This window comes from Tiliqua scincoides, chromosome 1 (genome assembly GCF_035046505.1).
Source record: "Tiliqua scincoides isolate rTilSci1 chromosome 1, rTilSci1.hap2, whole genome shotgun sequence".
Classification (NCBI taxonomy): Eukaryota; Metazoa; Chordata; class Lepidosauria; order Squamata; family Scincidae; genus Tiliqua; species Tiliqua scincoides.
In genome coordinates, this window is record NC_089821.1 from 207,661,746 (window position 1) to 207,805,924 (window position 144,179).

Sequence of the window (144,179 nt, forward strand, 5' to 3'; positions counted from 1 at the left end):
CATAAAATCACTATAACAATAATTCTACAAAACCACTAGATGTAAAAACATTGACAATGGAGCAATAAAACCATTGAAGATCCCCCCCAAAACAAAACTAACTGAACTGAGAAAGAAAGGCTAGCAACAGGGAGAAGCACTCAATACTCTCACAATACTTTCTTGACTTGATGGCTGTGAACAGTGGGAAATTTTGAGGTGTCCTAACACATCCCCTGTAGTCACAAATATCCAACAAAACGAAAATCAGCTTTAGATTGCTTTCTTCTCCTGCAACTTACATGTGCTTTGAAACTTACTGTACTTCAGTTAAAGATCTAACTCACTTACAGCCCAGTTCTGAGCTCGCACCATCTGTGCCTCGCCAGCAGTGAGTTTCGCAAATGTGCCATAAAGCATGTTCTTGGCCCTCAGTACCGGTGCTCTGCGGCTTGGTAGTCACACAGACCACTGGGTGGCAGAAAGATAAGTGGAGGTGTGGGGAAAGGCGTTCTGGGTAAGGGAGAGGCGGAGGGAGGGTGAGAAGGAAGCGTGGCGGGGGGGGAGAAGTGGGGTGGGAGGGAGGTGGGACCGGTGGAGTGGAGTGGAGCGGAGCTCCGCCAGATCCTGAGCCTTCATGTCGGTTCCACAGCCCGACACAGAGGCTCCTGATTCTATGGCGACCTAAGGGCTGCTGTAGAATCGAGTAGCTCCATGGCGGGGCCACTTCTCTTACCCAGGGGAAGAGGAGCTGCTGGAGGCTACCCAGTTGCACTCACGATTGCAGCAGCCATTTTTTGGCACCGTGGCAGCCCTGTGCTGCAGGCAATTCAGGTTTGGGCTGCCAGATCTTGACCCAAACTCATGGAGTGAGTTGCAATAGTTTTAAAACAAATGTATGAATTTTAAAATGGAATGAAAAATATACCAACTTAATATAAAAGGTGTATTAGCTTATGTATATTTAAGTCCCACTGAGTGCAATAAGACTTACTACCAAGTAAATTTGTATAGGGTTGTAGCTTTACTATATCATGAGCCATATATTATCCCTCAGACAGTCCAGGGAAAGATGACATGTTGGATATTAGCATATGCCCCAGGCACATTTCTCAGTTGGACTCCTACTTATCCTAATTCTTCTTCTTGAGTGAAGTGCTTTGAAAAAAATTTCAAAGACATCCCTTGAACACTTCTCTGATGATGTCCTTGTTTCTGCTGTAGGAGACTTCTTGGAGACCTTGACTCCAAGCACTATAGTCAAGGAGACCTTGGCTGTGTAAAAGACTGTATAAGGGCACTAATTGTTCTCAAGTCTTAACACATGCCAACAGGTTTCTGTACTGAGAAAAGGTGTCCAAAGAAAAGAGGAAATGAGCAAGAGTAATCAGAGATAAGACTGGTAGAGGATCTCAATCATTCTCCTTCCGTTCCTTTCATCTTGATTTGCATGTGTGGGTTTTCTTTTTCCCTTGAAAAACAGATACCCAGATTGGCAAAAGAGATGCCCTTAGGATTTCCTGCTGCCAAATGATATTAAGAAAAATTTGAATTGCATATTTATAAGCTTCTTGCTTTCACTGGAAATTTAATCTGTGAAGATACAATGTGCCTTTGAACTTCCTAAATAGTGGTGTTCTCTATGAAAGGAATAATCAGTATTAATTTCACTTCTAAAGAATTTATACATTTTTTTCTTCACACTTCTTTTGGAATTCCCGTAAGTGCTATAGAGATTAATGGATGATAAGATTAAAGTCCACAAAAGAGAGAAAGAACTAACCTCTTAAGTTTTCTACACAGCTTTATAAGAACACTAACAGCACAAGCCCATGCATACCTATTCAGAAGTCCCATTGTGTTAAGTGTCACTTACCCAGGGAAATGTGTACAAATTCAAATATTGGGCAGGAGTGGGGTAGAAGTGACATAAAAGAACACACAGCAGTGTCTCTAGGGTTAGCAACACCCAGTGTGGAGTTTGGCAATCCGGAAGTTTGGTAGTGATATGATGTCATCATGTCACTTCCAAGTTGCCAAGCTTTCTATTATAAAAGCTTGGCAACTTGGCAACTATTTTTATATTATAAAAATAGTCAGCCCAGAAGTAGCGATTCTACGGCAGAGCAGCTTAATCAGTTTTTTAGCCAGTTTGAGGAGGAGATAGCAGACACCAACATTCCAGCTGCAGCCACCAATGATCAGTCACTTGTTCTGCAACCTGATGTTGTGAGACGTGTTTTACAGAATATTAACGTACGGAAAGCAGCTGGCCCAAATGGAATTCCGGGATGGGTCCTTAAAGACTGCGCTGCAGAGCTGACTGAAGTATTTACAAATATTTTTTATTTATCTCTGTCACAGTGCTCTGTCCCTATTTGCTTGAAGACATCTATTATAGTGCCAGTTCCTAAGCAGGCAGTAGTTGCGTCTCTTAATGATTATCAACCTGTGGCTCTAACTTCGGCGATTATGAAGTGTTTTGAGAGGCTGGTGTTAAAACATATTGAGTCTAGTCTTCCACCCACCTTGGATCCTTGTCAATTTGCATACAGGAGTAATAGGTCGACTGATGATACCATCTCTATTGTTTTACATACAGTCTTGTGCCATTGGAACAACGAGGTACATATGTACAGTTGTTATTTGTGGATTGTAGTTCTGCTTTTAATACCATTCTACCTAGCAGGCTGTTTTTTAAAATGACTAGTTTGGACATACAGCAAGACATTTGTCTGTGGATAAAGGACTTTTTGACAAATAGGCCACAGTCAGTTAGGATGGGCTCTTATCATTCTTCCACTCTGATATTAAATACAGGAGCTCCCCAAGGCTGTGTGCTGAGTCCCTTCCTTTATTCCCTGTATACACATGATTGTACCCCATCACATAATACCAATGAAATTATAAAATTTGCAGATGATACTACAGTGGTGGGGCTCATTAGTAGGAATAATGAGTCTCCTTATAGGAAGGAGGTACAGGAGTTGTTATTGTGGTGCAAAGAAAATAATCTCTCACTTAACATCAAAAAAAACTAAAGAACTTATAATTGACTTCTGGAAAAAGAAGGATGTATACACACCATTATACCGAAATAGTGAGGAGGTAGAGAGGGTTGCTAGTTTCAAATTCCTAGGTATTTACATCATGGAGGACCTCTCATGGACTTTTAATACCAGCATGTTGATAAAAAAAGGCACACAAGCGGTTATATTTACTGAGAAAGCTTGGGAAGTTAAATTTGTCACAGCGGCTGCTTGTGTCCTATTATTGTTGCACCATTGAGAATGTCCTAACTTATGGCATTTTGGTGTGGTACGGAAACCACTCTGCAGGGGACAAAAAAGCTCTGCAGAGTTATTAAGATTGAGCAGAACATCATCAACCTTCCAGCTTTGGAGGACATCTTTACATCTCGCTGTCTGCAGAAGTCACACAGTATTCTTAGAGACCCCCTTCCATCCAGCTCATAAGTTTTTTGTACTGTTGCCTTCGGGTAGATGATACAGAACTATTAGAGCATGCACCACACGATTCTTGAACAGTTTTTATCCCACAGCTATAATTACGTTGAATAAGGAACTTAAAATTACTACCAAGGAGGCGACATAGTTGTTATCATGCTCCTGGGCAATATGGTCTTGTTTATATTGTTTTTATATTATGATGCATGTTGTATAGAATGTGTGAGTGAGTGTGTGGAGTGTGACTGTTGTATATAGTTATTTATGCTTGTATCTCAAAGGTGCATCAGTTTCGTTGTGCTGTAACACAATGACAATAAAGTAACTACCACCACCACCACCACCACCACTACTACTTTCTGCTGGAGGGAGGAAAAGCCAGCTTTGGCCATGGCAACTGCACCCACTGCTCTTTGGTGACAACTGAGCCTCCTGCTGGCAGAGTGCATGATGGGAATGATGCTGGCACCCCCTTAGCGTCCTCTATGGCTGATACCCAGGGCAGACCGCACCCTCTGCCCCCTATTTGCTACACCACTGTGAATAAACATAACACATGGATGAAAGGAACAATTTCATTAGAGCATGTTTGTCAGTTCATTATTTGAACCATTCCCCTTCTACGTAACAGCTAAATAAATAGTTGGGGTGTCTTTCTCATTACATAATGCAGTTGTTCCAGTACAGACATTAGTACTGTCCTAGGAGGAGGACAGACACCCAGGTTCGCAAAGAGCAGCTGAAGTAGTATACCTGAGTTTGTCTCTACCATGTCAGGCTGCATTTAGGAGCATATCTGATTGAATCATCCTGCACAAATGTGAAAAGATGCCCTGTCCATAGGAAAGTATGAGTTAAGGAGAAGAATTCTATTCTAGTCCTCACCCTGTTGGAACAATTTTCCATGTGGATGAAATTTCTGTATGTGGATGCAGGCAAAGTTTATCTATTGCTTGGGAGAACTAGGTCTTATTGCAAAATGGAATCCACTGGCAACACAAGTTCTGGTTTATATTAATCCTCCCACATTTAAACTAACCTTGAAGTAAAATTTTTATGGTTTATTTTTAAAGCTATGCACACTTTTATACAATGTACACCTCTCAATATTTCTGAGTTCAATAGGAACCAAAAAATCAAAATTACACTATGGACACATGTCTAATACCTACCTGCCAGCGCTTGGAATACTATATACAAATGTGGGCTTCTCGCCCCCCTCTTGGAGCTACAATGGGTATGCGTACAATTTGCATGTTTGAATGATCAATTAAAATATTTTGATCAATCAAAAAGGAGCGCCCAATTCAGGCAGCAGATTTTAAAAACATTTAAACTACAGGTGGGACCTGGGTATCCACTGATTTGATTCGCCACTGATACAGAGGCCCACTTTTAAATGCCTTGTAACAAGGAAAAAGAGCACCAAAATCCAATTTCCTACCCTTGCGCTGTTAAATAATTATAATTTCATTCCACTAGATACCATTATTCACCCTATCTAGTGTTGAATGTGGTATAATGTCTATACTAATACATTCTGGGGCAACAATGGAGGAGCAAGAAACGTGGAAGTGGGTCTTTAAAGTTATTTATCCACTGATTTGGTATCCACTGATTTTTTTAATCCACTGGACGGCTCCAGTACAGAACCTCAGTGGATAACAAGGCACAACCTGTATTTTTAAAAACACACAAAAGAAATATGGGTGACTGGGGCAAGTTCAGAAGATGAATTCTACTTTGCTTCACAGCTGGGGGGAATGTTGTTTCTAAGATTCCACCTATAATTTGTGTGTGTCATCTAAAAACAGAGAAAATTAAAGCTTTTTTCTTCTTCAGAATTGTCATATGCAAAGTTATGCAGATAAAAGCCAAATAATTATTAAAATTCATACAGTTATATGAGAAACAATTCTTAAAAGAGCAGCAGCCACAGTTTTTCTTGTTCAAGAAGCTGGAGACCTGAACCATCATCCATTTATCTCATGGTGATTTGAAATCTTGCTGAGAAAAGGGCCCTGCAGCTAGAAGCAGAGAGATCTGCTCTCATCTCAATGTAGCCAATTCAGGCTACAATCTCTTTGTTCCAGAGGAAGGCCTATTGCTTTTATTCAATCCATAATTACAAGGAACCAGGAAATGTATCTCATACGCTGGTGTTGTAGTGCCATCTAGTGACTCATTTCAGCAGATGGCCACTAAAACCAGGAGCAGCACTCAAAAGAGTTCCTAGATCCGCTGTTGAACATTATTGGGTATGGGGTGCAAGAGGGTTGACAGCCTGTCTTCTGGGTGAATTCAGAGGTATTGCTCTTCCAGGAAATATTTGTCTTGCCAGATTCAAAGAGAAATCCTCAACTTCTTTTATCCATATGAATAATGGATTGTTGGCCCAATCCTATGCCAACCCAAGCATGCAGAGAGGTTTATAATAGTGGAACTCTGTTCCACAATCATAAAATGATTTTTAGTGGTGTGCTGCATGCACCACCACAGCCATTTTGTGCATGTTTTTGCAACCAGTAGCAGGGTAAGAGGCCCACCGCCAGGGCCAGGAAAGGTGAGTCCAATGGCGGTAGAGGCAGAAGGGGACAGAGAGTGGGTGGGAGTTTCCAGGTGGGGAGGGGAGAGACAGACAGACCAGGCATGGGATCAGCTGCACTGGCACGCACCCATTTCCTAAACCAGGGGTGCTCAAACTTTCAACTTTAGGGATGCTGGACCTTTAACAAGTGTATAGAAGAGAGAATTTCAGCAGGTGCAGCTTGTCATCTGTGGGATGACAAGTTGCACCTGCTGCAATTCTCTCTTCTATACACTTGTTAAAGGTCCAGCATCCCTAAAGTTGAAAGTTTGAGCACCCCTGTCCTAAACCCTTCCTTCTCCCTTTTCCTCACTATCACATGTCTCAGCCTTACACCTGCAAAATAGCAGGTGTAGATCCAAGGAGTCCCATGGCAGTGGTGGAGGTTTTCCCCAGGGTAAGTGAACAATAGTTCACTTATCCCAAGGAGACTTTTCCAAATTCCCCTCATGGATGCAGCACGCACGCTGTTGGCATGGCTGCATCAGCAGGGGAAGGAATTGTGTAGCATTGGGCTGTGTGATGATCAAGAAGATTATCTGTTGGTTAGTAAACACAATCTGTATCACACAAGTTGCTCATTGTCTGCAATCCCGAATCTGATACATCAAACCAAATGTGATGTGGGAAATCCATAAATAGAACCTCTTGTGTTAATTTTTTTAAAAGTTAACACAACTACAGTGTATAAGGCGGTACTACCTGGGACTGTGGTGCTGTAGTAATGAGGGTGGGTAATCCTACCTCCATGCCATTTTCTAATTGTTGCCACCATACTGATAGGAAAATATAAGACAAAATGGATATGTTGTATTTGGGCATCACCACCAAGAAACCTCCCCCTGCCAGTTGCTACCTACTCACCTCTTATGAGGGGGGGCATACAAAAGGGAACCTCCAAGTAAGATCTTAGTACTGGATAGATTGATGTAGAAACCATCTCTCTTCAGATACCTGCTCTCAAGCCCAGAACATCTTTAAAGAAACACACCAGCATTTTGAATTGTGTTTAGAAATGGAAAAAGTTCCTTTGCCATCCAACATCAACACCAAACAGAAGCTTTTTATTGTACAGCAGTGACTTCAATGAAACTACCTACATGCAAAGGTATTTTAAAAGACTGGGTCTCATTAATTTGGCAATTATTTTTCCAGCATGTATTTGTGACAAACTTACATCCTGCATTCATGCAACGAGCAGCTCATTGAGAAACCCTGTGGCACAAAGCAGGCAGAGCAAAGCACATTGGGCCATTCACACCTCACAGCAGGCACATGCTCAGCAAGTCAAGGAAGCCATTTCTCAAAGCAGAGCGTCATCAAGCTCTTGTAAGCAGGTTTACTACATACTTGTGATTAAGATCAATGCAAGTCCATGAGCAGGTTCATCAATCAGCTGCATTGCACATGCTCTTTTGAGTGGAGCTGAATCTATCACAGGTTGCCTAATGGCACTCTAAAACTCAAAACCAGTAGCAGAAATTTTCAAATAGCACAATGACTCAGAAATACTGTAATGGCTGCTTAGGAAACAAGTATATTCATGACGTTAATTCTGTGATTCAACAATACACAGGTTAATTTTGTTCATTGGGCTAAAGTGTTTTAAGCATTCAGTACAAGTACTGTATTCAGTTATACAGTCTTCTGAAAAAGAGCAGGATGGTAAAAACTTTTGCAGAGTGGATGTTTTCTTGAGGATGAGTGTCTGGGGAAATTTATAGTATACTTACCATGCCATACTGGGAGTAACAAGTTTCAGTCCATCATGCTCTTCTCTTGCACCTTTTATTAACAGCCAGGATGCAGCAGAGGTTGGAGTGTTGGAGCGGGAAGAGCCAGGTTTGAATCCCCACTATGTTTTGGCATTTGGGTGATGGATTATCTGCCTCCTGCACCTCTGTAGAGTCCCTTGGTTGTAAATAATTTGCCCTCCTCCAAATGGTTTTATTTGGGGGGGGGGGGTTGTAATTTTATATATTGTTTTTAATATATATATTAGCTGAAAATTGTAAGCTGTCTTGGGCATCTGCTCTGGCAGAGGAAAGGGGGTAAAAATATTTTAGATAAACAAATGCTGTAAAGCTGACTTGATCACCTTGAACCAGTCATACTTCTCAGCCTCACTTACCTTGCAGGGTTATTGTGAGGGCCAAATGGAGAAACTTGTATGCTCCCCTGAGCTCCTTGGAGGAAGGGCAAGACAGAGAGATATAACAAGCAACTATTACCATAGTGCCATCACAGTTGTGTCATTTTGGGAGTGACAAAACAGAAAGTTGCAAGACCATATTGGTAACAACTACATGTCAAACTAGATGTTGTGTGAATTTGCAGATCAGTTCCTTGCTTATGAAATGGCTATTCCAGGTGTGGGGATGGTAAAAGTACTTTTGTGCAGTGAAAACAAGTCTTGCATGCACTGAGAGCTAAGCAGAAGAGGGACAGAGAATTGCACAGCTTCCCCTTATTCCCTGTAATCAATCACCACCTCTATTTCAGCCACCCTTCCTAGCAATTGTTATATTTAGAGCCTCATAAAGGCTTTTTGAAAAATGGCCAATTCCACACCCACTCATCTGCAAGGAAAAAAATGCACTGGGAGATAGAAATAGCATCTACAGTCACAGGAGTCTCCACATCTGGTGGCTATGAGAATGAAAAGCACTAACCTGGAGATACTCAAGCATGTAGTTAAATCTGCACTTGGGACTGGCTTTGGAAGGAGGTTTAATCTAACCATTCTCTTACTGCCCTTGAAGTTCCCATTCAGGAACCTTGCCGAGTTTGAACATGAGAAGCAGGAAATACCACATGAGTCACGATTCCTAGAATTAGGTAGGCCAAAAGTAGGAGGGAAGGGAGCATCAGATATAAAAAGATAGTATAAAGGAAGAACAGGACTTTTCTGATGATTAATTCATTTTCACTCCAGGATTTATGAGTACAAAGGCAATAATAGCTTGAATGCACCCAGTTAGAGCTTGTCCATTTCACAACCATCATGAAATTGCTTCTCATATGGTAAGGCTGTGTTTTCACCATGTTCAGAAGGGAAGCAATCATCAGACACAAAAATGGAGAATGAGCGATTGTTGCTCCATGATTTTCAAGAAAATTTCCACTCCCCATTCATCCCAACTACTCCCTCTTGTGTAACTCATCGACCCTATTAATGCACCCACATCATTTATAGAGTACAAAATGCACACCATTACAACATCATTAAGAGTGTGTGACTTGAAATTACACTGAGTCAGTGCACTGATTCTCTGCATAGCTGCACAATTGAAAGGTAATAATGCTCCTGTGCAGGAAGGAATGTGCGCTTCAGTGTGTACATTATGAGGGAATTGATTCAGTTGTTAGAAATATGTCTGACCAATCTGAGCTACTCTCCATTCCATGACTGTGTGATTTACCCTACAGTACAAGCTCATGTTACATAAGATTGCTCTACTCACTAGGCAAGAAAAGAAACGTAAGTAATTCCATTTAGGTACTAATACACATTTCAGTTTCTTCTGGTATATATATGTAGTAAAGTGGCCTAATCACCTCACAAACATAAGATTATTAACCACTTAAGTGCTACAAATGGTCTGCAGGTGTGCTATGGGAGTTTGGGGAAGGGTCAACCTCTGCGTTTGGGGGATTTGGGAGAGGGTCAACCTTTTCCATCTCACAGCACACTGGAAAAGTATCAAGGCATATCAATTGCCCAATATTGTCAAGGTGCACCATCGCTTTTTGGACCATTGACAAGGCTCACCACGCTGCTGGCTAGGGACGAACATTCCCTAATGGCCTTACTAATGTTCCTTTGGCAGCTTTTCAGTGTGCTGTGAGATGGAAGCGGTTGAAAATCACTGCTCTATCATCTACATTCAGAGTTTTGCAGACACTGCATGTCAGACTCTAAAGACCGTATACCACACATTGGCTTCCTTCTTAAGATCTATGCAGACATTCGTCACATACAGTAATATCATTGTAGGGAGGGGTCTGGAAGAGCATTTCACTAAGCTCCCGTCTTGCCCATGTCTCTTTCCAAGCTTGTTCTAGAGAACTTCTGCCCACTTTTAAGCTAATTAGTTTCCCTGGCTCAAACATGGCTAACTGTAACAGCATTTAAAAAAACTTGCACTGTACCCCAGCACCAACAGGAAGGTAACCAGTAGTTAGCTTGCCTGTGGGGCTGCAGGTCCTCTTCTCCCAGTCCTCAAAGCAGCAGCTCTTCTAGGTGCAGCAGCACCCCTCAGCTCTTCACCACTCAGCAGTCTCCGTTCAGCTAGTTTGCCAGGCACACAATCCATTAACCAGTTTGTTAGTCAGTTAGCTAGTCCATGAGTCCGTCCACCAGTTTGTTGTCTGTCTGTCAGTCTACTAGTCCATCCACCAACTAGTTTGTTGGTCTGACAGCCAGTCAATCAGACAGTTTAGTTTAGTCCCCTCTCTCTCTCCTTCCTTCCTCCAGGCTTTCCTCCTTCTACTAACCACAAAACTCTTTCTCAAGGTGCAGCTTTTATTCCTGAAGACCTCTTTGCATCTAGTGGTTGCAGCTGTGCAGCACACCCACTGCTAAAGTCTAGGCTTTAACTCTATGTTTCCTAGGTTCATCAGAGCAAAGGGCCACCACAGAAACCACATCCTATCTCCTTGCAATATCTTCTGTATTTCCACTGCAGCCCCCCTTCCCATGTTGATGAACTCCCATCCAACTACACAGTCACCCATCTAGGACTAGGAGCATTTGCATTAGATGGGCCTTTGGCTTCATTCTTCAGGGCTCTTCTTATGTTTTTAGGCTCCCTTCACTGTTTCTTTTTCCCCCTGACCCTCTTATTTTTCTGTTTAGCACAACCGTAGTGCAAATAATATAGAATTATGTTTGAACGTAGAAGAATGCTTAGTTTGCATTACCCAAGGTGACCTGGTGTCATAACCACAAAAGAGGACAAGGGCACCCCAAAATGTACGGCATCCAAGAAAAATGCAGGACATGACAAAATAAAAGAAAAATATATATTAATCTTATGTGGTCAATTTAAACACTACTATTACTTATTTTTAAATTTAAAATCATATTACATTCAATTTATTAATTACAAGAAGGCTATGCACTGCCTGCAAAGGTCCACTCACAGGGAAAAGGAGGACTTTTGTTTTTCTAGGGCATGGGGCTAAAAAAGAGGACATGTCCTGGAAAAAGAGGATGTCTGGTCACCCTAGTGTTACCCTAGGTAGCTTGAGTACAATCTTGGCTGAATAGATTCCATACTGCCACCACCAGCAACCAAGCTCTCCAAATTGCCAGGTCTGAAGGCCAAGTTACACATGAGGTGATTGCAGTGTTTGATTTTGGTAACTTAAATAGCTGCCAAGGGGGCTCCAGTCGAAATCAGGACCACACTATGGAGAAAGGGAGCTTTTACCATGGTGCTTGCCTGAAGTGGGCCCCCATGGCTGTTGTTTCCACTGGGAGTGAAGCTGGAACGAAAGAAGCTTCCTTCCTGGGGGAAATCAGAGCTGAGGGAGAACCAATTCAGATGTGGACCATGATTGATGCAAAAAGCTAAAGTTCCTCTTTTGCATACTCTGGTCTTGACACTGATTGGGGACTTCCTTGGCTATTCCTTTCCCCACAATCTTCTTTGGGAGCCCCCTCAGATCCTATTTATCAGTACCATGCAGGCCTAATCAAGGCTTGACAAAATGTATAGTTGGATTTCTCGACTGTTGAATACCAGGGATCCCACAGGACGGAATCAAAAGGCCATTTTCACAAGCAGTTCTTTTCTCTCTCTTTTTTTTTTTTTAAAGTTTTCTGAATTTACAACTTGAATTCAGTATCTCCAATGGCCAAAACATACACTTTGTCAACATAAATGAGACAATTCAAGTCCTCAGTACCATGTGTGGAAATTCATACATGTCATCCCATATGAACCATACTTACTTTCTCACTAGATTGTACCATCTTCCTACCTGCCTGTCTTTCACCATTTGTTTCCTGGCATTTTCACTGAATCAAAAAGCCATAGTAAAAAGCATATTCAGGGTCATCCTTTTTACTTACCCAATAATACTTGGTCATTTCTGTAGTACGGTCACAGAGTCCATGAACAATGGGAAGATCATCTTTGGCACACTACATCATTCCCACATTTATGAGAAGATGAAAGAGGCTTCAGGAGTTAGTTTTGTTTTGCTTTTTTGCTTTTCCACATGTTCTAACATAACCCCAACATTTCACAGTCCAAGAGCTGGCCTCTCGGAAGATTACATTACAAGGGAGAGGGATACATCCTGAGGAAAGGGTGCAGTTCCCTTTATCTGACAGCTGTCCAAAAGTCACAAACTAAGTTAACCTCCCTGGGGCTGTTCTGGGAAACTGGGGTGGTGGAGTACAGACAGAGAGCTCAGGTGAAGTGCTTGGTTGCCTGCCATCATAAACAAGGGAAGGCAACTGTATCCCACAAAGGCAGTGATTTTTAACTGCCACAGCAAAAATGCAATTTTAGATCCATGGTGACCATACCTGGATTGTGCAAACCTGGCCATGGTGATCCATGCCATGGTAACATCAAGATTAGAATATTGTAACACACTCTGTGAGGGGCTGCCTCTTTCTTTATGAGAGAGCAATTAGTGCAGAATGCTGTGGCCCATGTGATTGTTGGAGATAGGCAGTTTGACTCTTTTGGGCCCCTTCTCTGTCAGCTGCACTGGCTGCCAATTTGTTTCCAGCCCAATTCAAGGTGCTTTTTTTGACCTTTAAAGCCCCATATGTCTTGAGGCCATGGCATTCTTCTGTATAACCTTGCTCATCCCCTCCAGTTGTTGGAGAAGGCCCTGTTACAGATACCATCACCTGTAGAGGTGAAGAGGCAGCAGCAAGTAACAGATGCCTTCTCACTACAGGTTGAGCCTCATTATTCTCATGGGTTTAAATTAGTTCTTAACTGATAACTGATGCCAGTAATGAATACTCTGATGGAATGACCATGCTGTGGGGAGGATTTCTGGTAACAAATGGGGAGGCAGGCTGAACAGTTGCCAAGTTGCACTTCAAAATTAATTGTGGCCCTGTGGTGAGGTAACAGCTGAAAAAGTACCAGCAGAAAAAAATGGACTCAAGATTGGTTCCTGAAAAATATTAGTCTTTCTGGTTTCTCAAATGGAGAGATGTGAAGATTTATATAATGGGTAATGAAGAAACCAAGCAGAATCCTTTAGTTCAGTATTTAATAAGAGGTTCGGCAAGACACATCAGTTTGGAATTTTTCCCTTCCTTCAAAGCAGTAGATTTCCAATGAATTTGGAAGTAAGCTACCAGCAATGTCCCAAACTGTTAAATTTTTCATAGATAGTATTAGTGTCTCAGTTTAGCTCACAAATCAAACCCAACCAAGTGGCTGAAATTATTACCACAAAAGCCTTTTCTGCTGCTTGGGCCGAAGATGCAATACAAGCACTGAGCAGCAATTCACACCTCTGAAAAGTGTCTAATTATTACTGGCTTGACAGTTCTGCTGTTACTAGACATTACACTTGTGGCATGGTAAGCCTGAAGATGCACAGAGTACAGGCAAGGCTGGAAAACAAGGGTTTTGTTGAAAGCAGTGGTTCACTATTAGGTCAGTGCTGCCATGAACATCCTGATACAGAAAACATGGAAACACAACAAGGGTAAATATTGGGCTGCCTGCACATGCACAAGCATAGGCAGCAAGGAAAGGTTTCACGTTCACTAGAAAGTATGTTGAAAGTGAGATTTCCAGACAGCCCTGCAGCTTCTGCACATGTAATAAGGGCAATCTGCCTGCTAAATTTCTACCCATCAAATGCATTATCTAGATGAGGAAGAAAATGTGCTGAGCACTTCCAATGATGCATTCTCACTGGAGTCAATATAAGACCAGCACATGCCATCTTCTAAACACAGGTTGAACAAAATAGTATTTCCCAATATTAGACAAAGAAATGAAGACCCAATCATTGCTTTTGCGGGCGGCACTATTATATGGTCAATGTTAATGTACATGCTCTACATGCAGCAGTTATTTGGTCCAGTCCATTTTATCTAGGGGCAGCCATTCAGTGAGGTGAAGTGACTGTTGCAGGTATAGAGAGGTAGTAGATGCCACCCCTACTGTGGTGGGTGTCATTGCACATGCCTTCCCATGCTTGTTTCAGAACATGCAATGGTCCAATTCCACCACAGTCCATGTTTCATGCCTAATGCAAATAAATTCATTTCAAGATGTGTATGCCATTAACAACTGTTTGCAACATATGTGTAATTTACTATTTAAATACTTGCGTGCTGTTCTTAAATTTATGGTGTCACAATTGTATTTTATCATTTAAACTTGAACACGTTTTGTACACTACTGTAAAAAGTAAACGATGAATTGGCTCCCAGTGGTCAACAATGACTTACTATGCTTGAAAACTTCTGGGATCAACTTCACTCAAGCAAGGCAGACGCTTCCCATGCTGCACATGGAGACAATGCAGTCTAGAAAATTATTAGCTCAAGAAATTTAATTATAGATTGCAAAATGGTTCTTTCCATTCTTAAGCAATCTAATTTTATTCCATGAGAATCATTAGAAGCTGCTACAGCAGTAGCAGCAGCTACATAAGAGAAGAACTACCTTAATCCAATTTCCCCTTTATCAGCAATACTCTGGTATGATTGTACACACCAAAAAAGGAGATTTTTTTTAAAATTCATGCAAATATCTTCCATCCTCTTTGACTAAAATGATCTTTTTACTGCTGTTGTGTATATAATAGGCCTGGTGATTTCTATTTTCCTTGAATACAAAGATTTTCTTTCCACTAACAAATTGCCATCATGTTTGCAATTTAACTTCAATTGTCTGAGACCTGATATAAAAGCAGAGATTGGTTACTGCTGGGTGGTAAGCTTGAGGGAAAGATGTAAGCTTTGGAGTGGTCTGAGATTATTAACAAGGCTAGCCAAAATCCAAATGAACAATGGCTCAGATGGGGGGGGGGGGGAGAATCATTTGTCCAAACTGTGGGAGGCAGTTCATTTCCAATGTCATCCCCATTCCAAAATATAGTAGCATCACTAAGAAAAATAGGCCTTGCAGCCAATTCACATTGGGGGAAGAAAAAGATGATCATTTTTCTCCTTTGCATGGCAATTTTCACAGGCCAGGGTGAATCCTCCAGGGGCAGCTCAACAAGACCCCTAACAGCCTAAAACTTGCAGCATCAAGCAGGCTCTTGTTCCCAACCAAGGAAGCTAGATCCTTTTGCCATTCAAAAAGCTTTTCAGTGGGGTTTTTTAAACTTTTCTCACCAGCAACAGCAGAACAGGTGAAATGATTGTTTTTCTCAAACAGAGCTTTTGAATCCTGCAAGTCCTTGAACAGGTTCATCAGAACAAGAGGCTAGGGCTAAACTTTATACAAGCCCAATATCTGGCAAAATCCTTTTAATTTAGATCTTTAGAATTTCAGGTATTTTCCAATTTTTCCCTCAATGTCACTTTTAACAATTGACTGATCATATTTACTTTGAAAAAAGTTAACTCATTGATTAATCTTAAGGCAATAACACTACATATGTTAACTTTAAAGTAAAACACCCTGTTGTGAGTGGTATGGGATTTGGATTGGTTACTGAAAACCCACTGGTTTCACCAGGCATTTAGGCTCTGGGTTCAGACCACCTGTTGGGATTGCACTAAAATTTGCATTTTCGGGCTCCATCAGTTTGGATTTGTGTGTTTTTACTGAGCTGTTTTGATTGATTGGAATGAAAGTTGGTATATTAATGTAAAACAAACAAACAATAAAAAATGTAGATATAATGAAAATAAAATTACAACTTTACCATCCAAATCACTGCTAGCCCCAAGTATATCATTCTATCTATTCAGTGACAGGGAGTGAACTTTGTTGTGCAAAACAAGAGTTTTATAGCAGGAGGAGGCAAAAAAAAGGCCAGATGCAAGAATATCAGGCATCCCTTATAAACCTTTGAAAAAGTTGGCATTTAGCCAGAGATGATTCAAGTCCATACTCAGTGTTACATAATATTTAATTGCAACCGACAACCAATTTTCAGATTTCAGTCAACACCCTACCTACTGCACTTTCTAAATTAATTTCCAAATTACTTTTGCTTTTTCTCTCCTCCCTGTCACAAGGATTCAGTGAAACCAGAATGCAAGTGGAAAGAGTAAGGCAAATCTCAAAACATTTTGTTTACCTGATGCAACAGAAGGAAAATGTGCAAAACGGATGCTGCATATGCATTTCACAAACAGAAACCTGATCCAGTAGCTTGGGCCGTGCACAAGCAACAACCATTGGAGTTCACGTTTCCTCCCACTGGGTTGGTGCACAAGGCTGCAATCTGCAAAAGTGTGAACTCAGCAGCAAGTAACCCAGCCACACCTGGAACGGTCTCAAAGACTGCTTGGGCTGAAGAGCAAGAGCCCAATCAACCATGAGACAGGATGGCATCTAGGAAAGTCCCCTCCCAGACTTGGAGCTAGGATGCTCTCTCCACCCCCACCCCCAAATCACAGACAAGTGTAGGAAGCAGCTTTGTTTTGACTACAACTCTTAAATGCACCATCACCTAATGGGGTGGCAAAGGGTGAAGGGAAGAAGGAGATGCCTAGTTTGAGTCCAAGTGTCTCCTGGGTCTGGCCCCACAATGTAACAATCTTCTGTTGCCATCACCACCACCCCACACACATGCACCTGCCGCTCCTCTCCCCCCTGCGAGAGGTGCCACCAGATTGCTAAATACGATTCCCATCACTATCCTACCCAGCAGCCTCTTACTCATCTACAGCAGACTTGTGGCACACAAAGACCTATATAAAAACATAGGTCACTATCTGAATTAGGGTACAGATTTCAATACACACATGTTGATATCAGTAACACAGCCAAGAAATCCAGGAAAGCTTTGGGTTCAGAAAGAGTTACACCTGGTTTTAGAGATTTGTATTGATCAAATTTCTCCATGAAGAGGGGCAGAAGTTTCAAGCATACATGTAAACCCAAGAACTCTGAAAGTTAATTCTGAACTGAAGGTTTTCTCATACTTGTCACTAATACAGTCTCATTAGGATGTTGTTCTTTCATAGTAATACATTTAACTTCCTAGAAAAGCATTTATCATCTGTTTACCATAGTGTGAGTTTTACAGTATCCTGGGGTGCAGGCATTGAGTGTTCAGTTTAATAATGGGTGATAAGAAAAAAAAAAATCCTGTTCAATGAGTAGGATCATTTTGAGAAGAGCTTGCAAAATTTTAGCCTGGCCAGAGCCAATTAAATTGTTGCCTGATGACGTACATGTCTACTTAGTGTGGTGGGAGAGGTCTGCTGGTATTGGTGGGTTAATCAGATCTGAGTTTATTTCTAGTATGTCAGGAATTAACTGACGGACTGGCTCCACAGACTTATAAAAAGTGATTTAACAAAATCCTCATGATTTCTTTTACCAGCTGGCAGCCAAAGAGGTAAAAAATTCCATTGCCCTGGAATGGAAAACTACAGGATGCTCATCTCATAGATCTGATATTGCCATCCCAAAATTTAACTCATGATTTTCCCAGAACCACTAGAATGGAATCAAACCATAGCCATTCTGTTCCTTTCTCAACAGGGATATCTAAAAGATTTTGCTAAATAAATAAAACCCTCTTTTCCCCATGTTTACATCTTATTTTGCTCTAAAGTTACCCACCACCACCTCATTAAGATTACATTTGCTTAACAGTGAACAGAATAGAATCCTGTTCTTATTCAGTAGTAACAAGAGGGAACAAATAAAGCACACTACTGCCCTCTCATGGACATAAATTGATCAATTTATTCTGCTACTACCTAAACCACTTTGTCAGTCAACTAACCAGCCAACACGCATTCAAGCACAATCACGGATTTCATAACACATTGGAATATACATTTATAAACAAGCTATGCCTTCTTTACCATTCCAGACACTCATTGCATGTACTACAGCAGTGTTTCGCAAACTGTGGGTCCGGACCCACTATGTGGACCCAATTTGAGGTGGGTCCCCATTCATTTCAATGTATAGTTTTTTTAGATATTAGACTTGTGCTACCATGGTATGTGACTGCATCTGGGAAATGCAGAGTACAGATCTGTACTTTTAACAGGCTATATGTATATGCTTTTAACAATGATAGTCAATGGGGCTTTTTCCTGATTAAGCATGAATAGGATTGTAGCCTTTGGGGTGTTTGGGGAATTTTTTTTAAACAGATCAGCAACCACTTGGGAGGGTTATTCTTTATTTTAGATAAATTTTTAAACTTATACTTATTGTAAACTTTCAATTTACTTAATTTATTTGATTTTGTCTTATGGGGACTGTAAAATTTTTCCTGCTTGATGATGTCACATCCAGCCATGACATCATTTCCAGGTTAATGACATCACTTCCGGTAGTCCCAACAGATTGTCATTCTAAAAAGTGGGTCCTGGTGCTAAAATGTTTGAGAATCACTGTACTATGCCATCTATTTATTATGGCATTAAGTATTTCCAACAATATGTGTTAGTGTTTTATGGTAATTGTTTTCACCTCAGTGAAAAACTCATAGGAATCCTTTGCTCCCTCTCTGCCTATCCCTGAAGCTTTCATACCACCAAAGGGCAAATTCAAGTCTCTGATAAGCCAACAATTGGTCCATACCAATCCAGACTGTAGTCTCTTAGCAACACGATGAACCCGTCCCACATTACTTGACCAGATGGTGGCTGCCAGGCCATACTTGACCCCATTGGCTCTCCTGATCACTTCTTCTTCTGTGCCAAACACTGTGACACAGGTTACAGGACCAAAGATCTCATCCTGCATGCAACATGAATCATCACTAACTTCAGCAATGACAGTTGGAAGCATGAAATAGCCACTTCTGTTTTTGGTGGAAAGAACCAGGAGATCCATGCCTTCTCCACAAAGGATTTTAGCCCCTTCTGCCTGAGCCTTTTTGACATAATTCTTGACCTAATGAGAGTAAAACAAGTGACATATTTAGTAAGTGCTGTCATTTCTGACAGTCCATACATGGTTCATAAGGATATGTAGGATTATTGGCTATTGACTTCACACAACATTCAGGATTTCAGCTATTTAATTGACGATGACAATGATGACGACAAAAATTAATGCTAATCATACCTGATCTGATCAAACTCTGATTCAGTTCTTAATTTTTAAGAGGAACCAAGTTGCTAGAAGACATTTCTGTTCTGGCTTAGAAAGTCCTGCAACTCTTTAACTCTAGGGCTGACTGTGATTGAACTATGATGTGAGAGAAGCATGCTGAACATGCTCTAGGCACTTTGTTTTTCAGCTGCAGGCAGACGGGGAGAATACCAATCCTAGCTAGGATACACCGATGACCCCTGTTCTTTTTTTGTTTGTTTTTTACCTTTACTAAATGTTCTTTACTTATCAGTGCTCCCATGTCAGCTGTGGGATCTGAGGGACTTCCAACCCTCCACTTTTTGACAGCTTCCACGAACCTTCTCAGAAATTCTTGGTAAATGCTCTCCTGAACAAAGATTCGGCTCGTACACAGGCATATTTCACCCTGAGAGAGAAAATATGCAAGAACACCTTGCCATGGTTGGTTATAACAAAGTTTAAAAAAAAAAAATAACAGGTTTATTACAACATGTGTAAAGTATTATTATTATTTTATTAATTTATATCCCGCCTTTTTGCCCTATGGGCACACATAGTAATAGTATGAAAGCCCAACTCTATTGAAAGCTTTTTCATTAATTTTACAAAGGGGAGAATTTCTCTCCCAGACTTCATGGGCAAAGAGAACACATTACCCTGCACATGCCTGATCTCATCTGATCTTGGAACCTAAGCAGGGTCAGGCCTGGTTAGTACTTGGATGGGAGACCGCCTGGGAATACCGGGTGCTGTAGGCTTATATACCATAGTCTTTCGAGACTGAAGGTTGCCAACCATCATGCAAGACTTGAGAATTAAGGACAAGATGACAAAGAGCAGAAGGTATAAAATCACACAATTGAGACAAATATTGCCAAATTGTTTGTTGCTTAAGTGACAAACAATGCATGAGATTTCAGCAATTGCACACACGCAGTTCTATATCCCGTACCTGATTAGCAAAGCTCGATCTTACAGTGGCAGGGATACATTCATCCAGATTGGCATCCTCAAAGATGATTGCTGGATTTTTGCCCCCAAGCTCCAAAGAGAGCTTTTTGCAATACGGAGCACTCCTTTCAATGATCCGCTGGCCAGTGAGAGTGCTTCCAGTGAAGGAAATCAGTGACACTTCAGGATGGGAGACAAGAGCATCCCCAGCCTTGGGTCCACTTCCAAATATAATATTCACAACACCTGGAGGAAAACCTCATAGGCAGAAACAGACAAAACATAATGGTCTCAAGACATAATCAATATTGTCTTCGTAAACCAGGTAACATGTTCCTGTAAAATAACAAATACCCATGAGGGATGGGGCCACGGCTCAGGGGAAGAGCATCTGCTTTACCTCCAGAAAGTGTTTAGTTTAGTTCCTGGCATCACCAGGAAGAGCAGAGAAAAAAATTATATTTGAAATCTCAGGGAGTTACTGTCACCCAGTCCTGAGCTAGATGGCCCAATAATCCTGAGCTAGATGGCCCAATTCAGAATAAGAATAAGGCAGCTATTTGTGTTCCTACATCATATAATAGCATTGGTCATCCTTTAGTTACAACATGACCATTTCTGGCAATGGAACTGTTCCTTCCAATAAAAAGTTATAACTGTTTTTAAATATCTATTGTAGTACTTAATCACATACCCCTCCCCCAACCGGAGAGGAGTTATATATTGTTCCATACTCATGCCCCTCTTCCTGGAGCAGTGAGGAGTTCCATACACTGCATCGCACTGCAGGACTCGCTACCTGAGTTCTGGAGGAGACATCACTGGAGGCTTATCTTTGCAATGTAGCATCGCCCTGTCAGCTCCAACAGGCTATGTCTCCAAGCTGGCAGTTTTGCACCTGCAGGAGGTGTCTTGGCTCTTTCCTGTTGCTTCCATTTCAGCATCTTTCTGTCTCTCCAAGAACCTGTCAGTTGGCCCACGACTTTTGTTTTTCCTGTTGCCCAAGAGCCCAGATATCCACTTGGCTTTGGAGACCTCCCATTCAGAGTGTTTGGGGTCATTAGCATTTGTTAATTCTCATTTGTTCAATCCCAGTCTAGGCATTGCTTGAATGCAAAGTGTGACTGTCATTTCCTGCTACAAGTCAGCCTTCAAAATGTGAGAAGGTCTATATTCTGCATTTATGGAATCAATCGGCCTGATTTTGGTAGACATAACTCCAAAATCCATAACTATTGCAGAGGTCCTAATTCTGCAATAATACTATCAGAACTATAGCTTCTATCAAAAATGGTCATGTTATGCAGCTCCCAAGAGAATGTATACTATATCTAAGCAGATAACAAAACAGGACAAAAAATGCCTTTTAGCAAGGCACTTCAACTTCCACTTTCTTCAGTAAAAGAGCATTTGTATGCTATCTTCATAGAATTAAACTGAGATGCCCCCACTAAGTGCTGTCCTGAAGATTAAGGCTGTAAGATGTTAGTGTATGTTATATTTTCAAAAAGTGATAGTATGAATGAAGCTTAATTGCTACAGTAATGTTATTTGTCCATTACAGTAAAAAATATGATGCCCTGCCCTGTAAGTAATAGTTTCCCCACCTTTTTCAGGTTTACCTGCTTTGTCTAGAAGCTTGCACAGCATCCAAGCAGTGACAGAAGTCATTTCACTGGGTTTGGCAATGACCGTGTTTCCACATGCAATAGCGGGGGCGATCTTCCAGGTCAGCAAATAGAGTGGCAAATTCCAAGGACTAATCAAACCAGCTGAAAAAAGAAGGAGAGTTATTCAGTGTTTGTTCGTACAAAAATCCTGGCACGGGGGGGGGGGAGAGAGAATCGGGACTGAGATTCTCTCCAACACCCAGCCCAAAAGAAAAATGTGGCATCTTTCTGGGAGAAGTGCTATCACAGTTTTTCCTTCTGATCTATGCCCTAATGAATATCTACAGGTAAAAAAACTAGGGAACATTCACTTATATGTGGATTTTCCCCATGTGTATACGGTATACTTTTGCTTAATGGCCATAATTTATATTCTGATCTACTGCTTTTATTAGCACTGTGGATGCAGATTGAAAATTCTCCTTCAAATGTCAGGTGAGGGAAGGAGAAAATTCTTATTCCACTGAATGCACACAGTCACATTCCAAAATAATGATGTTAGAATATGAATGTTGGGGGCTTACCAACTCCCACAGGCGTTTTCACAGTATAATGCATACAACCCATATGGTCCATCTGTGTACATTCTGTTGTCTGGTGAAGGATGGAAGACGAAAAAAACCGGAAATTGTACGCTGCCCGGGGGATGTCTACTGTCTTAGCAAATGTGATGGTTTTCCCTGAAAACAGAGAGATATGCAGTGTTCTCACTTGCTCGTGTGGTTATTTATTGCAATCCTGTCCTTATTTACACCGTTCTCAAAAGTTCTTCTAAGTTTGGAGATTCTTTTTTACGTGAAGAATGAAAATGTGGTTATTAAAGGGCAAGAAGAGACCCCCCCCCCTAAAAATCAAGGGTGCCCCAAATGATCAACAGCCAGGTCAAAAGAAAAGAAACAAAAAGCAATCCCACCACAAACAAAAGGGAAACCGCAGGTAGACTGTCCTTTGAAGCCCTCAGTCTGTGGCCACTTGTATTTCCCCTGTGTGGCTATCCCTTTACTTGCAAGTTTCTTACAGAAAAAAACCTCTGAATGGGCAGACTAGTAGCACTCTCTACCTGCCCACAGAACTGCATACTGTTTGTATTTCAGAGACAAGTTCCAAAACATGCATGTCCTTGAGCATGGGGTGCAAGCATCCATTTTGTTCTCAAGTATAAGTCAAGAACAGATATTTTAAGCCATTTCTGCCCAATGTTGCATACATACAACAGGGATCAAATGTGTACACCTGTGAGCTGGGCAAAAATGGGTTAAGTACACATTAGCTTCTATTCCGGAAAACACACTATTAAAATCAAGCATGCAGACTTCAAAATTAAGTTCAATTGCTTTACTGGTCACTGAGCCTGCTCCTCCTCCCCCCACCCCAATAACAAATGTCCCAGCTGTTGGTGCTTAGATCCATTTAACTAAGCCATTGTCTCAACTCCTCATGGTTGGGAAGACCATTCCAAACTGTTACCTTGGTCTTTTGATTCTGCCTGTGCAAATGATTCCAAATCTTCTTCAATGAGGTCTGCCAGCTTGATCATTATTTTAGACCGTTCTTGGGGACTTGTTGCAGACCATCCTGGAAAAGCATTTTGGGCAGCTTTGACAGCAGCCTCTACCTTGAAAAGACAATGACCCAATGCATTTAACATGGTGCGCATCAGAACCAGCACACACATTACGCACTAATGAAAATGATGAAAGAAGGGAGAAAGTGTGAGCTTCTCTGCCCCAGAACCTATTTTGAAAGCTCCAGCTGATATTTGGAATATGTGATATAATAAATGAAGACACTGGGGGGAAAAAGAATTCCTTGATCTAAGCCCTCCCAAATGTTACACACTGTTCTAACATTAGGTGGCAGCATTGAGTTGCAGTCCCTCTGCTTTCATTTTAAGTTGCTCCAAGAGTACTTAATAGCCTGGAACTTCCTATTTCAGAATGTTACCTTAAATTCTCCAAAGGTAGTTACATAAGCCCATGTGCTGCAGTGGCTAGAATGTCACCCTTGGATCAGGATGACATTTGAACAAAGTATACTTAGGAAGCTGCTTTATACGAGTCAGACGCTTGGTCCATCTATTGCAATCCATTGTCAGTCCTGATTGGCAGTAACTCCAGGTTTGAGGCAGGGGTCTTTCCTAGCCATTCTTAAGAGATCCAGGATTGCACCTGGGACCTTCACATGCAAAGCATGTGCTACTCCATGGAACTACAGCCTGTCCCCAAATACAACTCTTTGTCCCACATATTCTGAAAGATAAACCAATGGTACCCCCATCTTAAAAACAAGATGAGTGGACTCATGGGAAACTGCTGACATTTGACACAGATGAATATGAAGAAAAGGACTCTGGGCATGCTCTCTCTTCAAGTTACCACTGGGGTCCAGCAATGTGGGGAGAAGTTACTTGGGGGAGGGTACTTCACTCCCCCCTTAGGTGCTACCTGTGAAGATTCTCATTGGACTCCTTCCCAAGCTGCCAGGGGAGATGAATGGCATTTCAGCAGGGGCTGCAGAATGCTCTCAAGGTCAACAACAATACCTTCTCACGTCAATTTCAGCACACACAGTCATTTTGTGCAGGTGTCAAATTTTGGTTACCCTTTTCCTTTCCATTTTAGATTGCAAGACACTTTGGGAAGTACCTAGAACATTTTTAGAATTAATAATGGCAAACGTCTTCCTAACTTTATTTTGAGTAATGTTTCCACACATCTGCTGTTTTAATAAGGAAAGGCCCTAGAGAAAGACAATACAGCAAGTGCAGCTTCTTTGAGCCTGCTCTTCCTTCACCATGTCCTACTAGAAAAATTGTGGGATAGAGCAACAGGAAAGCACAAGGCTTGTATTAGTAGAGGACTTTATTTTCTCACACCCATCCCAGTACTGTTGAGGGCTATACAGTACACATCTTTGTATTCATGCCAGGTGGGGAGTACAAGCATACAGTATTTTTGCAGACACTTGATATGACGGGCAGCCCAATCCTTACCTGCACTGGAACATGTAGGTCAGCTGGCCTGTCCCTTAACCAGCATGGGGTTGGGTCTGGCTGCGACACAGCTCAGGACAAGGGGAATCAATTCCCCTTATCCAAGGTAATGCAGTAGTAGCCCAAATGAAGCTACTCAGAGCTGCGCCACCTAAAGAAGTGGCGCAGATCTGAGAAATCCAGCACTAAGCCAGGCTTCCAAGGAAGGGGGTTAGCATCCAGCTGAAGTACTGGATCCTGGCTCCACCCCCTCCTACCTGGCCCACCCACAGGCCTGCCTACTGCCCTGGAATGCCCCAGTTCTACCCTCCCCAGGCCCTCGCACTGCCGGCCCCCCACCAGCACAAAAACTCACCTGATCTGGAGCTTGCTGCAGTGTGGGAAATCCTGTAACAGCCTTGCATGGCCTTCTGACTCCTGAGTCGTCACAGACGTGCCTTACTGCACATTTGTGACACTCCTCAGCTGGCACATGTCACTTGCGCCAGCTGTTAGAACACCTGGGATTATGCTCTAGATCTATTTGACTGAAATAGAATTGTAGTCATGTCTTTATTTTCAAATCTCACTCACCACCTAAAATGGGAGTCAGTTGTACTTGTTTTGTTAATAAATGTGGACTGCTGTGCTTTCTGCATCAGCAAGAATCTCCAAGATTACCTTTCCACCCATCCCCTGTTCCCCACAGGTTAAAGTTGCCATTCAGGGTCAGTCCACCAACAATGCTGTGTGTGTATCAAATACGCAATTAACTCTCCTGTTTACATATAGAAACCAACTATGAAAGCACAGAAGTGCTATGCGGAGGGGAAAGTGTTAATCCTTTCAGCAAAGCCAGCTAGTTACACTTCAGCCACACATTATCAGCTCTAGGCAAATATTTGACCAACTGAAGTTTAATGCTAAAGGTTGAGGGTGAACCTGCATAAGTTGAGACAGAATTTTTGCAGCTTTAGCAATTTACCTACACAACAGAATGTGTAGGTATTTTCAACGTGTAGGCCTTCAATTTCATAAGGCACAGAAATCCAAGCATATAGTCAAAAAGCAATAATTGGTTGCCTTTTCACGTCACCTTAGCATGGCATTCTCTCTTTCACTCTCCTTCCCTTTCCCAGCTTGAGCAGCTGTTTGTAAATATTATAAAAACAGATCTTATGTGTTGGCATGTTCATTTGGGTACTGCAGAGATCAGGCTCCTTCAGACTGGAGAAAACAGGACCTTTTGGTTCTAATTGGAATAAAACTTCAGACTAAAACCCTCAACTATTGACTCTGATTAACATCTGTAATCATTTTCTGACATCTGTTTTATGCAAAAGATAATGCCATTCCAATATCAGACTGGCAAATCAATTAAACATTTAAAGTAGAAACTTGGTGTTAAAATTGATTCTGGGCAAATAATTTCCACGACTTTAGGACTTTAATTTCCATGATTATTCCTGCAGACAATAGCTCTGCTAGAATGAAAAGGAAAGAGTTGCTATAGATCAGTGCACAAACTCACCTCTTCTCTGCCACTGTCTGGTACCTTGCAATATACTTCTCCGGTGGATGGATCGTAGGAATCTAAATATGAGGAGCAAGGGAAAAATTGGCCACCTATGTAGTTCTCCAAAAGCAAGCAAGCCGTTGGACTGGCCATTGTCACTTAGTGTGCAGTATCCGAATGCTCTTACTGAACTTACAGGTCATACTGCAGGCTGATCTGTTTACGTTTGCAAGCTTGAACTCCTCCCTCCTTGTAAAACTTCATTAACTAGAATTTCAAGAATGGGAAATGTCCTTTATCCATTCCAAATAGGCTATGATAGGCTATTTCTATAACAAACCCCATATATATCTGCTTTATAAACAGGCATAACAATTTGTTGGGTATGATTGATTGCCATATTTGCAGGAAAAGGATCCCGTCCCCCATGGCTGCCGCCCCCAGTCACACTACCAGGGATTTGGAATTTCATTTATTTTTTGTCTTTAGGGAGTGCGTTGGCTTGACTTGCGTGAGTCACCTTTGCCTATGATCTGCAAGTCCTCTGCTCTCCACCTCAGAGTCACACATACATTATTTTGAAATGCACAGCCTGAGCTTATGGCCAGGAGGATGGAGCAGATGACCTTTAATTCCTCTGAATCCAACAAGGAATCAGAGCAGGGGAAGAGAAGAAATCATCCTCAAGTAAGGATGAACAAGAGGTAATAGGAAAAGAGGTTATTTCTTCATTGTTCTAGTGCTGGGCTGTATTTTGTTATTGTTGGTTTTTAACATACAGGGTTTTTTTTTCTTCCTGTTCTGTAACTACTCCACTGCCTGCTCTATCATCTTAGGATTTATTTTTCCTGCCAGAACATTAACCCATTTCTACCTGGCCCACAGGTGAACACATTTGCTTCCTGTTGTGTATAGGCAACGTTTGGCAGATATGGCTTAAGCCAATCTCACACATTCTTCAAGTAAAGCAAAGAGCATCTGAAAAACCCATCCAACATTCTCAATTTTTACAGACATTTCCTGTTGCTGGTTCACTTCATGCATTCTAGTAAGCAACACCCCAGCAAGCAGAGTTCAATTATTAGAAGAATGTATATTAATAGCAGTTTCTTACCAATCAGTACATTCAAGTTTGGTGCAGAGTCCTTGTGCCATATTTTCATCATATGAAGCTGCAGGTGTCACATCTGACAACCTATGGTAGGGTGCAGTGCTAATTACGGCTTTTAAACCCAAATATCTTCCAAGTAGAAAGGGAGTAGGGGTTGGAAGCATGAAATTTCCCAAACTTTAAGGGGCAAACAGAAAATCATTCACAATTTAGACCACTTTTTCTGGATGACTTATAAAGCAAAGCAAATGAGTGAGAATTGTTTTAAGGTACATGGACACCAACAGCAATAATATGTTCCTATTTGTTGGTTGCTGGTTGGCAACCTTCAGTCTAGAAATACTATGGTATAAGCCTACCGCACCCAGTATTCCCAGGCGGACTCCCATCCAAGTGCTAACCAGGCCTGACCCTGCTTAGCTTCCAAGATCAGACGAGATTGGGCATTTGTTACTTGCATGGAAATTCTGGGTTCAGTTTTGGAAGTAAGGGAGGGCATGGTATATATTGGACCACACTTTTTATGTTTAGTTCACTGATCATATAAACGTAGAGCAGTTATGTTTTATCTAACTTAGGGCAAAATCCAAACCAGGTCTGGTCAGAAGTACGTCCTATTTTGTTCCATGGGGCTTACTCTCAGGAAAGTGTGGTTAGGATTGCAGCCTTAGTCTAAAATATAATATAGTAGTCAGCATAGTTAGCTTAATATGTAATATACTTAAACCATTTCTGCCCAACATTGCATATATGCAACAGGGATCAAATGTGTACACTTGTGGGGTAGGCAGAAATGGGTTAATACTAAATTACCAACTCTACAGAGATTATTAGATCCTGGAAAACACTTGGGGTTTTTTTCCTTCCTGAATAGGGCCTAAGCTCAGGAAGGAAATTGAACTAAGAAGTTAAAAAGGAAAGCTCAGTATAAATATGCATGAAATGAATGCTGACAGAGACTGCTTTTGCATTACAAAGTTTTTTGAAAAAAAATGCAAATGTATCAACATATCTTTTCTCTTGTCATTTTACCTTTTCTTATGTCAATAATTGTTTACATGTTTTAGTCACACATTTGTTTTCTTAAGGGTTAAGTCTGCATATGGTGAATTTTATAAGAAAAATTTGGAATTTTCAAAAGGGGTCTATCTTAAGGTAATAAAATATGGTGAAGTCACCAGCACAATTTCCTCAGTTGTGAGGACATTTCATACAAAATATGAAATATTTCATACCAGACGAATATGGGAAAGTAAAGATATTGGGTTCGGCTGTTACCATCTCAAAAATAAACATGTGCATCAAGCATACTTGGGATCATTAGAAAAGGCATTGAGAAAAAGACTATTAATATTGTAATGCCATTGTAAAAATCGATGGTTAGGCCACACCTGGAGTATTGCATCCCGTTCTGGTCGCCACCTCTCAAAAAGGACATAGTGGTAATAGAAAAGGTGCAAAAGAGAGCGACTAAGATGATTACTGGGCTGGGGCACCTTCCTTATGAAGAAAGGCTATGGCATTTGGGGCTCTTCAGACTAGAAAAGAGGCACAGGGGGGGACACACAATTGAGACGTACAAAATAATACAGGGGATGGACAGAGTGGCTAGAGAGATGCTCTTTACCCTCTCACACAACACCAGAACCAGGGGACAGCCACTAAAATTGAGTGTTGGGAGTTAGACAGACAGAAGAAAATATTTCTTTACTCAGCGTGTAGTTAATCTGTGGAACTCTTTGCCACAGGATGTGGTGATGGCATCGGGCCTAAATGCATTTAAAACGGGATTGGACAAATTTGTGGAGGAAAAGTCCATCATGGGTTACAAGCTATGATGAGTATAAGTAGCCTCCTGGTTTTAGAAGTAGGCTACCTCAGAATGCCAGATGCAAGGGAGGGCAACAGGATGCAGGTCTCTTGTCTTACGTGCTTCCTGAGGCATTTGGTGTGCCACTGTGAGATACAGGAAGCTGGACTAGATGGGCCTATGACCTGATCCAACAGGGCTGTTCTTATGTTCTTATAAGCATATGAATTCTCAACTTTCCCTGAATAATGTCTGGCATAAGGGCCACACTTTTTTCCTTTCTTTTTTTTTTACAAATAAGGGTACATTCTGATACATACAAAATTTGGAGAGAAATGGATGTGTTTTAAAAGATCACACATAAAACATGAGCAACTCTAGAGTCTTCTGAGAGGTGACAACTACAATAAGAGTATAAAAACCTTAAGCCATAGGCACCTGCCAAGAAGCATTATGTAAGGCATTAAAACATGAAAAGTATCTCTTGGGTTCATTACGTTAAAAGAGGGATCCCTAGATGGCTGCCTGCTAGTACACCTATTGCTGCAGGAGCTCCCCACCCTCAAGAGTTTATAAGGGAAATATTGTTCAATAGGGGAAGAGAATCCCCTCCAAATTTATTTACTGGCTGGATTTTACTGGTTTTATTGGAACTTTTTGGGAGCTTTTTTAACTGGATTGGATTGAAGAAGTCAGCCCCAGTGAGGAAGAAGAAGTGGCAGAGGATTTCCTTGGGACGCAGCTTTCCAATAAAGCAACTGAAATAAAGCTTAAAGCAAAGCAACTGTGACTGGATGAACAGCATGATTTTGATCTCATTATGGCCAACTGTCCCCTTTGGTCAAGTTTTTTTATTTATAAAAGACAACTTGAAAGGACAAAATGTGATGCTCAGACAATCTACTTTATTATACTTCTACAATTTAAAAAATAAAATTAGCCATTATTTGACAAACTCTGTCTGCACAAATAAAATTTTAAATAAAACTACAATGGGAAGAAATTTCTGGCTGCAGCATTACATAATGTTTTGAAATGGAAAGAAGTAGGGTGTTTTGAAAAATGTACTTGTATAAAACCCTTGAATACTTTAGCCCAATTGAAGTTATTTTATGAGATAATGTGCAGCAAGTAAGCAGCTCCCAAAAAATTGTAAACAAAGTTTAAGGCTGGAAGTAACAAGTTTTTTTCATGATGAGTCACCATCCTTTAATACATCATTCCGATCAACTTTTCATAAAAAGTCCACTAGAGCTACCAACAGAGTTGAGGTTTCTGATGGGGAATATACTGGAATTTGTGCAATGAGGAAGTGCAAATTAGGTCTTTCTTGGTTAGCACAGTTTTGCAGCAACCATATAGCCTGAACATGTTTGCAAAACACCCAAAAACTTTGTTTCCTTCTCTTCAAAGTGTAGTTGCCTTTATTCCTTCAACAGATACAACTGAATTCTTCTTAGATACGCATATCTGGACAATGATTTCAATCGGCTGGATTGCAGAAGTCCTGGCATAACTATCATTCTTTAATCTAAAAAGAAGCAAAAAGCATTATCTGAAAACTGTGCTTTAATAAAATTTTCTCACATTAAGTAAACCGAGGCATCTTCCGGCCTGATTAACTAACCAAATACTAGTTGTCCAATATGAATTGCAACCTCACTGCACAAACACACATAATTTATAATTACACACACACACAGCATACCTCCGTGACAACTCCTGCTGCTATGGTAGATCCACTGTAGCGCAACATAAATCTTCCAAGTTCTTTGAAGTCTTTATAAAGTTCAAGAGCAATAGGCCTTTGTGTCTGCAGTTCTATTAGAGCATTCTGTCCTTTAGATAGATACCTACAATTAAAATATATATATAAATTTCCCCTCAATTGTATTACTTTGAATGGGCATCTAACATGCACATATGTCGCAAACATTAAAGCAATCTATCTATGAGAATCTGCTTATAGAGCAGGGATCTCCAAACCCCGGCCCAGGGGCCAAATGCGGCCCACGGAGACCCTCTATCCAGCCCGCAGCCAGCCTCTGATCCCCCAAGAGCCTCTAGCCCAGATGACCAAACACAACCAGAGTTGCGTTTGTGAGGTGGGGGAATGGGGGTCCATTTTAGTGTGTATGCTTTATTTCTCGGGCTGTGTTGCTGCTTAGAGAAATCCTAGACATTTGAGCCCATTCATTCATTCCAGTTATTCATCTAAGTTCAATCTCTAATTTTAAATTTTATATTTAATTTTTTTTCTGGCCATCGACACTGTACCAAATATTTGATGCGGCCCTTAGGCTAAAAAGTTTAAAGACCCATCAGAGACAGTCACATCAGTTTTGCCTAAATTAAGTCCAATTTTTTGGGTGCTCCTTTCCATTGCCCACTTTCCATGTACTTCTACATCAGGCATAGAAAGTGATCATACCAGTTCCAGGGTTGACACCCAACACTCTTAGTTTTGCACTCCCACAAAACAGAGGGTGGCATCCTAATGTTTCAGCCATTGAAAGCTCCTTTTGTGAGCAGAAAGTGCATTCCACTTATATAAGGACCACTTGCATTAGCAGAACACTTGTGTTTATAAGAGCAGCTTTGGAGAGCAGAAATACTAATCATAATGCTACTTGGAATGTGGTACACATTCTGAACTGAGAGAGTCAAAAGAACTATCCAGTCTATCCTTGCATTGCATCACAAGCAGAAACTGAGTACTGTGAGCAGAAAGCATGGGCAGCTAGGAAAGGTGTCCCTAGACAAAGCATGTCACATGTACTCAAGAAAGCTGTAGGGAAAAGGAAAGTCACAACCTCTGCCTCACAAAATCTTCAGGAGCCAATGTCACACTGGGAGCATTTCAACCTCAAGTATGGCAATTAGTTTCTTGTTAAAACCCAAATGGAATATTGTTGGGGTATGATCTAGGCCAGGGATGTCCAAACTTTTTGGCATGAAGGCCAAATCATCTCTTTGACACTGTGTTGGGGGCCGGGGGGGAGAATTAATTTACATTTCAAATTTGAATAAATTTATATAAATGAATCTATTCGAGATGGAACTTACATGAATGAATGACGGTCTTGCAATAGTTCAAGGCCTAGCTCAAAGCAAGGCTGACCTTTCCTTCACTGCTACTGCTGCATCACAGACGTGAAACAGCAAGCAATGGAGGAAGCCCCCATCCCACAGCTCACATGAGGGGTTGAACAGTTGCGTCAGGCCAGCGTGAGCTCCAACAAGTCTCCAGAGGGCCAGAGGCTAATTTGACACTGGGATCTACCTGCAGGCCAGATTGGGAGCCCTCAAGGGCCGCAAATGGCCCCAGGGCCAGGGTTTGGGCACCTCTGGTCTAAGCCAAGAATGTCAAACTCATTTCATACAGAGGCCACATTCATGATGCTTGCCTAGAGAAGTGACATTATTAAGCAGAAAACTGACACCTTGAAGCAGCTGATGGCCAGAAATAAGCACTTTTTCTCAGTTAGGAACTCATTTGCTGCAACTGGCAGAAGAGACAATGTGCAAATGTGAAAATCTTATTTTCAAGATATCAAAGAGCCAATTATCAAGCTGGGAGAGCCCAATTATAACAGGGTCTGGATAAAATGCTTCCAAGCCGCATTTGGCCCACCAGCTTTATGTTTGACACTCCTGTTCTAGACCACACAGTATCCCCAGTCAAATGGCAATGGACCCTGATCTGTACAAGAAATGAGAGAAATCCAAAGTCAAAGAAAGTTGGTGTAGCATCGTGGCTAAGAGATCGAGATGCAAAACAGGCCCTCCCTGGTTTGCATCCCTCTTCTGCAATAAAATCACTAGGTAGCCTAAGCCAGGCCACAGCTCTCCAGCTGAAATATGGGGTTAATACTTGCTCCATAAATGACCTGGAGACAGGGTTGAGCAGTGAAGTGGCTAAGTTTGCAGACGACACCAAACTTTTCCGAGTGGTAAAGACCAGAAGTGATTGTGAGGAGCTCCAGAAGGATCTCTCCAGACTGGCAGAATGGGCAGCAAAATGGCAGATGCGCTTCAATGTCAGTAAGTGTAAAGTCATGCACATTGGGGAAAAAATCAAAACTTTACATATAGGCTGATGGGTTCTGAGCTGTCTGTGACAGATCAGGAGAGAGATCTTGGGGTGGTGGTGGACAGGTCGATGAAAGTGTCGACCCAATGTGCGGCGGCAGTGAAGAAGGCCAATTCTATGCTTGGGATCATTAGGAAGGGTATTGAGAACAAAATGGCTAGTATTATAATGCCGTTGTACAAATCTATGGTAAGGCCACACCTGGAGTATTGTGTCCAGTTCTGGTCGCCGCATCTCAAAAAAGACATAGTGGAAATGGAAAAGGTGCAAAAGAGAGCGACTAAGATTATTACGGGGCTGGGGCACCTTCCTTATGAGGAAAGGCTACGGCGTTTGGGCCTCTTCAGCCTAGAAAAGAGACGTTTGAGGGGGGACATGATTGAGACATACAAAATTATGCAGGGGATGGACAGAGTGGATAGGGAGATGCTCTTTACACTCTCACATAATACCAGAACCAGGGGACATCCACTAAAATTGAGTGTTGGGCGGGTTAAGACAGACAAAAGAAAATATTTCTTTACTCAGCGCGTGGTCGGACTGTGGAACTCCTTGCCACAGGATGTGGTGCTGGCGTCTAGCCTAGACACCTTTAAAAGGGGATTGGACGAGTTTCTGGAGGAAAAATCCATTATGGGGTACAAGCCATGATGTGTATGCGCAACCTCCTGATTTTAGGAATGGGTTAAGTCAGAATGCCAGATGTAGGGGAGGGCACCAGGATGAGGTCTCTTGTTATCTGGTGTGCTCCCTGGGGCATTTGGTGGGCCGCTGTGAGATACAGGAAGCTGGACTAGATGGGCCTATGGCCTGATCCAGTGGGGCTGTTCTTATGTTCTTATAACGATGCCATAAAGTAATTATCACACCAAGATAATACATGTGAAGCAAGCACTTTGCACACTCTGGAAGTTAAGTATTATTGTAAGAGTCAGAACAGTGTAGTGGTTCTGGTGTTGGACTTAAATCTGGAAAATCAAGAATCAAATTCCTGCTCAAACAGGAAACTTTCTGGGTAACCTTGGGCCAGTCACTATCTCTCAGCTTTGCCTACCTCACAAAAGGAACGGACGAACCATGTACACTTGTGGACCATGTTAGAACAGACAAAAGAAAATATTTCTTTACCAAGCATGTAATTAGTCTCTGGAAATCCTTGCCACAGAATGCGGTGATGGCATCTGGCCTAGATGCCTTTAACCCATTTCAGTCCAGCCCACAGGTGTGCACATTTGATCCCTGTTGCGTATATGCAACATTGGGCAGAAATGGCTTAAAAGGGGATTGGACAGAGGTCCATCACAGGTTACAAGCCATGATGAGTATGTGTAGCCTCCTGGTTTTAGAAGCAGGCTACCTCAGAATGCCAGATGCAAGGGAGGGCAACAGGATGCAAGTATCTTGGTGTCTTGTGTGCTCCCTGAGGCACCTAGTGGGCCACTGGGTGATACAGAAAGCTGGACTAGATTGGTCTGATCCAGCAGGGCTCTTTTCATGTTTTCCGAGTGGTAAAGACCAGAAGTGATTGTGAGGAGCTCCAGAAGGATCTCTCCAGACTGGCAGAATGGGCAGCAAAATGGCAGATGCGCTTCAATGTCAGTAAGCGTAAAGTCATGCACATTGGGGCAAAAAATCAAAACTTTAGATATAGGCTGATGGGTCCTGAGCTGTCTGTGACAGATCAGGAGAGAGATCTTGGGGTGGTGGTGGACAGGTCGATGAAAGTGTCGACCCAATGTGCGGCGGCAGTGAAGAAGGCCAATTCTATGCTTGGGATCATTAGGAAGGGTATTGAGAACAAAACGGCTAGTATTATAATGCCGTTGTACAAATCGAAGGTAAGGCCACACCTGGAGTATTGTGTCCAGTTCTGGTCGCCGCATCTCAAAAAAGACATAGTGGAAATGGAAAAGGTGCAAAAGAGAGCGACTAAGATTATTACAGGGATGGGGCACCTTCCTTATGAGGAAAGGCTACGGCGTTTGGGCCTCTTCAGCCTAGAAAAGAGACGTTTGAGGGGGGACATGATTGAGACATACAAAATTATGCAGGGAATGGACAGAGTGGATAGGGAGATGCTCTTTACACTCTCACATAATACCAGAACCAGGGGACATCCACTAAAATTGAGTGTTGGGCGGGTTAAGACAGACAAAAGAAAATATTTCTTTACTCAGCGTGTGGTCGGTCTGTGGAACTCCTTGCCACAGGATGTGGTGCTGGCGTCTAGCCTAGACGCCTTTAAAAGGGGATTGGACAAGTTTCTGGAGGAAAAATCCATTACGGGGTACAAGCCATGATGTGTATGCGCAACCTCCTGATTTTAGAAATGGGTTATGTCAGAATGCCAGGTGCAAGGGAGGGCACCAGGATGAGGTCTCTTGTTATCTGGTGTGCTCCCTGGGGCATTTGGTGGGCCGCTGTGATATACAGTAAGCTGGACTAGATGGGCCTATGGCCTGATCCAGTGGGGCTGTTCTTATGTTCTTATATATACCACCCTGAGCTTCTTGGAAAAAGAGTGGTATAATAATGTGAAAAATAAATATTAGGGAAGTGCAATACCTTTACTGATCATGATGTGTCACACCTGGGACCCCAAATGAAAACAAAGTGATAGGATTACTTTGCAAAAGCCACCTTGAGAAACACAGTGGGATCAACTTTGATCTTTCAACTTTGTCAAGGAAAGCTAGTTCAGAACCCTCCTCTTGTAGCAGATAAATGCTGCTGCATGCTGTACAAATGTGTTTGATGTATTAAGGTGCATGAAGAAAAGGGGGGAATTAGCTCCTAGAGATATGGAAGAAACAGAAGAGGCATGGCCTGAAAATGAGGACTCGTCTTTTAAAAATCCTATTATGTTTATTCAGAAGTAAACTTTCATAGAGTTCAGTGGGGCTGATTCTTAATCCCTGCTCATGCTAGTAGCTAAATGATTTATCTGTGTCACACTGCTTCAATCCACTGTATGTCAGCAATATGAAAGTGATACTAAGGTGTTTTTCCAACATTTTGTAACCAACATGTAAAAGCAACTGCTTGCAATGCATCATTCCCATCAATCATCATCTACTCCTATAATGCTGAACTTTAGCTTTGGTACCAATAGGTCTGTGGCCAAAACAGGTCTCCAGCTCCAGACAAGAGAGAAGTACCCAAATACAAATAATTCCTTGCCCTGCAGCACCTGAGGGGTGCTGCGAAATGTACCTGGTACTCACTGCTTCTCGGCTCTCCCAGGCACCACCATCTTGGATTGTGCTGATCTCATGTGATCCAAGATGGGAGTGCCCAGAAGAGTTGGGGAAAAGTTGCAGAACCTGCTTGAGGTATGCAGAATATCAAAACTTTCTCAAAACAAAGCTCTACGGGGGCAAAAACCCCAACCCAAAACCCATTCTGTCTGGAAAATGCAGGGGTTAACAAGAGAGAGAGGAAATTCCTACTGTGTAGAAGTTAGCACATTGTTTTCTGCCAGGTGGGATCAGACAGGAGGAAGTCACTTTATTTTCTTACCAAGTAGCATGATCTAATTGAAGCTCAGGGAGATGAGGGAAAAGAAGATTAAAGTGAGGAGAGAAGAGCTGAACCCAAAAGCACAATGAAACATTGAAGATGACCTATAGGGTCAAGTGAGACTTACTCCCAGGAAGATATGGCTATCTTCCTGGCAGCCTATATGGCAGCCTATTTTGTTTCAGGACACGGTTATTATGAAATAAAGAAAAGGGGGTTGCAAAAAGACAAATACCTTTCAACTGAAATTTAAAAAGTTACAACATAAAATACTTACTTAGGTTTTTTCTTTGTGACTTCACCTGTACTCTTGTGAAGTACACTCAACAGTCGTCGAATAGTGGCAGGCTGACTCACTGTTTGATAGTGTAACAATACCTAAAGCAATAGTTGGTATTAATTGATACTTCTTTTCAATAGGTGAAACAGACAATTCCTGAAAAATTCCTGCTGCTGATGCATTTTGAAATATGTAAAAAGTGAGATTTACTTTAACTCTCCTCCCATAATTTTGGCCAATAATTTCTGTTAAATGTGCAATCCATCTGCCTTTTTCTCTTGTCTCAAGTAGCATGTCTGTCTTTTTCAATACCTTGACCAATACTTTGAGTCTCCCAATATTCACTTTAATAATTATAGCTATCTTGACCCAGAACACCACCATTTCCCTTGCTCTCTAGCACATACTCAGAAAATAAAAGAATGAATATCACCGTACAATACCCCAGTGACAACAACCAACAAAAAGGCATATATACCCTAAAAGACTCAAATTCCCAATAGTCCTTTAAAAACAAAGACAATGCAAGACTCACAGGGAATCCTTTGGTGATAGGGATCTCAATATTGAAAATCAGAATCCGAGCTCTGAAACGTGTGCATACTTTAATAGGTTCCTTGAGACAACAAAAGATGCAGCCAACACTGCAAGAAAATGGATAGAGAAATAAGTCTGGCTATGTACAGACAATGGCTTGTCACAGACTTTCCTGTGATCATAGGAAGTACTAGAATTAGATGACAGTATGCATTGCAAAGTAGCATAGAGGCTACTTCCACTCCCACTGCCCGCACTCAGCTTCCTGCAGGGTGCTGCTGCTTTACTTCAGTGCAATCAGTCTGCCCTCATGCACAGGTTGTATCAGGGACAGATGGTTGCACCTGGAGTGCAGCTTGACCCATAATAACAGCAGCACTGTTTCATACAGAGACCCTAGAAGAAATGCCCCAGTATAAGACTTTGCCTTAATATTTAAATAAAACAGCGTCAGCTTCCTCATAGTTCTGGTTTAGTTTCTCATCTTTCAACGATGATTTTGGCAGACAGGAGTTCTGCTCCTCTATCTGGGCAAAAACAGCTGCTGCCATTGGCTACATTTTACATAAGGAACAAGTTCTAACAAAATTAAACCACTAGAAAATCTAAGCTAGTGTAGGAGCAGAATGGAACAGCAGGAATTTGAGACTAGGGACAATGGAACATTTGCATGTTGATCTCAAATTGATCTTCTCCAATTCCACACATAGCCTGTATCCAAATTAAGGAAGGGGGTATGATCCCTTTTCTCTTCCCACGATGACATCTGTACCAGATTAAAGTGCTAATACCAACTGCCTAGTATCTGTGGTTTGTAAAAAAAAGAGTGGCAACTTCATGAGTATGTGCTCCCTCCACAGCAATTCTCCACCACCCCTTGCTGATTTTAACCAGAGATTGGGGTGCAGGCAAGAGTTACGTGTGTATGAATTCAAATCATGGTTCCCTTATACATGCAAGAGCATAGACAAGGTTTGAAATTGATTCACAAAAGAACTTAATTTGCATTACATGTCCACTGTTGATACTAGGAGAGATAGTCCAGAGGAAAGGACACCGTGTGTACTCCAGCACTGGATGAGATGATTTGCAAACTATTCTACTGGGTCTTTGTGGAATGAACTTCAAAAGTCAGAGTTGGGTCTTCAGCAGGGGTGGGATCTTAACAAAATAGGGAGTGTCGGTTTTGACTTTTGTCTAACTTTTCTATACAAGTGCAGAAATATGGACATCTGTTTTCCTGAACCATCATTGCCTCATCTCTTCTATGCCACTGAACATAAACGTTATCTTATTGCTTTGAGCCCTACCCTCTCCCTGCCTTTTCTATCTCTTCCAGAGGGCAGTGTTGTAGAGAAGGGGCAGGGAACATTTTCAACCAAATTTGCATATGATCCATATGTATATTAGAGTAAACATTCTAGTGCTATTTAACTATTCAGATGAATATTTTAACAATATACAATACAAAAAGTATACATCTTATATTTTTAACCTGATGATTGTCTGATTAAGATCATACTCTGGCAGTTTTTCATTGCTTTGTGTATGCAAAGTAGGTGATCTGGTTTAAAAGGGCCAAATAGACAAGCTCCCACACCCTTCCTCCTCAACCGGTAAACCACTGATTAGACAGCAAACGGTTAAAAAGCTTCTCATTAATTTGGATACATTGCTTAGACTAAAGTTCCTTTCTGCACTCACTTGATTTTGATGATATCCATACCAGTCAAAGTGAGACTAACGTGATCTCCTGCTGCAGCCCAATCCACCGGTTCATCATGTAGGGCAATTCCTAGAAATGAGTAAAACCAGAACTAAACACTGAACTCCCTTGGTTTAACAGCTACAAGCAGTTCTGTTTGTGCCAATACTGCTGTATCAACCACTACTCATCAGTTTTCAGTATGAATGAGGTGATAGTAAAAGCTGTTGACTAAAACCTCAGAGAAACAACATTGTCTTCTCAGGAGCTACCACTATTTAAAGTCACCTTGCCTATTCATAAGAGTTTTTGGCAAGTCATGGCATCGGACCCTGTGCATGTCATACTGTGGAGCTATCAATTTTGAAAGTATGACTGCACACTTTGCCAAGCATTCTGGGCTTGACTTATAAACACTCCGTCCGCAATCTTTGGGCTGTTTTAACCGTCAGTGGTACCTGCTTTCATTTTTCAACATATGAGTTTATGCTCACTTTCAAAATAGTGGTAAAAAAGCGTGCGCGCTATGCAGCACACAAAACTCTGTACTAAAAGACATCAATATCATACGCAAGAGTTACCGAGGAATTCCTGCATTTTTAAAATATCTCAGTGCACACAGATCTAGGGTTTTGAAACATTCATGTGCCTGATAAAAATACCTAAAAAAAAAGGAGGAAGCTTTTCAAAAACGTGTTCTACAGAGACTGTAGTTAATCTAAAAATACCAGTAGTGTTTGACTGCAGAATTACTTTCAACATCACAGTGTTGATACACTACCCTCACCCTCAGTTTAGGGGATACATAGAGTAAGTTTCAATTCCAAGCATATCAAAGTAATAATAAAGCCCTATTTTTTATAATATTGGTTACTAAGGCTGCAACTTGCGTTAAACTCATCTTATTTCTGAGTAGATATAAACAGAAATGTGCTGAAAGGCATTTACAATATAAAATATTCAATTTACCAGAACTGTAAAAGAAAAAGCATATAAACCCAATCCAGCTACATATTGTTTATTTTTAATTGTGATTAAGCATACTAAGGGCGCAATGCCAACCAACTTTCCAGCTCTGACATAGCTGTGCCAGTGTGGGGTGCACTGCATCCGGCAGTGAGGAGGCAGTCAAGGGGGCCTCCTCAAGGTAAGGGCATGTTTGTTTCCTTACCTTGGGACTGTATTGCGGCTAGGTCAGTGCTGGAAAATTGGTTAGGATTGTGCCCTAACTTGTTTTGCAATGTGGCTTCTTTAAAAAAGTTACAAGAACACCACTATAAATAAATTTAGTAACCTTTAGTAACCTTGGACTCTCACTCCTAAGTAAACATCTCACAAATTTTAAACCAGCCAAGCCTCTAAAACATGCTGACACAAATCTCTAGATCAAGTTTTCCTTACATTGGACTTTGTTTTGCCATTATGCCAATTACTAAATGATAATTCAAGGTCACCAGTCTCTTTACATTGTTGCTGCTTTTCTGTATACAGTTCTCCAACTACTAAAATGAAAGATTTAGCGGCAGGAGTCACAAAATTTTAATTTAGACATTCATATTTGACAGTTTTGATTTTCTGAAACTTTTATAGGGTAATCCCAAATTGAGAGAATACAATTTGTATAAAATACCTTTCACACTGCAAGTCTCATTAGGAGGCATGGTTAGCAGTCGCTCTCCAACCTGTACATAACCAGCTTCTATTTTACCAGTAACACAAAATCCTGATCCTTGATCTAGAACAAATATGCTGATGTGAGAAAATGAAACAGTAACATGCATTTTTAATCTGTTCTGTAGTTACCTCACTAGTGAAGCAAATATTCACAAGTTTTCAGCACCAAAAACATTCAAGAGATACACAATTTTACATCACAATGAAGATATAACACAGGTTCCAGAACACTTGTGATGTTCTTAACCAGAAAATCATACTAGTTTTAAACAAATCTCATCCTTCTGCTCTGCACCCTTCTCTCTCTCCCTCCCTCTTTCTGCTGTGTTTGTTGGGTCTGAGTTATAGGACAGAAGAAACCATCATATGCCTGCCTATTCTATATTATTATATTTACAAAAATCTCACATTTTTAATATAATAAAATCCCAAACAGTAAGACTTTCCTCTTTTCACCATATAAACACCTTCAAACGTACCCAAGTTTTACTCTCCACAGCATGCTACAAAACTACGTAACATCCCCTAGCCATTTTTAAGTTGTTTCCTTCCCACCCCATACATTGTCAAAACAGAGAGACCATGGTAGACACCACGGTTCACAATTGTGAGTTAGAGTTAGGTTCTGCTTGCTTAACCATTCCTAATCGAACCAGGTGTACATAAATGGAGGCCTGCTTTTTTATGTGCATAGTCATTGCAAGACTGAAGTATTTGAGTAGGCATCACGTTTTAGGATCTTAAGAAACAGTGAGCACATAAAGAACTATATGAGCATAAGTAGCAATGAGCATATAAAGAACTAAATGCGTAAATATTTTCGGATGTGGATATACTTTCTGAATGCAAGTTGCAAGAAAGATGTCTCCATTGACCAATCCTATGAACTCAAGTGCCTGCAAATAGGTTATCTGATGGTGCATAACAAGTGTTGTACCAGCACAACACTGCAAGCCATGCTATGTCCCTGCCACATATATAACTGCGCTGCTCATGTGCTGACAATTGTCCATCAATTTTTACTATAATTGTTCAAAACTATTCAATTTCATATGCAAATACGTGAAGAGCCTGAACTACTAACCTTTAAAAACATCTGATACACATAATCTGAATGGTTTATCCACTGATCTCTGAGGCGGCTTGAAAGAATCTGAAAATAACCAATGAGCTCTATTAATAATTATATTATTTACTCAGATTTTATATGTTTATATGACTTAAATTGTCTCTGCCACACTCCCCCAACTGCATTCCGACACTGTTAAAAGACCTTAGAAGAATATACTCACCTATTTGTTCTAGCAAGCATTTTCCTTCATACCATTTGGTGAGCTCACTTGACTGGCTTCTTGTGACAAGATTTTCACCACCAAGCCCACTTGTAGGGATGAAAGCTACATCCGACTCCTGGTTGACAGAAGAGTATCGTTTACAATGAGAAGATGGCCCGTAATTTCTCAGTATGAGAAAACATTGCTAAACTTTTGCCAATCTAGCTAAGATTCTTTGTTTACACATGTGAGATTGGAAGCTAAAGTTACTCACTTGATAAGTCCTCCAATCCATGGGTGACAAATGAGAAGCAGCTTTGGAAAACACCACCTGTAGCTCTCCTATCCTGCTCTTCCCTCAACACTGCACATAACATTTTCCCCAATAAAAAACCATCAAGATGCTTTTTAAAAGAGAGAAGACAGTACAATAGTATTTCCCCTTCAGAATTTCCTCTCATGCAATAAAACAACTGGGGACATCCACTAACACTGACTGGCAGGAGAGTTAGAACAGACAAAAGAACATACATCTTTACCCAGCACATAATTTAATACGCTGAATTCCCTGCCACAGGACATTTTGGGACACAACAGCACCTGGCCTAAATGCCTTTAAAAGGAGATTAGACAGATTTATGAAGAATCCGTAAGTTTACAAGTCAAGATGACTACATGAAACCTCTGGGTTTTAGAGGCGGCCTACCTCTGAATTCCAGGTGCAAGGGAGTAGCAACAGTATACAGCAGGGCTTTTCAGACTGGGGCATCACGACACCCAACCTGTGGGTCCTGGCCTCTGCCCCCTTAAGGGGCGGGGGCAGCCAGGAGGCAGGGAGGAAGTAGCAGCGCGATCCCCAGGATCGCGCTGTTCAGGGGTGCTGCAGGGGCTTGGGTACACTTTGCTCCACTTTCGCTTTCACAGCTGCGAGGAGCCCCGCAGAAGGTCGCACAGAGCTCCCCGCACCCCCAGGAGGCTGCAGGGGGCTAGGGTAATACCCAAGCCACTGCAGACCCCTTGAGCAGCACGATCCTGGGGATCGCGCCACTGCCTTCGCCTCACCCCCACAAGAACTTAGAGTGGCTCAAACTCCCCCCAAGAATTTGAAAACCGCTGGTATACAGGTATCTTGTTGCCTTGTGCTCCCAGAGGTATTTGGTGGGCTTCTGCGGGATATAGGAAACTGGACTAGGTGGGGGCCTTGGCTTGATCCAGCAAGACTCCTTTTATGTCACGTATACAAAGAATTATGCAAATTCTTTAGGCAAAGAATTAGCCTGCCTAAAATTCAAACATAGAGCTAAGGGGACCAGTCAGTGAAGACAAGAACCAGAGTAATCCAGCATTGCTCTCCTAAGCCCTGAAGTTCTTGATATAGATATAGAATGTGTATCTATGTAAGAGATACATGTATCATACGTAGATGTGTATCTACTTGTACATAGAAGATACATGTATGAAAGATCTATGTAAAATCGCAGGGCTAGTATTCTAGTTTGTAAGGAGAACTGGAGAGAATGTTGAGGAAGAGTAGTCAAAGCACTGGACCTCTGCAGTGCTAGAAACATTTTTAAAACTAAAAAATCTGGACCAACGTAATTTTTCAGGGCAACAGACAATCAGAAGTTCAAATTGTACCATGGCCCTGCTGTGAAGAATGCTCAGATAGAACTATTGCAAACTAGTGATAAAAACAATTAGCACTAACGTCTCCTGGACATGATTTTTCTTGTACATTAAAACTAAAGGTTATTTGAAAACCTATCCCACTGAATTAATTTGAATTACGTTATTTTCTTTACCTTAAAACCAGCTTGTCTAAGGAATTGTCCAAGTTTGCCAATGATTTCCAGAAATCTTTCCTGTTGCCAATTGACCTATAATAAAAACATATAAAATATCCAAGAAAATATAAATGAAATTTCAGCACCTACAAGGTATTGTTCCTATGCCCCCAAAGCTAAAAAATGCAAAACAAAAGAAACATGCTGAACTAAGAAGTTTTCATTCAAGTAATACCTGATCAACCTAGCAAAGAATTGTAGCAATTAATCTAATGAATAATCTAAGTATTTGCAAAAATGTCTGCATCTCAACTTGCATCTTATTCCAAGAGATAAAATATACCAAATCCTTGGTTAAATTATATTGAGCAGCTATTATTATTATTACCACCACTATAAATATTTAAGAATGAAATAAAGTTACTTTAAGTTTGACACTTGTGGAATAAAGGCCTAAATCCTATCCCACTTTCCAGCCCTGGCATAGCTTTGCCAATGGGACGTGTGCTGCATTCTGCAGTTGGGGGGGGGGGACTTATGGAGGCCTCCTCAAAGTAAGGGAATGTTTGTTTCCTTATCTAGGAGCTGCATTGCCTTTATGTCAGTGCTGGAAAGTAGGTCAGAATTGCACCCAAAGTCTGTTTTGCAATAGTTAGAGGGTTGGTTTTGGATGTGGGAAACCAAAGTCTAACTATCTGCTCAATAATTGCACTCTCAGGACAGCCATGTTCCTTAAAGGAAGGAAAAGATATAAAATGGAAGAATTACAAGATAAATGAAAAGCTAAAAAAGCCTATGGGTGTAAATTAAACAGAGACATACCATGGAAGATCCTTGTTCAGATTGCACCCCACCACCCCCTGCTAGTTTGCTGCCAAAAATAAAGTAGGACCAGAGGTTTTAAAAAGGTTTCAAACAAAAATAATTTACTTACAATTCACAAGTACATTCATCTCTACAAGCATGTACAAGGCCTTAGACTTTGGGACAAGGAATCCTCAAGTTACTCTCTTTGCATGGGCGTGTGAGATCTCATGACAAAGCTCCATGAGGTTGATTAGAGCTCATAGAAAGAGGTCTTGCATTCTGCAAGATCAGGTGGGGGGTAAGCAAGAAGTCAGGTAGGGACACACACCCTCTAAGGTTAAAGAGGGCAAAAGATTTGAGACAAGTAGCCTTCAAGTCATCTGCCTCCTGGACAATACACTGTCCCCTAGCGTCCTGCAAGTGGCACTGTACCTTCTTTGCAACCGGAAACAATGTTATGTATACTTATAAGAATGTAAACCACTCTGAAGACAGTACAACTTAACTTCCAAGTAAACATGTATAGATCAGGCAAATAGCTTCTTTATTTTTTTTTTAAACTATTTTAAAAAGGAAAATACAATTCACTCCTGCAGTATATAGATTAGTTATGTACTCAACATGCTGCTAAATTGACAAACACTGACAAATTTAGTGATAGCATTAAAAGGAAGACTACGGCTTAATTTCCAGGAGAAACATTTTCTACAGTTTTAAAATATCTTTCAGACCAAAACGCTAAACAAAAAGTCTACTTTTAATTTTCCACATCAGGAAACTATTAAATACAATGGAAATGGAGAAAATTACCTGGTCCATTTTATTGACTGCAACTGCCAGTTGAGTTACTCCAAGAGAACGAACTAATAGTCCATGTTCTCGTGTCTGCCCACCAGTCTCAAAGCCTGCTTCAAACTCCCCTCTGCTGGCATCCACAACCAATATAGCCACATCGGCCTAAAGAAGAACAGCCATTAACAGATGTGGTTTTTCAGTGATAATAAAATAAAGACACATAGCACAGCTACTATACTTCTCATTTTTATTTAAAAAAGCTGAAAACTGCAAAAAAAACATTTTCTATCACTTCTACATATTGATCACCATAGGCTGGTTGGAATGGACTTGGGTGGGGTGCATGGGTAATGACTTTGGCTGCATCTGCTAACACTATACCACCTATATCACCTACCTAATACACTTTTAAAGCAATTATAATTTATAATTACAATTTATAAAAATACACCCTTGGAATAAAAAATACATCACTCTATACTCATTTTTGTTAAAAAATGAACTCTGCGGAAAAATAAAACTAAAAGATCACACTTCTAGCCATTAAACAATTCAACACAAGGAGTGATTTGCGGCCTTGCTACCCGCTGACCACGCACAATGTGAAGGCATATGTAGAACTCCTTCCCCAGCTTTGTTCCTTCTCTTCTTATTCCAAAATGTACACTTTTTTGAGTTGCTCCAGTAAGCCAATCCAAAATCTGCAATTGCAGCCACATTGAAAGAACATGTTTTAGAGCACGGCTGAACCAAGAGCTCCTGGCACTTGAGGCAGCATGTCAACTGCTGCCCCCTTACTGGGTGATGTGACAGCTTTTGCTCCTCCAGCACTCTAAATCCACTGATTTTTCTTTCTTTTGCTCTTCTGCTTCCTGACTCTTCCTTTTCCAATACAGGGAGTAGGAGGATCAGTAGAGGCAAGCAGGTGGACAAAAGTGGGTGCATCTTGCCAACCTCCTGCCTGAGGCAACGGCTTCAGTTGGTCTCACAGATGGGCCAGCTCTATTTTAGAACAAAGGTTAAATTACAGTTCCAGAACAGACCAGAAAATGTCTGAAGATTGGCTACCATAAAGGGTGGGGAGATAGGACAAAAAGGCCCACATTCAGAAAAAATGACCTCCAGTGTGGATGGATGAAAGTGCTAAAAGATTCAAAATTCTTACTGTCTTGATTTACCTGTGCAGCTCCTGTGATCATATTTGGAATGAAGTCTTTATGACCAGGAGCATCCATCAATGTAATAACCTTTGTCTTTGTCTCAAATTTGGTCATACCTACATCCATTGTCACTCCCCTAAAAAAATGCATGCATAACAATTTTGTTTACAACAGTTTTCATACTTTACCACACATACTTACGGACAATTCTATTGACTGAACTAGTCCTAAAAACACACAGACAAATCCTTTGGGATTAATTATCCACAGATTGACCAGATGCCTAATATGTCTGTAACAGAACTCTCCTGAGGTAAATCCATTCATATATTTTTACATCAAGGTCACACGGTAAAGCCACCACCAAGAGCAGCACTTTTTAATGCAGCTCTGGGTTGCATACATGCTGTTATTTCTACTTCTCCCTGTTTAATCCACACAACAATTCTGTGAAGTATTGCAGAGTGAGAGGTAGTGACTGGCCAGTACACAGGAGTTGCAGGCAAAAACTCAAGGGGTCCTCCACAGGAAAGTTAATATGAATCCCCTACATTCTGCAGGTCACTGCCTTCTAGTAAGTCAAGTTTTGAATTCAGGAACAGGAATAACATTACTTGGAATGCTCTTATTTACTATATTTTTATTTCCCCTATGGGGACCCAAGGCAGCTTTATTATCACTACCAATGAGGAAACACAAGCACATTTATCCACACTAACAATATCAATTAACAAAAACAATTTTATTCAACTATCAAAGACAATGTTTTGCTCACCTCTCTCTCTCTTCACCCGTCTCATCTAAGACCCATGCATAGGCAAAGGATGCCTTTCCAGCTTTCTTGGACTCCTGCTCATACTTGTGCATAGTGCGTTTGTTCACATTGCCCAGAAGATACAGCAAGTGACCCATCAGAGTACTTTTTCCTGCATCAACATGCCCTAAGAGTAAGAAAATTGTGGTATTACCATTGCTGGATACTAATTAGAATACACTTGAGGGGGAAAAAAGAACCACTTATCCAATCAACAGAGGTTACCTATTACCACAAGGTTAAGCAGATGCTTTCCTCCTTGTCTCTTCTCCAACTCGGCTTTCACATCTATTTGCTGTTTTGTTTTTCCAGCCTTTTTCACTGGAGTTGGTGCCATGGTTTGTTCTTCTGATGCCTGAACAGTCTGGGGTGGAAGAATTGGTTTAGCCAGAATTTCAGCTACACCCAGGTTGACAATGGCATCTCCAGCTGAGTGTCCTTTTTGTAGTGTGGAAGTATTAAGCCCATTCTCCTCAGTGTTCACACTAGAGAAAGATGACACTGGATTTAGAAGCAGCAAGATTCACAATTTTACTGAAGGAACAACATTCATTCTTATATATTCCTTAAAACATCAAAAGAAAAAAGTGATACGCCACAATTTTACTATAGGCAAAAATTTATCCAACTGGTAACAAAGTTTTAACAAACTAAAATCAACCATTTACCAAAATGGAGACTTGCCACAACTGTCTGTTCTATCCTGCCAAGTGGTGAAAGGACTCCACTTACAAATTAAATGGAGTCCTAAGATTCTTTTGCTTCCATAAATTTCCAATAAGGTGTAAAGGTGTAGTACTATCTCCCTTACTACTTTGCAGGACAAGACAGACAACTTATCAAAGGTTTACGTACTCATCGATTATAACTTGGCAATGGCCATCTACATTTACCCATTGAATAGCTCACCAAGAAGCCAGCTTTACAAAAAATGAGTGGCACCCCCTTTTATAAAACAAGCAATAAGAGACAGACAGGGTTAGCACTATAGGGGGCTTCTTCTGAACAGAAAGGACTAGAGACACAGAAAGGTTAGGTGGGCCCCAAGAAAGATTTTTACAGGGGCCTTTTGGCACACTGGATGTTCCCACTGTATTCCTGTAGGATAAATTCTCCCTTGGACACAATGGAAGGCCAACCCTTCTTGGGACCTCATTTAATGTTGAGGCACTGGACAATTATACTTGGCAACTCCACCCTCTCTGCAGCCCTGGATAGGACTCAAAATTCCAGCTGCATACATGGAGCTTGCCACATAGCCATAGTATTAGTTCCTAAGTCATCCAGGTAACCTTGGGCCACTCACTTTCTCTCAGCCTTACCTACCTCACAGGGTTGTTATGAGGACAAAAGGAGGGAAGCAGTTGTGTCCACCTCCCTGAGCTCTTTGGAGGAAGGGCAGTATAAAAATGTGAAAATCAATCAATCAATCAATCAAATAGAACTTCTACCCATTCATGATCAGATAGCTGTGATCACAGAAGGGTTCCTCCTTTAAGCTCACCTCTTCTTCAGTGAACGAAAGGTAGTTCCATTTTTGGAGCACTAAGTTAGCAACCAAACCATAGAAAAGAAAAAAGTGGAAAACAGAATCAGGGCCAAACTATGGTGAGCATGCTAAGGAACAGTTGCCAGAATTTCTGTCATGGGCTTATAAACAAATACCATAAATGCTTCTTTGCCCCTTTTGAATGATTACACCCCAAATAACTTATCTTGCAACAATTCATTTTTCAAATATATTTTATATTTATATTTTAAACTAACCTCTAGAAAGTTTAGTATAGTGAAGCGGGTGTTTAAAATGAAGTGGCTAGCTGTTCTCTCTGTGCTACTCAGAGTGAAAGGATTTTTTAAACTCACAAATGCAAGATGCTTTCTTCTGAAAGCAATTATGAGTCAAAAAAGAAGCCATGCTACTTAGTTTTGTGGCATACAAGATTAAATCTCTGTAAAAAAAAATATACAAAAGAAATCTAGCTACAGGTGCACAGTCTGAAAGAACAGGGATACAAGTGTACCTTGAGAGGGAGGAAGGCTTACCATGGAACTTCAAAGCCAGTGGACTGTTTCTTTCCAGACACAGTCATTTTGGTAACTTTTGGCACATCAGATTCAATTCTAGTTGTCTGGAAATCTTTCTCTTTTCCTGGTAGAAGTAAAAAAAAATCCATGCAAGTTTATAGGATCAGAATAGAACAAGCAGGTTGAATTGCCAGTACAGGTTGGGCATCCCTAATCTGGAATTCTGAAATCCAAACTATTCTGAAAACTGTAAATTTTTTGACTGCTGACATGATGCCCCATTGGAAAATTCTACACCCAACCTCATGTGATAGGTCACACAAAATTATTAAAAATATTGTATAAAATTATCTTCAGGTTTTGTGTTGTGTATATGAAACATAACAATGTCATGTTTATACCCGGGCCCCATCCCAAAAATATCTCACAAATATATGCCAGTATACCAAAATATGGAAAAATCCAATATTCAAAACAATTCTAGTCCCAAGCACTTTGGGTAATGGATGCCCAACCTGTATAGCCTATTGTAGTGGTCCACAAACATTTTAGCATTGGGACCCACTTTTAAAAATGACACTTTCTCAGGAGTCATTTAGCTTAACAAAGCTTTGAAAAAAGTGATCTAGAAAGTATTTACTTACTTACAAGTAATGACCAGGGAAAAAAAAAACATTTCTTGCCCTACATTTACACATGCTTGCAAACAGGAGAAGCTCAACTCCTTGCAGGAAAGTTAGAAGCAATCTGATTTCAGGGCTTGAGGCAGTTATCTAAACTTTTCATCACCCTTACGCGACCCACCAAAAATCAGGTTGCTACCCACTAGTAGGTCTTGACCCACAGTTTAGGAACTACTGGTCTACCACGTTATTTCAGCAGAAATATAAATATTTACAAAAACTCCCAGTGTTACTTTTTTTTTTTAAGAATTCATAAAAATATTACTTGTATTCCAGTAATGGTAAGTAGCATTACTGCAGAAACGTAGACAGAGCTTTGAAAATTCAGATTTATTGAAAAGTTTCAGTCTTCAGAAACAGAACAGAAATGTAAAATTAATATGTATTGAAAGTATGAATATGGCTTCTATCTCTAGGTTTGCAAAAATCCATTCCTGAACATGATATTCAGGCATCCTGATTATGCTAGTTTTTTCATATCAAATGCAACTGCTTTTGAAAATTTTGCTTCCTTTTTGCACATGCCTGGACTCCCAAGCTTGTGCTGTCTTGAGTGTCTTGCATCCATTGTGATACTATCCGGCAGACTTTGAATTATATGGGGAACAACACACCAACTCCTCCATAGAGGAGAGTTAAGACATTCCAGACGGATGGGGTGAAGCTTCAGTTCCCTGCCAGCTGCTTCTTCCTAACTCACTACTTCAATCACACCCTTACAGCCAATTTGCAATATTCAAATTGCCTTCCAGCCTCCAATTTCTCACTCCCTTACAGGAAATTCAAAACATTTCAAATCATGAGTTCTGGAAGGAGTATTTTAAAAGTAGCATTTTGTTCATTTAAATCATTTTAGACCCCACCTTTCCCCTTGTGATTAAGCCATCCAAAGTGGCTTCCAAAGACATAGACAAAAGCATGATAAGCAGTAAAACAGCAACAGCAACACACACAGTAACACCATGACAGCAGGAGCAGCACTTATCAATAAAAAAACAGAAAAGAAGTGAAAACATTGAGGAAAAACAGATGTTTAAAACCCACTAGAATACCAACTGGGAGGGCAAGATTCTCAACTTTAAATGAGAGTTATATAACTAATTTGTATAATTTATTCTAGTCACAGAACATGGATTGCCCTGGCTCAGATTTTATTGAACTAGCAAAGCCAAGAGGGTTTGACAGCCTTAGCAGCATCTTATACTCCCATCCATGCCTGTCCGCCCACCCGCTAAAATGTGTCATATCTGGTGGTCCTCCTTTATTTGCACTGAGGCCTATATAAATGGTGCATTTCAAAACTACAAGAGGCTCCAAGTGTTAAAAATACACTGATCACTGAACAGCAGGAAACAGCAGCTCTCCTATCCACCTACACGGTTCTAGAGTTAACCGCCTAGTAATGAACCAGGGATAACCCCACCCATGTGTGAGACTGGATGGGCAACTCTGAGCTAGTCCATCAGTCACTCAGAAAAAACTCAGTTCTTTGCAAGTTGCTCTTGAATAATTCCCCAAGTAAGAATAATGAGTTATTTAGAAACAGGTTATTTCCTAAATAGAAATTTCTGAAGGGGATTTCCAAGTAAAAGCCCTATTGCTTTCAACTATTTCTGTGCAAAGCTTGAGACTTTATTCACACACTAATTTCTTGTCAACGTGAGTTGTTCAGTGCTCTCAAGTACAGATCAACATGCACAAATGTATTGTAAGAACCAGGCGTTCACTACTACCAGCTGGTAGCAATTTCCATAATTGCAGCAGCCACAATAACCACGACCACCTGGATCACACAATGTGTTTGTTATGCGAGCATAGTTGGACAGCTTGAGCAGACACAGAATGTTATGGATGAAGTAGCCCTCTGTGTGAATTTAGGAAAAGTAACAGCTAAAAGCAGCATTAATTTAATAAATGTCAGAAAAGTTGTTCCAGGTGAAGCAATCCAAAGAGAAGACTATATAAATCTGTTTCTTTGAAGTACGTCTAGATGAGAAAAAATGCGAACACTTTTTAGAAGCATTGCAGTGTGCTACTTCCTATAGTCATCCCTTCACGTGTTTTGTCAATTAATTCAATCAGTGGCAGCGTAATGGACAGCTCTTAGCATCAGCAGAAATTACTCGGGCCCAGCTTTTGCAGACAATCCAACACTTCACTGTAGAACAATTTTACACATATAACATGTACTTAACCCCTAAGGGCACAGAGATCAATAGGACCATGAGGCTACCATTCTTAACCATACCGATCTGAAGAGACCACATGCCCACTCAACCATGCAAACAAAACCAGCCTGCAGTTGGAATGAAGGGCTTACATGCATCTTCCCTTGCCCAGTTCACAATTTTTTTCTTTCCTTTTTCTTCATTGTATAGTTATGATCACACAAGTATGAGTTAGCACATGTTGTGCAAAGTGTACACACACAGAATGAAGATTGATCAATGAAGTAAGAGCACATACCTTAACCAAAATACCCGTCCTAAAGAACACATGCAGTTATAGGAGCACAAGAAGGTGCAGATTACACAGCAAATACATTATGGAACAGAAATCAAAGCTGTGTATAATGTTAACTGGAGAATCCCACAATGCACACAAAAGGGCTAACATGTGCAATTCCATCTGTACAAATTTTGAGGGTAATAGTTGGCTTAATACCCCATTTTTTGAGGCATCATTTGTGCATTAAAAGTTTTTGTTCATAAAGCTTCCATGGCAGATCTCCACTCATCTGAACCTCACGCTCTGCAGTAACCACAACTGTGTTTGTGGTGTTCTCTTATTCAACGTATCTTGCTAAATGACTCCATTGTGTGTTTCATTGACAATCAGGGAAAAAGTTCGGATGATGATATGCAGAGTTTCCTGACCATAAATAGGCATGCAAAAAGCAGAGTCAGCACTAAATGTGGGATAGCCCTAACAGTTCCCCACTAGCCAGTTAACCTAAACTGAAAGTTTATGTAGTGCAAGGTAACGTTCGACACAATTAATAGAATTTCTGTTAAGGCTTTGGCTCATTATGAGTATGTAAAACTGAAAGTACAAACATGCAACGAATAGGTACTTTTACTGCAATTTAGTCATGTTTCCAGAAATGCAATAGAAGAGTCAGGTTTGCTGCCTGGTCAATTGCCACTGTGCTTTAGAAATCAATTATATACACATTTTTACGCCCAAACACACTCTAAATCACACATTTTTAAATCACTGCAGCATCCACTGGCATTTTTGTTTTAGGAGAAAATGTTATTTAACAGAAAATTTAAATGACACTGTACTGGACTCAACTGTTACTAAAAATATGAGGTTGCTGCTGCAAATAAGTCGCCTCAAGTGCTACCCTTCCCCGAATGGAACATACAACCCAATTTAATGCATTCTGAGATCATTATGGTAAACATTATGGTTAACCCCTGCTAATTGGGTAAGAGGCACTTTTTCAAGTGGGTGCTCCTTTTTTTAGCAGGGGGAGAGTAACTGGCCCACCTCACCCCAGCACTGTCTGTTCTAGTGGCTGTCTGCTGGTGTTCTTTTTGCATCTTTTTAGATTGTGAGCCCTTTTGGGACAGGGAGCCATTTAGTTATTTGATTTTTCTCTGTAAACCGCTTTGTGAACTTTTAGTTGAAAAGCTGTATATAAATACTGTTAATAATAATAACATTTTGCCATCCTCAATTGTGTGGAGTCGTCGGGCAAATGCACAGTTTGATGCTATCAGGACAAAAGGTAAGTCGTTCTATGGATTGCTGAGAAAGTGGACAAAAGATCAGGTTGCTGCTATCAGTGGAAACCCCATATTTCTTTATCATTTCCCCCCTTAGATACTCATTCTAAACACTGTATTTGCAGAGAAATATACAGCATTTCTCACTATAGTTCACTGAGTCCAGTTACAGGTATAGTACATTATGAACATCTCTCATAGACACACTGGAGTCAACCAGAGAATATCTGGCAACCATTTCAAAATACTAATCCATAAACCTTAACCTGCACATGCCCAATCTCATCTGATCTCGGAAGCTAAGCAGGGTCAGGTCTGGTTAGTACTTGGATGGGAGACCACTTGGGAATACCAGGTGCTGTAGGCTTATACCTTAGTCTTTCGAGACTGAAGGTTGCCAACCAAAAGTAGTGTTATTCCTCCCTCACACCATCCTAGATTAGGTTTATATATCATCTGTGCATAATGCGTACATGTGAACTGCAGCTGTCTAGCTCATAATAGTAAGTCCCCCGTCTTTGAGGTAATGATACATTTAGCTGTCTTAAATTCTCACAGCCCAATCCAACGCTTCCCAGAATCAGGGCTGCAGCAGTGCCGAAACTGCGACAGCTATATCCAGTGGGGCTGGGAAGCAGTGCCAGGTCTCCTCAGGGTAAGTGAGCTTAAGCTCCCTTACCTCGTGAAAGGCCCAGGTGGTCCCAATGGGTCTCCTTGGATTTGCGGCCACTATTAAGCAGGCGCAGAATTGAGAAGATCTGTGTTGGGTCTCCTGGGCTGGGGGAGGGGTTAGGATGTGGTGGCAGAGCCTGCTGCTGTCTCTGCCCCTCCTGCCCTGCCCCGCCTCCCCCAACCTCACCCACCATTCCACTGCCCAGCACACACCCAGAACTCCAGGTGGCATTCAACCAGCTTCCACTCGGCACTGTTTCAGCACAGGTTTGCACTGAGCTGGCACCTGCCCAGCGTTAAGTGTCACAGGCATGCCTTACAGAATGTTTACGACACTGAGTGCCGGTGCTTGGCTGGCGTGGGCCCAATTGGATTGGGCGCTCAGTCTCCATTTACCTGATGGCAAGACTAGTTTAAGTTTAAATCAGCAAAATACTACATAGAATACCCGTTTTTAAAAATTCTCGTGGGAAATAACACACTTGTTCTTTATATATGTAAATGAGGCACAGTTAAAGATGCAACACAAAACTGTTCAAAAGTAAATTTGCTGAGAATACACACACCTCTTAAGCATACAAAAACAGACACCTTGTAGCTATCCAAACTTAAAATAGCAAACTAATTGTCTTATAAAACCATTTTAGTCTTATCCTTTGTGTGCATTCACTGGCTTCAGAATGACAAATGAATAGTTCAGTCCATTTGGGGAGCCTTGGTAATATGTTAACAAGAAGATAAGCACCTCTGCATTTCTAGGCCCTGAATATGTTTCTATCTAGCTAGTTTATTTTCAGTTATAAAAATATATAGTGTTTTGTTGGCAAAACATAAGAGATTTTGAGTTAGATCAGAACCTTGGGCAGAGCAGCAGCACTATGTCAGCAGAAGGTCCAGGAAAGGCTGTGAATGGACAAGACGTCCTTCTGAAAGCTAAATTTTCTTTCTGTTCAGGAGCTTTCAATGATAAATTGCTACTCAGTCAAAAGTTTGAATCCAACCTATTGCATTCCATAAGTTCAGTCATTTATATCAGCTACTTCATACATTCTTGATGCTATGCAAAGTTAATACACTTTTAATGAATAGAATAGGGGTGTCATACATTTCATACAGTGGGCTGAATAGAATTCATGGTGCCTGCTGAGAGACAGAAGTGACATAACTGACAGGAAGTGATATCTTTAAGCAGATGATGGCCAGGAATAAGCACTTTGTTCACAAATAGAAACTCACTGGTTGCAAACAGAAGATCAAATCCAGATCGTATTTTCAAGATATAGTATGAGAGATTGTGACCACCTCTTCAGCAGCACTGCTTCTGCTGAGGCATCACTTCACAACTCAGCAGCTGAGAGGTGCTCTGAGAAGTGACGTCTTAGCAGAAGTGGCGCTGCTGAAAGGGCAGCTCTGGAAGAGTCCAATTATAATGGGTGCTAGCTAAAGAGCTTCAGGGGGCTATGTTTGACACCCCTGATTTACAATATAGCATGAATTTACATGTAACATGAATTTCATTTATTTAGAGATTGCAACCTCAAGACATGCCTTGCATGTGTGAAAGAATCACCAGAGATGAAACACTACAGAAGGAGCTGCATCTTTACATGTTCAGACCCACACTGTCAGTCCAATTAAATCTAGCATGCCAAAACATGCTAGATTTTATTTGCATGTTTATTGCAGTATAACATGTTAGACTAAATCCAAATCAACTCAATAGAGCTTACCAAGCATTAGCACTCAACTTAAGCTGATGTGAGTAGTGCAAAAACACATTTTTTGATAACTTGAGTCATGGACATCACTGACTTTGACTCAACTTGCAGCTCAGGGTCAGTGACTTGAAAAAGAGCCTAGCCTCAAAATGACTCCCCCTCTCACACTTCCTAAAGAGTATGAGAGTGAGTGTGTACATGCACGTGTGCGTGTTTCTTTTTTCCACTACTTCTGCATCATTCTGAAGACCTCATGGACAATCTGGAAGCTGGCTTTCAGAACGATGGCGGCAGCAGACATGGTGGGAGGGCAAAGTTGGTTTTGCCTTTTTGGTTCCAAGGAGCTGGAGGGCAGGTTGAGGGGAGGAGGAAAACTTTTGTTTGCCTTGGGATTTTTTTTTGGCTGCACAAGGCTGAGGAATAAGGATGTGAACTGGGGAGGGTCACTGGGTGGGTTCCTGTGGAATAAATTGTTTTTCTGTACTGCTAAACTTGAACAACAACACAGCTTTAGTTTACATAAATGGAAGTAAAAGACTTCAACACATAGCTGGCTGGAGAGCAGCTGGGATGGGAACATCAAGGGAGTGTTCAATGAAAACACACACACACCACCTCTGCTTTTTTCTGTTAAGTTTCTGTACTCAGGGAAGACCTTGACTCACGACTTGACTCACTTCTCAAAATGACTCATGACTCGAAATTTCTTGCGCATTGCTGTGCTAGCCACATGTTTCAGCTTGCGAGTCAACTCGCGGGATCACACATGCCTGGGACTTACTCCTTACTTAGTGTGAATTGCTGCCTTAATTCCTTAGAATTAGTGACAAATCTTGATAACAAGGTGCACCGAAAAGAAAATAGTGCAGTCATGAAAAGTGGTTGTTTATCCAGAAACTAGAAACCTAACTTTATACTTTTACAGCAGTGGTCTTCAACCTTTTTTGTGCCATGACCCCAATAATCAGTAATCAGAACCTTTAACTGGCATAATATACATATACATATATGTATACATATACATATATAATATGCATATACAAACAGTTCACAAACCTAAAGAATAATCCCTGATGTGCAACCCATTTCTCTGATGCTATTAGCAGAGCTATGGTGTTTCCAGAGATGTTTTAGAAAAGCCCCCGCTGTCTCAATTATAATCGGATCCTCAGAAGACAACAGGTGCTTCAATTGAGTCTTGTCTGAACAAAGAGCTAAATATTTCTTGTTGGCCATTAGATAAAGCATACAATGCAAAATCATGAGACAAAGATTCAGTCATACCTGGCTCACATCTGCAGCATCTTTTGTTATACGGGATCTTGTTGAATCTTCCATACAGCACAGCTGACGGAAATACATTGCACCTGGCCAAGGTGAAGGCCCTGTGTTCATAAGGGCACTTTAACAGAGTGCGGTACCATGGCATGTGACCAACTCTGTTAAAGATCTGTTGGCTCAGTGGGGAGCAGAATTTGCTCACAGCACTATATAAATTGTGTGCTTGAATGTCAAGAAATCTCTTTTTGATTAGTTGGAAAGCTGCTGTAGCAAGCAACAAACCCAAGACCTCCAAGCTAATACCAATTGATCTGATTTTGTGAAAGACCACCCCAGGGCCTACCAGGGTTAGCGAGTCTTTTAGGAGGCGGTGTAGGACTGTTCTGATTTAAGCTGTAATACATTCTAAGTCAGAATTTACAAGCTCTTAGCCAAGCACTTGCCTTAATTAGTAGCTGTACCATCTCTAGGCATAGGGAAGCATATGTAAAACATCTTGGCAACCCCAAGATTTTCCTTAGAAAAGCAGCCTGGATTTGTTCCAAAAATAGTTCAATGCCATAATCCAAATTGGGACGCCACTCAAGATCAGGGGAGCAACTTTAGCATTGAATACTTTCAGGGATGCAGGAATATAGGCACCCCCTCTGGTAAAATGGTAGTGTACAATATTCTGCATCATCACATCTGTGAGATTGCGGATTGTTTTACGGTGTCTGGTCCAGACAAGGCTGTATGAGAAGTAAATGCCTAGGTACTTATATTGCTTCACTTGGTCAATCTGCCTTCCCCTAAAGGACCATGACTAATGCCTTCAGGTGTTACAAAAGATCATAATTTTGGATTTATTGAGAGAGAGCTTGTTCAGGGAGAGATATTCTATGCATTCAGCAACCAAATGCTTCAGACCTAGGCGTGACTGAGAATAACTGCATCATAAGCATACAGCAATAGAGTACCAATGCATTTCCAGATGGGGCGGGTGTCCCTCAATTTCACCCAGACACAAGGCCAGATCATTCAAGTAAAGATTTAAAAGAGTGGAAACCAAGACACAACCTTGCTTAACACCCCTGTTGGTTGGGATCTCCTTAGAGATACCCCCTTCAAGAGAGAACTTTATCTGACATGTAGTATTGAAATAAAGGTTCATTATAAGGGCAGGGAGATATTTATCTATGGCCAGATTGGCTAATTTAGCCCAAAGCACTGGCCTGTCCATTGAGTCAAACGCACCTTTAAGATCCAAAAAAGCTGCATATAACTTGGTTTTCTTTACCTTAGCATATTTGTAGGCAAGATGATACAGCACTAACAATGATCTAAAGTTGTATTGCCAGATTTAAAACAGATGTGTTCAGCTCCAAGGATCATCAGACAGGCTATCCAGTGGGTGAGTTTATTATGCAGGTTCTTTGCATAAAGTTTACCTGGGACAGACAGTAAGCTGATGGGCCTGTAACTTTCTGGGCATCTATGATCACCTTTCTTATAGATTGGGACTATGAGGGCCTTGGTTCAACTATTCGGTACAATACCAAATTTATCGATTATAGTAAAGAGAGATGCCAAGATCAGTGCCCACCAGTCAGAATTAGATTTAATTAAATCAGGAGGGATGGAATCAGGGCCAGGGGCTTTCTTAGACTTCAGGTCAGCAATTAGCACCCTTACTTCCTCGACTGTTATTTGTGAACATTCTGGAGAGTCACTTATCGCTGACAGAGTCAATCAATCCCACCTCCCTCCTGGGCTCCTAACCACGCATCCCATCACTATCCATCCCCTGCCACTGTTAAGCCATCCCAGCACTGTTCACTATGATCAAATATTCTTATTAGAGAGAGCAGAAAAAGTTGCCATGAAGGCTGGCACTAATGTAAGCTATTTTACCACCATTCCTAAGAACCAGAGCAGGACTGGGACACAATCTCCAGGTACCTGGAGTAGTACCCCAGATGCCTCCCCCTTTACCTGCTGATGCTCTAGTCCGGTCAGCTGTGGACCTCCGCAGCCCCATGCCCAGTGCAAAGTTCCACAATGGTGCAACCCACAGGCTACAGCCGCCCCCTGGGCAGAAATCCACTCCCCCACTCACCAGAGCCTCGCACGACCTCTTCCCATGCCGGGAAAACCTCTGTGAGGTTTCCCAGCGCTATAAACTGTGCTTCTGGCAAACAAGAAGCACAGTTTCCACACCCATCTTCTGCAGGGTCCCAGGGCAGTCAATGGTAGGCACTCAACTGGGTCCGGTGGTCTTCAACCTTTTTCATTTCTGTAAGTTGCCACAACCCCACAACTAAGGTTTCAAGACCTCATTGGGGTCACAACCCCAAGGTTGAAAAATACTGTTTTACAGGGTTTCTCAGATGTACACATAGTTCACTATGCCAGATTAATTATACTGTAATTCACACAAATACTATGATGCTATAACTCACATATATACTGCACACACAATGTGTGTGCGGGGATGATTCGACACATCTCTTCAACTGCTTCCCTCAGATGTTCAAGTGTTGCAGGTTTTCGACAAAGTAGTACGTAGAAATTAAATTTCATTGTGTGTATTATTCACTTCAAGCTTTACAAAGTGTAAGGGCCAAATAACATATTTGGGAGAACACAGGAGTTTGGCCTTTGTTTTTTCTTTTAAAATAGCAGGCAGGAAAAATTCTTCAGATATTTTAAATGGAGGGAGGCGAGCACAAAACAACCACAGCATTAAGCTAACACCCCCGTCGGGGCAATGCGGTGTGCAGAACCCACAGACGATACAATGCAGCGAACTGCTGGCAATGGCAGTGATCCAAAATAGTTCAGAGAAGGAATGAAAACAGAAGCCAGGCAGATTTCCACCACCAAGCTCTATTTACATATATTACAGAGAGCTGGTCTCACCGGCAGCAAAACAGCAAGCACAGTCATGAAACACTCCCAACACAGATTAAAGCTCTTCTCAACTCCTCACAATGACCCACGAGAGTAGGCTCTAGCTGCCTCCCTTTTATACCTCCCCTGACCAATTAGGTAAGGGATGACCTCATCCTCATTACCTATTGTGACTATTACATCATCCTCCCAAGATGCACTGGTCTCTCCCCCATAGACATACATTGGGACTGCAAAGTCAGTGACTCAGCACATTTATAGTCATGATTGGTCAGTCCAGGGTCATATGGTACACATACCTTCTGCCTTACTCTGGCCATGGGCTTACACACAGAAACAGGCTTTCAGGCCTTGCCATGCTCAGGCAGCAAATTTTCACAGGTTGTGCCAAACTGTCCTGACATTCCCCTTATTGCCTTTCAGGTCCTGACTGCCCCCCATACACTAAGGACCAAACGTCTGCATTTTTTATAATGTGCAGATTGACCCCAAGGTGTGGTGCACTGAATGCCATTTCAATCAAGAACTAAAGTTACAGATGCCTTAGAATCACATACAGGCTCACTTGCACAAAGCTATTCTGTATTTCCATGCTAGAGAACAAAGGATGAATATATATTCTACTAACAGTTTTCCAATTTAAAAATATAAGCATTATAAAGAGATAGCATAATCTAGAAAAACCCTCCAACACCATTAACTTCCAGGCTAATGCCAGCATGGAGGGATGATATCAATAGATTTATTATTACAAGCATAAGCCTTAAGGCTGACTTGCAAAAAAAGACTAATTTATCCAAATGACCTAGAACAATAGTGTTCAATACTTTCAAATTAAGAATCCATCTTACGTTTGCTCAAATTGCAGAAGGGGACCCACTTCATTTTATTTTTAAACCACATGTTTTTCCTCTTCCTCACTTTGAGGTTACCAGATGCAAAGAAAGGTAGGGCTCCAATATTGGTAATACTGAAGTTGCATGAAAGAGAATTATGTTTTCACAGATGTGACTTTATCACAAAATGACAAGCTATAATATCCCTTCTATAACTATTGCAGGAAAATAAGCTTTATTCTTTACACCTGCTGACCCTTCTCTCTCCCCCATTCCCTTTTAAACGAAATCTAAGGAAAACAATGGTGGCACCACTGAGGAAATCTATCTTAGCTTGGGACATGACCCACTTCTGATACCTGATCTATTAGTTGAAGAAAAAGGCTAGACAGACAGAAAACATGGATATTCATTTTATTTATCATCCAATTTGTTTCTTGCCAAAAGCTTCAGTGAACTAACAATTAATAAGCAGTAAACATGAACTAAAACAAAGTAAGCAGTTCCAATTATAGGACAAAGGGGATGGCATAAAAAGCAAATAAATGCCATTGAAGCTTTGAGAGGACAGAGTCAATTTCACTTGGCACCTGAAAGACAGTAATAAAAGTTCCAGAAGTATAAGTCCCAGCAGGCATCTCCACTACTGAAAAGGCCATCTCTCCACTAGTCATCTGCCTAACTTTAGAAGGCAGTCACTGCAATTCAAAAAAAGGTCTCAACTGACAAGCTCAACAGATGGACAACTCATGTGAGAGGAGGTGGTTCTTTAGATCAGGGATGCCCAAACCCCGGCCCTGGGGCCACTTGCGGCCCTCGAGGCCTCTCAATGCGGCCCTCAGGGAGCCCCCAGTCCCCAATGAGCCTCTGGCCCTCCGGAGATTTGTTGGAGCCCACACTGGCCCAACGCAACTGCTCTCAGCATGAGGGTGACTGTTTGACCTCTCATGTGAGCTGTGGGAAGAGGGCTGCCTCCACTGCTTGTTGTTTCACGTCTGTGATGCAGTAGCGGTAGCAAAGGAAAGGCCAGCCTTGCTTTGTTCAAGACCTTTTATAGGCCTTGAGCTATTACAAGACCGTCATTCATTCATATAAGTTCATCTTTAATATATTCATTTATGTAAATTTATTCAAATTTGAAATGTAAATTAATTCTTTTTTTCCCTGGCCCCCAGTGTCAGAGAGATGATGTGGCCCTCCTGCCAAAAACTTTGGACACCCCTGCTTTAGATAGTCCAGTATCAGGCTGTACAGAAGCCAGAAGCGCAACTAAAGTACTAGGGTGTGGAACTCACACCATGAATTAAAGGATATTGTTCAAGCTTACATTTAAGTCAAAATATTCTGGCTTTCTCAAAAATTTAGGGCACATACAAGCATGGAGCAGAGAGATGCTTTCTTAATTTCTACATGTGAAGGTCTATTGTCTATTTCAGGGGTGCTCACACTTTTTTGGCTCGAGAGCTACTTTGAAACCCAGCAAGGCCCGGAGATCTACCAGAGTTTTTTTACAATGTTCGCGCCATCATAACATATAACATTTATGTGTACAATGTATGTTGGTGTACCTTGCATAACCGCATGAGCCAATATTGCACAACACAACATAATTAACTATAAACATTTTTTGTAATTACTTGAGTTTACTTTGATGACTTGCACTGAAGTGAATCAGCCAAGGATGCATAGTCCGGACAGTAGCTGCTGACAGCCAGCCTCAAGCACACTTCCAAATGTTCATCAGTCATGGTGGAACGGTACTTGGACTTAATGATCTTCATGTAGGAAAAGGCTGACTCACATAAATAAGTGGAGCCCTTCCTGCCTCAGGTGCTCTTATATCCCTGAGGGCCCTATTGCCTTCAAGTGGCTGCAGTTGTACAGCACACTCTGCTGGATGCCCAGGCCTTACCCTTAAAGGGGCCACTGCTGACACCACAACTACCTCCTCACCAGATCTTCCTCGATTCCAATACAAGTGGGGGGGGGGGAGCAGATCTCTATACAGACCAGTGCAGAAACAGGGGAAAGGTGTGGGGGAGGGAAGATCTCGATATAGACATCACAGCAAGACCAGTGCAAAACCCCTTGCACACAGAACCAACAGATGGAAGTTGGGGGGGGGCAGATCTCCATACATACCAGTGCAAAAACAGGGGAAAGGTAAGTCAGCCCCAGTAGAGTCAATGGGGCTCACTCCCAGGGATGCGTGGTCGGGAGAGAAGCCTGCCAGCGGCTCCTCTCCAGGACTACTCACGAGTCAGCCCCAGTAGAGTCAAAGGGGCTCACTCCCAGGGATGCGTGGACAGGAGCTGACTCCCAGGGATGCATCACTCCCAGGGAGAGTCACTCCCAGGACGGGGCTCACTCCCAGGGATGCCTGGACGGGAGAGAAGCCTGCGATTGACTATTGAGGACCCCTGGTCTATTTTATAAACACATTCGTCATTCTACCATATTTCAAAAGGTAGATGGGTAGCAACACACTGTGCCAATCTGTATTGCAGGTATGCTATTTTAACCTAGATTTGTGTGTAAAATTGTCAATAGCAGCAGTACCAAGTTAAAGGACATTAAAAATAACGAATAGATGTTTTTGCTTTCTTTGCTATCTAAATGTGTTAGCACCGACACATTTACAGAAAGGAACATTTGAAATCAGAGTGTGAAACTGCAAAAGTTGCTTTGAATCTAATTTGCAAAACAAAATACTAAGCTGTATCAATGCAATAGGCTGATTAAACACAACTTATCTGCACTCAAAAACTACTATGAAACTAAACAATATTCACAATTTCATGTAGACTGAGAAGTTTGGAGACCTCATTATCATAACTATGCTGACACACTTTTGTACATTATACATAAAGGCTACTAAGATACCCAACTAAAAGAGCAGTATGTCACATAACTTACTCAGGACTATGGACAATCTATATGAAAGGTTACTGGGAAAATCCAATGTGTACGCCTGTGCACAAACAATTTTTCTTCTATCCATCTATAAACCGTCATATCCATGAGCCACCTGACCTTTTTTTTTAAAAAAAAAAAGGAAAATCTGAATTTTTATTGGTAAGCAAGTTCCACAGAGCTCAGTCGAACCTACCACGGAAAGGAAATGTAGAAAGTTAGATTGTATCAATGGAGACAAATTTAAGGTCTCATGACTTAGTCCTTGTAATTGCCTCCTCCCCACTTTGGTTTTGGGGATAGTAAGAGCGCTCTGCAGTTCCAGGGGCCAAGAGAATTCAGGCAACTGCAAAAGAACAATACAGCAATACCTCGCGATTTTATTCTGGTTAGAAACCAGAGCATGGATGAAAACCAAAAATGGATGAATGTCAAAGAATAGCCATATTTACCTTGCAAATTTATTTTGGCTGTCAAAACATAAATAACTATATAACACATGCAAATGTGTGCAAGACCTAAGCAGAAATAAAAGAAAAACATACATAAGAATGTCGAGAAAGGTTGGATGAAGAGGAAAGCACGTGGACGAAATTTGAAATGTACAGTAGTTAATGAAAACAGCTAAAAGCAAGACAATGAAAGTCAAGTGGATTGAAGTTGAGGTATTGCTGTACCTCTAAGCGTGTGGACCAACTGGGATCATTCACCTATGTTCGGGGAAAGTACTTTGAAGCAGAGGTTGACCAATTACAAAAATGATAGGGGAGGACTCACTGCCCATAGTGAGGGCTAAATTCTTGGAAATTGGGGGGAAAGGGAACAGGAAAGATGCAAGTACCTAAAGTTCCTTTAAAATGTCATAAACCACTTTGAGGACCCAAAGTGAAAAGCACGCTATAAATTTAATAATTAGGAGTGTCGTTTGTAGCTCAGTTAGACTTGGGGACCAGGATCCAATTAAACAGCATAGCCATCACCTCAGAGAAAATACGAGGTTATCCTCTGTCAACCAGAATTACTCCAAGGAGTTTTAAATAAAAGTAACACACAATTTTTGGTATTCCTTCAGAGGTCTACTTTTCAATGGAAACTAACAACTGACCAGAATTACATGCATCTAGAAGTTAAACCCCATTTCTGTCTTCAGATTATCCACAAGTTAGAACGGCACATCTCACATTACAAAATGAATGTTGTAACTTCTTCTCTAGTTTCAAGGTCCCCTCCCCAATTTTTTTCACTATGTAGTTTGATATGGCTCTCAATACAGCAGTTTTAAAGAAAATGCAAACTAGAAAATGGCAAAGTGTTAAGGAACAGTAGACCCCATTTTTATATAAACCATTTAATCCCTTTTTTACATTTGTTGCAACTTAAAATACCAGTCAGAATAAACGTGAACTGAAATCTCAAGGGAAGCATAGGCAACTTTTTCAGTTCCTAGACAGGTTCCATGCACATGCTCAAACTGTTCAGTTAGTGGTCTCTTGTCTCCGACTGGCACCAGCCTCACCCAGTCTTGCTGACCTGTAACCTGAGACTGAAAAAGGAACCTTTTGCATGCAAACTGTGTGCTCACTGAGCTATGGCCTCTGTCCACAGCTGCTCCTAAGCACAAACCCATCACTGACAGCCATCACAAACCTCAAGATCTAAGTTGCAGCAGCATACTCTGTACTTTACCATAGGCAAACACTAAAATATTCTTTGTCTAAAAGTCTAAAATAAGACTTGATACATTTTTAAGATTATGGGGTAGTATTAAAATTGCTAATCTGTAACTATTCTTGCATACTAAAAAAATGGAACCAACTTTTTCCCTATTAATGGAAAAAAACAAGACAAGATTGAAACAGAGAGTTAACAGGAATCATTTGGAAATACTAAACTACCTAAGTCTTTGGTTATGTTTAACCTAGAAAAAAATATGCTGAATTTACTGAAAGTTTAAGAAACTAGGTAACAATGTAGAAGTTGAATCTAAAATGACAGAGATGAGAATACTGGGTGTTGACTTGGCAGATAGAATTGGCAAGAGCTCTCAAGATACCAACAGAAGTAATATGGTAATTGTTTTCCTTCTCTCAGATGAGCTGCCTTCCCAGGCTAACGAGTCCCATCTACCTAGTGGTATTTATTCCTTATATCTCTAAAAAAAAACACCTTAGTGGGAATATGAAACAATTCTGAATACATCCTTAGGTCTGTTCTGATGTAAAAGGGTTTGCTTTCAATATGCTGAAAATTCTTTAAAAATATTTCCTTTAAAAGTGCTGTTTATTTCTAAAGTTTAAATGTTCAAAGAAGCATCTCCCCTAGTGCTACTGCCATCAGGAGCTCCCTTCAAGACAAGAAGCAGTCTTCTGCTCACACAAGAGGAATGGTCCTTCCACTCATGGAAAGTGCTGCTAATGCTAGTCAGGCTACTATTTTTAGGAAACAAATGGTAACTATAAACTTTAGATGAGCCTTTATAGTGTTTAATAGAGGGATAATTCAGGATTTTTATCAAATAATATTAAAGTGGTATGAGTCGGAAGGCTTCAACAAAAAGGCAACAGCATAGAGTAGCAAATATAGCTGTGTATATTCTGCATTTCAAAAACAAACAAATGTTAAATCCTGTTATGAAGCCAGTAAAATGAAGCAGTGGCTAGAATACGCAGCCTGACATTAGAAAATCCAAGTTTAAATCCCTGTTCAGTCATGAAGTTCATTGGAAGGACATGGCCAAATCACTCGTCAAGTTTTACTTGGTGGCCCACAAGGCTTCTGCAACAATAATACAAAATCACCCCACATAAACGATCATATGTGACAGAAACAATAAAAGTCACTTCCTGTGTTCTACAGGCTCCAGGGGGCAAAGGACCATTATTTTGCCTTTTGGCGTTGAGTATCATAACCTACTACAGACCCTGAGGTAGGACAAAAAATTAATTTTGTCATTGAAATTTGTTTATGTGTGTTGACTATAATGAATGGCACATTTAAAAAACCCTAAATATTTTTTCAAAACTAAATAGAATTTTTTTAAAAAGGAACTGTTGAACTTTATTACAGAATATAACACTAAGCATTGGTTCCTTATTCAGTCACACTTAATAGCAAATTTCCTTTATTTTCTGTTGATATGCACATAGGACAGACTTCCTGTCCTAGTTTAGTCTAGTGTTGTTCCTTCAAAATACCCTATGCTAGCTATAAGACTGAAATAAGAACATCTCAGGGAAAAAGTCTTGGGAGTGTCATTTTTTCCAGTGTAGGTGTATACAAAGTGAACCTCAAAACATTTTTGTTTCTCACTGCTTGACACAAGCCACTTCCTTTTTAAAGCCCACACACAGCTGTATTGGGCAGATTCTGTAAATCCTGCCAAAAGTTCCCCCAAGAGAGATTCTCACACAGAAGTCAAAGGTTCTGCTTGCTACACTACATTATTAATGCCCTAAAACAAGTAACATTATTTTAAGCAGTTAAGCTTTTTACCCATTTCTAATAAGGATCTCTTTTTTCACACGTGTGGCAACCTGTCACTACAGAAGCCTTCACTGAAGCAGTGTAATATAGAAAAGATAAAATACAAAAATTGCCCAAAGGGACTCTAACAGGAGCTCTATGAACTCTGCTTTAAACAAAAATTTATTCACTGCACCCAGACAATCCAAATTCTCCAAACAATTACATTATGATAATTTAAACTGATCAGATTTGCATAATTTGTTTAGAGTCTTGTTTATCATGAAAGGGGGAAGAACCACAAAAGGGCACAGAAGCCTCAGGTACTGAAAATTACATCAGTCACATCTCAAGATTTCGTTAGGTATTGCCCATATGCATTCAAGAGCCCCTCTGCAGTTATAAGGACGGAACTTTTAATTCTCTTGAAGCTGATTTTTGTTCCCAATCACAAAAGTGGCAGAATGGACTTCTGTGTCCACACATTCCCTTCCTCCCCCCAACCCACCATGCGAATGGAAGAACCCGTTAGCTAATTCACAGTTACCTTTGTTTCCCTAACGAGAAGCTGTAGTTTGAAATTTACATGCCAGGAAAAGAAACAGGACTCCCATTCAAAGTTGACAGTTATTTCAAGGTGATTCTTCACATGATATCCACCATCCACTCAGTAAACTATTTTAAGTGACGAGGGGAATGTGGAATTCATCCCAGAAATGCCATTTCCAGGTACAATCTTATGTTTCAATTCCAAGACCATATCACTCAATTTGTTCCCAGAAAATAAATGCTTAGGTTATGCTAACAATGCAAACAATGACCAATAAACATTATGCCAGTGATCAGATGTGAACTGGAACAAAGATATAGTACGATAGCATTTGGAACTACACTTCTTTCTGCAGCACCTTGGAATTTTCATGCAGCAGTTCAGCACTGCATGCAGTATTACTACTTTCACCGTAGGACAGCTGCATTTTCCCCAAGTAATAAAGGATGACTACCAGCCCAATCCTGAGTCGCCAGGGGTACAGGGCTGCAGCGGCACTGAAAATGGCTGCTGCCGCATTCTACGTGGTCCAGGCAGCTGCCGATGGCTCCTCGGGAGAAGGAGACTTTCGTCCTCTTCCCCTGAGTAAAATTAGTAGCCGTTTGACTACTCAATTCACCGCCAACCCAAAGGTTGGCGGTGAATCAAGAGCTTCCATGTAGGGGGGCAAGCCCAACATGGAGACTCTGAATCGTCCTGCCTCTCCCCCTCCACCCAGGACACCTCCTCCCTGCTCTCCCCCACACCTCCACTTACCTCTCCAGTGCAGTCCATGTGGTGGAGCTCCGGCGGCCAGTCAGTGCTGGGCTACCGCCAATGCTTGCCCGCTGGTAGGAGGCACATTTGCGACAGTGCGCGCCAGTAGTGAGCCAGCGCACACTGTTCAGGATTGGGCCCGAAAACCGATCATACTTAAGTATTATAATTTAATAGCCATACTCAAAAAAGTACAAGACAAACTGTAGTAGGAGAGCTAGAATGTTAAGCAAGTGGCAACAAAGTGGGAAAATCTGATGAACCAAAAACAGAGTGGAGATGTATCTGACCTAGCAAGGAAGAAGAATAACTTTTTTAGCAGGTCCACTCAAAAGTTGAGTCACATGAACACCTCTTCTGCCTCTTTCTAGATCTCAAGATAGCAAAGCTTTGCTAACATCTTTGGTTACAGCACACTTAATCTAAAAAAAAACCTGATATTCAATGCCACAGGATACAGCTAAACAAGTTTTCCAGATTTAACTTAAGAAATGGAAACTGATTCATTTTGGTATGGATCTATCACCGGCCTGGTTCAGATATGTGAAACAGAAATGAATCCTGGCTTTGCACAATGTTCTCTACTTTATGAACAGGTACATGTTTGAGGGGGAGAATGTTTCTACTTCCTATTCTGGTTTAAACATGCCAGGATTGGGCATGATGTTCAAATCAGCAAATTCTGGTTTATTCTAGCCAAAATTTTCAGCTACAGGTGTGCACCGCTTAGCAATGTTCCTGCTAACGCCGGGATAGCATACGCAATGACCACATGTGGTCATTGAGGGCATACAACCCCACACTCCGAATGCGAGAGGCACTTGGCTCCCCCTCATCTCTGCAAGGCTCAGACTGAGGGAAATCACGTCTGTCACACAATTTCCAACTTCCTCCATGAAACCAGAAGTCACATGAGAGACGCAATTTCCTTCCATCTAAGCCTTGCAGAGTCTCAGACAACCCTCCGAAAATGAGGGGAGTGGAGCATCTCCTTCCCTGCAGAGGGTTCAGATTGTGTCAAGTGCTGCTGGATGACGGTTCCAATCCCCATCGTTAAGTGGCACACAACTGAATAAAGAATCTAAAGCTGGGATTGAACCAGACATCACAGCTGATCTTGGGTAGTTCTAAACGAGAACAGGAATCGTCATTCTTTCACACATTGAAGTGGGAGCACACATGCCCAACTCTAGAGGACACTACACAAAAACAGGATTGAACCCTGACATTGCGTGATATCAGAATTGGACTTCATTCTTCAGCTGCCCATAAAGAAAAACAAAGCAGGTGTATAGGCGTGCCCCTGTATCCACAGGGGATCTGTTCAGAGACATCCCATGGATACAGGGGACCCATTATTGTGATTGCTTACTGAGTAAAAGCGTTCTTGCTTTACAGGGTTGCTGTACGCTTACAAGCTTATAGCAATGCACAGCCTGCCTCCTGGTTTCCAAATGCTTGAAAAGACTAGTTCAAGGATCAAAGGAAGCAGAAGTTAGCTGCTTTCTGTTAACCTCAATCTAGTTTTTTCAAGCGTTCAGGCTGCCAGGAGGAGCTTGTATCCTTATAGCAATTCTGCAAAACAAAAACATTTTCACTCAGTAAGCATTTAATGGGTGCACAGGGCACCCACTAATGGCTTTCCCCCTCCTAAATCTCATCAGGAAAGTATGGAGCAGAAAGAGAGGGTTAAAACAGAGTCCTTAGAAACACATCCACTATATGGCCATCAACACCCATGGTTGAGATTGAGGAATAGCCTCCTTCAGACTGTGGCTCCCCCAACAACCAGTGGCCGCAAACTGCTCTGGAATTATGGAAAGTGAAGAAGGAGCTGCCAAGTGAAAGGGCACAAACCTATGCCTGCCCGCCACCTGGCCAAGAACAACCCTGGATGGTATGGAAATCTTTAAAAAGATTGCATGCTGGGGTAGGAAGATCAAAGGATAATTTGAGGAAATGGAGTTTCCCCCACAGAAGACACTCTGTGTGAATGTGGAGAACAAACCACCCCACATATGTTACAGTGCATGCAGTTCCCCTTGATATGTAGAGGAAGATCTTGCATTGGCAAGGGGGAATGCTGCTGAAGTGGCCCAGTAATGGGCGAATGATATCTAGTTTTAACCTTTTGTGTATATTGTTGTTTTATATGTATAAACTTACAATTCTGTAGGTGCTTCTGACATGAACAAAGAAACCCAAAAAACAGTCAAACTATTCATCATGTTTTGAATATATAGGGCATTCTTGGAATTTATTTCAAGTTACTAAAATCTAGCACAAGTTCTGTTATACCTTATGAATAATCAGTATATGTTCAACAAGAACTATTTGTCTAATGCAGTGTTTCTCAAACTGTGGGTTGGGACCCACTAGGTGGGACGTGAGCCAATTTTAGGTGGGTCTCCATTCATTTTAATATTTTATTTTTAATATATTAGACTTGATGCTACCATGGCATGTGACTGCATTTGGGGAAATGTTACACACCTATACTTTTAACAGACTACTATGTATATAGTTTTAACAATGATAGTCAATGGGACTTACTCCTGGGTAAGTGTGGATAGGATTGCAGCCTAGGATTGTTAAAAATTTTCCTGCTTGATGATGTCACTTCCAGTCATAACTTCACTTCCATGACCCGACAGATCAGTCCCGACAGATTCACATTTTAAAAAGTGGATCCTGGTGCTAAAAGTTTGAGAATCACTGGTCTAAAGATAATAGTTGCTAACAGACCACTGTTAAATGCCTAGAAACTGAAAATTCAAAACTGCAATGTCCATTCATTCCCACCAAGACTGGATGGAGAAGAATTAACACAATCTTAAGGTTTTTAGCACTGAAGATGAGCTAAAAACTGCTTTTAGAGACCTTATTATACCAGTGGGAGATACCATCAGTACAAGGTTAATATGTATAAAGCAAACATGCATTGATGAATTAATCCTGAATTTTATTATGAATGTATTTCATAAAAAACTTACAAGCCAGTTTTACTTTAAAATGCTGAATTTTATATACATGCATGAAGAAATTAATGTAACAAAGAGGCCAACGCCACAATACTATGATTAAATGTACATATTTTGATGATCATATTCAGTAGGAGCCCAGGTAGGTACCAAAATATAAAAGATTTGTTTTCAAACTCAATTTCAAAATATATACAGTACTGTTAATAAAATTGCACCGTATACACATGCAACACACTGGCTGGCATCAAAGCAATAAAGTATCACTTGAATGTAAAGGCATCATCCATTCAAGATCCCTGCAAGAATGCACTTTCACCACCCCACACAGACCTTACTGAATACAAATGCAGAATTCTAACCATTATCTGGAGATAATGTACTCTCTTACATAGCAGTCCACCTAACCTTCTTTCTAAAGTCCTGCAGTGCAAGTTACTACAGTGTTAACTTTCATGATAGAGTTTTGGAAAAGAAAAGCTGGATCACTACACAGGATAAGTGCACTTGCTTTGCCTTGTAACTAATGGCCAGCATGCTGCAGTTTGTTGCATATGCCGAAGGGCAGGAGAAAGACCTACTAAGCCAGGGCTTTTCAAACTGGGGTGTCGCAATACCCCAGCCAGAGCGCCCTGGCCACTTTCCCCTTAAGGGGTGGGGGCAGGGGGGAGGCAGCAACACGATCCCCCGGATCACGTCACTAAGGTGGCTGCAGGGACTGGGATGCACTCACCAGTTCCTGTAGCAGCCTCTCAGGGGTGCAGGGAGCCCTGTGCAAGTATCTGCAGGGCTTCCTACAGCTTAAAAAGGGAAAGTACAGCGATCACAATCCACTTCCAGTTTTGCAGAAATGGAGCACAATGGCTTCACTTTTTAAGCTGCAGGGAGCCCTGCAGAAGGTTGCGCAGAGCTTCTTGCACCCCCAACAGGCTGCTGCAGGGACTGGTGAGTGCATCCCAGTCCTTACAGCCCCCTTAGCAATGCAATCCTGGGGATCATGTTGCTGCCTACCCCCTGACCCTGCAAGAACTTACTGAGGTCCAAACTCTCCCTGAGAGTTTGAAAACTGCTGCACTAAGCCCAATGTCATTCCATTCCCATGGGTATCGGTTCCTGCAGAATGATAGATCACACCTTAAATATCAGAACAGTATTTAACGTCAATCAGAAATATTTTCTAATTTGAATATGTCACAAAATTCAAAGAAGCAAAGACACAGTCATAAATATAACATTTTATCTTTGGTCAAACATTTTTCTTATAACAAATATATACATCTACATCTTTTTAAGAAATGCTGTATCAAGCCACTTTATTTAAACTGTATATTTGTTTGTGCTGTATGTTTACCATTATTCAATTAAGTTCTATCTGAACAGATACCCCATATACTAAAGCCACATATTTATCATGGACAATGGACTACTGATGGACTATTATTTACCTTGTGGGCCGCCCTAAACTACTGATCACCAATCACTATGCTCTTCCACTCACATGTCAGAGCTGCGTTTTCCACTCACCACCTTCTTTAGAGAATGTCTATATAAAGGGGTGCTTAATCATGGATGGATTTTAGGGATCCAGAACCAGGCACAAAAATAATTTTTGGGTTTATGTGCATTTTTCTGGGAGGGGCTCTGTGACCCCCCCAAAAGGTTAACAGCAGCTCTATAAAAGAACTGTAGTCTTGAAACCTGTACTTGCAAACAGGTATAGTTGCAACTGAGACTGGCACCCCACAGGCTATTTGGAAGAAAATTACCAAAAGTGACTGGAACAAAAAAAAAATATTCAACTAAGCAGGAATAAACAAAAGATTCAATTCTTGTCATCAGAAAATTCCCCAACTGTGACAACAACAATTGTGTCCCCAATTGTGACAACTGTCAAATCACAAACAATTCAACCTGTATCCAAATGCAGTAGAATGTATTCAACAAATGTAAGTTACATATCAGAATCACTCTATACAATGACATGACTTTTTGCTTTAAGTGTAGTAAAACATTTTCCTAGAACATGTATTACCAACTACATAATAGTTGCCTTATTAAATTAGTATAAAGTTGAATACCCTCACCTCAATTGTTCTGAAAATATAGTAATGTTATACTCTGTTGAAAATACTGATACTATAGAACAGAGTGAATGTGCGTGCACTCAATACTTATAAAAACAAAAAATATGGAAAGCACAAGAAGTGAAAGCTAATAGACTAAAATTACTATCACATAACTTAGATCTAGGTGCTCAAAATAAAATATGTTTCAACAACATAAAGTAAACAAACTGTATAGCGTACAGTATAGTATAACAAAGCAAAACTATTTTTGTTGCTGGTTATGTTCTTCTTGACCAGAGAGACACAGAACATAAAGATCTACAATAGGCTTTTTGGTTAGCCTGCAATCTATAAGAACCACTTAACAGATTTTTTTTTTTAAACAAGTACATTAGAATGTTTCAAATGTACCTTTCAACATTTGTAGGTGACTGCATGTATGATATATACATACACACACACAAGTCAGAACTATGGTTCTTTGCCATGGGTACACATGCAACTTGCTGCTTGACATGTGAAGTGACCACATGTCAGAAAAGTAAAGAAGTGACCAAAGAGTAAAGAAAAATCATTCTAAATTTGTGTTAAGGGAAAAAAAATTCATGTGAAAACTGCCATTTACTAAGAAACCTCAGTCTGTATTTCTGAACAAGTAATACACGTGTACAAATCACTTAACATCATGATTCAATGCATAAATTAAATTATTTTTATCAAGGGGAAGAGATAGCTTCCAAAAGAAAAACTGTGAACTTTCACACCATCTCTTTTCCAAAATAGGGAAAGGTAAAAAATAAAGTTCTATCATGCCATAAGATGGCTATAATAAAAGTGGTTTATCGAATGCTTTAGCCTTTAAAAATGTAATATACATTATGGCAAATTCACAGCAGTATACATATATGTTCAAGAATGTTCCCAGTGTATTTTAAAACAATAAACCTGAAATATAACTTAAAATTGCCCTTTATACTAGAGCTTGTACAGTCTTTAAGCACATTTTCAATTCAATTATTTGGAAAGATTCCACACCCGTATATGTTATTCCACAGCACAGTTATTAAAGGTTAAGAGTAAAATTAATGAGTAAAAAAATAAAGATAACTAGAATTCAGTGCATACATTTAAAACTTTACTACAAAGATTTCTTAAGCAATATAAACTGAGAATTGACTGCGCATTTAAGAAACCTCAAATCCCAAGTTTTACCCTGTAAAAAATCTTTTTTAATTTAAAAAAGAGTTGACGCTGGTTCTTTTCAGTGTTATCTGGCAAAGGCTTTCTTTTGGCCTGCCTTAACAATGTCATCAGGAGACGGTGATTTGAAGTCAAATGGAGATATTGCCAATAAGGGACCAATTTCATTAATTTTTACTTCTTGTATTTGCCTGTTATACGAGAAAGCTGTATGAAGATTAACAGCTTGGCGCTTACATCTCTTTGGGGGGTAACGAAGGCATAAAGTTACAGCAAAGGCTGAAGGTCTTGCAGACAGGCCTTTTGTCCATGAAACAGCGTCTTCTAATAAGTGTGATCTCAATCTCTTCTTGCTTTTCTTGCTTCTTTTAGCTACAAATAGCTGCTGCCTCTGCTTTGAAAATAAATATTCAATTTCTGGAAATAGGTTGTTGGTCTGGACTTCTACAGGTTCTGGAGATAATGTTGTTTTTTTAATAAGAACACTTAGATCAATATCTGGATTCAAAACTGAAGGTGGCAAAGTTTTAGCTAAGTGAAACTCAGAATGGCTGCATGTTGATGTAGGCTTCTCCAATTCAATAGATTTTGCAATTAAATCTGAAAGCGACAGATTTTCAAGCTCTTTTACAGGAGAAGACCGAAAAAAAGTAAGTGAAGATAAAGATCCTGAGAGTTCTGTCATCCCAGATGAAGGTTGAGGTTGGCTGGCCAGTTGTGACAATGGTGGAAGTCCTAATTCAGTATCTGCAAATTCTACAGATGGCTGGTTACAAAGGACAGACAAGGGGCAAGTCTTCCTTAGGGGCAAGCCTTGTTCATTTTCTTGATGTTCCTGGAGAAGATCAGCCAGAGATGGACTTTCAGACAATACTGAGATATCAACTGCTGAAGAGCAGCTATGGTTTCCAGGGAAATGGCCCTTATTTTGAAAAAATGAAGGGACGTTTCCACAGAGTTCAACCTTTTTACTAAGATTTTGATTCATCTTTTTATCTACCATCAAATTACCAAAGGCATTTACTAGGCCAGAAGGATTGTCCAAACAGCCTTTGCTATCGTTTTCTGAATTTTTCTGGAAAACCACTGATGCACAACCTCCGGCATCTGATGAGTCACCTGTTTCACTAAGTCTTAGCAAAACCTTCAAATCCTGAACTCCTTTCAGTTCAGAATGATCGCAAGAGGGCTTTTCTGATGGACTTCCTTTCAGCAATTCAGCAGCTAAACTAAAGCATGCATCACATTCACTGCAAGATCTTGTTGCATTGGTGTTGCCTTTTAATGGAAGTGTCACCTCCCTGCTTATTGGTTTAGAAAATGATTTCTCATCACCATTGTCACTGAATGGTAGAGAAAGAGCTCCCATGGATTTACAAGAAGAATTTAAGGTTCTTTTTTTGATTGAAGGTATACTGGTACACTTAGGCCTGAAGAAAACTGTGTCACTTAAAGCTGAAGAGTTAAAAGGAGATTCAAATTCGACAGCAGGGACACCCAAACCAAAGCAGGAGCTACCAGAATCAGACGTGTTTTCCACTGAGTTAATCAAGTTGTTAACATCAGAAAATGTTTCTGAGTAAAATAAGCCTTACCTTACAAGAGCCAACAATTCCAAGACAGACGCAGGGTCACAGCAAACACAGTGCAATTTGTGGCAATGCAGGAAAGGCAACAGCAAAATCAGAAAAAACATGGAAAGGCATTTAATTAACAAACATTATTAAAACTATTTTTAGACATGCACAAACTCTAGATGCATCTAACATAAGTTTATGAATTCAGTTTAATAGGTAGTCACCTCTACATAGCAGAAGCTTAGCTAACTGAAAATGGACAACATGCCATAAGAATTGTTATTGTCTGACATTACAATTAAAACGACAACTAAATCACTTAGCTGTTAAAGATTTTAAAGTTATTTAATACAAAATAAAGTTTGTTAGTTATATTTTAAAAATGCAGCAATTATCTTTGGAAGACTAAGGATCAAATTCATCACAAAGCAGTGTTCACAGAAAACACTTAAGACAGTGGCACGCTGTTCCCACAAAAGCTAGATTCAAGGCAAATGTTAACTATATTCTTAAGCATCCTTTATGAGTTTCTTGTATGCATGTCACCACTTAAAATATGTGTAAATGGGAGAGGAAAATGCTCCTTTAAAAAGCACACAAATATGTGAGCAAATTTTATTCCAATATTCATATACTGCCTCATACATAGCCTGCTCCATTCTGAAAGAAGCCACATTAACAAATCGCAGGAAAATTAAACATACCTTTCATTGACTTTCCTCCTATCACAGTTTCCTCATTCTTGGTCTTCATGTTTTGCTTGTTGTTTCTTAGAAGCAAAGAATCCAAAGCTTGCTGGACATCAAATTTAGTATCCAGGACTGTTTCTATCATCACCTTCTCTGGTACAGACTCCCCAAGCACTTCTCTCACACGCTCAAGGCATGAATCAAACTTAGCTAGAAGAAAATTACAACCTGTTCACTACATGACCTCTCAAACAACTTGAAATAAAAGGTATAGAGTTACTTGTATTTATTCTATTTTAATGTTTTATTGTTAGCCGCCTTGGGTGCCCTTTGGGGAGAAAGACAGAATACAAATTGAATAAATAATAAATAATAATAATATAGTGTTGCATTAGAATTGCAAAGAGATTCTCTAGTTTGTTAATCAAATGACCATCATCTTCAACCATGAACAAAGATCATCATCCCTTCCCTGACCAACTAAGAGCAACATAATACTAAGCAGCATAATACTAAGCATAAGCATAAGCATAATACTAAGCATAAGCATAAGCAGCATTTACTAAGCAGCATAATAATTTTATAGATTTTGAGGCGTTTGTAAAAGGTTGACTATTTAGCAACATATAAATTATTAACATGAACAGCATTCAATCCAAAGAAAAACATATTCAGCATTAAATAATTCACATAACCTGATATGTCGGTGTGTTATTCATTTAACAGTACATTTTAAGAATTTACAAATACTGTAATAAACTTCTAAGATAAAACAGCATTTTTCAGGTCTCAGGATTCAGTAGATGGATATCCATAAATGCAAACATTGAAGTGATGTGTCAATAAGAATCTGTTAATTACAAGCCTTTAAGTGTCTCAGAACTGCGAATGGTTTACTAGATCTTAAAACTACCTTTATAAAGGCTCTCCAAAACTGCTTTTCTAAAGACTCACAAAAATTTACAAACTACATACCAAAGTACAGTGAAATTCAAGTCTGAAAGAATACAAAGTTAGCTGACATTGGCCTTAGAGAAAAGGACAAAACAGAGCTCTCAGATGAACCAAAATGCTGAACACAGTGTTGGAAGACTATAGGATAGAGCAGTGGTACCCAAACTTTTAGTATTGGGACCCACCTTAAAAACAGTTATGCATTACCAATCATTCTACCCTTGATGCACATAGCCTAATCTATCCTATCAGTTTCACAAATCACCAAAAATTTAGTTGTGACCCATTGGTGGGCCACAGACTCACAGTCTAGGAACTGCTAGGATAGATGCTTTTGTGAGCAATCATACTGCTGAATCAGTATACCAAGGCATAAGAACATAAGAAAAGCCCCACTGGATCAGGCCATAGGCCCAGCTAGTCCAGCTTCCTCTATCTCACAGCGGCCCACCAAATGCCCCAGGGAGCACACCAGATAACAAGAGACCTGCATCCTGGTGCCCTCTCTTGCATCTGGCATTCTGACATAGCCCATTTCTAAAATCAGGAGGTTGCACATACACATCATGGCTTGTAACCCATAATGGATTTTTCCTCCAGAAACTTCTCCAGTCCCCTTTTAAAGGCATCCAGGCCAGATGCCATCACATCCTGTGGCAAGGAGTTCCACAGACTAACCACACGCAGAGTAAAGAAATATTTTCTTTTGTCTGTCCTAACCCTCCCAACACTCAAATTTAGTGGATGTCCCCTGGTTCTGGTGTTATGTGAGAGTATAAAGAGCATCTCTCTATCCACTTTATCCTTCCCATGCATAATTTTGTATGTCTCAATCATGTCCCCCCTCAGGCATCTCCTTTCTAGACTGAAGAGGCCCAAACGCTGTAGCCTTTCCTCATAAGGAAGGTGCCCCAGCCCAGTTAATCATCTTAGTCACATCAGTCGCATCAGTCTCCAAATTGGAAACCTCTGTGTCCCCAAAAAACCCTCCCTATCCTGAGCAGTGCTTACCATTCTGCTGCAGCACTGCATTTCTTTCAAGCTGATCTGGGCACACAGATGCAGAACGTTAAGTGCCACTCATGGGTCACGCTTTTTCCAAACCCCGGACCTGGCCCACAGGCCAGGGTTTCGAGAGCCCTCCTCTAAGGTCAAACTACATATGAAATGAGCCAATGTAACTCCATCTTTGTCCCTGCCTATAATCCCCATCACAACTATGCCAGTAACTGCAACTTGCCCTAAGAGGAAAGCTGTCGTTGGTAAACAGCAGCTGCAGGGGAGACAAACACAGGAACAAGAAAGAGCAGAGCAGCAGGTGGAAGAGAAAGATGCTGTTGTCTTGGATCACTGCAGCTGGCACAAGCTCTAAAGTGTCTCCCACTCTCAGTAGCCTTCCAGGACCAGTGCATTCCAGGACCAGTGCAAATTGACCAGAAAACGAAACTACCACTGTTCAAATTGCTATGGGCCGACCACATGGAATTTTGCAAAGAGATGTTGGCCTACAGTGGTCTTTAGGTCCCATACAGGAGGCCTCTTCATGCAGACAGCTTTCAGAAGAGTTCACTATCAGATACATACAAGTTGAGATGAGCTGTTTCTGTCAGGGAGAGTAAAAGAGTGACGCAAGGCCTCCTCCCTCTGGACAGATTTTCACCACTCTGGGAATTATCAAGGGTCTGCCCCATTCATTTAAAATTTGACAATTTCAACACAAATTATGTAAGCACTGTTATTATTTTCAAACACACATGTTCTAATGGCATCTCAATAACCCTTCTATTTTGTGCAGGGGCGGGGAAGATACCTCACCATCTTTCCTAACTCTGGAGCCCTCCATGCCCCAGAAAATCCTGTTCTGAAGCATCCCGTGACCAAGAAGGCAACAGAGAAATTTGCTTCTGTGAACACCCCTCAGGATACAATCCACGTTACTTCTACAAGCCAGTTAAAGAACACACAAGATTTAAACATATGAATTGACTTTAAATCGATTATTTTTCTATAATTACCTTTTTCAGATCCAGTTAGCTGGTGACTAGAGATGTTATAATTGCTCTGTTGTGTATCTTCATGGCCATATTCTTCATCTAACGTCTCAGCAAATCCTGAAGGATTATCCCGTCTTGAATAGATAAATTGAGCAGCTATAACAAACCAACAGTAGACCCTTCATTTGAGTTTGAGCACCATCGTATAACTCCCAAATCCTCTTTGTGCTTCATAATTCTGATCATTTGTGACACTTGAAAAAACGTCCTCAGTAACGTTCATTTTTAAACTTTGTGGCCAACTATTATAACTGTTCATTAGACTGTTTTGCAAGTTTGATTCCACTTTCTATCATTTTATTCTTATCCATATTTCCACCAAGCTGGAAAACTAGTCATTTACTTCACTTAAAGATCAAGTATTAAAGGTAACTTATTTTTAGTACAGTTATATTACAACAGGTATAAAAAACAGTTCAGATGATCAGATCAATGATACCAAGGAGTAGGAAACAGCTAAACTGCAAATAACTGTTCTTCAGGAAGCAGGAAGAAGATCAGATGAGACCTGAATTGTATCTGATTCAATCTCTGAAAATGATCATAGGTGAATCACTTTAGCAAGACATGCTTCCATTCTCCTCCCACCCTTGTGTTGCCAAACTACACTGAACAACTTTTTTGATACAGGCCAGTTCTTGCTAGACAACTGTGCTCAAAATAGAATGCTCTTGTACAGATGGTTTTCCATTACCAAGAAATCAGCTTACATGGGATCCCAAATGATAGTGTTCAAATATTAAACTAACCGGTTGAAGGTGAAATGCAATAATCATCCTCTACAGATTGTCCATAAAGATCATCTTCTTCAAAGTCTAAGGAAGTAAGCACACAATTAACCTTCATGTTACTGAAGTTTCAATTAGTTCTCTCATATTACTCCAAACATTGTCTCTAATTTTTAAAAAAACCATAAATTTTGATTTAAGACCATTTGAATTCTGAAAAAGAAAATACAATCTCTTCTGTTTATGGCTTATCCATAGTCTACTTATTTTCTTAATAATTAACTCAGCTTAAACTAGGATAGAACTACAGCAAGTACCTTTAGACTTCTCTTTTAGCTCAGTAAGTTAGCCCAATGTCTACTGCTTACCACTTACTAGTGCTTTCCTTATTATTTTCAAATAGCAACTTAGACCAAGGCATGCAATTAAAACCATCTATACAAAATAAAAAAAATATTTTCAAATGTTAATTTGAGGACAAAATTTAAGACTTCATGGAAGCAAATACTTCAGTGCAGAAAGTACAAGTCAAAGCTATAATAAAAAATGACATCAATTTGAAGAAAGTACAGATGTAACCTATTTAACCGCAAATTATCCACATTTTTGTCTCAACGCGTCTCGGGTGGGGGGGAAAATTAAGTGTCACTCACATCACACACTGTACCTTAAGACGTTGGAAGCCTCAATTGCCTCCATTTGTAGGCAGCTCCAAGAGTGAAAACATGGATGCGCCTCGCACAGCAAACACAATAGACCTTGCCCCCATCATGGCACACAGTCTCTGTAAAGAGCCTTTTCTACAGCTCTTTGACTCTTTGATTGCGAGCGCCTGGCGCAGGGGCTGTAAACACCACAGAAGCCCCGTAAAAAGCTGTAGAAAAGGCTCATTAATATTGCACCCGCCTTGTGCGCTGCACACAGCATAAGGTATGGTGCAATACCCCCAATCCACAAAGTTCCCATCAAGCAGTCCCAAAGCAAGTTCCCCAAAAAGTTTTCAAAGTTACACAAACACCAAAAATGAAGCATCAACACATAGCATTTCCCTGTTGAAGACCCCATCCCCCCAAATGTTTTTAAAAAGTTACAGTACACAAGCACCATAAGGAGCATTTTTAAATAGCAGAACAAAATTCTGCATACAGTAAGGTGCAGGTTCAGATGCAGCCTGTAATCCTATACACCAGCCATTTTCAACCAGTGTGGTGGCACACTGGTGGGCCGCAAATGGTCCCTAGATGTGCCGCAGGAGTTTGGTGGAGGGTCATTTATTAATAGGACCATTGGGGATATGAGCCCCCTACCAACAGCAAGGTGTGCCTTGTCAGTTGTCCAAAAACTGATGGTATGCCTTGACAATTTTAGTACCTCGTCAGTGTGCCATGAGATGAGAAAGGTTGAAAATCACTGCTATACACTTTCCTGGGAATAAACACCATTGAAGAAAATGGCATTTACTTCAGAGTAGACATGCACAAGGTTGCACTGTTATTGTAGTCCCCAAACACTAAGGTGGAGGCAGTTTGGTAAACAGACAAAGCTCCACCCACCAATTCACAACTCTTCTGTGTTGTGCTGGTGATTTTGCGTAGAGATAGGCAGAACCCACAATGTGAAAGAACAGAAATGGCTTCAAAAAAGCAACCAAGTGCTGAAAGCAGTACCAGTACCACAAAGGGTACAGAGAAGAGGGTGCGTTAGGTGCTGAGAAGATCAAAATCCTGGACATGCCGAAAAGTGGGATGTCTTCAACTGAGGTTGGGCGCAAAATTGGAAAAAAATTTAGCAACCGTTTGCATACTTTAATGAGGCATGTTACAGTACAGTATTTATAGTATAGTACCTGTAAAACTAAACTGTTCATATTTTAAACACCTGCCTGTGGTCCTCTTCCTTTGTCCTGGGTGGTTTTTATTTAAATGCAAATTTCTATAAGCTGCCCAAACATTGGTTTAGGCTGCAGCGCTATTTTGCGTATGTCTTAGTTAATTTGCGTATCCAAATAGTAGAATCTAACGTTATTTGCGTAACTTATGAATGCACTTACGCAAATTGCGTAAATTTACACAATCTGCGTAAAATTACAAAAAACGTCATTTCCGGTTCCAGTTTAGATCTACGCGAATTTTTTTTAATCACAGAGGTCTCAAGAACGGAACCCTCGCTAATAATGAAGATTATAATAGAGATTGAAGGTGGGTCCGACTCCACCGTAGAATCTCTGTGGGTTAAATTACCAGGCTTGTGCAGCGATGTAATACTGGGGGCGTGCTATCGTCCTCCAGACCAGAAATCGGATGGGGACCTTGAAATGAGGAAACAGATCAGGGAGGTGACAAGGAGGGACAGGGTTGTAATCATGGGGGACTTCAATTATCCTCATATTGACTGGGTCAATTTGTGTTCTGGTCACGATAAGGAAACCGGATTTCTTGACGTGCTAAATGACTGTGGCTTAGATCAGCTAGTCACGGAGCCCACCAGAGGACAGGTGACTCTGGATTTAATTTTGTGCGGTACGCAGGACCTGGTTAGAGATGTAAACGTTACTGAGCCATTGGGGAACAGTGATCATGCTGCGATCCATTTTGACGTGCACGTTGGGGGAAGAATACCAGGCAAATCTCTAACAAAAACCCTTGACTTCCGACGGGCGGACTTCCCTCAAATGAGGAGGCTGGTTAGAAGGAGGTTGAAAGGGAGGGTAAAAAGAGTCCAATCTCTCCAGAGTGCATGGAGGCTGCTTAAAACAACAGTAATAGAGGCCCAGCAGAGGTGTATACCGCAAAGAAAGAAGGGTTCCACTAAATCCAGGAGGGTGCCCGCATGGCTAACCAGCCAAGTTAGAGAGACTGTGAAGGGCAAGGAAGCTTCCTTCCATAAATGGAAGTCTTGCCCTAATGAGGAGAATAAAAAGGAACATAAACTGTGGCAAAAGAAATGTAAGAAGGTGATAGGGGAGGCCAAGCGAGACTATGAGGAACGCATGGCCAGCAACATTAAGGGGAATAATAAAAGCTTCTTCAAATATGTTAGAAGCAGGAAACCCGCCAGAGAAGCGGTTGGCCCTCTGGATGGTGAGGGAGGGAAAGGGGAGATAAAAGGAGACTTAGAGATGGCAGAGAAATTAAATGAGTTCTTTGCATCTGTCTTCACGGCAGAAGACCTCGGGCAGATACCGCTGCCCGAACGGCCCCTCCTAACCGAGGAGTTAAGTCAGATACAGGTTAAAAGAGAAGATGTTTCAGACCTCATTGATAAATTAAAGATCAATAAGTCACCGGGCCCTGATGGCATCCACCCAAGGGTTATTAAGGAATTGAAGAATGAAGTTGCAGATCTCTTGACTAAGGTATGCAACTTGTCCCTCAAAACGGCCACGGTGCCAGAAGATTGGAGGATAGCAAATGTCACGCCTATTTTTAAAAAGGGAAAGAGGGGGGACCCGGGAAACTATAGGCCGGTCAGCCTAACATCCATACTGGGTAAGATGGTGGAATGCCTCATCAAAGATAGGATCTCAAAACACATAGACGAACAGGCCTTGCTGAGGGAGAGTCAGCATGGCTTCTGTAAGGGTAAGTCTTGCCACACAAACCTTATAGAATTCTTTGAAAAGGTCAACAGGCATGAGGATGCGGGAGAACCCGTGGACATTATATATCTGGACTTTCAGAAGGCGTTTGACACGGTCCCTCACCAAAGGCTACTGAAAAAACTCCACAGTCAGGGAATTAGAGGACAGGTCCTCTCGTGGATTGAAAACTGGTTGGAGGCCAGGAAGCAGAGAGTGGGTGTCAATGGGCAATTTTCACAATGGAGAGAGGTGAAAAGCGGTGTGCCCCAAGGATCTGTCCTGGGACCGGTGCTTTTCAACCTCTTCATAAATGACCTGGAGACAGGGTTGAGCAGTGAGGTGGCTAAGTTTGCAGACGACACCAAACTTTTCCGAGTGGTAAAGACCAGAAGTGATTGTGAGGAGCTCCAGAAGGATCTCTCCAGACTGGCAGAATGGGCAGCAAAATGGTAGATGCGCTTCAATGTCAGTAAGTGTAAAGTCATGCACATTGGGGCAAAAAAATCAAAACTTTAGATATAGGCTGATGGGTTCTGAGCTGTCTGTGACAGATCAGGAGAGAGATCTTGGGGTGGTGGTGGACAGGTCGATGAAAGTGTCGACCCAATGTGCGGCGGCAGTGAAGAAGGCCAATTCTATGCTTGGGATCATTAGGAAGGGTATTGAGAACAAAACGGCTAGTATTATAATGCCGTTGTACAAATCGATGGTAAGGCCACACCTGGAGTATTGTGTCCAGTTCTGGTTGCCGCATCTCAAAAAAGACATAGTGGAAATGGAAAAGGTGCAAAAGAGAGCGACTAAGATGATTACGGGGCTGGGGCACCTTCCTTATGAGGAAAGGCTACGGCGTTTGGGCCTCTTCAGCCTAGAAAAGAGACACTTGAGGGGGGACATGATTGAGACATACAAAATTATGCAGGGAATGGACAGAGTGGATAGGGAGATGCTCTTTACACTCTCACATAATACCAGAACCAGGGGACATCCACTAAAATTGAGTGTTGGGCGGGTTAGGACAGACAAAAGAAAATATTTCTTTACTCAGCGTGTGGTCGGTCTGTGGAACTCCTTGCCACAGGATGTGGTGCTGGCGTCTAGCCTAGACGCCTTTAAAAGGGGATTGGACAAGTTTCTGGAGGAAAAATCCATTATGGGGTACAAGCCATGATGTGTATGCACAACCTCCTGATTTTAGAAATGGGTTAAATCAGAATGCCAGATGTGGGGGAGGGCACCAGGATGAGGTCTCTTGTTATCTGGTGTGCTCCCTGGGGCATTTGGTGGGCCGCTGTGAGATACAGGAAGCTGGACTAGATGGGCCTATGGCCTGATCCAGTGGGGCTGTTCTTATGTTCTTATGTAATGAGTCTCAACCTGTAATCATGATTTGCTTTATTAGCATGAATTTTCCAATTGCAGAATTTTGACAAATACTGGCCCTGAAACTACAGTTGACCAAATCAACCAAGTAAAGATTACTTCTTATCTGACCCTCTTCAGCAAAGCCAAAAAGGCAAACCACATTATTTAAAGATTTGCTTAGAGATCTGCACGAAGATGGCCGACCAGGTGCAGGCTTCTCTGAAGAGCTCTACATGATTTTAGCTGTTGTTTACTAATGTGGGGCCTTTCCCCCCCATATCAGCTGTTCGATATTGGATCCACTTTTTATGTTTTTATGGTTGAGAGCTTTTTATATGTTTTCTTTTGAAGCCTGGATGGTTGTGGATTGTTAATTGGGTAAACAGAGCTGTTTTGCGTCTTGGATTGGTCATTATGTCTTTGCTCGCTGGGAGTGCCTTTCCACAAAGAGGTAAGAAGAGATTTCGGAAAAGTCTATCAAGTTGGAGGAGGGTGTTTATAAAAGGTCGAAGCAATTGAAAAATTTCTACCATCTCCTTCTGCTGGCACGCATATCCCTTTGAAGGCCTCGGCGTGTATTACTAATGATAGTCCTGTGGTGTCGGGTAGCCCTCCTCCCCGGAAAATCAAACGGTCTCTGCCTATATATAAGAGGAAGAAAATAAGAACAAACCCTCTGGCTAGAGACAAAAAATGCTTACAATTACAAATGGTACAACTCACCCAACAACTAAGTGAGGCTTGTTTGATATCTAGTCACACCCTCTTTTATATTCTTGGTCGTTTGAATTCGATTGAAACATCAATTGGCTCTCTAACCCAGACTTTGGCTGTTTCTAACAAAAGATCTCACAGGGTTGGAAATGAAGAAATACCAGGAGTAACGTGTTTAACCCCCTCTTCAGAAGCTGAGGAAGATAAAGTGAAGTTGATTTTACAGCAAAACTATGTTTTGCTTTCTGTTCCTGTATCAGACTCTGCTTGGTGGAGGAGTAAGCGGTTGATAATTAGAGCTATATCTCAACTGCTGAAGGTATTTATTCATCCCTCAGAATTAACAAGCCATTATTTTTTGCCCTCTTGTTGTGGATATAAGAGATTGTCTCTAACTTTTAAAACTAGAAGGATTCCAGGGCTACTTTTACGAGCTGCTGAGAGCCTGAAGGACAGATTTCAAATTTTAGTACATAGAATGTTTCAAAACTTGCACATTCGGCCCCTTTGTATAAATAAGGGAAGGCAGACTGTTAATGTAAGGTCTAGGACTAATGATTATTATTCTCCAGCTGATTCTCAGTCTCCTCCAGTTGAGAAATCAACTGGGCAATCCTTGGGTGAGGAGGACTTGGTTTATTTACAGGCCAGATTAACAAACCTACTCAAAAAATTCTCCACTAGTCAAGCAGTTCCTGGGATGGAGTTGGAATTGGGAAGTGAAATGGATCTTGATTCAGCTTCCCTCTCCAAGAGCCCTGTGGTGTCTGATGCTGCTGTTCGTCCTGTTCTTATGGATATGGAGTTAGAGCTGGGTGAGTCCAGCCCACAGTCCAACAGTATTTTTACTCATCCCCCATTGCTAAGGACGGAGCTTTGTAGGTCACCAGTGCAACACATTCCACAAACCCTTTTTGTTACAGACTCTCATTCTGATGAATTAATTGCTTTCCCAACAACTCATAAGCATTTACATCATGTAGTCCATCAGTCAACTTGGCCTCTCCCAAACCAGGTGAAACCTTGTTTTCTGCTGCGATGAAAGAGGTAACACAAAAGGTGTTGCTGAAGTCAACTTCCAATAGGAATCCTGTCGAAATGATGCTGCAAGTTGATCAGGAATCTTCATCACAGCCTATTCTATCTCCATCTAATCCCTTGGTAGGGGCAGAGTTTGACCTGGAATGACTCTCTGTTTTATCCTGGAATATTGCAGGTTGGCAGAATAAGAGTTATGATCAGGATTTTTTGAAATTTCTTTCATCTTTTCACCTTCTTTGTCTGCAGGAGACCTGGACGCTTGATGCTGTTCCCATGTTGTTGCAAGGGTACAGCTCCTTTTTACTTCCTGCCCTTAAGTTGCATGTAAAAGGAAGAGCAAGAGGAGGTCTAGTTATTATGGTTTCTGTCAAATTGGATGTGGTGGCAGAAGTTATTTATCAGTCCAAAAGCAACTGTATTTTATCTGTTTTGTTGATAGGTAATTGGGGCTTTGAGTTAAATGCATTGGTTTGCCTTAATGTATATTGTCCACCTAATAATATTGGGAGTGTTACCTCCTTCTGGGAAGAACTGGAGGAGGTTATATATTATTGTGAATCGCAATACCCCAATGCCGCTATAATTTTATGTGGTGATTTTAATTCTAGAGTAGGTTTGGGTATTAGTAGAAAGTATTTTGATCATAATGAAGCTTTTTTATCTGATCACTCCTCTTTAGATAGGGTGGCTAATTCACGAGGTACAAGGTTAGTTGAGTTAATGTCATCTTTTCAGTTAACATGCCTTCATGGCAGTTTTTTGGATAATTCAAAGGGTTATTTTACTTACTTAAAAAACAGTAGGGCAGCAAGTATCATTGATTATATTTTTGTTCCACCAGGTTATTATCTTTTAAGCTGAACTATGACATCTTAGATCGTCCTGATAGTGATCATTTACCAGTGTGTGTCTCTATATCTACAGTAATCCCTCAGCTGCCTTCTATTTCCACTGATTGGGCTGAGAGGACTATTGTTGTGGGGAAACAAAAGTGCACTATTGATTTATCAATCAGGGAATTATTAGACAGTCCTAATTTTGTGGCTTTGCATAGGGACATAGTTAAAGGAGATATGGATCCTATTGAAGGCCTTAACTATATTATCTCAAAGTTAAGGCCTTTATTAGTTCAGAAGTCACGGGAACCTGGTTCTGCCTGTTACCGGAGTAGCTGGTTTGATAAGGAATGTAGATTGGCCAAAAAACATCTGACTCAATTGATTAGGAAGTTAAGACAAACTCGGCTAGCCTCAGACTTAGATGCTTTGACCCAATTTCGTTCAACATATAAGGAACTTCTGAAGCTAAAAAAGAGTGCATACATGTCAGCTCAGTGGAAGGAATTAGGGAAAGCTGCCATGGAAAAGAACGAAAAAAAGTTTTGGTCTTTAATTTCACCTCCCAACCCGGGCCTTAACTGTAAAATGAACGACTGTATTGCTGCCGGTACATGGTGTTCCTATTTTAGTAATATATTTGACAGTGATGCCAATGCCAGGCAAAATAATGTTAGCAATAGTCAGTCGCTTTTGGCATTAACACCGGAATGGCCCCCAGTCACGGAACAGGAAGTTGGTGAACTTATAGATGCTTTAGCAACAGGAAAAGCACCTGGTGAGGACATGATTCCTCCTGAGGTGTATAAGACCAACATTGAATGGTGGGCCCCTTTCCTTGCCAAACTGTTTACTTACATTAATGCCCCAGGATTTTTCCCGGAAGGCTGGAGACAGAGTATTATTTTTCCAGTTTATAAAAAAGGGGTAATTCCAACCCCCAGAATTATCGCCCAATCAGTCTACTGGATATTAGTTCTAAGATTTACTGTCGTTATCTCCTTCTGAAGTTGGTTAAGTGGGTTGAGGAAAATGATATTTTGCATCAAGAACAAGCTGGGTTTAGGAAAGGCCATAGTACGGTGGACCAAATCTTTGTCCTTCATCATTTAATCTGTAAATATACAAGTAGGCCATTTAAATGGCTCTTTGCAGCATTTATAGATTTTTCTTCTGCATTTGATACAGACCCTAGGGATCGTCTATGGGATAAGCTTGCTGGGACTAATATTGATAGGAGGTTGCTGCTTTTAATGCAAGAATTATATACCATAAGAACAGCCCCACTGGATCAGGCCATAGGCCCATCTAGTCCAGCTTCCTGTATCTCACAGCGGCCCACCAAATGCCCCAGGGAGCACACCAGATAACAAGAGACCTCATCCTGGTGCCCTCCCTTGCATCTGGCATTCTGACATAACATACCAATACCACCTTGAGGGTAAGGATAAGTGCAGATGGTAGACTGACGGAGGAAATTTGTTCTACCAAAGGTGTTAGACAAGGGTGTTTGTTGGCCCCACTTCTTTTCAATCTTTATATCAACAACATTGTAAATGTTCTAACTCACGCAGATCATTTCCCCCCCTCAATTGGAAATCATAAGATTGCAACCCTCATTTATGCAGACGACATTGTTTTATTATCTTTGAACAGGAAAGGGCTTAAGAGAATCCTAAATAAGCTGCAAGATTTCAGTGATTCGGAGCAACTGAAGGTGAATTACGCCAAATCCAAAATAGTGGTTTTTGGCAAGCGTTCTCCAAAATTTAGTTGGACTTTGAGTGATCGCAAGATTGAACAAGTTCCTGCCTTTAAATATTTGGGTGTATTCTTCGACGAAAGAAACAGCTGGAAATTCCAACTTCAGAATGTTAAAACATTAGCACAAAAATCAAGTTATGCCTTATTAAAATTTTTCCATTCTAGAGGAGGCAACTTGGTAATTCCAGCTTTAAAGGTTTTCTCGGGGAGAGTAATTTCCCAAATGTTGTATGGTATAGAGATCTGGGGTATTAAACAGAACAACATATATATTCCCGAAGTTGCCCAAAATAAATTTTTAAGGCACATTTTAGCTGTTCCACCATCTACTCCGGCAGCTTTTCTTAGAATGGAGACAGGTATGGTATCTATTAAGGCCAGGGCTGCCGTAGCTATAATTTCTTATTACAAGAGAGTCCTGGACATGCCAGAAAATCGTCTTCCTAAACTCTGTTTGGCCGAGCAGTGGAGAAGAGGAGGCTGGGCCACTCTGGTGCAAATGCTCCTAAAATCTAAAGCTCTTTCTACTGACATTTTTGTATTTTCTGAAATAAAACAAATGCTAAGGGAATGGATGTTTAAACTGGATAATGATCAGGACTTAGATATAGTAAGATCTTCAAATTTTTCCCAGCTGTACTGTTTCCTGAAACCAAGTCACTCAAGAGTGCAATATTTATATTCACTTACCTTTGCCTCCTTGAGAAAGGCGTTCACTGAACTGCGTTTTCAAACTATGCCAACTGCAGTTCTAGATGGCAGATATATGTCCATTCCCAGGCATTTGAGGCTTTGTATTTGCGGAGCAGGACAGATTGAAGATATTGTACATTACCTGCTTCATTGTCAGCTTTATCAAAATCCTAGGGTAAGATTTTTGGAGCCCATTTTGGCTACCCTTCAAGGGGAGAACACATGAAATTGTATTGGTTACTTTCCGATTGTGACCCATCGGTCACCTATAGTGTGGCGTTGTTTGCTAAAGCTGCCAGAACTATTCATGCCAACTACCTGGGGGAAATAGCGGTAGATTATAAAGGAGATTCCTTAATATGATGGGTGTAGGTGCCTTTTGTGCTTGATTTTGACCTCATTTTATCATTTTATCATTGTTTGTATCTTGATGTATTTTTGGATTTACATGTTTTATCTTATTGTGATGGCTATTAGCTAATACAATAAACAATCTTTGACTTTAAAGATTTGCTTATCTGTAGATGTTTTAAGGAATTCCTCATGAATGACTACTTCCTTGCAAAATAGCAGCAGGCAGAACTAGTAGCTTTTTTAGTAATCTTTGAAACTACTGTGATGTCATAATTTATTTCAAGTATCAATCTGACACTTAGCAAACCTGTTACTATTTGCTAACTCTGTAGCTTTAACTCTGTACCTCAAAACCTAAACACCCAAGACCAACTCCTTAATCTCAGGACCAACATACTCTTCTACAGGACACCTAGAAAGGGAAAACAAGCAATACTCACAATATGGGAGAGTAAGGTATGGGCAGCAATTTTATCAAAATAGGGTTCAACACATTTGGGGTGGGGAATAGAAATCATAGAATCTTCTGTGTTGCAAATTTTGAAGGAAAACAGAAAAATTATCTAATGAAGACACTTTGAAAAGAGTGGAGACACTTCAGTCTCTGGAGGCCTTTACACTCCTAAACAGTCTTAACTTAGCCCCAGAGCACCAGTGTGCACGCAGAGTGATGCAGCACTGAGCAGATGGTGGCCACTTATGGTGTGCTCATGGAGTCCCTGAAGGGTATCAGGGAACCCCAGGGCTCTTAGGAGCATACGCTTTGAGAAACGCTGGACTAGACAATTCATATTATTCATCTTACCTAGTAATCATAACAGAAAGTTCCCTGGTTAAGTAAGACATAAACCTAAACATGGAAACAAACTTCCATGGGGGCATTTAGGGGGTTAAGTAAATAGCGGGTGGGGAGGTACTGCCCAAAAAGTGTTAGCTCATTTTGTAACACTCACATCCTTAACTATCTACTTCATTTAAAAAACCACCAAGATTTCCTTGCATTTTTGCAGTTGCCTTTAGTAAAACCCTCAGCAGTCAACAGCTTTTTTAATTTGGCACCTAAACCCCCAGAATGTATAAGAACTGCTATACAAATTAAGAACTGTTACACAATTTTTTTAAAAAATGGAGTGAAATTTAAAACCATATTCATATAATATTGTTAATTTTACCAGTCTTGCTTAATTAAACTATAACAACTATTTTACAGCCATTAGTAATTTGATTTTTTTCTGTAAACCGCTTTGTGAACTTTTCATTGAAAAAAGGTACATAAATATTATTATTATTTTCAGACCTTTCTCTCCTAAGAATTAAGGAAAAATTGAACAAATATCTGATGCCTATAGGACACAATTGGCAGAATAAGGGTTATGAAAAATAACTATTTAAATTTAGTGCATTACAAATGAAACACAGGCATCCCACCGTATCTGAAATGATCCTGGCCCCAGCAGATACTGGAAACTGCTGATAAGAGAGAACCCTGTTTCTGTGGCCCCTGCAGCCTCTCCCATGCCCCATTACTTCTGCTTATGTTGATTACATTCCACCAAAGTGATAAGGTGTCTCACCTGAATGAACACTATAAACCAGACTGGAAGTCTAAAAGAAGACTGTAAGTCATAACCCACCAAGGGAACTGGAAATTTCTCCTTAACCATTTCTCCTTAAGAGGAGCAGCCCAGAATAGGCCGGTGGCTCCACAGCAATTGCAGCACCACAGGGACTCATGGTCATTTCAACATGGGGGGGGGATCATAAAGCCTCCCAGAGTGTCGTGGAGGCTTACAGCCCCCTCTGCGAGCCTCCCTGCTGCTGTACCAAGCTCTGATCACTGTACAGTGCTCTGATCACCTCTACTGAGCTCAGTGCAGCAGTGGGGAAGCTTGCAGAGAGGACTGCAAGCCTCCAGGACCCTTCACAACCCTTCCAGGTATGTTGTAATGAGAGTCCTCATGGTGCAGCATCAGGGCACATCTCCCCGACCAAACTTAGAGCGATCCCAGCCACTGCTATAAGCAAAATGTTTATAGCAAGACGAGCAGGAAAAGAGCCTGCCCCCTAGAAGGAAGAATAAGAACAAATGTTAACTTCCTGCTTCCCATTTGCTTTTAGTCTCCCTTCTAGGCTGCTGACTGCCTTGCCTGCCTGCTCATCTTGCTATAAGCTTTTTGCTTATAGCATTTGTTCATATAAAACACCTTATCACTTTGGGGGAATGTAATTAACATAAACAAAGGAAAATGGGTGCTGGGAGGCTGCAAAGGGCACAGGGAACCATGGATACCAAGGGATGCCTATATGTGGGTGCTTTGTGGCAACAATGAATCGCTAATTCATTGTTTTCAATTGTATCTTTGGACAAAAAGCATTTACCATTTTCCTAACATGATATACACATCGCAAGGCCTTCCAGTGATAATTCTTAATAAATTTTTCATTTAAGTGGGTCACTTATTTAGAACGTCACTGGAAGTTATTGGTAGATCAGCTGCTACAGCATACACTAGATTGTATCTGCAAGTTCAAGCTTGAAGTTCAATTTCCCACGTTTAAAATACATTATCAGACACTTGTCATATCTTAAGTACATATGTCAATACCCCTGAGTGGGTTTTGTTATATATAGTACTTGAGATCAATTGTCACAACTGCATTAGCCAAGTCATCTGAATAAGTCACATGCGCCACCTATCCACAAAGGAGATGCACAACAAATTTAGTTACAGTATGCTAGTTTCCTGGAATTTGATTCATAAAGTTTTTTAAAAAAAACATGTTTTTTTTAAAACACTGGATCAATACTGCTATATTGACAGTATTTTATGAGTAATTATCACCCTTTGTTAATATTTGAAGAACTGAAGAATAAATTCAACCTAACAATAAATGACAATACATGTAGACATGTCACTTATTCGCTCAAAAATCCAATCCAGATGCATGCACTGTGTTTGAATATAACAATTTACAACTGAAATGGAATGTTCAGAGATTGAAAAAAATACTACCACCACCTGTAAGATATCAATGGGGAGTCAAACAGTTTTCAGACTGTATGAGCAATTTGAATAAAACATTCATCAATACATCTACCATGTCTATTATTGGATATGCAATTATATCATTGGAAACACATCTTGCAATCAATTCCATTTTCAATCATGGACATTTGATTAAAGCCCACAGAGCAAGAGACAGTGTTCTGTACAAACAGCACACCATTAAGATTAAGTTCTGCAGCTAATGCAGACATTTGGTAGCATCACAGGACAGCTAATGCTTACAGTAACATATATGCTCTGAAGCTGTTCTAGGGTCACATAATTTTAGCTACTCCAGTCTGATGTTAAACATTACAAGTACAATCCAGGGAAAGTCAATAGGACTTACACATGGACTAAATTGTCCGAGTTAAACAATTCCATCCTGAAACTGATTAATTTTGGAAGTTCTTGTTCTTAATACAAACTATTGGGTTACGTTTCTCATAATTTGGAATAATTTTACAACTAGCAGTCATTGCTGAATCACAGTTTTCTAGCAAATACAAGAGTTTATTTAAGAAATAGCCAGTATGGGGTAACCGGGATACCTTTTGATGTTTTCTTTATACACTAAGGGCACAATCCTAACCAGGTCTACTCAGGAGTAAGTCCCATTTTGCTCAATGGGGCTTGCTCTCAGGAAAGTGTGGTTAGGATTGCAGCCTTAATGTAATAATGGGGGGGGGAAACTATTGCACATCTTAACATTTATTCCAATATTTGTTAACTGAACCTGTACAGTAATGCATGCAAAACTGTCTTTCTACAAAGTCAATGAAGTATCACTAAAAAAAACTGGACACTTTGAAAACTTTGAAAAGGTTGGGAAAAGTAGCCCAACTACATGCAAACTCTTGAAGCTGATACTGCCTAAACATGGACTGCTACTAAACAGATATGTCCTTGCAAAATACCAGCAAGCTTTGTAAAGTCAAGTGTCAGAGTTCCCAGGGAAGCCCTCTCTATACTTGGGAGCTAGCAGAATTTTACCTCCTCTTCCTTTCAGCAGTGGCCAACTAGCTATCCCAGGAAATCTTACAGGCAACCCAGCATCATGCAACAGCCATGCCTAAGCTGTTTCTAGCCTCTGCCAATCAGAGATACACTGCCTCCGACTATGGGAGCTCTGTCTGGTATGCTGTGGTTAGGGTTACCAGATACAAAGTGGGGCAGAGTGCCTATACCTTTAAAAGCCATTTCTGCCCAACGTTGCATATACTCAACAGGGAACAACTGTGCACACCTGTGGGCTGGGCAGAAATGGGTCATCCATTGTACAGAAGAGGGGATTTTGGCAGGTGCAACTCAACATGGAAGGGTGTGAAAAGCTGCACCTGCCCAAATTCCCTGTTCTGCACAGTGGTTAAAGGTGTAGGCACTCTGACACCTCTGCACCTGCTCATGGTCATTGGTCCTTGCTGAATCTGCTTCTAGAAGCCCAACCCAATACATGTCTACTCAGAAGTAAGCCTCACTGTAGTCAATGGGGCTTACTCCCAGGGAAGTGCGGACAGGACTGCAGCCAGGCCGCAGTGGCCGTCAGGGCACAAGAGCCTCGTGTCAGCGAGGATCCCAGCCCAGGAAGCCTCCAGGCCTGTGTGCCGAGGCCCTTTGTGGGGACCTGCTTCAGAGGAGGAGCCACCTGGTAGAGCAACACAGGGTGGGGGGGACGGCTGCGTCACGAGGATGCCTCCTCAGGGGAGCCCCACAGGCACACCTGCCCCCCCCAGGGACCAGCCCCGCCACGCCCCAGCGCCCCATTCATTAACCAAGCAGGTTCTAGGCGTGCTGGTGACGTCACTGGCATCCTCCTTGCTATCCCCCCCCCGGCCTAGCAGGGGCCTGCCCTGCAGGGCAAGGAGGGGCGCTGGGGAAAGAGCCCGCCGCTCTCTACCTTCATTGTAGTTATAACCGCGCACGTTCCTGTGCCGAGCCATGGCGACGTCGGGGAAAGGCCGCGCCTCCTACACCCCCTCGACTTGATGCCTATAGCGCCCCAGAGCTGCCATGTTGTTGGCTTGGGCCTACCACTTGCCGCCCCGCCCTCCTCCCAAGCAGAGGCTCTCGCGCATGCGCTCTACTCTACCCGCGTGGGTTCCGCGTTCCTTTTTCCCCAAAACGCGCATGCGCGACCTCCTCCATACGTTAACGGCTAGCTGCGTGCGCGTGCCAGGACAAATGAAGCACCGCCCTCTCCGTCAAGCTGGAGTCTCATTGGTCGTTTCCGCCCACCCGGGCTGCGTCAAGCGACCAATCAGAGACCGGTCCTCTTGCCGCCTGCTGCATACAGCAGTGCTGCACAAGTGCTGGGCCAGAGCGTTCCATAGTTTGGTTGCGTGTGCACCAGTCGCCCAAGACTGTATCAAAGGTCTCTGGGCTTAGTCCCAAGTACATGTGCACCACATATGTTTAGGCTGCACACATGTATACACCTATGACAACCTTCAGTCTCGAAAGACTATGTATACAGCACACACATATACTCAGTACATATATACAGTACACATACGTACACACACACACACACACACACACACACACATACATACACACACGTGTTGAAGTGAGACTCTTGAAGTTTTTATATATAAAGAACCTCTTTTCAGAGTGACTCGCACAGAATTCACTTCAAAAGTGAGATGCATATATATACACACGCACATACATGTGTACTGTGTATGTGTGTGTGTGTGTATATATATAAAATATTCTCTTAAGAATATGCCTCTTACTCTTGAAGTGTGTGTGTGTGTATATATATATTATATTCTCTTCAGGATATGCCTACACACACACACACACTTCAAGAGAGACATATTCCAGAATGAGAGGCATATTCTGAAGGCAATATTTTATATATAGATGTAAAAATAAAAATTGAACCTTCTCTTTTCAGAGTGACACACAGAATTCACTTCAAGAGTGAAAAGCATATTCCAGAATTCACCAGGGATGTGTGGTGGGTGGGGAGGCAGGTGCGGCTCAGCCTCCCACCGTTGAAAAGTGCCACCACCACCCTGTGAGGCGTGCAAGCACTCACAACGCAGGAGCAGAGCACATCTCACAGGACTGCAGTGGGAGGCTTTTCAAAGGACTGCAGTGGGAGGCTCTGCCGCACCTGCCTCCCCACCCACCACACATCCCTGGAATTCACTTAACTCTGCTTGCCCACCACAGGTTTAAATTCTATATTTACCTGTGGCCCGGCAGCAGCCACAGGTTATCAGTCCCCTAACTTTGAATCAGTCCCCAAAGTAACATTGATACAGTAACCACTTAGGTAAGAGATAATCAAGTACAAACAGCAGATAAACCCATGCTGCACACAGAAATACAGCTCAGGAGTAGGAGAGATAGAGGTTGTGACTCCCACCCACCCTCCAATTTTATTAGATTGTGAACCCAATCCCATCCAACTTTCCAGTGCTGACACAGCTATGCCAATGGGATGTGTGCTGCAACCTACAGTAGGTGGGCAGTCACAGAGGCCTCCTCAAGGTAAGGGAATATTTGTTCCCTCATCTTGGGTCTACATTGTGGCTGCATTGACACTGGAAAATTGGATAGGATTGGGCCATAAATCAATGTATTTGGGCATATCCTGCTCTCTAGACTTGGATTTAGTAACTTATGGGCTCTACCCATCACTTGTAACCCTCTGAAATGGACTTGCATACCAGACCTGAATGCTCTGTGCATGTGATCACCAATACTCTTTCAATGTGTGTAACCGTGTTTTAGGATCTCATATTTTCTACTCAGTCTTTCTTCTGTTTGTAAATTGACTGCAATCCTAACCACACTTTCCTGAGAGTAAGTCCCATTGAACAAAATACGACTTACTTCTGAGTAGACCTGGTTAGGATTGTGCCCATTCTCTATTCTAGTGAATCATCAAAAGATCTGGTTTCAAGTACCATCTTAACCACTTGTCTCAGTATATGGCGCTGGGGATATCCCTTTCTTTCTGCATTAGTTCTCTGTCTGTGAAATGGGATTAATTAATTGCTTATCTCATAAAGTTATTGTGAAGAAGAAAGATAAAGAATGTAAGTTTTCACATGATTGAAATGCCAGAGGAAATTTTAGTAACATGGTGTTTCAATAAAGTTGTGCAATATTATGTGCTATGTTTCATTTTATTCAAAGGATCTGATCACCAAAGACAATGAAGCAGATCATCAATTTGTTAGTACAGTATATAACTGTATTTTAGGCTACAATCCTATTCACACTTTCCTGGGAGTAAGCTCCATTGACTATAATAGGACTTACTTCTGAGTAGACATGCTTAGGCTTAGGCTCTTACAGCCCAATCCTATGCATGTCTCTTCAGAAGTAAGTCCTATTATAGTCAATGAGGCTTACTCCCAGGAAAGTGTGGATAGGATTGGGCTGTTAATTCCCTTACAAGACCAAAGTATAACCTTGTATTGCCCATTATTAGAACAAAATATGATATCTTTTAAGGAGTAATCTTCTGTGACAGATGTAGTCTTCATTTTCTAAATCAACTTGAAAACCTATCTGATAAAAGTTCATGCCTACATTATGATGATTTTGCTCTATCAATGTACTTGTCACTCAGCCCTTTAAAAAATTATAGTAATACCGCAGAGTTGGGTGGATATTGGAAATATGCACGGTCTTGATAATGAGACACAGTACCCACAAAATTTAACAGAAACAGAGGGGGAAGAAAAGGCTTCAGGCACTTGTCTTCTAGTGTCTTCTTGTAATATTATGCCTGTTTTATGGCAAAATTAAAGCTTGCGGTGCCACACATCACAGATGATAGTGTACACATTAGTGTACAAATGTTATGTATAAACTTTTCTGAGTAGCTTTGTATTCCCATTCCTGAAGATGGAGAAATAAAGAGGGGAAATGGATGGACGGATGAGAAATGAAGATAGTGACTTAATCCTCATTTCTCATCCATCCATTTCCCCTCTTTATTTCTCCATCTGCAGCAATGGGAATAATAACAATCTCACACAGTTATTGTAAGGATGGTAAACGGTTGAGATAAAATGGTTGCCACTGGATTTGAGCTTTCATCCCTGCAATGTGTGTATCTGGTCATCCCGCCTACCTAGATGCCAATTGTCATTCTAAACTTTATTCTGTGCACATGACTTTGTGCTAGTGATGGGTTCATATTGATTTGTTCAGTTGCCCTCATTGCTTTTCAGTAAGGGCTGTTCCTAAGATCTTGGCACAGAAAAGAGCTGGTGGGGAGTCTGTGTTTTGGGATTTTTTGAGGGGAGGTGTTTTTTATGATACAAGGACATGTTTGTCTGGCAGGAAGCATGTGTTTGTCCTCTGAGGATCTGCACTGACATTACACTTATGTTTTGAGTTCTTACAATTTTGGATGCAGGGAAGGGTTCAGGCACAGAGAACACAACTGGTATTACCACCACAACTTTCCTCCTCCATACCACATGTCTGTTATGCCCACTTGTAGTCCATGGAAGGCCTTGTATCATTTATTGGAACCACTTGTGTATCTTAAACCAATGTAGTGTGCAGGTCTTCAGGACGCATTAGTTCAAGATTGAGGTAAGCACCCTTGTTCCAATAGGCGGCCATTTGGTCATGCAACCAAATTCTTCTACCATGCCACTATGTCTACAATCATACAACACTGAAAAGGCATAATTATGCCAAACTGTCAGCCATTTTCATAACTGCTGCTGAAATTTCTGCAGCAGCTGGAATCACAAAGCTGACTGGTGGTTCCTTTTACACATATGCATCCTGGTTTATATCAGCCTTTCTCCACATAGTCATGTTCAATTATATGAAGGTCATAGAGGAATTTGACAGTGTTAACTGGCCCTGAATCACCTACTCAAATATCATGACAGCAGTTAGGGTCAGACTGAAAATAGGATACAAGTATGAAGCACTTTGCACCAAAAATATCTATTGAAAAGCTAAGTAGTAATAGTCATAGGGCACAATCCAAACCAGGTCTACTCAGAAGTAAGTCTTTTTTTGTTCAATGGGGCTTACTCTCAGGAAAGTGTGGTTAGGATTGCAGCCTCAATTACTTCACAATGTCTTTTATTTAACAAAGCATGAAGCAATTCATTAGTTGAGTTTGCACAAGAACATAATTCTATCTTGATTAATACTAAAGCCTTGTTTGGTGTTTAAAATGCTATCTTAAAACAATTTTCTGATACTTTGAAAGTGTGACACAATCCAGGGTCATTGCAAGGAATCAATAAACTTTCTTTCTACAAAATGATTCATTCATATGGGCTCAATCCAGCCAGGTCCAGGGTTAGGTTGCTGCATGGAGCAGGTTACAACAGTGGAAGAGACTTCTGGTGCTGTAAAACGGCTGTCAATAGCATGCGCAGTGCTCTGTCAGCAGCTATTTTACACGTGCTGCTGCAAGAGGTGCCAATTATACATAAGTATAGTATCAACATTGTTGATAGCAATTCCAGGTGTTTTCACCATTATTGGGCTCAGTACTGCTAAATTTGGCAAATGCTAATAAACAGACCTAATATAACACAATACACTAATAGCATATTAAATCTTTTTCTTGTTGGCCACACAGGTGTTGGATATGATATAATGCCATTGTGGTCTGATGGCCAATAACTTTGGCTTTCTTCTTGTCTCCAGCGCTGATCATACTTATTAATTACTAATTAATAATTAGTACTAATTAATGCTATTAGGCAGGTTTTTCCTCCTGTATATATTTTTAAAGTGATAATGACAAAAAATAACACATGTACAAAGTACCATGTAATAGAAAGGGGGGGAAACTGTAAGCAGTTGATTGATTTAGGGCCCACTCCTATCCAACTTTCCAGCACTGATGCAGACGTGTCAATGGGACTGACACCATTTCCTGCAGTGGGGAGGCAGTCACGGAAGCCTCCTCAAGGTAAGGGAACATTTGTTCCCTTACCTTGCTTTGGTCTGCACTGAGGATGCCTCAGTGCTGGAACAGTGGATAGGATTGGGCCCTGAATAACTTACTAATGAATAAACATGTAAAGGGTTAAGCTGTGGAAGTCCCATACAGCAGTGACATGGAGGCAGGGAAGGAACCCAACAAGTAAAAAAAAACAAAGCCTAAGGATCCAACAAGCAAATGGAAAAGTTCCTTGTCTTTCTACTCTGCTCCTTTTTTCTCAAGCAGAGTCAAAGCCCAATCCTATCCACACTTTCCTGGGAGTAAGCCCCATTGACTCTAATGGGACTTACTTCTGAGTAGACATGCATAAGACTGGGCTCTCAGTGAGTCAAGCAGCCCACATGCACACACTACAATTCACAGGGAAAGAGTCAGCAGTCAATTTGCTGCAGTCACGGCTGGCTTCCAATAGAAAAAACAGGCAGGGTGACTGTGTCAGTGATCTGTGCGGAGGCAGCAGGAACATTTCCTCAGCATGTTAAAGCTATAATCATGGCTGGCTTCCAGTCACACAAAGGCAGGACAACTGGCTTCCAGTTTTGTTTTTTTTAAAAAGCAGGACACTTGCATCAGCAAGCTCTGGGAAAGCAGCAGGAAGTGTTGCCTCTGTTCAACAAAAGCCAGCCGGGAGGGGGAGTAGGATATGGTGGAGACCTGCTACACCAGTCCTGCCACTCCTGGGCCCAATCTGCCCCATTCCACCTTCCCCCACCCAAAAGCACCCCCTCCCCACCTCCAAAATGCCCTCCCACTAGAAGCAGCTCCGTTGGGCCTGCACTGCCTGCTCACAAATAGCTGCAAACGTGTTTTACGGCTTGTTTGCGACACGTGGAGCCAGCACAAGGATGGCTGTGCCAGCTCACAGCCAAGTTAGGTTTGTGCTATGAGTGTTTAAATCAATACTGATATAGATGTTATTGTTATTCTATGTTATCCTCTGCCGTTGTGCTTTATAGAACTTATTCTATTTATGGCAAGTTAATCATAATTTTATCTTAGTGTAATTTTATGGTTTTATTTTTTTCTATGCACACTTGTAAAGTTATTTGAACTTAAAAAGCAGAATAAAAACAATATAATCAAACAAATTCTTTATCAGTCAGCTGCTTTTAATGTTGAAATCCTATTGCATACAGAAGCTCCTCCACTTAAGAACATTCAATAATAACTTTCAAGATTCAAATATGCCACATCTATGGCCATATGTCCATAGCTAGCATCCTTTCCCAGCATTTCTGAACATTTCCCATCTTACTCCAGCCAGCATCATCAAGTCTTGTTAACTCACTTTTAAGACCACACAATATAGAGTACTGTAGTATAGGTGCACACACACATTTCACATGTTTGTTACCAATAAAAATGATGTTAAGAACAAACCAACATACAATTTGTAGTAAAACCCTAGAACCTAACCTGTTCTTAGGTAGGGGAGCTCCTCTACTCACTACAAACTCAGTGGGACTTCTGTATGGACATGTTTAGGATAGGGCTATTTGCCACTTCAGTGCTCCTGCAGTTGAACTTTTTTCTCATGCCGCGTTAACAGGGTTAAGTAGCTGGAAAAGCTATTTTAACATGATCTCTTTAAATCAGCAGCACTGGGAGAGAAGTTGCATGGTTTGAATGGCTGGAAGTGTTACTTCAGTGTAACACATTTTCTACACATGAGAATGCTTAAACTGACAATCTGCTCAAGGGATATGCATATGTGATTATTTATAGTCTCTCACTGAATGTGCATCTCACACACTTAATTCTGTGAACAAATAGTTTTCTGGGAATTAGAAAAGTGTGTGTTTGTAAGCATTGTCACATGACAATAGTACCTGCTGAGAAGAATATGGAGCAACAGCTTGTGCCCTGTTAGGAATGAGGAGTGATAGTCATTGCTGTGTTTTTTTCTTTCCACAGCAAACCCTTAGCTCTTTCAAGACAGAAAATTTGCATATTTTATAGTATAGTGTGCAAAACAATAGACAGTTCATGCTTGAGTACACAGCTGAAAGTATTCATCCAGTTCCCCAACTGGATGGTGGTTTATAGGTGAGTTGCCAAGCAGGTAAGACGTAGACAGAGGGAACAATAAAACACGATTGTCAGGGTACAGCTGGTAGTTTTCACTTCTAGGTCAAGGTGCAGAATTAACACACCAACTGTGAATCCCAAGACAACCTTCTGTTTATGTATTCCCTTAGCATATAACCAGTATATGAAATCAATTACAGATCACTTGCAGATTAAAAACAGAGTTCTGATCTGATAGCTAGCTCTTATCTCCATGGCCATTATCAGATAAGCTTCTCTAGATTGACAAGCTTTCCCCCCCTCCCCCTGTCTAAATTTAGACTATAAAATTCTCAAGACAGGGACCTTATTTTATCTGGGTGACCTCTGTAAACATCCATATGCAATGACGGCAAATAAAGAAATGTCTGCTGTCTGTTTAGCTCAGTGGTATTCAAACTGGGGCGTCGCGACACCCCAGCCTGTGCGTCCTGGCCTCTGCCCCCTTAAGGAGCGGGGCAGCCAGGAGACAGGGGGAAGGCAGCAGTGTGATCCACAGGATCACACCGCTCAGGGGGGCTGCAGGGGCTTGGGTGCACTTGCCCAAGCCTCCTGCAGCCTCCTGGGGGTGCAGGGAGCCCTGCACAACCTTTGGCAGGGCTCCCCAGGTCAGGGAAAGGGAGAGTGGGGCGTCTGCTCTGCCTCCGTAAAAGTGGAAGCGGAGCGCGATGGCCCCACTCTCCCTTTCCCTGTCCTGGGGTGCCCTGCAGGCTCTTGCGCAGGGCTCCCCCTGCACACAGGGATGGCTGCAGCAGGGACTGGAGGGTGCATCACAGTCCCTGCAGCCCCCTGAGCGACGGGATCCTGTCACTGCTTTCCCCCTGCCCCTGCTGCCTTCCCCCCTGCCCCTGCAAAGACTTACTGTGGGTTTCAAACTCCCAGACAGTTTGAAAACCGCAGGTTTAGCTCCTGCCAACAAGAACCACAACCATCTTCCTAAAATCCTGGTCTTAAGGTTACCAATACTTTGCACTGTTAAAGATCCTTTTAAATTATATAGAAAATTCATGATTGTTAATGGATAGAGGTCAAGGGGAACTGCTTACCAGTTTAGTCATCCTTTGCTTGCACATTACAGTCTCTTCAAAATGCAAGAGGAGAAGGAGCACTGAAGGTAGATACAGTGCATTATGGCTCTTGCAGGAACATTTTGTTACAAATGTGTCATCTTGTCACACTTGCTTACATTAACATTCTAGGTCTTACACTGAACCTTCTTTAAGAGCACAATGGCATTGTTCCTATACTCTGTGTGAAGGTACAAGATGTTTTCACAATAGCACTGGATGTAACTCTCAGCAAGAGGTTTGGTTTTTGTTTTTTTTTATAAAACCACAGTCATCATTTGTGGTTGGAGACTTAGTAGGGGGAAACAATCCTTTTGAAAGCCACCAGGTGTTATCTTGCAACCCTAAAGTGTAGAAGATGATACAGCCAGCAGGTGCTAAAAGGATTCTCTCTCTCTCACACACACACACACACACAAGTGAGGCCCACAGGATATCAAACCAATACCCTGTCCTATTTCACCCCCAGTTGACTAAGTAACTTTTCTCATTTTTCAAATAGAGCAAATTAAAGCTTCTTAAGGCTGCAAACAGAAATAATTAGAACATAATATTTGACAATACCACAGTACATTTCAAGTATTTAAAATGATATACAACTGTTGTGTCAGTAAACCTGGCAACAGCCTTAGGAGTAGGCCAATATTACAATCTGCATATTGTAGGAGAGTGGCTTGCCTAAAGCCTTGTATATAGTTACAGGCTGGGATGAGATTTGAAATGCAGTCAAAAATAGGACTTACTTCTGAGTAGTCCTGGCTAGGATTGTGCCGTTAGGTCCCAATCCTATCCAACTTTCCAGTACTGATGCAGCCTCAATGCAGTCCCAATGTAAGGGAACAAACAGTCCCTTACCTTGAGGAGGCCTCTGTGACTGCCCCTTCGCACTGCAGGATGCAGTGCACACCCTGTTGGCACAGCTGCATAAGTGCTGGAAAGTTGGAGAGGATTGGGTTCTTAGAGTAGACATGCATAGGATTGTGCTGTAAGAGTACTTTAGTATGAAAAAGAGGAGTTTTTTTTTTTTTAATTAATGTTTGCAATAGGTAGCAGCAAGGAAAAAGCAGGAATACTTGGTACCCTGTTGGTGTTCAAATGACTAAGGGCACAATCCTAACCCATTTTCCTACACTGACATAAGGGCAATGCAACTTCAAGGTAAGGGAACAAACATTGACATATCTTGAGGAGACCTCCATAACTCCCTCCAACTACAGGATGCAGCACATGCCCCATTGGCACAGCTATGCCAGTGCTGGAAAGTTGGTTAGGATTGCGCCCTAATGGACTCAGTGGCCAACAACATGGCCTGGTAAATAATAATAATAATAATAATAACAACAACAACAACAACAGGTATTTATATACCGCCTTTCTTGGTCTTTATTCAAGACTTTATTCAAGGTGGTTTACATAGGCAGGCTTTATCTAAATCCCTATTTAAATAGGGATTTTTACAATTTCAAAGAAGGTTCTTTCTTTCAAGAACTACTACATTCAAGGTGTTTCATTCTGATCTGGCTTCACATTCTGGCCTCCATCCTCCCACGCTCAGAGCAGATGGAATTGCTCGGCTTCAGCTTGTCAGCTGCTCCAAGGTCGCACAGTGCCGGTGGCCTCGAACTGGCGACCTTGTGGATGTTATCTTCAGGCAGACGGAGGCTCTACCCTCTAGACCAGACACATATATCTACTCTGTATAAACTGACAGCAGAACCCTAAACATAATGTTTACTCAGAAGTACATCTCACTGTGTTCAGTGGGACATACTGCCAGTAAGTATGCCTAGAACTGTAGCCTGAAGTGGAGGTGAAGCTTTGTAAGAAGTGTGACTCATAAGGAATATCCCAAATCCCATCTGTGAATGCAATAATAACTAAGAAGTGAGAGATGTGGACCAGAGGTTTCATTTTCACACTTGTTAGTCATAGCAGCTGGTGGGAAAGAAATACAGTGGTCAGCAATGGTGGTCACATTCTAATTTCAACTAGTAGAGGAAAATTGTCAATTCAAAAATGTAGAAAAAATATATGGTGCAATCCTTCATGAACTGTACCACTTTGGATTTCAGGTGGAGTACTAAATGTTTGAATACTCTCTCATTAAAAAAATAAAATCTCCAAACTCTGCACATAAACAGCTAGAATGCCGGAAAGAAGTAAAATCCTTCTTACCGACTGTTTCTGTGGGCAAGAGGTTGGTCTGTCAGATGGTTTTGTACTACTGGAACACTTCAACCAATTCAGCCATGAGGCTGCAGTCTCCACCAATTCCAACTGCAGTCCAGTGAGGTATTATTTAAGTTGAATTATATCACAGGTAACATTTTTTTTCCTACATACTTGAATCAGCATGTAAATAGGAGGTGAATAGTTGGACAAATGGGAATTTCAGATAACAGATTTATGAGTACAAGAGTATTTGGGCACTGAGTAGTGTTATCAAGGGTGTGCCATGACTTGGATGACTCGAACTGGAGTCGCAAAAACACACGTATTTTGTGACTTGTACGGACTTCAGTCACACATGTCAAAAACATAGGCACTGACTCAGGACTCAGAGTTTTACCCTAAAAATGAAAAGACTCGAATAGACTCATGACTCACTTTTGTGTGCGCTTGTGACTCTGTTCTCTGTGTGTGTCTGCTTGCTTGCTTTTTTCACTGCATTCACGACTGTATTTGTTTCTTGGAAAGACTTGGAGTCAAAATTATTGAAAAAACAGCTCTGGATGAGTCATGATGGCCAGATTCAGCCACATCTCAAGTCAAGGAGATGGAGACTTGGGCTCAACTTGAGACTCAGCACTGTGACTCCGGCACATCCCTGAGCGTTACCATCAGTACTTTTTAAAGTACATGTAATACATGCACATGGGGAGGGGAATGATCATGTGCAGGGAGCCAGTGTAATGGCCAAAATGGCACATCTGTGTAATTGGCAGTGAAAGAAAAACTGAGACAATGATGAAGGTGAACAAAATTACTAAGGGTGCAATCCTAACCAACTTTCTAGCACATAGCTCTGCCAGTGGAGCATGTGCTGTATCCTGCAGTTGGGAAACAGTCAAGGAGGTCTCCTCAAGGTAAGACAATGTTTGTTCCCTTATCTCAGAGTTGCATTGCTCTTACCTTGGTGCTGGAAAGTTGGTTAGGATTGCGCTCTGAAGTGCTCAAAAACCAACACAGGGGTTCAAAGTGGATGTCACTGAAATAGCTCACTCATTCTAGAGACAGAGAGTCTACAGCTAACATTCACACAACAATGGAATCCTAGGCAAAGCAGTTAAAAGGAGGAGAAACAAGGAGGGAAAGAGAGAGGAACTCCAGAGAAAGAGAGGGGCCAGAGCAAAGGAGAAACATGAAGGGGGAATGCATAAGGAGACTGGATGGACTTCCAAGAGAAAACTGGAAGAACAAAGGGACCAAGGGAGAAAGAAGGGAGAAAAAGAAAAGGGGGTGGGTTCGTGGAAGAGAAAGGGTTGGGCCATTCAGACTGTGGCAAAAGGCTGCTTCTATGAACAGCTCGCTGTAGCCTGAAATAAGGCCCACAGGTAAGGAATGACCTAAGCACAGGCTGTGAATGTACCTCTCTCACTTACAGTAGTGATGCTAAGATCTCCCTCTGAAAATGTGCTCTTGAACAATTCTCCAAGCCTCCAAAGGGAGATCAACTGGAATGGAGATTGATCTGAGGAACTGATGAGCCAGTCAAGGGTGTTTGGGAGAGGAGGCATGATCTTGGGCCTCCAACAAAAATGTACGAGAAGCAGAAAAACCTTTCACTCCCACACAATCACACAGAACTCACCAGGGCCGGCTGAAGCTATTGGGCTGAGGCAGTTCCTGCCACCCAGGAACTCCGCCGCTGCCTCCCTTATCTGGCAGCTTGTCTCCTTCTACTGTGCAGACCCTTGAATCAAAACAGAAAATGTGAAGCACACCAGAAATGCTCTCAGCATGCTCTACACTTCCTCTTTGTTTAAGAGCACACACAGATGAAAGAGCAATCTTGCTTCTTTCCCCACCAGGCATCCAAGTGGAGGAAGGTGATGGAGCGAGATCACTATGCTCTGAGAATTGGAACACAGCAATCTCACTCCTTCCTCCAGGCTGGCTCTTTACAAAAACAACAGGGAATGAAGGGTGCGCTAAGAGTTTTGATTAAAGAGCTGCATGGAGGAAGGGGTCAGTAAGGAGGCTGGCTCCAACCACAGTGGCAGGCTGGGTGGAGGAGGTGGGCGTCTGTTCGCTGCCCCTCTCCTTGGACCCCAATCACTGCCTTAATGGGCTCATTCACATGATGGATGGGCTGGCCCTGGCATTCAGGAACAGAGAAGAAAGGTAACAAATAGTAAGTGTGTAGTCGATTTGACTTCACACGAGACAGAGACATGGAAAACAGTGGGGATTCAGTGGATCTTTGGTGTGACTGGCTATCCCTCCTGTTTCTGTGAGGTTTGAGGCAAATTGAGTTGCAGGACTGACCTAGTGAATCTCCCTGGGCAAAGAGGGGTCTCAAATACAGAATGGGCCCTTGGCACACAAGGAGGCAGTAGCCTTGAAGGGAGCAAGGCAAGGCAATTTGCTGCCCTTCTTTCTAGAGGAAAGTCGCTTGGGGAGAGACTGAGAAGCAGCCCTATTGTATTGGCAACCTTCAGTCTCGAAAGACTATGGTATCGCGCTCTGAAAGGTGGTTCTGGCACAGCGTCTAGTGTGGCTGAAAAGGCCAATCCGGGAGTGACAATCCCTTCCACACCGGGAGCAAGTGCAGTCTGTCCCTGGTCTGTCTCCCTGGCTATGGGCCTTCCTTCTTGAAGCAGCCCTAAAGGTAGGCTGATTAGCCTGTGCTGCCTTCAGCAGCTTCAATAGCACTCAGAGAGATATGCAGAGAGGGGGAAAAAAAGCCTGGAAAGGAAAGGACATGTGGGATATTACTGTCCTGTCCTGCGTCCAGCACCCAGGGCACCAGTGGTTATAGTCACAAGACATCAAATATACTGCTTCAGCAGGATTTGGAGCCGGAAAGTCTCATCTGAATGTTGGAGGTGTTAAAATTCCATTTACATTTAACAAGGCTCCATTCAAATTTGGGGTGTTGAACTCCATAGACTAAGTAAGAAGAGAGGATGATTAAATGGTTCAAAATAAATATGTAGCCTTCCTGGCTTGTGGATCTGCAGCCTCCTGCCATCAGTCCTGTAAAAAAGACACACTACTAGTCTGACCCTCTGCTCTCCAGGAAGGTACCTAGCACTAAATACACATGTTTAGATATGTATCTCCCACATACCTTGAATTAAAGGAGACAGAAATAAAATATTGACCATAAAACGACAGGGTAGCCTCTTCCAAATATTAGAAATTAGAGGAAGGAATTAGAGACCTGATGGGACCTTGCACACACTGGGCATGGTTTTCATAAGATTGTTTTGGACATGTTTTTAACCAGCCTGCCTGAAATGACTATCCTGGCAAAAAAATCAAGGAGACTCACAGCATAATCCTAACCAATTTTCCAGCGTCAATGCAGCTGTGCTGTGCCAATGGGTTGCACACTGCAGCCTATGGTGGGAGGGGCAGTCACAGAGACCTCCTCAAGGTTGTTCCCTTACCCTCAGGTCTGCATTGCGGCTGCATCAGTACTGGAAAGTTGGTCAGGATTGGGTTGTAAGACATTAGAAGATCTGAATGGGACTTATCCCAAGCCTCAATTCTCAAAAAGAACATAGAATTTGGGGCACACTCAACATTTACATTAAAAGAAAAGTATGTCTTGCAACACATTCTGGTAAGGAAGAAAAGACCACCTGCAAGAAATGCTTTTAGCCCAAAGTGTTTTTGTTTGTTTTTATTGCTACCATGTTTAGTGCACAAGCTCACTCTGCACCATCTCACCATCTCTGCCAACGCTTTGCTTATGAGTCAGCAGAGAATCGAAAGTCTGTTTTTAAAAAACGAGAACATTTATTCTACAAATGCAGGAGATATGTGCTGAGGTTAGCTTCCCAGACTCAGCTATTCTCCAGTTAAGACCTGTACCCTGGGGTGGTCACTTTTGCACTTTGCAAAGCCATTGGAGGTAGTGGGGATTGCCCCTAATGGACAGAAACTTCATGTTTCCTCTAACGTCTAACAGCTGCAATGATGGGATTGTTCTTGAAGATATTCTGCTCCCAACCACAAGATGAACACGTGACTTACAGGTGTCTAGCCAGTCAAAATTGTAGACTCACAACCTATAAGTCTGCTGCAGTACTTCATTTTACCATGACAGATGATTTGCCTCAATCCTGTCTCCCACTATAGATAATTAAGCCTAACTGCTTTCAGAATTTGATAGCTAACAGCACAAGAATTTGGGGTGGTGAGGCTGGAAATTTAACTGTTTGTTTGGAAGAAGAGAGTAGAGGAGAAGCTGCTTTAAACAATAATTCTGCTAAGCTGAAGGGAGAAGTTCCCAATAGATGGTGGCCTTGAAAAGCAAACAGAGTTTTACAATGGTTGTAAATCATGTTTTAAAGTCATTATCATTCAGGCGTATTTCCAAGTGCCTCAGGACTGATGTACTTTATTGACAGCAAGGTGGGGAGACCAATTCTGTGGCCCTGCTAAACTAGCAGCTGCTAACAGCAGCACAATACTTGTGTAATGTGGGTAGGATCCTATGTACTCTCAGCAGAAAAATCAACAGCACAATTATATCTTTGTATCTCAAACTGCAGGAGTGGAGTTGAGGTTCCTGTTAGACACTTGCCTTTGGAGTTGTGAGGCAGAATACCTGTAATGTTTGTGAGAAGACAACAAGTATTACCAACCTGTTCTTCCTGTTTCCGTTGTGAGCCATGGCTGTTTGTTATCCATACCAAGTGTCTCCTGTTTCTTCAATGTGTCTTTCACCATAATTATCATCACCAACAGAGGTAGGAGAACTCTCCCCTGTTCAGTCTGGGTTTACCATGAAGTAGGGTACCAGCTTCTGGTGCCTCTTCTTCTGTTTCATCATGCCTTGCCCTTCAGCAAGCAAGACTAAAACCTCATGGAGAAAGGACTCCCTCTAAGGGGCACTGGTGGGCTGAAAGCAAGCAGTTGACCTACAGTGAATGTGGTCAGCTGACCCTTGGTCTTGTGAAACCTGCCCAATGCATCCAAGCAAGCCTGGCAATCTGAACCAGCTAGTCAAAGTAGCAACACAGACTTCTCTTTCCTCACCTCTGACTGACTGGACTGATTCCCTCAGCCCTCAACCCTAGCCCAACCCTAACCATGCCTTGAGGATTTGGACTCTTTGCTTAGGATTAGTCTCCTGTGGTCCTAGGGTGTGACACTCAAAAACAATCTGAGTCTGCTCTCTCAAATTGGGATCAACTTGAATAATTTGTGGAGCCAATTTGAGGCTCAGAAAAAGTTGTCGCCACCCCCACCTGTGGACGCATTAAGCTTTTCTTTCAAAAATAGTCATATGGGCCCCAGTCTGGTCTATGGGAAGGGGAGAGCAGCTTTGCTCCCACCACAATCCTTTTCCACTGCCCCACAGCTGTTACTTTTGAAAGAAAGTTTGAAAGAACAGTTAAACTCTGTCACTACTAACAATGGGCTTAATGTACTGTGTACTTTGTCCCTAAGGTCCTACCAATTCTCCTCCTGCCCCCAGCTTATGCAGCCAAAATATGCCAAAATAACTACTGCTGCATCCTATGGTGGGAGCAGTTGCAGGTTTCCTCTAGGTAAGGGAACAATCATCGTCTTACACAAGAGTAAACCATGGGGCTCTACTTGGACCTGTGCCAGCCATATAGTTGGCACTGGTCCATGTGATTTCATGCTGCAGGATCAGATCCAGGAAGCAGCCATCACTGCCATCAAACTTGCCCATTCCCAGATTTGCCCCTCTCCATCCTGTTCTGGCCTTCCCACCCCTTGCCACTCTTCCCTACTCCTTCCTGCCTCTTCCACTGACACCAGCTTTGGCAAGCAGCGGGAGATGCAGTCAAACAGGCAGGAAGGCACAGGTTTTCTTGCTGGTGCTCCCAGCAGTGCACTGGATAGCACATTGTCAGAGCACCTTTTACAACTGGCACTGACTGCTTTATATGGCAGCCAGTACCAGCAGAGCTGTGGTCTACCTGTAGGGCGCTTTCCTTGCACGAGTTCTCCATAGAGGAGATCCTTTGGGATCCGGCCATCATCCATTCTCACGACATGACCGAGCCAACGCAGGCGTCTCTGTTTCAGTAGTGCGTACATGCTAGGGATTCCAGCACGTTCCAGGACTGTGTTGTTTGGAACTTTGTCCTGCCAGGTGATGCCGAGAATGCGTCGGAGGCAGCGCATGTGGAAAGCGTTCATTTTCCTCTCCTGTTGTGAGCGAAGAGTCCATGACTCTCTGCAGTACAGAAGTGTACTCAGGACGCAAGCTCTGTAGACCTGGATCTTGGTATGTTCCGTCAGCTTCTTGTTGGACCAGACTCTCTTTGTGAGTCTGGAAAACATGGTAGCTGCTACAGGTAGACCACAGCTGCGGTACAAGGACATCTGCAAGAGGGATCTGAAGGCCTTAGGAGTGGACCTCAACAAGTGGGAAACCCTGGCCTCTGTGCGGCCCGCTTGGAGGCAGGCTGTGCAGCATGGCCTTTCCCAGTTTGAAGAGATACTTGGCCAGCAGTCTGAGGCAAAGAGGCAAAGAAGGAAGGCCCATAGCCAGGGAGACAGACCAGGGACACTTGCTCCCAGTGTGGAAGGGATTGTCACTCCCGAATTGGCCTGTTCAGCCACACTAGACGCTGTTCCAGAACCACCATTCAGAGCGCAATACCATAGTCTTTCGAGACTGAAGGTTGCCAACAACCAGCAGAGGAGAAGAACCAATAAAGGCCAGTAAGTATAGAGGCCAGGAGTATGTGGAACTCCTTGCCACAGCATGTGGTAATGGCATCTGGCCTAGATGCCTTTAAAAGGGGATTGGACAAGTTTCTGGAGGAAAAATCCCTTACGGGTTACAAGCCATAATGGGTATGTGCAACCTCCTGATTTTAGAAATGGGCTATATCAGAATGCCAGATGCAAGGGAGGACACCAGGATGCAGGTCTCTTGTTGTCTTGTGTGCTCCCTGGGGCATTTGGTGGGCCGCTGTGAGATACAGGAAGCTGGACTAGATGGGCCTATGGCCTAATCCAGCTGGGCTCTTATGTTCTTATGGACTCTGAGTCTGCTTAAGGCAGTGGCAAAGCCAAATGAAACTGAGAGTGTGTCCTACAACATACCCCAGAATCTTGTAAAAACAATTTGGTGCAGAAAGAATTCATTGACGGTACAAAATTTGAAGGCTATGGCTATCATCCAATCAAATATTTGATATGAATGTCCTCTATGTTAGTCAAACTGACTAGAATATTCTCTATGGGACTTTCATTTTGTGCGTCAGGACATGACAATTCAGTCAGTTAACAGTTGTACTACACTGTGCATTCGCTCTGTGACTATAAGGGCCTCTGTTCACCAACACAGAGGGTGGTCAGTATTCCTTTAGGTGAAGATCAACTAGTTCCTCTGTGTGAAACAGTTAAGAATAGAGTTGCTTATAAAATATAGGAAATGCTTCCTGGAGTACATCCAATGTAAGTTTTTGATCCTCTCTTGATCTTCATTTTCACTAATCCCTTTCTTTTTGTGTTCTTTCCTTTTGTTGATATGCCAGGATTCTGTCAGTCTTGTTCCTCCCCCTCTGTCTGTCTTGCACTCTCTTTTTTCCCCAAATATTTTTGTTCAGTTTAATTAAACATTTGCCATACTTGCCAAGAGCAAATTAAGTTCCTGAACAGTGAAATTCTCAAAGTGCCCAGGCAATTAACATGGGTTTATTGTAACCTTTAACATTTTCCAGCATTTTTGTATTTTGATTTTTGAACAAACAGGCCTTTTGAATCAGTTCATATAATTTCCATTGTGATCCCTGTGTCACTCTCAGAGGATAATTATCCTAAATCAGATAATTTATTATTCAGTACTATCTGGAGAACAAAACTGTATTATTAGAGTGATGCCTATCAATCATTTTTCATACATTGGAAACATTTTGCTAAATTACTCAATCCAATTGTAAAACATAAACAGTGGACATGTGCACTACACTATGGGCAGTTCTTTATGGGCGCAATTGAGCCCTTGATTTGGACCAGTGCAAGTCCCTTGCGCTAGCCAAGGAGGGTCACAAACATGCCATAAGGCACGTTTGTGCCTCCTCAGAAGTCGGCTAGACAGACACACAGAGGTGCGCCGGCCTGTGGAGGCTATAAAAAGCCTCCACGCTATCAGAGGCACCGGGGCTTGTGTCAGCCCAGCTGGGCCGATGTAAGGCTTTGAGGTAGGCAGGGAGGGGACGGGGAAGAGGCTGGAGGGAGGTGTTCCTGGGTGGGGGGACTCGGGTGGTGGGCTGTCCCAGGGGTGGGTGGACAGGGAGCAGAAGGCAGAGCTGGGATCCAGCAGTTTTGCCGGATCCCAACCCCTGTTCCCAGGGAGATCGGAATGGCTTCAAGCCACCTAAAGAGGTGGTGCAAATTTGAAGAGACCCATAGGGGAGAAGGTGCCTTACCCAGAGGTAAGGGGAAAAGTTTCCCCTTGCCTCTGACTGAGTTGGTCCCTATCTGTGCTGGATGCAGCACAAGCCTCCTGGCTTACCTGTTCCAGAGCAGGATAGGATTAAATCCTATAGGTGGTGTGGGGCGGTGGTGGTGGTGTGGGGTGGGTGATGTGGGGGTGGTGGTGGTGGTGTGGGGGTGGTGTGGGGAGGGTGATGTGGGGGCACGGAGGGGGGCAGGGAACGGGGAGGATTGGACCTGGGAGGGGGTGGGATCAGTGGCAGCAGCGCATGTTGTATCCCGTTCCCAGCTGGGCAGCCCTACACGGGCTTCTCGAATGTGTACCAGCTAAATAGTTGGTTCAGATCTAAGTATCCCCATAGGGCAGGCTGCAACATTATTGGGGGTAAGGGGAAAAATATTCCCTTACCCTGAAGTGACCTCCAGCCTGCTCCTAACGTGCATTAGATAAAGCACAGGCCATGCAGCTGTGCTGTAAGGACACGATCCTAACTGGAAGTTAGGATTCCATAAAGCATGTTTGTACCTCCTCATGTGTCAGCTGGCCGGCATAGGGACACACGCCAGCCTCACTTCTAATGCAGAGAAGTAAGGCTGCACCGACTGAGCTCAGCTGATGCAGGGGTCTGGGACATGTGAGAAGTAGGCGAGGAGGAGGTAGGAGGGAGGTGTTTCGGGGTGGGGGCAGGGCAGGGTGGGCGGAAGGTATTCCAGGGGGTGGGCAGGTGGGGAGCAGGAGGCAGGGCTGGGACCTGGTAGTTATGCCAGATCCCAACCTCGTTCCCCGAGCAGTGCAGAGCACCTGCAAGTCGCTCCATTCTCCTTGGACTTGCGTCACCTCCTGAGGTGGTGCAGGTCCAAACAGACCCATTGGGGCTGTGGTGGCTGACCCAGGGGTAAGGGGAAGAGTTTCCCCTTACCACTGGCTGAGCCGATTCTGGCCTCAATCTTGCGCTGGATACAGCTCAGGCCTCCTGGCCTACCTGTTCCAGTGCAAGATAGGATTGCTCTACGCATTACTTGACCATTGGAAAATGATGTGATAATCACTTGATAAGGAATGTGGACACGTGTGTGGTGAAGTTCCTGAAGAATTTTTACTAAAAGGCTGACTGTCCCAGTACAAGAAAGACTACGCTCATAGGTTGTCGTGTATCTACAATTATTTGTGTAAATGCAAGAATTGGGCTTCTTGCATTTTGGGAGGACTGGGGTTCCAAATAGGGTTCTGCACAGGACTCACATATTCTAATCATCTGGACCTGCAGGGTCAAGAATATATAGCAGATGTTAAGAAAGGTTACTGTGTTCTCTCTTAATTAAAAAAAAAAAAAATTATTTCTTCTTGGGGGGGGGCAGGATAAAAGAAATTTTGGATGGTCTCCAAATGTCAACAAGATTATAATCAGGTAATTTGTTCAGAAAGAATCTGACAGTTTGAACATTTTACTGTAAGCCACCATCCTTCTCCTTCCTTCAACCACTTTCCCCTCCATTTGTTTTGGCAAAGTGAGATTATATGTCTCACACAATGGCACAAACTCCATAGTCATGGTACTACCCTATATGCAGTGCCTTTGGGCAGAAAGATTTGTCTTTTCCTCTGTCAGCATCACAGCATCACAAAAGATGTTTTTGACCAGTCAAAATTGAAGATTTCCTAATGAAGCTTTAATATATTATAACATATGATACCTGTAATTACATGAAATATCTTTCTTTTTTTTGAAACACACACACACACACACACACACACACACACACACACACACACAAACAATCCTTCCAGACTCAAAGCCTTCTGCTACCTATTGCCCCCAAGCTACAAATAAGTTTTAGTGTTCATCACATCTGCCTTCCCGTTTTCACCTCATCCCTCTCATCCCACACCTGCAAAATTGAAAAACCAATCCTGGCTGACCTCTTCCTCCCCACTTTTCTGTCAGTGTACAGAATGAATGAATGAATGACTTGCAGCAAAAACAGTTTAAAAAAAAAAACTCTGAAAAATAATGTAGAGGACCTGATCCTATCCAACTTACAGCACTGATGCAGCCATGCCAACAGGGCATGCACTGCATCCTGTGGTAAGGAAGAGTCACAGAGGCCTCCTCAAGTTAAGAGAACATTTGAAACTTGGATAGAATTGGGTCCAGAGTCTTGTTACCTTTTCAGGCAGACCCCTTCAGAAAATATTTTGGCCCTAACATATCAATGACCGAACAGGTCACTCTAAGTTTTTATTCTCTAGGACAGGGGTCTCTAAACCTTTTGGCCAAAGGGCCAAATCAAATAGCAGGTATAGTGTCGAGGGTCGGGGAAAAAATAATAAATAATAAAATTAAAATAAATACATTAGAGATGGAACTTAGATGAATTAATAAATGAATGGGCTCAAATGCCCAGGGTTTCTCCAAGCACCAACACAGCCCAAGAAGGAAAGCACACACTTAAATAGTGCCCATTCCCCCACCCCAGAAGCACACCTCCAGTTGTGTTTGGTCAACTGGGCCAGAGGCTCTCAGAGGATCAGAGGCTGGCTGTGTGCCAGATAGAGGCTGGCCGCGGACCACATCTGGCCCCTGGGCCGGGGTTTGGAGACCCCTGCGCTAGGGGAAAAGGGAAGCCCCTTGGACATTGCTTTCCTTCCTGCTGCATTTTTACTCCTGTGTGCAAGGAAGTAGGCAGGAACAATTCTCCATTATCCCTAAAGTGCTAGGTTGGGGAAGAAAAAAGAAATTCCTTAGTATATTATCTCTTCTCCCTTGAGAAGCAGGATGCAAAATTGTCCACATTTCTATCCTTCCAAGGGTTCTTCTGTCAGATCTTTTGTGTACTGAATATATAACTCCACACCATTATTTATAAATCCAACATGGGGGCCAGTGGTGCCAGGTGTACATGGGGTCAGTTTGTCAGTATAAGGCCACTGAACATGCCTGAGGAAAGCAAATCTACACTAACCAAAGTTTCAAAACAACTGTGAGCTCAACCCTATCCGACTTTCCAGCACTGATGTAGTCATGCCACAGGCAGGGCTGGCCTTGGGAGCTGCAGGGCCCAATCATAAACATTTTTCCAGGGCCCCCAGCAGGCACCCCACTCACTGCGATGGACACGATGATGAGTGCAAGACCAATGGCACCTTGCACAAAGCACTGCACCCAGAAGTAAATGGCAGTGATGTGCTTATGTCAGCACTAACTGCTTCCAGAGGCCCATTTCAAGCTGCTTGGAGCCAGTTGAGGGCAGGAGGTCTGCACATAGCAGCACTTCACTCGCCACACTGTGCTCACCACACCTTGGAAGGGACAACCCCCAAGCATTTGGCTCAATTCAGTCCGAATGGCTGAATCACCCAAAGGCCAGCCCTGCCAATGGGACAGCAGGGAGACGGTCACGGGAGCATCCTCATCTCGGGGCTGCATTGCAGCTGCATTGGTGCTTGAAAGTTGGATAGGAGTGAGTCCTAAGTTATGTGGGGAAAGGACACAAAAAGTCTACTATTATTTGCTGATGGGGTCAAAATCAATGTCCTGGGCCATTCTTAACTGATCTTCTAATAACACCTGCCTGTGAATTTTGGAACCCAGAAGAGGATCCCATAGCTTAAAAACTGTCCACTTTCTCTAAGGTCTGTCACTTCTTTTGTTCAGAAACAACATGAACCAAAAACTCAACCACAGTCAATTTTTCAAATTAATATTTATCTTTTGTGTCATTGCCCCTTCTCTGGCCTGAGCTTGCTTGAGTCATACCTCATTTACATGTGATACGTTGTGTTCCACATTGCATTGGTTGGTTGGTTGTGGAAAGAGAAAGCTGCTGGATCCATTTTCCTGCCTTGCACCTGGGCTTTAGTCTAGACAGCTTCCTGTGTCCTTATAATGTCAGTTTGTCACTTAGGCAGCAGACCTGCCACGCCCACAAGAACTATATTATTCATTTGAAACAAGAACATGTTTATTAGTGACCTTGACAAAATATTTTAAAATGTAAATCACATTGTTAAACAGTCCATCCACTGGTTCGAGGGTGTTAAGGATCAGAGCTCAAGGCTTAAGAAAAAGGGTTTAAGCTGCTCCAACACTCTAAACACCAAGTTCTCTCCACACCTAGCACACCACCATAGCTCCCAAAGTGGAACACTAGAGATGACTTCGCAGCTTGGGGGTTCTCCTGGACTCGCAGCTTCTCCTGGATGTCCAGGTGTCAGCTGTGGCCAGGGGTGCCTTTGCCCAGCTTCGGCTGGTGCGCCAGCTGCGGCCGTACCTGTCTCAGGTGGATCTGGCCACGGTGGTCCATGCCATAGTGACATCAAGATTAGATTATTGTAACGCACTCTACATGGGGCTGCCCCTGAAGACGGTCCGGAAGCTACAGCTAGTGCAGAATGCGGCGGCTCATGTAGTTGCCGGGGGTCAGCGGTTTGACTCTGTCACGCAGCTACTCCAGCAGCTGCACTGGCTGCCCATTCGTTTCCGGGCTGAATTCAAGGTGCTGGTTACGACCTTTAAAGCCCTAAAAGGCTTGGGACCAGCGTATTTGAGAGACCGCCTTCTTCCGTATAATCCGGTCCGTTCTCTAAGGTCATCAGAAGGGGACCTGTTGGTTATGCTGTCATTGAGAGTGGTGAAGGGAATGGCGGCCAGAAACAGGGCCTTTTCGGTGGTGGCACCTACACTATAGAATTCCCTCCCTTTTGGATTGAGAGCTGCTTCTTCATTATTAGCGTTCTGACGGGGCCTGAAGACTTTTTTATTCAGGAAAGCCTTCGAGGCAACATAACATAAGAGCTGTTGTTATAAATTTGTCTTTTACTGCGTGCTATGTATTTTATCCATGTATTTTATCTTGTTTTAATTGTTTTAACTGTTTTTGTATTTTTAATCTTTATCTGCTGTTTTGTATTTTTAACCTGATTGTTAGCCGCCTTGGGTGCCCTTTGGGGAGAAAAGCGGAATATAAATCGAATAAATAAATAAATCGAATGAATGAATGAATGAATGACGAAATATTGTACACAAAATGATCAAAATTAACAGCATGAAAGCAATGTTAAATAAGAATTGATTTTGAATGTGCTCTATGCAAAAACATAATTGTAAATACTTTCTTTTTTTCAACCATTACAAGTACCGTAGACATAGATAGTTATTCTCAGGAAGCCACCGGCAACAAGATTCTTTGTTTGTTGTAGCTATTGTTCAATTTACATGGCATTTGTTTCTGTGATATCTAAAAGTTATTTATTTGGCTTTTGTCATTTATTTTTGGTTTGGCACAAATATTGTATGAATATATTTTGTAAAAACTCCAATGAGTTGTCCCTGAACAGGGTCCTAATTCTGGGCTTCCTTGTTATTAAATTTGATCTTCTATTTGTTTTCAGTATTCAATAATACAAGCAAAACAGCACCATGAAAGTGTTTTAAATATTTAAAAAATGAGTAAATAAAATGGATTAATCAAATAGAGTACCATGGAACCATCACAAGAACCATGATAAGGCTATTTGATATTATTCAGAAATTCTTTCAAATTGTATTACTAAATTAGAAGTTGGCAAAAAAAATGAATCTAATCTGGCCAAATTCTTAGAAACTTTGTTATGTCAGTTTGTCCAGAATAATATGATGCTACACAGTCAGTTCTCTTTATATGAAAATGTGCTTATCTGCAAGGGTCAGAATTGTTACCTTCTCTCATTATCTGCACCTCTATTCTTGTTATCTACTATGCAGAGACCTTCTGACAGTGGGGGACCTGCCATTAAATGAATGGGGCAATTGCCCTGGAGCCTCGCACACCTTTAGGATCGCACAGAAGCCTCCCTAGGCCGGATGCAGTTGGAAACAGTTGGGGAAGCTTCAGGAGGATTCTCCGACATGACCTGGAGTTGCGTGAGGCACTGTGTGCTTCAGGTAAGTGGGAGGGGCGGATTTGTGTGCGGGGGGGGGCCTTCTAGAGGCTGCAGGATCATTCCAAATGATACCTGTGGCCAGCATTGAAAATGGCCGGCAAATCTATAATTTAGATTATTTAAATGTTACTCTTGAATCCACTTTGGTGTACCGTACTATAACATAAACACCAAGGTGAATTGACAAATAAAATTTAAATCATTTTTGTACTTCTAATGCCTATTTTTATACGGAAAAGTTACTTTGTCTAGATTAGTGGTCAGGGTATTGAATTTGAACCAGTAACCTATCTTCATATTCATTCTATGGCTCTGGACAAGCCACCATCTCTCATTCTAGCCTAGGTCACAGTTGTGAGGCATCAGATGGGAAAATCTCCAAGCATGCCTCTAGAACTGACCCATGTCAGTGATATCAGTGGTGCAAGTCCATATGGACCCAGGTCAGGAGCCAGGGATTGGGAAGGGGTTTAGAATTCAATGGATGCTGCTGCCACTGAACCTGCCCCTTCCCATTCTTGATCTACTCTCCTTGCTACCTTTGTTGCCACCCTGTTCCCCCTTCCTGCCCTCTGAACACACTTACCAGAACCAGTGGGTGGCTGCAAGTGTGCAGAGCTGGCTACTTCCTCCTTGCAGTGGCAACTAGGCCACATGCTCTGGTGTGTTGCCTTTTGCACCCAGTATTGCCGGAACAAGTGTTCTGGCACTGTTCCGGCACTGGGTGCCTTTGGGTTGGGACATAAGACTGCAATCCTGTACATCCGTGGGACAAAGACACACTGAACTCAGTGGGACCTTCTTCTGAGTAAACATTGTCTGTATTGGAGGATCGTGCTGTAAGGCTGCAATTCTGCTCACAATTATATTATCTAAAGTTGAATTCATACCAATCTGACTTGCATCTGCACAGGAGTTTCTCCAGCTTCCAAGTGTGTCTAGAAAAAAAGAAAAAAACCAGGAGAACCATATGCCAACATTGCAGCTTGGATTGTACTAGAAAAAGCATCCATCATGGCACTCCCGTTGTACCCATCTTTTCAAACAGGTTAGGAACAAATGTGAGCTTTTGGTTACCCAGCTCTTACATGCTGCATGAGGCATGGCCAGTCCTCAAAGAAAGTCTATGTCAACCTTTCAAGTAGGAATGGAGATACTGATTTTTGTTTCTCAGACGGTGGCCCCCTTGAATAAAGTTGCCTTACTTTTCGTACAGTCACTGACAACACAATTTAAGAAGAAAAATGCTCCGAATCAAACCTCTTTGTAGAGCTGACGGTTTAAGGGCATGATGGAAAGAACATAAATCAGTGAACACATCTTTCTTTCCACAGGCCTTTGATAACATCCTCTGACTGTAGGCCAAATATATGTCAGTACAATTTACTGTGGAATATATGAATAACATATAAAGTGCCGTCTAATTAATAGGGATATATTTTCAGAAAACAAAAAGAATCCTATGTAAGTCCAAAGAGTACTATTTCTGCATTCATTTTTATAACCTTTTACAAAACCCAACAAGATTCTACAAGAATATCTGGGCCAAAGCACACATAACTCTTAATGCATATGTTGGCCTGATATTTTTCCTTTTTAAAACAAAGAGTGCATGGATATATGTGTGAACATTAGTGAAATCATGTTTTAATACTTTGCCCCTGACATGGTTCCAGTCCAGACTGCATGTGATCCTCCCGCATCCTAATTAGGAAAAATCTTTTTCCCTAATGAATTGTAACAGATTAGTAATCAGCAGCGCCTTTGAGAGGAATTTTATCAGGTGGTACAAAGTTTCTTCTGGGCCCCTTCCCAAAGGGTAATCAAGGTGGGAGGGTGGCAACAGGGGGCGGGAAGATAGATAGATAGATAGATAGATAGATAGATAGATAGATAGATAGATAGATAGATAGATAGATAGATAGATAGATAGATAGATAGATAGATAGATAGATAGAAGAGGATACAAAAGTAAATTTGATTTGAACATTTTTGTTTATGGTATAATGTAGATGAGAAAGAATTAACAATACAGATAAGGAGTAATAATTCACATCATCATGGTATTCATTTTAGTGGATATGCATATAAATCCTTTTCGTTAAATGGGAAGCACACAGGGTAAATGTTCACACAGGGAGCGAAGGAAGGTTTGGGAGGCAAGTTGGCTGTGCTGAGCTCTCTGAACCTGTAATACTCAGGGCCCCCTCCTCTGGCTTCAGGGCCCTCTTTCGGACCCGGGGCCCAGGTACAAATTACCCCTTTTACCCCCCTTTCCTAGGACCTGGTAATTAGGAATGTTAGCCAGCCAGTGTTTTTGTCAATTTAATAAACCCGGCTGCTAGTTTATTGTTTTTAACAACTCCATGATGGTCCTGAATGGGAGTCCCCAATGGGGTCCTGAGGACACTCAAGTACATCTGTCTGAGAGGCTAAAGCAGGGGTGTCCAAAGTTTTTGGCAGGAGGGCCACATCTTCTCTCTGACACTGTGTCAGGGGGCCGGGGGAAAAAGAATTAATTTACGTTTAAAATTTGAATAAATTTAATAAATGAATATATTAAAGATGAACTTATATGAATGAATAAAGATCTTGCAATAGCTCAAGGCCTATAAAAGTCCTTGCACAAAGCAAGGCTGGCCTTTCCTTTGCTGCCACTACTGCATCACAGATGTAAAATCACAAGCAATGGAGGGAGCCTTCATCCCACAGCTCACGTGAGAGGTCAAACAGTTGCTCTCACGCTGAGAGCAGTTGCGTTGGCCAGCGTGGGCTCCAGCAAGTCTCCGGAGAGCTAGAGGCTCACTGGAGACTGAGGGCTCCCTGAGGGCTGCATTGGGAGTCCTTGAGGGCCGCAAGTGGCCCCAGGGCCAGGGTTTGGGCACCCCTGGGCTAAAGCATAAAGTGACTCCTCTCTTCCCCCCTCTCTGAGATACTGAGTAAGGCAAAAGGTCAGCATGAGTGGAGATGAGTGGAGATTCTGGAACAAACAGAGACTGAATACACAGAGACTAAGGGTGCAATCCTAGCCCCTTATGTCAGTGCTTTCCAGCACTGGCATAGCGGTGCCAATGGGATGTGTGCTGCATCCTACAGTTGTGTGTCACTCACGGAGGCCTCTTCAAAGTAAGGAGATGTTTGTTACCTCAGAGCTGCATTGCCCTTAAGTCAGTGCTGAAAAGCCCTGACATAAGGGGTTAGGATAGTGTCCTGAGAGAGGATTGGATCTGGGAGAGACCACAATGGATACTTACAGAAGCTTAGGGAAGGAACTGGCTGCTGCAAACATGCTTAGAACTCACATATACCTGATGTTGCTCTCAGCAGCATGCTACCTACAAACTCTATCCATTATGTTTAAATAAAGCAAATATTACAAAGTGACTCAAGTGCTTTCTTCCTGCAAAGGAAGTCCAAACTAAGGTGCTGGATCTCTGACAAAGTGAAGGAGGGTGGGCCCAACCTCAAAGCACTTGGTTGCTTTAAGTGAGGAGTGTTATGTGCCCCCCAGAGCATCACGGGGGTGTGTGTGTGTGTGTGTGTGTGCGCGCGCCACCCCAGTCATCCCTCTGTATGCTACTGGCCTCTTGGACACTCTACTGCGGCCTAGAAACCAGGGCCTGTAGCCTCCCCCCCCAGGCCATCTATTTTATATGCCACTGCTTAGGCCTTTCATAACACACAGTCTAGTACTGAGTCAACCCACTGGTCCATCTGTCCTAGTTCTGTCCACTCTAGCAGTAGCTCTCTGTGGTCTCAGGGCAAGGAGTTTCCCAGTCCCTTGACCTGAGATTCTCAGGATCGGACCTGAGACTTTTCAAGTGCTCTACACTGATGAAAATACTATAGCATCCAAAAACCATAATGTGATATTCAAAAGCATTGACTCTTTTAACTGAAGCCTAAACAAGATGACAGGAAGAAAGAATGCTTAAATATGGTTTATCTACAGTGGAAGTCACTTGCAGTTTCAAAAGCTGTGGGAGTTGAAGTGAATGGTGATGAGATAAGATCATTGTTCCATCAGAAACAAGTGCCCTTTTCATCAGATAGAATTTAGAAAAAAAGGAAAGCAAAGTTTTCAGAAGATAGCTATAATGTACTGTCTATAGACTCAAGGGTCTGGTCTGGTCTATCTGGTCAAAGCCACTGGGATGACTTCAGTTCCATTTGATTTTAATAAGCAAGTTGAGTGTATGTTTAAATTTGTCCCATTGAAACACCTGGACTGTGAATTGTTGGCTGAATTCTGCCCTAGATGATCTTTGACTGATCTTTATCCTTACCCTTTCAGGAATGAATAGGTATAATGTATCTGCATCAAGCAAAGCATGGCTTCAATAAGAGGCAAAATTATATTTCTATCAAAGTATATTCAGTTAGCTTCCAGCACAGGTTCAATAATTGTTGTTGAGAGTTTGACAAGACTAACTGAGGAGGTCACCTCAGCAGCAGTGTGCAGTTCTCCTGGGGCAGACTATCAGCAATAAGCATTCTGAGCGGTCAAACTTTAACAAAGTATCTTGCCATACATATTGTGATGGCAGGGCTATCTTTGTGAAAAGTGCTTCTTGGTGTGCAGTGTGTGCTTTCTCCATGTATGTGCACACTTGTAGGGCCCGATCCTACCCAACTTTCCAGTGCTGCTGCAGTCAGAAATGTTCCCTTACCTGGAGGAGGCCTCCATGACTGCCCCCACCACCATCACAGGATGCAGCATATGCCTAGTTGGCACGGCTGCATCAGCACTGGAAAGTTGGGTAGAATTGGGCCCTAAGTGTTCATTTTATGAGGCCAGAGAGATGCAGCCCCTAGCCTAGTGCTCTGTCATCTAAGCCCTGGTCTTCCTGGCATAGGCTTTAGTACTGAGGTGGGTGTGATGTGATTGTCTACATCCTATCTCTACTATAGGAAAGTGAGTGAGACTGAGGGGAGTGGTGGAAATTGAGATGTTTTGGTATGTTTTCGATCTCCATTGTTTTCTATGAGTCTTTGGTTCCTATACCAGTTCCCATGTCAGCACAGAGTTCCACTGACATTTGGAGTGTATCCATTACCTGAAGAGGTTTAGGATATGGTAGCCACTGGCTCCTCCCTGTACTGCCCACATCCTGCCCACATCTCCAGCCTGCTTTGGGGTTTATGCCAGCTGTAGTTGCTCTGGCATTAAAGGTACAACAGCAGCCCCAAACATCACTACAATGGGCTTTGTCATGCAGCTGTATTCTGTATGGCATCCAGAGGCATACATCACATATATACCACTTAGAATGGTGTTTCCTTTCAAAGGCTACCAGTGCACAGGTTAATTATCATTCATGTTTGTGCTAATAATTGTCAATTTGTGATTTATTTATGTATTTTGATACTTTACTTTACCTGTGGGCAGTGGTGTAGCTAAGGGAGTGTAGGGGGTAACAGTTGCACCAGGCATCAAGCTTTAGGGGGGCAACAAGCTGAGCTTGACACTAGTGACCAAAATTGTGAAAAACTTGGTATGTATGAATAATATCATCATGTTATATATCATTGGAAAGGTAATTTAATTCAGGATTCAATGCAACAAACTGCACTGGAATATCTGTATGCTATCAAACGTTATGGCCAATTAACAAGAAAATGAAAACACAACTGCCTTGTGAAACAAAAAGTGGATTTGCTTAACTCCAAACTGACCTATGAGACTGATTGTTCTGAGTGCCAATGATATGTTATGATACAGCATGGAACCCATAAGTTTTTATTTATTTACTTAATTAAATTTGATTTTATCATGCAGGGAGGGCTACAAAATCTCCTTTGACCCCAGGTAGCAGATATATGCCTTAGCTATGCCACTGACTGGGGAGAGACAGCAGAGCAAGTGGGTGGTGAGCTGCTGGAGGGAGGAGATGGGTTCCTCCCAATTTTCACTTTTTAAAAAGCCCGGGCGTGATGTCAATTCCAGTTGTGATATCACTTCCGGGGCAACATTTTGATCTTGACACTGGGCTACATGATTATTAGCGACGCCACTGCCTGTGGGAAAGCCAAAGTGGCTTGAAATAAAAAAATAAAATAAACAAAACCACACACACCCAGAACCATAATAAACATCCCACAGAAACCTGGAAGTGGAAAAAATTTGTGTCTCAATTTATCTTCCATAGACAGGAATATGCATCTCTGGAAAGTCAACATAGAAGAAAAATCAACAAGGTATTAGAGGTAACAAAAAAAAACAACCCCAAAAAACATTAATTCACAGTGGGGACAAACTACTTTAAACATTATCATACATTCTGAACATAATGAACAAACCTGAACAAAGCTGCACATATGCAGGCAACAAAATCCCAGGGAAGAATCATTTTTGTATTTAAAAAGATTCAGAATAAAACTAAAGACGAAGCTCAAGCACAAAAGTAACCAATTTGTTATTATCCCCCCCAAACCCTCTAATGACTACTTCACACATTATTTTTTTCCTACACAATAACTTAGGAAACTGTTTTACCTGATTCCAACCTGAACTGCAGATCAAACAGAGCCTACGGAAGAAGGGTCAGATGAACCAGTACTGGACTCAGACCCAACAGAATCCTGAGTTTCAGCCCATCAACTGAGAGGCCCAGGAGTAAAATATTCAAAGTTTTCAATCCCCCAGCTCAACCCTGCTGAAGAAGCAGACCTGACCATATCTGACTATGTTGTTGCACTAACTCCAGCAACAAATTTCCAGAATTTGTCAGAAAAAAGGAGTAGTCCTCTGTCCATATGTGGGCGTGGGGGGGGTGGAGGAGGGTTTAGGAGCAGGAGTCTAGACCTGAGGGTTTTTAAAACCTCAATGAGCTTTGGATTGTAGGAGCAAGGAGCTCATCTGAAACAATCTGAATTACTGTGTTGGTGTATTTTCCCAATATCTTGTCACTTGTGAGTTACAGGGGCAGGACAGGTATATATACATGTTTTATACATGTTTCCTTGAAAAAGGCAATTTTAGAAATGAAGGTTGGGATTATCACCAGGCAATCAGTGCTTTGTGCCTATTTTAGGGCTCAATTGTAACCCCTTATGTCAGTGCTTTCCAGCACTGACATAAGGGCAATGCAACTCTGAGGTAAGGGAACAAACATTCCCTTACTTTGAGGAGGCCTCCATGGGTGACACCCAACTGCAGGATGCAGCACACGTCCCATTGGCACTGCTATGCCAGTGCTGGAAAGCACTGACATAAAGGGTTAGGATTGCGCCCATAGTAAGTAAAAGGCTGGACCATAACAAAGCCATAACAATGCCAGAAACCTGGATTTGATGCAAGGTTAAGTACAGAATCAAATTCAAGATTAAAGCTGCTTCCTTCTTGCATTATATATTAAAAGCATATTACGAAAAAAAAATGCATACAGTCCCTTCCAATGTGCAATTCACTGCAAGATGAGGAATTCTACATAGAAAAATACTGCCATGGAAAGCTATCACCAGTCTGTATGGGTTATGCTGACTGTGATGGATCAATGGGCTGATTCAGAAGAAACCAGTTTAGTATGAAAGAAATAACCTCTGGGTTTTTTTTCCCTTGGCTTGTATGAACCTTTGAGAAGTCCCACTGAGTCACCTGGGTACAATTGACTAATCATAAATAATAATATGACTATGGCCCAAATCCTAACCAACATTCCAGCACTGGCGTAGCTGTGCCAATGGGACATGTGCTGCATTCTGCAGTTGGGTGTCACTTACGGAGGTCTCCTCAAAGTAAAGGAATGTTTGTTCCCTTACCTCGGGGCTGCATTGCCCTTATGTCGGTGCTGAAAAGTGGGTTAGGATTGTGCCCTATGCTATTTATGCCTGTTACATCATTCGTTACTGTCAGATACTGACAGAGGCGTGTTCTAGTTTATCATTTCATGTTTAATCATTTTCCTGATTATTATAAGTAAAAATAATAATTAAACCTCAACTTAAAGAAAAACCTTATGTTATTTTGTAAAGGCTGGCTTGTACTCACGTCATTTTCAGATTTATTAAAGTCTCTTCCCCCCCCCCCCCCCGGTTTAAAGCAGTAAACATGCTTCCAGCACCCTTCCTTTAAAAAGTGCTCATGCGTCACGGTTGCAATTTGGAGATCCTGTAGCAATACCTTCTGAGAGAAGAACTGTCAGAAAAATTCAGCTATATATACATTCCTATATACTGTATACATATTAGAGGCTCTGTTGACTAGCTCTTTCTGAGCTGACTGAAGCCTACAGCCGCAAGGAGTGAAGGGCCTGGGTGAACTTGACCTCTTCGTGGACAGTCCAGGCTCCTCTGTGCAGGTTCTAGCTGGGATAGCAGACAAGCACTTTGACATTGCAAACCAATTAAGATTTCAGAATTAAATGTTATTTTCTTGAAAACGGTGGGCAGCCTAATTCTGTACTTCAGGAACACCATTTCGAGCTCTGCAGTATATGATTATATGCCTTCAGTACTTTCATTGCCATTACAAATCCTGCCAATGTAAGTGGGAGCAAAAGCATGGGCAGGACATACTATGCCTGACATAGGCAGGATGGAAGAAGACAGTGGCTGCCATAGCCTAAATTCCTTTTAATCAATGGACATGCTGTTTTCCTTCCCTTGTATGTTTGTGTGGATGACATAAGGAGACTCAGCTCCTGGGCACTGGGCTTCCAAACTGCTCTCTGCTTTTGCCCCTTTGCATGGCTGCCACAACAGCTCCTGCAATAGGAGGCTTTGAGGCATTCTTGTGTCACATGGGTGAGCTATTTGTTGAAGGGACAACCACTCCAGGCCACTGGCCACTGCGCTACTTTTTATAAGGAGTCTCCAGTGGACATCGGTCCAGCAGCAGCCACTCATTGGACCTGTATCTGTCATCGCTCCCAGATTGGTTAACCCTGGCAATGTTTCCCTGGCTACTGGATCTGGGGCCAGGTGGGTTGCAGTGACTCCTTGAATATTTCATCTTTGTGGAGCCATCCTTGGGCCACAATCCTATGAGTGGTGCATGCTGTTGGAACTTCCATGGATACTAGCAGGGTTACCAGGAAGGCTTCTGTAGAGTTGCTTGGGCTTTTGTTTATCCCTGCCAACTAAGCAAAGAGGCACCATTTAAAGCAGTGTTCTCTTGAATTTAGCAAGAGGAGAGCAACTATCTCTCTTCACTCCTGCATGGCATCTTTGCTAGTAACTGTTGCTAGTACTATATTTCCTTGGTGGCTTTTTTTTTTTTTAAATTCTGAACTACTTTTTTGCTGGAAAATGATATAGAATTCTTATTCTTATACACATCCCCATTGTGCTGGATATGAAGGGCATCGCTCAAATTTGCTGCTGTCATAGTGGGAATGTAGGGACCACCTGAGTATAGAATTGCACTGCAATATATCAAATAATTTGACCTGGATTAGTCTACCTCTAGTTATTGTTTTGCTGACTTGCACTGCCTTACATTTCCTTTCCAATATACCTTTACATCTTGCCACACAGATAGCCCAATCCACCACAAATCTCCATGCAGCAATGTAGCAGTGCCAACATGGCACTCGCTACATCCAGTGCAGGGTTTTGGCTTACAGAGACCTCTTCACAGTAAGGAAACATTTGTTCTCTTGCCCTGGGGTAAGCCCTTGCCAGCCCTCTGGGTCTACTCAGACCTGTAACAGCAATATCTCTGATGCAAGTCCACATGGACCAAGGATAGGGGATTAAGGCCAGGAGGGGAGTTAGGTTTCAGTGCCACTACCACAGCTGAAATCACCCCTTCCCAGTTCATATCTGCTTCCATGCTGTCCCAGCCCACCCACTCCCACCCCATTCCACTCACCCCTGCCTCCCTCCATATCTGATGCACATTTACAAGTGCAAGAGGGCACCCATCATCTGCTGACATGTGTCGCTGGACTGGTTGCCTGCCACTTGCAGCTGTGGCCAGGCCGCATGCTGTGGCATGACACCTTTTGCAACAACCTGAAAGAGCCACCAGAATGCTTGTTCCCGCAGCATTAGGCACCAGTATGACTGGGCCAAAAGTTTCTGTCTGCAAGCCTTAGCTTTCTACAAACCCTTCCTTTAGTATCCGGAAACTTTTGCTTTGGAATCTTGTCTGGCTGCCGGGCCAAGGCCTAGTCTGCTGGGGCCAGTCCTCCAAGGGAGGGTACTTGCCCTGTTTTTACTTGCAATACACCTTTGGCTGCAATCCTAACTACACTTTCCTGAGAGTAAGCTCCATTGAACAAAATAGGACTTACTTCTGAGTAGACCTGGTTAGGATTGGTCCTTTGTTGAATTTTCAGACACTACCAAGTACAGTGAGGTCACTGAGACATTCAAACCGAGACAAATATCAAGTCCAAAGTATGGTCTGCTGATTCATTTAGGTGAGATGGTGTGAGCTGGGAAGTCAGTTAGAGTGAGGACACAAAGACCAGTAGGCAGAGGAAGCCGGGACAGGTGTGAAAACAGTAGTATAGAACTGGATAAAGGCATTCTTTAGCAGCAGTGCTGCAACCAAGGCCAGAAGAGGAGTGGAAAGTTGCCCTTGAGATGTTGTAGTAAAGAAAGGCAAAGTCTTCAAGCCCAGCACAACTCGGATATGCATTTCGCAACTAGGTTGACCCAATGGAGGAGAATGTTGGCAATTTTGCTGAGGTCACATGGAAGAGATTATTTGTTAACTACTTGCTGATGAGAACCAAAGAGTTTGATTATCCTTTGCCTATGAAGAATGAAGGCGCAGAATGTTATCTATGCCATATATAAATGGATTCTAAAAATGTGAAGTTTTTCCAAATTAAACCATAGGTTAGAAAAATGAAAAACATATGAAATCCTATTTGTCCAACTCTTGTAACACAGCAATAAGGTCAAGTAATGGAAATATTTTCTACAACATCAAATTTCCCATGTGTTTCTGTCATAGTTTTTATGTAGACAGCCATTTCAGTAACTTATCTTCAGCCTACATAAAAAGGAAGACAACTACCATATGTTTCCTCAAGACAGATGATATCAGTTTTGTGATGGACAGTCAAATTCTCTATCAGTTGATGATACATGTGAAGGTCTGAGGGCTGATAGAGGGGAAGCACTGCTACTTGTCCTTAGATGGTCAGAGTTGCTATTGTATGTTATGGAAGCATCAACTTTATAGACATGATGTGCCAAATATCCTGTTGGCAAACTTCAGTCTCGAAAGACTATGGTATCGCACTCTGAATGGTGGTTCTGGAACAGCGTTTAGTGTGGCTGAAAAGGCCAAGTCGGGAGTGACCATCCCTTCCACACTGGGAGCAAGTGCAGTCTGTCCCTGGTCTGTCTCCCTGGCTATGGGCCTTCCTTCTTTGCCTCTTTGCCTCAGACTGTTGGCCAAGTGTCTCTTCAAACTGGGAAAGGCCATGCTGCACAGCCTGCCTCCAAGCGGGCCGCTCAGAGGCCAGGGTTTCCTACTTGTTGAGGTCCACTCCTAAGGCCTTCAGATCCCTCTTGCAGATGTCCTTGTATTCCGCTGTGGTCTACCTGTAGGGCGCTTTCCCTGCACGAGTTCTCCATAGAGGAGATCCTTTGGGATCCGGCCATCATCCATTCTCACAACATGACCGAGCCAACGCAGGCGTCTCTGTTTCAGTAGTGCGTACATGCTAGGGATTCCAGCACGTTCCAGGACTGTGTTGTTTGGAACTTTGTCCTGCCAGGTGATGCCGAGAATGCGTCGGAGGCAGCGCATGTGGAAAGCGTTCATTTTCCTCTCCTGTTGTGAGCGAAGAGTCCATGACTCGCTGCAGTACAGAAGTGTACTCAGGACGCAAGCTCTGTAGACCTGGATCTTGGTATGTTCCGTCAGCTTCTTGTTGGACCAGACTCTCTTTGTGAGTCTGGAAAACATGGTAGCTGCTACAGGTAGACCACAGCTGCGGTACAAGGACATCTGCAAGAGGGATCTGAAGGCCTTAGGAGTGGACCTCAACAAGTGGGAAACCCTGGCCTCTGAGCGGCCCGCTTGGAGGCAGGCTGTGCAGCATGGCCTTTCCCAGTTTGAAGAGACACTTGGCCAACAGTCTGAGGCAAAGAGGCTTTGGAACTTTGTCCTGCCAGATGATGCTGAGAATGCGTCGGAGGCAGCGCATGTGGAAAGCTTTCAGTTTCCTCTCCTGTTGTGAGTGAAGAGTCCATGACTCGCTGCAGTACAGAAGTGTACTCAGGACACAAGCTCTGTAGACCTGGATCTTGGTATGTTCCGTCAGCTTCTTGTTGGACCAGACTCTCTTTGTGAGTCTGGAAAACGTGGTAGCTGCTTTACCGATGCGTTTGTTTAGCCTGTAGAGGTAAAAAAGTAAGGCTGCAATCCAAATCGCACTTTCCTGAGAGTAAGCCTCAATGAACATAAGAAGAGCCCTGCGGGATCAGGCCAAAGGCACATCTAGACCATCTTCCTGTATCTCACAGTGGCCCACCAATGCCCCAGGGAGCACACAAGACAACAGACACAATCTGTGTCCCGGAAACAAAATAGGACTTACTTCTGAGTAGACCTGGTTAGGATTGTGCCTCAAATTTCCTTGATTTCAGGATTGCTCCAGATAGTTTGGATTTATGCAATTTTTCTTACCATGACTCACAGAGAGAGAGAGAGAGAGAGAGAGAGAGAGAGAGAGAGAGAGATTTAAATAAAAGAATTAGGTCAACAAGCAATAAAAGAAGTTGGCATGAGAACATACCGTGTTAAAGAACTGCAAATGTAAAACTGAAATATATATCTGTCCATAGATGAAATGTAACAAAGTCAGAGGGAAACAATGCAAAAATATGATAATGTAATATCACTCATCAGAATGGTTGCGAGATATAGCCTTTTGTTTTCATTGCTCCAAAATGTACAAATCAGTTGTGAAACTGGTGCTTTGAATGGTCATGTGGGACTAGCAGTTGCCCACTGAGGCAACTTAGGTCATGCTGACTAGAAACTATTTCAGAGATATTGGGTGCAATTCTTCCCTACGCTGGAACAGGCAAGCCAGGAGGCTTGCACTGTATCCAACGCAGGATAGGGACCAAAAGCAGCTCAGCCAGAGGCAAGGGGAAACTTTTCCCCTTACCTCTGGGAAAGGCACCCTTTCCCCTATGGGTCTCCTTGGACTTGCACTACCTTTTGTGGTGGCGCAAGTCCGAGGAGAGCAGAGCGGCTTCAAGCCGCTCCATTCTCCGTGGGAATGAGGGTTGGGATCTGGCATAACTGCCGGGTCCCAGCTCCACCTCCCACTACCCACCTGCCTGCCCACTCCCAGGGCCGCCTGCCCTCCCCCACGCAGGAATGCCTCCCTCCCACCTCCTCCCCATGCCCTCCCCACCTACCTCAGAGGCTTGCATTGGCCCAGCCGGCTCGACGCAAGCCTCGGTGCCTCCGTCGGTGCGAAGGCTTGTTCCAGCTTCTGCAGGCCGGTGCATCTCTGTGCACCGGCCTAGCCAACTCCTGAGGAGGCGCGCAACTCCTGAGAAGGTGCAAGGGACCTGCACCGGCCCAAGTCAAGTGCTGGGTTGCGCCCATTGTCTCTGAGTAGTCATTATGCTAGGCTGCAGTCCAAGTGGATTAATGTTATTCTGGTACTATGTGAAATCACCCTCAGTTTCTGGGCAATAAGTAAGAGAATAGGTTTACTTTCCTAATGCTACATTTTATTTAAAAAAATAATATTAAGGGGATTTCCCACCTCAGAGGTAGGGAAAGAAAGCACACCTGTAAAGGCTAAGCATCTGGGCTAATTTGGCATAGAATTTGCTTCCTGTTACAAAACTTGCTGGAACATTTTGGAACACTGTCACTTTTTTTTTTTTTTTACCCTTTTTGTTACTGTGTAACAATAAAAAAAAAAAAAAATTTAACACCACAAAACTGTAGTTTCCCACCGGTTCAGGTCTTAACATGATTGGACTGTTTTGTATTTAGACAAACACTGAAAATTGCTTCCACCACTTTCTGATTCTTTACCTCCCGGCCTCAACCTGTGATTTATTGTCTGCCTCTCAAATGTGACATTTGTGTTGATATTCTTTAACAATTACCACACCCTCCATACTATACTATTGAAAGAGGGTTTCACTCCCCCCCCCCCAACTTTCTTCTTGCTATGTCACATTGGAAACTAGAGTGCATATAGCTGATAAACTCTTATTTCTCTTGTATGAAATAATGGTTGGGCCAGGTTGCTCAAAGTACTTTCACAAAAAGACCCAAACCACATAACTCAATAGGAATGTAAAATGGAACTAAAATCACCAAGAGTTTGTAGTATCTTTCCTACAAGGAAAGGCTACAGAATTTGGGGATTTTTAGTTTTTAAAAAAGTGGACTAAATGGCAATGACAGAAACAATAGATGTTTATACAAATATGAATGGAATTCAGAAAAACTGACTCCACATTTAATAAGATCACCACCAGACTCTAGGGTCATTCAATGAAATTGACTGGCAATAGATTCAGGGCAAACAAAAGTTTTCTTCATGCAGTCCAGAGCGGGCCCATGGGAGGGGTGGAAGGGATAAATTGTAGTCAGGCCCTGGGTCAAAAAGGGGGCACAAGAGCCAAAGGAGAGCGGCCGAAAATTTCCTGAGATCTTACATTTTCCTATCTCACCAGAGCACATGAGAGGGGGGTTGCAGGGGGTACATTGTACCTGGGCCTGGAGTCAAAAAGGGACCTGGGAGGGGAGCCAGAAATTTGCTGGGATCTCAGAAAATGTTTGCATTTATTGTGTGAAGACTGGCACTTACATTTCGTGTAAGCCTACACAGTTTTACATATGGTAGTTTGTAGAATTTGCATTCCATTCCATAGACCCACTCTGGATTTCATGAAGAAAACTTTTATGACAAAAATGAAAAACTCTTATGAAAGAAAAAAATGGTCTGATCACTTGGGAACCCTGCTTATGGCCCAATCCTATCCAACTTTCTAGCACCGGTGCAGTCAGAATGCAGCCCGGAGGTAAGGGAACACATGTTCCCATACCTTGAGGAGGCTTCCTTGACTGCCTCTCCAACACAGGATGCAGTGCATGCCCCATTGGCACAGCTGCACCGGCACTGGAAAATTGGATAGGATTGAGCCCTTAGTTGGCTAATGATGGGGTACATTAACTTGTTAGTTTGATCCAGAAAGATGATCAAGTCAAGGACTCTTGGACAATTAGATTCCTGGGAAAATTTATTTTTTTTAAGTTGAGTGAATGTCAAACATAAAAATAACAAAATAGGAATATAAAACCAACTACGTTTGAGTCAGAATAATGATCCCAGCAGTTAGATGATTTGGCATCTTGATTGTCACAATCAGATGCTCTAATCCTGTCCTTACTTCCTTGTCTTTCCTTTGTTGTTTCCCTCTATCTAATTTCAGACTGTAAATTCCTCAGAACACTGAACTATCCTTTCATATTTTGTAAAGTGCCATGCGTATATACTACATGGCACACTCAAAACGAGCCCAATTCAACTGGCCGCTGCACCATCAGAACTTGTGTTCTGGTGGGCCAGTGGCTTTTCCAGCATCACAAAATGCAGTGCACTATCACACACAATCAGGCCACCACCAGAAACAGCAAGTGACAGAGGCCATGTGACAATTCCAGACACCCCAGCACCAGTACATTGATGCAGGAGTGGTTGTGGGTGGGTGGAATGGTGAGGGTGAGGGTAGGGGGAAAAACAGGGTGGGGGTGGGGTAAAGAGGGGGTATGTTGAAGGCAGGAAGAGGGTGGTTATTGGCGGCGGCGGCAGCTTCACCTGTATCCTATCCCCCTTCCAGCTTCTGATCCATGTACCTGGGTTTACTCACAGTTGCACCAGTTCTGAGTATACCTATTTGGGTAGCAGAGGGTTATCCTTAGGCAAGGGAACAAAAGTTCCCTTACTTCAAGGAGGCCTCTGTGACTGCCTATCCCCCCCCCCCCCAATACAGCTTGCACTTCTTTGGTGCAGGGTTGTTTAGTTACAATTGGGCTGAACATTTCTTTAGTAAATAAAATCCATAGATAGTACAAAGCATTCGTTCAGAAACTGTAACAAAAAACAGCAATTATACAACAATGCATGGCTGCATCATTGTTTCTAGATGTCTTCTGTCAGAACTGCGGTAAACTTTTAATCAGTAGATAGCTCCAACTTTTAAAAGTGGCTTTTTTTTTTTTTTAAGTGGCTTTTTATCATTCCATCATTGTTATTTGGGTTATTTGGGTTTTCATTCAGCCTCTAAAGGCACCAACTTTCCATTGCAGGATGGAGGTAACAAAAACAATTACTTCCATATGGAAACTAGAGGGGGAAAGTGTGAGCTGCTTAGCATACCTGCACAGTTTAATCCCCGCTACTGCCTTGCCTGGGTTAACACGTGTCCTGCAGGTTTTACTTTTTAAATACAGAGAATGAGGTATCACTTTCCTCTGTTGCTGTTCCTTGACATACCCTAGTGCGTTGACTGTGTGATATTTAACAGAAAAGAACCTCTAACATTATTCAGCCACATGCCAGCAAGACATCTGTTATAGGGAAGAGGTGTTGAGCAATATTCATCCAGATCAAAAAGTTCCAGAGAGAGTTATATGAACTTTCTGAGAAAAACAAAAGTGGAGACAATCTCTGGATGGTCAAACCCAGCCCTCATTACCATTCTCCTTCCAACATCTCTATACTATATAGTCTGGGCTTGGAAACCAGAACCAAAATGTCTTTTTTGTCGTTGTTGTTAAGTGAGCGTAACGTACTTAAAAGCTAGCCAAATGGAAATCTTTCCATGTAGTCATGTAGCTCCTGACACAGCTCAAATAATGACACAAACCCTTTCTGATATATATCTTGATTTTTATTTATTTATTTTAGATTTTTTTACAATTTTGTTTTAGAAGATTTTTCTACATTTCAGGGCAGCTGTGATTTGATTCTGAGTAGTGTGCTGTATAGTGTATTTTTGCTTCCTAGCGGTTACTTCGAGCTTTCCTTCTTTCCTCAAGAGTTTCCTTCAGGGGCCTCTTCTCACAGCATCCTGGCACTGTTTCTTACAATTATCTCCAGTTCATTCTCTCACTCCCATGCAGTGGCATCGCTAGGAGGGTGCAGCGGGTGCAGGCCGCACCGGGTGATGTGCCAGGGGGGTGATGTGCCCAGGGGGGTGATGCGCTAACTTCATGGCTTTTGGAGCTACCCATTGTACCATACACCGTTGGATGTGGAATTCTCAGTGGAACACAATGCAAAAAACAGAATTGAAATAGCTCCTTTCCTTCAAACGTTATGGCCAAAAAACCGGAAAGAAAAAATGCATGGAGCCCTATGGAAAGTGAAAGTGAGCCGTATCGCACATTTACTCATGGGTAGGTGTACTTGCCTTAGTCCAATGAAAAGGGCAGGCTGAGAGGAATCCAACGACACCAGAATGGTCCTGATCCAATGAATGCAGCCCCCAAAAACACCCGAGAAGGAGGTCCCACCTCCCAGCTGCGAGTCGATTGAGACCTATGGAAAGCAAACTCAGCCACATGGTTGCTTTTACTCATGAGTAGGCGGATGAGCCTTGGCTGGTGGGCAGGCCAGGCAAAGGGGAATGTGAGGACACCAGAATGGTCCCGATCCGATGGAACTGGAGTGCAACAGATGCTCCAGAAGGCAGCATCTCCCCCCCTAAAAAGGACAAAAAGCGTCTTCAACTGGTAAGGGGAACGTTTTCTATTTGCACTTGCAAAGCCAGGAGGGTCTTTATCCTGATATGCCTGAAATAGAAGAACTTTAAACTGGGCACTGGGGAGGGCTGGAAATCTCACTGGTACTTTTTGGGGGGTTGTTATTGCAGGCAGACTACAGAGTAAGCCCCATTCACCACTATGGGACTTACTTCAGAGTAGACATGCATAGGCTTGAGCTCACAGGCTGCAATCCTACCCACACTTTCCTGAGAGTAAGCCCTGTTGACCGCAATATGACTTACTTAAGAGTAGATTCACTTGGTGGAACAGGACTGGCTCCCCCTTATTTAATTATTTCTTTTATTTTAATTTAATTATTTATATTTATTTTAATTTGCTTGATGATGTCACTTCTGGCCATGACGTCACTTCCAATGGGTCCTGGACAGACTGTCATTCTAAAAAGTGGGTCCCAGTGCTAAAAGTTTGACAACTGTTGCAATAAGGTTTTGGTAAGTTGACATGGGTGTGTGTGTGAGAGACTACAAGTTTTCAAAATCACTAAAATCAGAATTTGGAGGAATAATCCCATCATGTTATATATCAATCAATGTGTGATTTCATGCAGAATGCAATGAAACAAGCCACATTGAAATATCTGTGTTCTAACAAAAGGTACAGCCAAAAAACCAGCGGGGGCGGGGCGATGGTACATCACCATGCCTACCACCTGGGGCATTGCCCCTCCCACTGCATGGGATGACACACAGGCCTTCCGCACTGGGTGATGCGAATCCTAGTGATGCCACTGCTCCCATACAACTCTCTGAATTCTCCGGTTCTCCCTCTCACGCCCCCATTTCTGACCCTGGAACTTTCTAGGTATCTTTCAAGTGGTCCTCCTTATAGTTCACATATGATTATTTTAATGTACAGGTATGACAACATTTGTCACAGTTGGGAACATACCGTCCTTGATCATGAAAAGTGAAACTGTGTGTGTTTGTGTATGTGACTGAACATTGCTTCTGCACAGAAGGACTGCCAGACCTGTGAGCTTGTTGGAGCAGAGGTACTGCTTCCGTACCACCTTTTCCTGCCTAAGTGGGGAAAACTGAAACATTGTAAAAGATGAAAGCAGCAGCTCTCTGTTGATATAGCACTTTTTAAAAATGCAGTGAATTCAACCAATTTCCTGATGGCTTGGACCTTTCTACCAAATGCCAATCCAATACAAGGCTCATAGTCTTACACTGCCCTGATGAAGAATGCAAGGGTCCCATCAAACAAAATGGGAACCCCCGTCCTTGCCACAGCAGCTGCCATTGCTCGCGTGATCAGGAGGGAAAGTTGCAGCCAGGTACCCATCCTTCACACCTGGTCCAAGATCTAAATTAGGATCCCCTCTCCCTGCAGCACTGTATTTGTTCTTTTGTATTGGATTTTAATTGCTGTGAGCTGCTTTGGGAGCAATTTTTGACTGAAAAGGAAGATTACAAGTATAATATAAAATAGAAGTGGCCAATATATTATGTGTTTCAGAATGAGATTCTTCCAAACAAAATGAAAGCACTTTTAATAGCTCTCAACTGCATGCTGCTATAGGAGGCTAGAAAAGATCATATAATCCTTTAAACACTGAAAGGAAATTGTAAATAAAACACAGGATGGCCCCCAGGGTACTAGAAAGTGCAGAAAAGACATAAAATCTGATGGTACAGAATAAAGCATCCTGGGAACCTAAGAGTTCTGCCAACTTAGAGAGTGTGCCAAAAAATGAGGGGGTGGAGCAAGGCCTTCATTTCTCTTGTTCTCTTTCATCAGAGCTGGGAGACATACTGGCATCAATTTCTGCACAAGGTGAAAAGACATGTTTAACATACAATAATAGCCTGCTATCTGGATTGTACTTGCTGCTGATCAATCTAGCTATATTTCTGTCTGTCCAATTCCAGAAGAACACAAGATGGACCATCCTCTGTAGGATTTTGAAGAGTGTATGGTAATATATGATTTTTATCACTTACTTTCCTCAAGCAACTGCAAAGGCTTAAAGAGATGAGCAGACAAATGTTGAAAGCAAGATCATGCCTGCATGGTGGTATTATCTGGCTTCCAGATCAACTCCCACTACAGCAAAACAGAAGAGGCAGTAGAATAGACAAGTGAAAGTTCTTGTGCTTTTGATGTAAGGACTAAGATTCAACCAGATGTAAGGACTGAACAGGGGAGATGATGAGGCTGTTACAACGTCATGATTAAAGGATAGTGCCCTGAATTTGAAAAGCCACTGTTCCGTGGGAAGGAAAAATGTAAATCATCAGCAGAAGGGGTCAGGGAGAATATCATCTCACTCATCCTAAATAACAGCAGTGTAGTACAAGACAGTTTAAGGAGACAACAGCTAGTGATAGCATTGAGGGCTCCTCTGACTACCTTCTCAGAGCTAATATACACATGTGTTCTTGACATTTACACACACTGTAGTAGTCGCAGTCTTTCTCAGGGGTGTTAACATCTCAGGGGTATTATTATTTATTATTATTTATTAACATAAGAGACAGGCTGGAGATTATCCCTAAATCTGGAAACCAAACAAGCCCACTCAAAAATAATGTGGTTTCTACTTTCCATTTTCTCAGGAGACTCACTAGGTGAGTTTGTAATGTACATGTTACATGTACAAAAGAAAAAGTTAAAAAAAAAAAAAAGCCTGACAGGGACTGAACATGTTAAATGGCCTTCAGGAGATACTGAATACTGAAGGTGTCCTTTGCTAGGGGGCAGGGGAGACAGAACACAGAACAAGGAGAGAGAATTAAACTATTTGGGCCTCTTATAGTACTTATCCTGGAGATGGTTATTAGGTTCCAAGGAATGCAACATTTTCTGCTGACCCCACATGTCCAATGTAACCTTAAAGTAAATTAAGGCCCAAATCCTAACCAACTTTCCAGCTCTGACATAGCTCCGCTAATGGGACATGTGCTGCCTCCTGAGGTTGGAGGACAGTCACAGAATCCTCCTCAAGGTAAGGGAATGTTTGTTCCCTTACCTCAGAGCTACATTGCCCTTAGGTCTGTGCTGGAAAGTTGGTTAGGATTGTACCCTTAATCACTTTGGGTTTGGGTTTGGGATCATGTGAATGAAGGCTATTGATCTTTAACAAGTAATCCTACATCATATTATATTTTTTACTCAATCTTTTTTTGAATAAAATATTTTTTTTCTGTTAGTAATCTTAGTGAGGTGATTGCTAGTAACTAAAAAAAAAAAATTAAAACCCAGGGGGCTTTGAATTCAGAAAAAAGGATTACTCCATGTGTCATTTTTTCCAGTGATTGTGACCACATCCCATACAAGTCATAACAAATACTAAAACGTCAAGTCTTGTACATCCTTGTACTGAAATTAGAAAATCTTGCAGGGCTGTTCCTGCCTGGACATCGTCACCAAAATTAATAATTCAAGAATCAGAAGTGAATGAGTCACAGTCACTGACGCTAGAGGCAAACGACTACATTGGTACTGGCTGCTTAGTGCTGACAGTACTAGAATATGTTTCTCTGCTCAGTGGACAGATATGACTCAGAACATGTATAAGACTCAGAAATGCAGAGTTCCCAAATGCAATTTTTAAAGAGGCCTTCATGTTCACATCCAGACAGCTAAGCCTGCAGTTAAATGACTACAAATAGACATTAACAATTTCTGCTTATATTATACTAATTGGGGTATTTTTTAAGTAATATTTTTATTTATTTTATACTAGAATGGAGCAATTAACAAAAATTGATCCTAATCCTTTATGATAATTTATCCTCATTCATATTTATCTTAATCCAGTGATTTCTTTTTTAGTAGAGAACCTCAAATACATGCATGGAATCACCCCATTCATTTAAATCAGGGGTGTCCAAAGTTTTTGGCTGGAGGGCCACATCATCTCTCTGACACTGTGTCGGGGGCCGGGGGGGGAATTAATTTACATTTAAAATTTGAATAAATTTGCATAAGTTTACATAAATGAATATATTAAAGATGAACTTACATGAATGAATGAAGGTCTTTCAACAGCTCGAGGCCTATAAAAGGCCTTGCACAAAGCAAGGCTGACCTTTCCTTTGCTGCCTCTGCTGCATCACAGACATGAAACAGCGAGCAGTGGAGGGAGCCCTCATCCCACAGCTCACAGGAGAGGTCAAACAGTCGCCTTCACACTGAGAGCAGTTGCGTTGGGCCAGTGCGGGCTCCAGCAAATCTCCGGAGGGCCAGAGGCTCATTGGAGACTGGGAGCTCCCTGAGGGCCGCATTGAGAGGCCTTGAGGGCCACATGTGGCCCAGGGCCGGGATTTGGGCACCCCTGATTTAAATGGAGAAACAAACTCACTGAGTGCACAAAGTTCCTTCATTTCAATGAAGGGAGATATGTACCTATGCAAAGGGTACACATGTGCACAGACATGAATATCTATTTCTAATATTTTTAGGTTAGTAAAAGCAGAAACATGAATTACTTTTACTCAGAAGTAAAATTCTCCTTCAAAATTATCCATGGTATATTAAACATTAATTTTTTTTATATCTATACAGAAGAGATGCACATACAACTGCATTGTTGCTCAACCTGTTCTTCCTTACCAACCTCTTTTTAAAGTCCATACTCAAAACCAACAGTAGATGGCCCACTTTTCTCAGAAAGAAGGATCTGGAGAAACCTGCATAGCCCACAGAAGGAAAAAAAGCACACACAACCTACTTTATGAACTTGGCACTTATTTGCAAGAACAAGTGAAAACATGACTAGGAAAAGAAAGAGGTAATTTCTTCCAAAACAAATGGGAAAGAAGTAGTCATAAAACATTAAGTCAGAGGGATACCGCAACCAATCTGTCCCAGAATGCAAAATCATTTGAGAAAGAATGAAAGTAGTTGGATTGAGAGTACAAAATCAGTAAAGCATGAATATTGTGTTTCTTGTCTTTAAAGTTTTTTTCACATTCAATATGTGATTAAT

General features: G+C 42.0%; 2 protein-coding genes and 1 pseudogene across 2 annotated transcripts; 1 reads left to right on the forward strand and 2 right to left on the reverse strand.

Moving 5' to 3' along the window:
* Positions 1-18,623: 18,623 nt before the first annotated feature.
* On the reverse strand, positions 18,624-26,520 carry ALDH8A1 (aldehyde dehydrogenase 8 family member A1). Its single transcript, XM_066611212.1, has 7 exons — positions 26,383-26,520; positions 23,348-23,495; positions 22,405-22,560; positions 21,833-21,982; positions 20,212-20,468; positions 19,504-19,665; positions 18,624-19,076 (listed from the first exon to the last, which is right to left on the reverse strand). Exons 1-7 carry the CDS (start codon positions 26,518-26,520, stop codon positions 18,624-18,626), a joined length of 1,464 nt encoding a protein of 487 aa, XP_066467309.1.
* Positions 19,898-20,017, forward strand: LOC136637311 (5S ribosomal RNA; annotated as a pseudogene).
* A 3,651-nt stretch (positions 26,521-30,171) lies between the features above and the next one.
* Positions 30,172-96,940, reverse strand: HBS1L (HBS1 like translational GTPase). The gene is made up of 18 exons (XM_066614842.1): positions 96,793-96,940; positions 81,523-81,588; positions 80,735-80,869; positions 77,781-77,975; positions 49,774-49,879; positions 47,956-48,215; positions 47,692-47,857; positions 46,935-47,052; positions 45,772-45,918; positions 44,173-44,247; positions 42,389-42,506; positions 42,181-42,249; positions 41,053-41,157; positions 39,422-39,512; positions 37,716-37,824; positions 37,178-37,278; positions 30,997-31,141; positions 30,172-30,819 (listed from the first exon to the last, which is right to left on the reverse strand). The coding sequence occupies exons 1-18, from the start codon at positions 96,833-96,835 to the stop codon at positions 30,808-30,810; spliced, it is 2,061 nt and encodes a 686-aa protein (XP_066470939.1). The 5' UTR covers positions 96,836-96,940; the 3' UTR covers positions 30,172-30,807.
* Between the last annotated feature and the right edge of the window lie 47,239 nt (positions 96,941-144,179).

Coding starts and splice junctions, on each gene's coding strand:
- ALDH8A1 (XM_066611212.1), bottom strand. CDS start 26,520: ATGGCCAGTCCAACGGCTTGCTTGCTTTTGGAGAACTACATAGGTGGC. Junction 23,496..26,382: donor CAGACAGTGGCAGAGAAGAG/GTGAGTTTGTGC, acceptor TGTCTTTTCAAG/GTAGAGGCTGCTGTCAAAGC. Junction 20,469..21,832: donor CAAGCTTCTAGACAAAGCAG/GTAAACCTGAAA, acceptor TCTGCCTATGAG/GTTTTCCTCCAGGTGTTGTG.
- HBS1L (XM_066614842.1), bottom strand. CDS start 96,835: ATGGCTCGGCACAGGAACGTGCGCGGTTATAACTACAATGAAG. Junction 47,053..47,691: donor ACGGGTGAAGAGAGAGAGAG/GTGAGCAAAACA, acceptor GCATTTTTTTAG/GGGAGTGACAATGGATGTAG. Junction 41,158..42,180: donor TGTATCAGATGTTTTTAAAG/GTTAGTAGTTCA, acceptor TATTTGTTCTAG/ATCAAGGATCAGGATTTTGT.